Genomic DNA, 144,179 nt, shown 5'->3' on the forward strand with positions numbered 1-144,179 from the left:
GGTGGCGCAGTGGTTGGGAGTCCGCCTGCCGATGCAGGGGATGCGGGTTCGTGCCCCGGTCCGGGAGGATCCCACATGCCGCGGAGCGGCTGGGCCCATGAGCCATGGCTGCTGGGCCTGCGCGTCCGGAGCCTGTGCTCCGCAGGGGGAGAGGCCACAGCAATGAGAGGCCCGCGTACCGCAAAAAAACAAACAAAGAAAAAAAACAAACAAAAAAACCTTACTCCTAACAATGTGTGCTGTGGTGCCAGGAAGTTATCATGAAAATACAATAAAATGTGTGCTCTAGGAAATACCATAAGCTAGCTTCACATTTATGTATGAGGAGACAGCAGGCTCAGAACGTGGGAAGGGTTAAGACATACAGTTAAATGGTGGAATACACTGTTAAACCAAGAAAAAGTTTTAGTTCCCAAAATGGCTTAATTTGTTAACTAAAGGTAATCTAACAAATTATTTCAGGTAAAATTCCTATAATTTTCAATCAGTTTGTGTATGTATTTCTGCACATGTTTTCTTTGTTTACTTTCTTTTTAGGTAAATACAAACTTTATTTGTGATTTCTTACCCCACTTATTTATTTATTTATCTTTGCTTGTTTTGTTTGTTGAATTTTGGGGGCTATTTTATCCTCTTCTTTCATTTTTTTCCCCCCAAGAGATATTTTGCCAGAGGGCTGAGTTTCTTACCTATTTAAAGTTTGATAATAGGTTGAGATCATTCTGACATTCCTCTAGTCATTTCACTCTACTGGATAAAACTGCATGGATTAGTAGGCCGGAGCTCCAGCTATCTTGAGGGAAGCTTTAGAGGGAACCAGCAATTACATGAGATGGTTCGATTTGTTTTTTGCCCCAGTACCCAAATCAGATGACCAATTTGCACATCAGAACCACTGAGGACCTCCGCCACTTTCCTCTGGCTTCCCACTGCTTAGACCAGTTCTCAACAAGAGTGCCAAGAATATACAATGGGGAAAGGATAGGCTCTTCAACAAATAGTGTTGGGAAAACTGAATATCCACATGCAAAAAAAATGAAACTGCTCCCCAGCCTTACATCATACACAAAAATCAACTCAAAATGCATTAAGACCTTAAACTTAAGACATGAAACTGTAAAGCTCATAGGAAAAAACATAAGGAACACGCTTCCTGACACTGGTCTTGGCAATTTCTTGGTATGACACCAAAAGCACAGGCAAAAAACAAAATTAGACAAGTGCGCCTACACCAAACTAAAAAACTTTTGCATAGCAAAGGAAACAATCAAGAGTGAAAAGTCAACCCATAAAGAGGGAGAAAATATTCGCAAAAGAATTGAAATCAGGATCTTGAAGAGATAGCTGCACCCTTATTTTCATTGCAGCATTGTTCACAATAGTTAGGATATAGAAACAACCCAAATGTCCATTGACAGATGCTTTTGATGATATTAGGCGTGAGGTCTGGCAGTCTGATTCCATAGTCCATTTTTACTGCAACTAGACTGCTCTCACCAAGCCTGTTGGGTACAGTGCACAACTCCCCATTTCCCCCCTTCCCTAAATCCTGGCAACCACCATCATCCACTTTCTACTTTTAAGATTTTAACCACTTTAGATACCTCATTTAAGTGGCATCATGCAATATTTGTCCTTCTACAACTGGCTTATTTCATTTAGCATAATATCCTTCAGGTTCATCAGTCTTATTATAAATGGAAGTATTTCCTTTTTTAAGACTGAGTGATATTCCATTATATGTATATATCACATTTTCTTCATCCATTCTATTTTATTTTATTCATAATCTCAAGGAAGGTCATATTTTATAAGGAATTAGGGGAATAAACCCCAATCACCAGTTATAACATATTATAGAAATGAAGTAAAACTCCCTTGTTAAAAAATGATTTTTACAGTTTGCATTTTTGATAAAACCATAAATTTCTGGATAGACATATTTAATTACATAAATATAGAATTAATATATGTTGATATTAATTTAACAGTAAAATATCCTGTAAAATGTGATTTTTTTTTTTAAACCTCACAAGGAAGCTTACTTTTTTGGCCTTATTGTTGGCATACAGAGCTTATTATGCATTTGAAACTAGGCTAGATCAAATTTTTAAAGAGATATTACTGGTCTCAATTCTTTTTTTTTTAATTTATTTTTTATTGAAGTATAGTTGAACTACAATGTTGTGTTAATTACTGCTCTACAGCAAAGTGACTCAGTTATACATATAAATACATTCTTTTTCATATTCTTTTCCATTACAGTTTATCATAGGATATTGAATATAGTTCTCTGTGCTATACAGTAGAACCTTGTTTATCTGCTCTATGTATACCACTTTGCATCTGCTAATCCCAAACTCCCATTTTTAATGTAATTTTTATATTAAACTCTTAATAGCTGTAGAAGTACATAAGATACATCAGGCACTGGAGAATTTTTTCATGAGACTGTAGCACAATTTGTAACAAAGTAGCAAAATCACTAAAATGTGTATTTGCCCCAATTCGAAACAGCACCTTGAGGCATATTCATCTTGCCTATCACTTTGCCAATCAATAAAAAGAAAAATAAAAACTTTGACCAGTGGAAGACAGTTATGAAGTTCTCCTGAATTAATATTTTTGGTTTGTGATTTGGAAGAGAGAATAAAAACTGAAACAGTGCCTTTACAAAATACTCCAGTACCACTGATAATGCTTTTAAATGTGTTATATGATATGCCAAGTGATGCCATTTCCCTTCAGCATACAATTGGATAAACACCTTTCATCTCAGTGCAACAAGTTCTTACTTTTTTATACCATGTGTTTGCTGATGCCATAAAAGGATAGCTTTTACATGAACCTCTTTGGGACACTGCGTAAGGTTTGACCAGAGCCACCAGGACGAAGGTTACTTTATGGAGTCATCTAACACACAACTATGTTTGACATCCTCAGAATGTGAAATGTTTCCTTAATTATCAAAATTTCATTTAGTTGAATAACCCAGGAGATAGGTGGAATTAGTGAGAATCTGTGATAAGTGGCAACACATTTATGAATTTGATGTGTCTTAGGATATAACTCCTTGCTTTCCAAGTTTGCATGAATGTACCAAACACTTTTCCTACTATCCTGGAATTTTATACTGCAGTGAGTGAACCAGGGATTTTCATATACTGAATAAAGAAATAAAATGAGTAAATGAAAGCTCTTCTCTATAATATTCAAATGAGTTTAAAATTGACAAACTGGGACTTCCCTAGTGGCGCAGTGGTTAAGAATCCACCTGCTAACGCAGGGGACACGGGTTCGAGCCCTGGTCCAGGAAGATCCCACATGCCGCGGAGCAACTAAGCCTATGCACCACAACTACTGAGCCTGTGTGCCACAACTACTGAAGCCCACATGCCTAGAGCCCATGCACCGCAACAAACAGCAGCCCCAGCTCCCCACAACTAGAGAAAGCTGGCACACAGCAATGAAGACCCAATGCAGCCAAAAATAAATAAATTAATTAATTAAAAAAATAAAATAAAACTGACAAACTTTGATGGGGTTAACTGTAGTCTGAGAATAAGATAAAATTTTTTGAACAGAAATTGAAGAACAGAAACTAAAAAATATATATATACCAGAAGGAAATTCAGTTGTGACTTGCTTAATTTAGCAAAAAAGTGCTGGGCATTTTGAACACGGCATATCTTTCAATTCTAGGCCCTTTAGTCACCCTCCCATACACTTCTGAAACACATTGTTTTAGTCATATGGAAGGAAAGGATGAAAGAGAACCACTATGTGATATTTTCAGTGGAAGAGGAAATAGTTTAGAATCTTGGTGTCAAAAGCACAAACATTTACAGGTAACTTGATCCAAATGACATCTGTGGAATACACAATCCAATGAAAGCAAAGTAAACATTATTCTTAGGCCTGAATAGAATATTAACCAATATAGATAACATATTCAGTCAAAAAACACATATTAACACATTTAACATAATTGTAATAATACAAATTATGATCTCAAAACACTAGTAATCAATATAAGAAAGGTATCTGGGAAACCTCAAAATATTTGGAAATTAAACAACACACTTTTAATTAAAATGAAAACTTTGGGTGTCAATTGCAATATGTAAAGAGTTTAAAAGTCATCACTCCCATCCTTACAAGAAGAAAAATTTGGGCAAAATGAAAATCAGTGAGTTTTCTTGTACCTATCAGAGAAACTGGATGTGCAGGACAAACCATCATCCTCAAACTGGGTGAGACAAGTGAATCCAAAGTGTCACAGCTGACTCTTACCTGGACCAGTAGCCACTGGAACCATAAACTGGTAAGATTAGTTGAGACTGAGAAACTCCTGGTGACCCGCCACCAGGGATTGGGGTGGAGGGTGGCACGTTTTCATGGGATTCATATCCAGGAAATCCACTAGGTTCTCAAAATGAAGATCCAAAAAGTAGCCTTTGCAGTCTGGCAAAGGAAGGGGACAGTAATTCTTTTATAACACACTCAGAGCCTTCTCCATGGAAAGGTCTCCTCTGTAGGAGGAAAGACTTTACTATCCCAGAGCCATGGGGGAGAGGCATTCTTCTCATCCCAGTGCCACTGAGCCTTCTATCTCACTTAAAGTATGGAGATAGTATACAAGAAAAAACATTCATGAGAGGAATATGTCAAAAATACAAATGCAGTGAAATATGGAGATTTAATTGAAAGATTACACAATGTACACTCTCCCTCATACATTACCAGACAACCATCAGGGGCCTAGTATAATAACAGATGACTACAGGTGAAAATGCTACAAGACACAGGCTCTCTCAGAGGAGGAGTACACAGGGAAGTCCAAAGTCAAGGGTGGAGAAAAAAAGGACCCTAGAAGAATTTGAGTCTCTGAAACCTACAGCTAAAGTGAACATTAAACAAAGCCCAACTCCTAGACAGAGTAGCATAAATCTGAGCACTACTAGAGCACTATTTACCTCAGTTCATACTATGTAATATGTCTGGCTTTTGACAAAAAAAAATATAAGGCACACAGAAAGTCAAGAAAAATCATAGTCACACCTAACTCAGGTATGACAGATGTTGAAATTATCAGAGAGAAAATTTTAAATAACTATGATTAATATGTTAAGAGCTCTAGTGGAAAAAAAACCGAAAACAGACAACATGTAAGAACAGATGAGTAGTGTAAAGAAAGATGGAAATTCTAAGAAAGGATAAAAGTTAAATGCTAGAAATCCAAAACGCTGTAACAAAAATGAAAAAAATGCCTTTATGTGCTCATCAGTAGATTCACCATGGCTGAAGAAATAATCAGTGAACTTAAAGATTTGTTAATAAAAACATCCCAAAGTGAAATGCAAAGCGAAAAAAAGAATGAAAAAGATCTAAGATCCAGGAACTATAGGAAATTTTTTAAAGATATAATATCCACATTATTGGAACAAAAGAAAAAGATGAAAGAAAAATACACACACATACTTGATAATATGTGAATAATTATCAAAAAATTTCCAAACTTAATGACAGATACCAAATCCAAAAACACTACACCTAGGTATGTCATAATCAACCAGCAGAAAACCAAAGACAAAGACAAATGTTGAAAGGAGCCAGAAAACAAATTACCTATAGAGGAATAAGGACAACAATTACAGTGGACTTCTCATCAGAAACCATGTAACATTCTACAAAGCTCCTCAGCAGTATTCCTGGAAATGTGGGCTGCGTTCCCAATGGTCACCATAGTCACAGGGCAATTTAAAATGCCACAGTGCTTTCTTACTGTAAAGCAGCAGCTTGTTTCTTCAATAAGCTTTCCCTTGCTGGTTGCGAGTGTTTGACTAGATTCCAGAGTTCTGCAAAAGATGATTCTGACAATTTTGCCAGCTCATTAACAGCTTTCGTGGAGAAGCAGAGCCCTGGAATTCCTTACTCCTCCATTTTGGTTGGCATCCCTATCTAAGAAAATTTGCCCATGCACGAATGTCTTTGCAGAATGCATGAATGAATTCATAATTTCTCAAGGTGCAAGTATAAGTGAATTGCCACACTTACCAAGCGTTACACAAAGTGTACAGGGAATAATAAAACCCTCAAAACATGAAATAAAGAAGCCCCAGAGGCAAAAGTAGTTCATTTTTTATTTCAGTCACTAAAAAAAAAAGTCCTGGTTCAGTTCTGCGCTGACAAAACTGTTCTGTCTTCCATAACATAGTAATAAGAAAAGTCAAAAAATAAAAATCCAACTTCCAACAGGAAAGGAGACTGCCAGCAGAAACCTAACTTTGATTCACAGTTCATGAAGCACACGCAACAAGACCATCCCTTCAACTGGATCTTTATCATTAACACAGTCAATCCTCACTATCTACAGATTCCATATTTGTGAAGTCCCCTAATTGCTAAAATGGATTAGGAGCCCCCAAATCGATACTTGGGGGTGCTGTCATAGTCATTTGTGGGTCTGTGCAGTGTGGCAAAAACTCTGTTGTCCTACATAAACATTCCCAGCTGAGGCTGACAAGGTGACACTCTCTGCCTTCTTGTTTCAGTTCTTCTATTGGAAACAAGTGTCCTTTGGAGGGGGGTTATTTAAAGCCTTTTTTTTTTTTTGCATTTTGGGGGCTTTTTGTTGGTGATTCTGCTCTTACAATGGCCTCCAAGCATACTGCTGAAGCGCTGTCTAGTGTTCCTATGCGCTAAAGGCTGTGATGTGTCTTATGGAGAAAATGTGTTCAGGTGTGCGTTGTAATGTTGTCAGCTGTGAGTTCAATGCTACTGGATCAACAATAAGGTACATCCAGAAGAAGGAAGAGGAGATTCTCCAATCTGTATGTGAAGTTGCCCCACAAAGGACTATAGTAACATCTATAGTGTGTGACGAAATTGTGGAGAATATGGAAAAGTGGCTGAATTTGTGGATTCATGAGACAAAACTGAGGCTTTTTTTTATAAAAAAAAGCATATTTGGGGCTTCCCTGGTGGCGCAGTGGTTGAGAGTCTGCCTGCCGATGCAGGGGACACGGGTTCGTGCCCCGGTCCGGGAAGATCCCACATGCTGTGGAGCAGCTGGGCCTGTGAGCCATGGCCACTGAGCCTGAGCGTCCGGAGCCTGTGCTCTGCAACAGGAGAGGCCACAGCAGCGAGAGGCCCGCATACCACAAAAATAAATAAATAAATAAATAAATAAAAATTTAAAAAAGCATATTTGGACTGCATTGTAGAGGCTGAAAGCCAAAGGAACTTACGGTCACATTACTTAGGGTCAGGAAAATGTTAAACCCTTCCTTCCCTAACAGGGCTGACTGGCGCACATGTTTCAAAAGGCGATATTGTGGGGAAAACATGTTTGCATGTGAGGCAGGTGCTATACAAATCAAAAGGCTGCTCAAATAATACCTGCTAAGTGTTATACAGGAAGAGAGTTATGTGGAAGAGGAGACTAACTTGTTCAACGAGAATTTGGCAACCAAACCTATATAACACAAATGGTGTTTCAATTGAAAAAAATGTGGTGACCAGAAGTTTGTAGGAACTTTTAACCCTGTATTTCTCCTTGGAGCAATAGCTCAGTATTCACAGAGTCAGTGTGTATGGTGACTTGAGAGAACATAACTCCTACAAATTACTATACACATTGTGAGCAGTGGTTAAACCTTTGCAATATTCTGTAATAAAATGACTTCTGTCCTTTCATTAGAGGCTTAATTTTTTTCATGGTTAAATCTATTGGAGTATCCTAATTAAAGCATGTTTCACACCTGAAGGATTATACTTACTATTGGATTCTCTCTTGTCAAAAAAAGAAAAAAAAAATGGTTGCATGATTCTCCAGGGCTAAACCATCTGTATTGTAACAAGATATTTCTTGACAAATCTTATTAACAAGATTTCTTGTTATCTTGACAATAACAGAGCATTTGTCTGACTTTACATGGAGTGTAATATCACAGATATTTACTATTACTGAAATGTTTTCAATTAGATTGAGGTAGAACTGTGATGAGGTCTGCCAATAAAATTCGGAACAAAGCAAAGATGTAAGGCTTTGTTCTTGTGAATAGCAAGGCAAACTCTGCCATAGTTCAACTCTTCTGAAAGCTGACACTTCAGACATTTTAGATTCCTATAGAAATGGATGATTAACCATGATTTTTATATGCATGTTTTTCTTATTCAGATTTTTTAAAATAAATAGTTTTATGTCTTACAACCGAGGGCTGGCTGTTACTGATTCCCTCATTTGACTATTCATTTTGCATTACTTAGTCAGGACTTTCTAATTCTTACTATTTATGGACCCGTATCTAAATTAAAACTATCTTAAAAATGTGCTCTTTCAGAAAAATTAATCATGTCTCCAGAAAGAAATATCATATATACAAAGATCCCCTTTTATTCTTCCTCACACTTTCCCAGAGTCCAAGAATTGTCCAAACTGAGAGAATAATGAAGATGAATGTGTAGCGAGAAAAACAATTTTAATCTATTGCCCTCCTGCAATTCAGATTTTTCAGGAAACTCCTGAACATCAGAAGGAAACAGGCATATCTGAGAATATTTCCCTCCAGGGCAGCGTTTGCCTGAATAAAATACAAAGTCATGGGAGCAGAGTCTTCCTACTCCTCAAGAAGTGGTAAGGTTAGAAGTTAAGATGAATACATCTAGGTCAGTCTACAGATAGAACATCAAGGATTCCCAGGAATAGTTTCCCAAGCAAAAAGGGGAAAATAATAAAAGAACTGATGTCAGAAACTGCTTTTTCAGCCCACTATAAGTGTTTCTAACCCTTAGAGTACATCAGAAAAGACAGAAAACTCTCCCTACAAACATAGATGTTTGTAGGCACGTGAGAGAAAAATCTGGCAGGGAGGAAGCAACGGTAGAAGTTTTTTTTTTTTTTTTTATCCTTTCACCATTACTTTTAGAAATGTTATTTTTATACTCTTTATATAACAGTGGCCTTTCTATACCAAGTGCTCCTTCAGTGACTTAATACAACAGTGTAGTTATAATTTACTTTTGCTAAATGAACACATATACATTATGCCATCATGATAACTGATCAGTATATTCAACATGGTAAGTACTAATATTGATAAATGGGAGGATCAAGCATGGCTAACACATTTATAGGATTCACCCAGAGATGCAAAACTACTAAGAGTGATCCAATCGATCGGAGGGAAAGATTAGACCTTTCATGATTGTGGGAGCTCATTAAGCAGCTGGTGTCAGTCAGTCTGTTGTATCTGAGTCTGGTACAAGGCCATAGGTCAGCAGGGCTGGCAGTTGGGAAGGAAAGATAGATATGGTGTGAAAGAGACAAAATAGAATCCATGAGGATGACTGAACCCATGAGTATAAACTGAACCCCGCATCTGTCTTTCTCTGGAACACACACTGGTCTCTAGATGCCTCTGGGTCTTCAATTCGGATGATGCAAGTGACCAGTAGAAAAGCTGGTGTGCTACATCGTGGAACTGCATGGGCAGCTAGCTCAGGATTTTAAAAAACTGAAGGAAGAGAGCCTCAGGAGCTGTAGGAGCTGCAGGTCCAGCTGAGGATCGCCTAACCCTACACTGACCTGTGTGAGAGCACATGATTGCTGCATCAATTACACATTGTAAATCACGGGCAAATTTCCCAACCTTCATCCAGATTCAAGTTAAGGAAGGTAATTCTGGTAAATGCATTCGCAGTTGACCTAAACTGACATTTAAAAAGCTATACCACAATAGCTGTTTGGTCTCAAATTTTATAACAAGCCATGTTTAGCCTAATTTTCCCTGTCTTCATCCAATATTCTCAAGAGATTTTGAGTTTTTGTATTTCTGACTCAGTAAAATGTTTGCAGCTATTAATTATATAAAAAGGACCCTGGTTACTCTTGCTCAGCCATATAGAAGTAAATCTTTTCTAGACATAAAAATTTTCACCAAATACCACATATTTATATACAGTTGCAAAATTAGAAGTATTTGATATATAGTTTAGGGATCTCTTTTTCTCATTTTAACATTATGTTAAATATTTTTCCATGGAAATAGAATTATTTGAAAACATGGCTTAATACTCCCAATATTATTTCATAATTATGTAGCATTATTTTCTTTACTAACTCTGGAAATTCAGAGTATTTCCAAAGTTTAATATTATAATCAATGATGCCATACACATGTTTGTGCACACATTTTGATAATATTTTTTTATTATTTCCTTAAAGTGTATTTCTAAATGTTGAATTACTGGGTTATTCAGTCTTGAAAATATTGTTTTGGCCACTTGTTAAGTGTTTTAGAAGGTTTTAAGTATATTTCTCTTTATAAATATTACTGTTGCCAAATGTTGATCAAGTTTGAAGTGTTAGATTACCTTTGACTCACAAAAATGTATGTCATACCTTTTTAAAAAATTAGATTTAGGATCCTTAAACTTCCCCCACATAGCGTCCATATCTTTTTAATGTGAATTTGGTTTTTGATATGTCAAACTTGTCTGTTCTCTGGGTCTTCATATTATTTATAGGGGTCCCAATATTTTGACATCAGTTTATTTCTTCTTTCAATTTTATTGAGTATGTCCAAGAGTTTTCTAAGTTTTTCTTCTAATATTAATTTTCAATAGGTTGACCTTTCTCTTTAAGAATTCTCCATGATGTTCCCATTCACTTGTTCTGCAAGCTTATTTCATATATGTATGTATACACACACCTATACAAACATGACTTCATGACTGATTTTTGATATGAAGATGTGCTTTGTTTTGTTTACTTGATTATAGCATATTTAATTTTTGTGTTCTGGTTCTTTTTCTCATTTTCATCTATACCTAGAAAAACCTTGTCCAATGCAGAAATGACAAATAAAAAAGGAAAAAGGAAGGAGGAAAAAAAGAAAAGGAGGGGAAGTCCATATTTTTTGTAACTGCATTTTTTTTGGTATAGTTCTTAATTTTAACATTCTTGACACATATATAGGTTACAGCATATACACTTCATAATACATAGTTTAAGTTTCTACTAATTTCCGTCTTCTTTGAAAGTATAGAGATCCAAAGCAGAAACCTCTTCCACCTGCATTACAATATCAGTTCCTGAATCATGCCTGTCATCTTTTATCATACAATGTATCTTGTCCCACTTTATCATTATACATCAGTACATCCAAGATTTATTTTTCAATCCATGGATGTTTAACAGAATGATATTAAAGATTAACATGTCTGTAATTTAGAGATTAAAGTGCCTGTACTTTCCACTGGATGATCAGAGTTTTTTTTTAATTTAAGTACTGCTGATTTATAATGTGCTAAATTCAGGTGTACAGCCAAGTGATAATACATATATCCTTTTTCATATTCTTTTCCATTTTAAAATCTGAAATTATATTATTAAGATATTGAATATAGGTCCCTGGGCTATATAGTAGTTTCTTGTTGGTTTTCTATTTTATATATAGTAGTGTGTGTTTGTTAATCCCAAACTCCTAATTTATCCCTTCCTCCCTCCCTTCCCCCTTGGTAACCTAAGTTTGTTTTCTATGTCTGTGAGTCTATTCCTGTTTTGTAAATAAGTTCATTTGTAACACTTTTCTAGATTCCACATATAAGTGATATCATATATTTGTCTTTCTCTGTCTGACCTACTTCACTTAGTATGATAATCTCTACATCCATCAATGCTGCTACAAATGTCATTATTTCATTCTTTTTTATGGCTGAGTAATATTCATATGTGTGTGTGTGTGTGTGTGTGTGTGTGTGTGTGTGTGTGTGTGTGTATCCCATCTTTATCCAGTCATCTCTTGATGGACACTTAGGTCTTGGTCATTGTAAACAGTGCTTTACGAACATTCTGGTGGCTATATATATGTATATATATATATGTGTATATATATACATATATTTTTTTTTTTTTTTGCGGTATGTCGGGCTCTCACTGTTGTGGCCTCTCCCGTTGCGGAGCACAGGCTCCGGACGCACAGGCCCAGCGGCCATGGCTCACGGGCCTGGCCGCTCTGCGGCATATGGGACCTTCCTGGACTGGGGCACGAACCCGTGTCCCCTTCATCGGCAGGCAGACTCTCAACCACTGCACCACCAGGGAAGCCCGGATATATCTTTTTGAATTAGAATTTTCTCTGGATATATGCCCAGGAGTGGGATTGCTGGGTCATATGGTAGTTCTATTTTTAATTTTCTGAGGAACCTCCATACTGTTCTCCATAGTATTAGCTGCACCAATTTACATTCCCACCAACAGTGTAGGAGGGTTCCCTTTTCTCCACACCCTCTCCAGTATTTATTATTTATAGACTTTTTGATGATGGCCATTCTGACTGGTGTGAGGTAGTATCTCATTGTAGTTTTGATTTGCATTTCTCTAAGAATTAGTGATGTTGAGCATATTTTCATGTGCCTGTTGTCTGTATGTCTTTTTTGGAGAAATGTCTATTTAAGGTCTTCTGCCCATTTTTTGATTGGGTCGTTTGTTTTTTTGATATTGAGCTGTATGTGCTATTTGTATATTTTGGAAATTAATCCCTTGTCAGTCGAATTGTTTGCAGCTATTTTCTCCCATTCTGTAGATTGTCTTTTTTTTTTTTTTTTTAATTTTTATTTATTTTTGGCTGTGTTGGGTCTTCGTTTCTGTGCAACGGCTTTCTCTAGTTGCGGCGAGCGGGGGCCACTCTTCATTGCGGTGCGTGGGCCTCTCACTGTCGCAGCCTCTTTTGTTGCGGAGCACAAGTTCCAGATGCGCAGGCTCAGTAGCTGTGGCTCACAGGCCTAGTTGCTCCGCAGCATGTGGGATCTTCCCAGACCAGGGCTCGAACCCGTGTCCCCTGTATTGGCAGGCAGATTCTCAACCACTGCACCACCAGGGAAACCTTAGATTGTCTTCTTGTTTTGTTTATGGTTTCCTTTAATATCCAAAAGCTTTTACGTTTATTTATGTCCCATTTGTTTATTTTTGCTTTTGTTTCCTTTACTCTAGGAGACAGATCCAAAAAAAATATTGCTGTGATTTATGTCAAAGAGTGTTCTGCCTATGTTTTCCTCTAGGAGTTTTATAGTATCTGGTCTTACATTTAAGTCTTTAATCCATTTTGAGTTTATTTTTCTATATGATGTTAGACAATGTTCTAATTTCATTCTTCTACATGTAGCTGTCCAGTTTTCCCATCACCATTTATTGAAGAGATTGTCTTTTCTCCATTGAATATTCTTGCCTCCTTTGTTGTAGATTAATTGGCCATAGGTGTGTGTGTTTATTTCTGGACTTTCTATTCTGTTCCACTGACCTATGTGATTGTTTTTGTGCCAATACCATACTGTTTTGATTACTGTAGCTTTGTAGTATAGTCTGAAGTCAGGGAGCATGATTTCTCCAGCTCTGTTCTTCTTTCTCAAGACTGTTTTGGCTATTTGGGGTCTTTTTTTTTTTAATATAAATTTTTAAATTATTTGATCTAGTTCTGTAAAAAATGCCATTGGTAATTTGATAGGGATGGCACTGAATCTGTAGATTGCCTTGGGTAGTATAGTCATTTTAACAATATTGATTCTTCCAATCCAAGAACACTTTTTATAAAATTCAATTATCTGAGATCTGTGAATTCTAGTGTGCTGTAGAATAAGGAAACTTGCTATCTGATTCAGGGGCTAAGGTAGGTGAGCACAAATTTCCTTACCTTCATTATTTAAGTCCTCAGGTGTTCACCTGTGTCATGAGGAGAAAAATGGGCAGGGCAGCAACTATTTTACTTATTCCAAAATCATCAAGATTGAGTCAGTGAAACTTACTATCAATTTCTGAAAATATTTTAAGTCTTATCTCTTTTTCTCCTGTATTTTGCAGGTATTTTGCAGTTATTTTGCAGTTAAGAGAATCTCAGTCAGGAGCTACTAATCAAATGCCATATAACTACTTTTAGCTTTTTCCATTATGAGACCTCATAAATGTATCCACAGTTTTCTTACAGGAACATCTTGGAGGAAAATGAGTTACTTCTCTCCAAGTGCAATGTAAGTACACATCATCAATTTTGGAAAGTGCGCTATTTGCCTCAAAGATCTAAGGAACTCATATTTCTTGAAAGATTTACAGTGTTATTTACTTAAAATATTCATTTAGATTCTAGTCACTGTAGAGTCAGTGATATTTGGATGGAGAAATAAAAATAAATATTGCTTTTTTCTTCTTCTGAAAGATTAAATATGCTTTTTCATTAAATTAATTCCTCCAAAATTCATGCAAACTGAAATGTGGAAAAGGTGTCAAACTATAATATAAAAATACATAGCTTACATAACTAGGAATTATTCAGCCTCCCACTGATTTTTCACCCTGCTGCCCAGTCAACCTTATTTCCACTCAGTTCTAGCTTTTCCTCATCATGCCAAACTTCCATTTTAATTTAATCAGGAGGCAGCTTTTTTTAATAGGAAAAACAGGTAATATGAAATCATGTAGATGTTACTTTAATAGCACTTCTTTCTCATAAAAGTTTTGTGCACCTGAGAATGTTATTTATTCCGGGCTTGAGTTCCCTTACTATTTTTCTCATACTCAACTCTTAGACTGCACAGTGTAGTTACTAAGGTCACAGCCTCCAGGATCAGTCCGCCTCTAAAAGCTGTGTAAATTTAGAGAGTAAGTTAAACTCTCTGAGCCTCAGGGCAATATTCTAGAAATGTAGGATAAGGGTAGTCTTTATTTCATGTGATTTTCTGTGGCTTAAATGAAATTAATTCATTTAATGCTTTTAACTGAGCTCCTGGCACCCACTGAACAAGATATAAATATTACAAGATATAAACCTTCCAAAAAACAGAAGTCCTGGACATTATTCTCAATGGTGAAAAATTGAAAGCATTTCCTCTAAAATCAGACACAAGACAAGGGTGCTCACTCTTGCCACTATTATTCAACATAGTTTTGGAAGTCCTAACCACAGCAATCAGTGAAGAAAAAGAAATAAAAGGAATCCAAATTGGCAAAGAAGAAGTAAAACTGTCACTGTTTGCAGATGACATGATACTATACACAGAAAATCCTAAAGATGCCATCAGATAACTACTAGAGCTAATCAATGAATTTAGTAAAGTTACAGGATACAAAATTAATACAGAAATCTCTTGCATTCCTATAAACTAACAATGAAAAATTAGAGAAATAAGGGAAACAATCCCATTTACCATTCGACAAAAAGAATTAAATACCTAGGAATAAACCTACCTAAGGAGGCAGAAGACCTGTACGCACAAAACAATAAGTTACTAATGAAAGAAATCAAAGACAACACAGATGGAGAGTCATTCATTTGTGGTTCTGAAAAGTGAATTGTAGCTTGAAAAAATAACCTGAAAGCCTAGAGGATGAATTCCTATTTCTAAAAAAAAAAAAAAAAAGGCAAGAGCTCAAAGCTCAGTGACAAATTAAAGCAATCATTCTTTTTCCTGTGGTTTCTGTGGTTTCTTGTGCTTTAAAGTTGTATCTCTAGGGAAAATCTACCTTCAGCCATTATGGCTGTGGCTTATGCAGTAACGACCTTAAAACTGTGACAGAAACTAATTAGCCCCAATAATTATTATTCAGGGTTTAATATAATTAAATGTAAACAAAGGCTTTGTTAAACACAAAAATAATTTCAGTCTAAGCAGGTAGTTTGAAACATCTCAACTGTTATCTATTGGTTACCAGATCACACTCAAAAAAGTTGTGGTCTTACAGTTATGGGATAAGTTCTAAATCTATTTTAAATAAGAACCTCCAGGAGCTTCTGATACAGCTAGTACAAGGACCACTTTGGGGAGCTACTGGTTGAATCTAACCAGATTTTCTTTACAGTTCTTTCTACACTTTCGTATTTGTTCACAGTGCAGTGAATTGTCTGAGTCAAAACTTTAGATGCTCGTTGTTACGTTCACAGTAATAGGCTCCTTTTTCAGACTGAGAAATGTATAGCAAATGTAAGGAAAGACCCAGGACTGTGGCAGTGATTCTCAAAAATTCTTATGGAGGCAACCCTTGGAAAAAATAACTCTTGGACTGATTATCGTATCATGCTTTGAAATAGAATTAATATTGATTGCCAAAGGAAGGTGGCATAAAAATGCTAACATAGGGCCTTCCCTGGTGGCGCAGTGGTTGAGAGTCCACCTGCCGATGCAGGGGACACGGGTTCATGCCCCATTCCGGGAAGATCCCACATGCCCCGGAGCAGATAGGCCCGTGAGTCATGGCCGCTGAGCCTGCGCGTCCGGAGCCTGTGCTCCGCAACAGGAGAGGCCACAACAGTGAGAGGCCCGCGTACAGCAAAAAAAAAAAAAAAAAAAAAAAAAAGGTAACGTAAGAACAGGTATGATTTTTTTTTAAAAAAGCCCTGATGATAATAACTAAATTATTCTGCCACAGTGCAGAATAATTCAAAGTAATTGTAAAAGCCAGAGTCCTACTTTGGGTCACTTTGTATAGTGTGCAATGGTCAAATAAAAGAAAACCAGGGGATGAGGGGGGAGGGATATACTGGGAGATTGGGATTGACATATACAGACTACTATGTATAAATAGATAACTAATAAGAACCTGCTGTATCGCACAGGGAACTCTACTCAATACTCTGTAATGGCCTATATGCGAAAAGAATCTTAAAAAAAAAAGAATGGATATATGTATATGTATAACTGATTCACTTTGCTGTACACCTGAAAGTAACACAACATTGTAAATCACCTATACTCCAATAAAAATTATTAAAAAAAAGAAAACCATATTGCCTAATAATATAATTATTGTATACATTTAAGGTTTTAGAGAGATTTCAATGTTTTCTGGCATTTAGCAGTATTTCTTAATTTTAAAAAGTGGCTTGCTATTTTGTTTTAATTAATTTATTTTTGGCTGTGTTGGGTCTTCGTTGCTGTGCACGGGTTTTCTCTAGTTGTGGCTGGCACGGGCTACTCTTCATTGTGGTGCGTGGGCTTCTCATTGCGGTGGCTTCTCATTGTTGCGGAGCATGGGCTCTAGACACGCAGGCTTCAGTAGTTGTGGCACTCAGCCTCAGTAGTCGTGGCGCACAGGCTTAGCTCCTCCACGGCATGTGGGACCTTCCCAGACCAGGGCTCAAACCCATGTCCCCTGCACTGGCAGGTGGATTTTTAGCCACTGTGCCACCAGGGAAGTACCCTGGCTTTCTATTTTTAATTTAGTGAATTAGATTTTGACTTTTATCATTAAATAATAAATAAGAGGCCTAAGCAGGACAAGGGTAAGTTATTGTAGAAAGTATGAAACGTGTATTGCTGTGTCTTCATCTTCTACTCTCCTCCAGAGACACTGTCCCCTTCTTCCTTGCTCCCACTTCTCTGAACAAAGCAATGTTAGGAAGTAACTGAAAGTACTGAGCACTCCAAATGACAAAGGCATGACAGCCTTAAAATGTATTCACAAAAGGAGTGTTTACGCCTTTTTATTTGATATTTGTGTATTTAGAATTATAAATGAAAATACTGAAGGTTAAGATGTCAAGTAAAACTACAAGACATTTTTATGAAAACCATTTACTCTTTCTCACTATTTCTCTTCCTCACAGGCCACCCCTTTTAACTCCTTCAGCTGATAATTTGTTATTTAACTACATGTTTCTAAACAACAGGTTTATCCTGTTGTTTCTTGATTTTCAGTTTTTAAAAATATTCAGTGTGGATTTCACTGGTCTCTTGCATGGGAAGCTCCACAGCATCCTTCCCATTCCTCCATCTCCCAAGAGAGTAACATAATAATGTTTGTTAAAGTCAATGTGTGGTGTCAATGTCATCATTACAACACTGTAAATAAAATGCATTGCTGAAGTATACCATGATTTCATTCTCTTTTGTGTATAGAGTTTTATTTTCCTTGAAGTAATAGTTACTTTTATTTTGTTTGCTTTGTTCTTTGTATCTTAATGCATCAGTAACTGACCTCCAAACTACCTTTCATAATTATAAACTTCCCCTGAAAAACATTAAAAACCATCACAGATCCTATTTGATGTGTTTTCTTTTTGAAAATATTCCTTCTGGAGTCCTTTATCCTGCTCAGATTTGAGAGGCTGGTTCTCCAAACTCAATGCAAAGTTGTCTTCCTGGGCTCTCAAGTTTCCACTTTGGGTGGAGATGCTTTGCTAATTACAGTACTAATCCTCTGTTTCTTAAAATATATTTCACCCTTTTAATGCCTTATCTCATCTTCGTGGAGTGCATCTTTCAATAGAGTCCTTGGAAAAAGTGCAAGAGAGTTCAGTTTTAGGTATCTTGTATGTCTGAAAAATGTCTTCAACCTACTCTTAGAATTATTTGGTTTCTTGGTCACGTAGAGATTTCTAGGTTCAAAACTATTCCCCTTCTGTGTTTTAAAGTAATTCATCCACTTTCTTCAAGATTCCAGTATGGCTTTTGGAGACACTGGATACCATTTTTATTTCAAATATTTGTTCATTCTCTCTCTCTCTCTCCATCTCCCTCTCATTGGACCCATTTAATCCGGAGATGCATGTTATTCAGTTCTTTAAAAAAAAAAAAAAGGGGGGGACTTCCCTGGTGGCACAGTGGTTAAGAATCCGCCTATCAATGCAGGGGACACAGGTTCGAGCCCTGGTCCGGAAGATCCCACATGCCACGGAGCAACTAAGCCCATGCGCCACAACTACTGAGCCTGCTCTCTAGAGCCCGCAAGCCACAACTACTGAGCCCGCGTGCCACAACTACTGAAGCCCACATGCCTAGAGCCCGTGCTCCGCAACAAGAGAAGCCACTGCAACGAGAAGCCTGCGCACCATAACGAAGAGTAGTCCCCACTTGCCTCAACTAGAGAAAGCCTGTGCGTAGCAACAAAGACCCAATGCACACACACACACACTTTTTAAATTATTTGCTTCATAATTATCTCCCCTACATTTTCTTAGTCTTCTCTTTCTGAGACTTCTATCATTCAGATGCTAGACTGCCTATATTTATTCCCTAATATTATTTTTTGCTTCTACTTATCATCACATGGCCTTTTTTCCTACTCTTTGAGAAAATACCTCCATTTCATTTACAATTATTTTATTTTTAATTTCTGCTATAATATTTTAAATATCCAAAAAGAAGATGGATATGTTTATTCCTGTTTCTTGCACTATATATATATATATGTATGTACATATATTTCCATCATTTCCTTTATATCTCTTCATTTTGATGTTTGTCTTTCATATTCAACTCTTTACCTAAATTTCTTGTCATTCTTTGCTATGAATTCCTATTTAGTAGGAAGCACTGGGACGCATATGGGAAGTTCTTAATATACGTAAAGGGCTTGCAGACTGGTGGGTGATGCAGAGCTCTGGGCTAGGTATTTTGATGAGGGACCTCTTCCTGTCAGTATCTTTAAGAATATATTATCTTATATAGGCTTTTTCTAGAAATGAATCCTTCAGTCTACTAATTAGGGATTTTAAGCCTGACAGTTCCAGGTAACTGTAGAAATGGGTTGGTGAATCTCATAGTTCTGTATATTGAATTTTATTTAATACCCCTTTTATCATCTGTGACTGATATCCCAGAGTCCGGATTCCCTCGTTTGACTGTTGACAGAGTGAACCTCCTTCTGCTGGCACTGAGCAAGGGTAGCTGTCAGGTAAAAAAGGTGTGAAAGGCTTCCCTGGTGGCGCAGTGGTTGAGAGTCCGCCTGCCGATGCAAGGGACACAGGTTCATGCCCCGGTCCGGGATGATCCCACATGCCGCGGAGCGGCTGGGCCCGTGAGCCATGGCCGCTGAGCCTGTGCATCCGGAGCCTGTGCTCCGCAACGGGAGAGGCCACAACAGTGAGAGGCCCGCGTACCAAAAAAAAAAAAAAAAAAAAAAAAAGTGTGAAAAGGGGTCAGATAACAGCATCTTCTACAAAGTTTTAAAAAATCCTCTCCACCTGGACCTCCACTTGTGAAGATCCCTGCTGCCTCCTGTAACTGAGCCTTTCTGTGGTTGGTAGTGCGAATCTCCTCTCTTCTGCACTTTCCTGACCACTTGTTTGGATTTCAAATATTCTGATCATTTAAATAACTGAACACTTATCTACCTCTTTCCCCACTTCCGCAGATATGTTCCACAGATACACCCGCTCTCATTCTCTTGGTCTTGGCACATCTATTATTTTACTGTAGTAATATTTGTAAGTATTGGGAGAAAGCAAAGGTGAAAACATGAAGTCAATAATCGCTTGTGCTCAGTGGAATGCTCTGGTATTTAAGTATCTCTATTTTTGGATTTCAGAAATAATTTAGCTGATAAAGTAACTATTTTATATTTCTTTAAAGCACAGTAAACATACAGATGCCTGTTTTCTTGTGTTAATTATGAATAAAGCACTATATGCATTTGATTTTCATTTGAATGATATTTGTATTTCTAGTGTGGCTCTTTTATGAGTTCATATGAATTTTGCACTTGGCTATCTCTTGTTATTTTAATATATTCCTAATTCGTTGAAAATGTATTTCCAATTACATTGTCTAGTAAATGTTTTTAGTACTAGGGCTACAGAGACAAAATATTTCTTCATCACTATCTTTAATTACATCTTCTAGTAATCATATTAACAGACTTGGGAAAATTAGTAGATACCTTAGATGCAAAATATCATTACATAACTATGAATTAGTTAAGTTTACAAAAAATTATACAGAACAAAACAAACACTGCAATTATGGAAAGAACAAACAGTTGGTTCTGTAGCCTTTCCTTCATGTCTGGAAGAAATCTAACAATTTGACTTTTAGTCAATTTCTTGTATGCCAAGTATGGGTCATCTCTATCTATTGTCACTATCAATAAAAAATTCACACAGCTCATTCAGAAATGTCCATATTATAGCAGCTATTAAGATTGAGGGCCTTATTTCACTGCTTTGGTGTCTTTCCTCATTGTTTTTTTCTGAAAGAGCACTTTCAGAATGTAAGACATAATGGTCACGATAGTAAGGGTAAATTATAAAGCAGCTGCTTGAAAAGTGTAATGAAGAAAAGCAGGACCTATATCAGTGGGATTTTGTCTGGGATCCTCAGGCAACTGTGTACTGGATATGAGTCAGCAATGGTTTGCTGGAGGAATTAAAGTTATTGACTGAGAACTTTATTAATGATATTAAATAGAAGAACTAAATTAGAGAGCAGAAACTCTAAAGTGCCACCCTTCTTCAAGTCTCTTAATAGATTCTTCAAAGTAGGATAGCTTTCCCTGAGTCTATATGATGCCTTCCCTCTACTGTTAGAATTGCTAAACAACTGAGTTTAAAGCCAAAGTTAGGGCTAGGATTTTGGTTGTGGTAAAGTCAGTTGTAGTACCCCTATGAAAAGATGGGAAAAATTAAGTAAAAAATGTGATTTTTTCTCTTTGGTGCCTACCTTTTGCTCAGCTCAAATTGTTTCACCTTCAAATAACTAAGTAAGAAACCACAAAAGCTACAGAGGCCAAATAAAGACAGAGTTTCACATAAAAATTCCTGATGTGGGCAGTACAGGGTTGGTGTGAGCACCATCATGGAGATGGAGTTCTTCCTATCATTCTGTTGCCACACCCTCACTTGGTGTCTGTGCCCAAGTACAGTTCATGGTACAAGAGAACTTCTGGAGCTCTGTCCACCACATCCCAATTCAGGCAACAGGACAGAGGAAGAACGGAAGACTAAAGAGTGCTTCTCCCAACTAGGGAGACTCCATTAGCCAACATCTGTGGTTTCCTGATATCACGTTGGCTCAAATTTTGTCTCAATATTATATGCAGACACAAGAGAGAATAGGAAGTGTTGTCACTTAGCTGAGAATACTGAGTACTCAAGTAATACTCAGGATCCTCTACTAAAGAAGAGGGAGGAAATGAACCTTGTGCAGCAATTATTAATCTCTGCAGAAGTTTGCCTCTTTTGCCCTTGCTAACACATAAGCCTCCCTATCTTTGCACTCTCATTTTCTGCCTCCATGGCTTCCCTTTCCTGCTTGTTATCTCCATGTCTTTTTCATTTCCTTACCTAACCATAATATGAAACCAACATATCCTTTGTATTCATTTTATTCACTATAAGTAATTTTATGTTTACACTGGTTTTTAAAGTGGCAAGACTAATTATTTGTTTTCTTCTAAGGAAATTGACAAACTGAGTCATGATGCCTTTGGTTTATTTAATTGTATTACCATTCCCCTGCACCTTTCAGTTGGACTAGTTATGAAATAAAGAAAAACTCTTTTTCCAATGATATGGTAAGAAATACCTGGTATCATCTCCATCCTTTCAGCACAGAACTTTTAGCCCCTGTGTCCATGGCTGCGAGTCTTCTTTGTTCTTTAAAGTGTTAGTTCATGCTAATGAATTCTAACACTGAATCATATGTTACATAAAATTCATCTTTTCACACTTGACTTTTATATGTATGATTATACTAATGTACTAATTATGTGCTACCAAAAATATCTTGCAATAATTGTAAGGAATGTGGAGTGATAATGTATTATTTGCAATTTCAGAGGGAACAAAAACAAATGTTTTGTTATTTTCATCATATAGTTAAAGATTAGCAGCTGGGTAAAACATCTAGAAAAGTATGTCCAACCATCTCTCCTTAGAGCTGTGATCATCAAACTACAGTGTACATAAAACTTATCAGAATCCTGATAAAATTCCAGATTCACTGGCTTCATCCCTAGAGACTCTGATTCAGTATATAAAATGTGGAGTCCAGGAAACTCAGTTTTAAAAACAAGATTCACAGAAAGGATGCCAAGTGTGACCTAAGAAGAAGCAGGATGTGAGGTTATAGATGAAGGAGAACTTTTCTCAGACTATAAGGATTAAAACCAAATAAACAGTAGAAAATGAAATGGTTAATACATCCATGTCAAAGCTTTCTGTTGTTCAAGAGAACATACCTGAAAAGGAGAGTAATTACAATAGATAATAAAAGGATTCTCCAATTTTAAGATGTGATAAAAGAGAGAAGATGATTATGATACCGCATTCAGTGAGAAACTGAAACCACAATACTATGTAAAATGTCAGTGATTAATTTATATTCTCTATAAAATTTGGCAGGCAATGATTATATTCTGAAACCAATCGAAACCTATAAGCAAATTATAATAAATACTACTATCAAATAAGAACAATATAATGATTACATTGGTGACATTCTTTTCCTTATCAGAAGACTACGCACTAATTTTTGTACTATGTAAATGAAGGTGTAGTACTAAAGAGTTCTACCACTACAGACAGTTCCAAAACCTACTACGCTATATCATAATGAACAATTCCTCTAAATCCCAGTAATGTCAACCCCAAAATCAGGATGAAATTGTTACCTAACTCATGAGATTGGGATAACAATTAAATAATGTATGTAAAGTATGTAGTATAGTACCTACTGCATGAATGTCCAATATTGTTATACCTATAACACAGTCTCATACTGTCCGAAGCTGTGACTGAAGAAAATAAATAAGTCGACTCAAGCAATAAATATTCAGTTTACAGCTACTGGGAACAAAAATACAAACAACAACAAAACCCAGCTATAGAAAGGCTTTGCCTAATCATGGACTAACAATGTTTTATTCTTGAAGAATCCATGTGCCCTTCAAGATACCAGCTGTCTTAAAAAAAATTCTTCAGAGTGGAATGAATGTGGAAATGAATAATTACTGAAAACCCTCTGACTATGGATTACCAACATTCTCCTCCCCACAGCTACACCTTGGGAATTATCAACTATTACTCATTCATGTACGTCATCTCCCCTGGAAAAGGAAGAAGGATTAAACTCCTCTCACAGAGAAATCTTCCACTTACACATCTATTCATCTGATCTCCACCATTGCCATGGGCTTGTTTGGATCTGAGAAATTAGCTGAGCAATCTACCCCTCAGGTCATTCCTGCCTGACAACCTGGATTCATGAACAGGAAAGAGTGTTTATTATCTTAGCTCATAGCTGAGTTGTATTTATGAATTGCCTGAATCTAGTTTATTTGCCTTCTTAAGGCAGGTACAAATTATCCTATTCAACTTCACTCGGTGTTTTACAATTGAATGCATCAATTAGTTAATTGCTAGAAGGAGACAGCAAAACCTAGAATAGCAGAGCCTTCTGGGTTCATTCAGGATATAACTAAATGTCACATAAAAATTAAATGGCTGTAACTGTCATCTCTCTGCTGGTAGCAACCAAATCTGTTTTCCAACCCAAATATCTCTCCTGAGTTTCAGATCAATGGACTGAGTTGCTGCCTGTCCTATCAAACTCTAGTCTCACAAGTAACTCCTACTCAACTAATCATCTAACCTTCCCCAAAGCTGTTCCTTACACATTGCCTTTTAGTAAACGGCATCACTAGAATCACTTACTGAGCACTGTGCTTTTCCTCTCTGTTCACTTTATATTCACACTGTCAGTCTTTAATTGTGGTCTTCATCACCTCTTATCCAGATTGCTAAAACTGTCTCCCAAATTATTTCCTTTTAATCTTGCCGCTAAAACAATTTATCTTCCAAACTACCACCAAAATGAAGGTTTCAACAACTCTGTAATGTTCTTTCCTGTTTGTTGTACCTTCCAATGACCATCCATAGCAGAAAAGACAAAGGGCCATTTCCTTGGCATTATACATTCTAATATGCCTTTATGATCTTATTCTAGCCTAACAATACAGGACCATCTCATGTTGCTATGTCAAAGCCTGCCAACAAATGACCACCACATACCTGTAATCAAACAAATTTAGGTTTATCTTCTTGCAACGAGGGAGAACACACATCAGAGGAACACTGAAGTGTCTCTGTAAAAGAGATTAGGAGCAGCTTATTATAATATGTGGATTCATGCTGAGAGATTTTAAGCAGGATTTAGAGACCTGTGGATAATTGGGGGTAAGATGCTGTCAGCAGGGACAAGTCACTGGGTATTTTCATATTTTTTATCTAGGAGGCAGAGGGTCCAAAGTGGACCTAGAATTGTCACTAGTGAAGAACCAGTAGTCACTCTTGCTTTCCTGGAGAAGGGGATGTTTTGTTACTTCTATGGTTACGAAGTGTCCTTTTTTGTCTTACTGTATTGTGGTCACAGAGTGGCCTTGTTTGAGTATCCATTGTATCCTGAGAAAGTTGTTTATGTTTAGTTGGGAATGCTATGGCCAAGCTGTCAGTTTCCAGCAATGAGCTGCTGGCATCATTTTCCACTTCCTTACTACCCATGTCAAGCTCGACATCCTGATTTGCCAAACAGTGTGCAGCTCCTTGAAAGACATACACCCTTCCTAATTTATGAGTCTTGACAGAAGCGGTTCTCAGAACTTGAAAAACCTCAATTACACTTTTTCCAAGACCTCCTCCTATTCATTCTTTAGGATTCTTTCCCTCCTCTTATGTGCATGCACATGTGTATTAAAATAAAGAAGAAATAAATGAATGTATTAATACTGATTTTTCAAAGAAAAGAAACCATATAAAAAATAAGTAGAATAACGTATCCTTTCACTAATCCATTCACAAGCCATCTTATTCTTATTCCTAGTTTCAAAATGAGAATAAGATTGTTCTATTCAAGGCTAACACGTTGAAAAAATTATAATACACCAACAGCAGAGATTCTCACTTTACTAGGGATGGATATTCAACCAATGGATCTAAAAGTTATCTATTTGGATTTCAGAGAGTTTTACAATATATTTAACAATATTAAGTTATGTTTATACCTGTGTCTTTTCTGGAGACATATTTTAAAGGAAAATGATTTTCCCAATTTAACTATCTTATAGATAAGATTTTAAAAGAACTAATCTTGACTTTGAAATTGAATTCTCTAAAAACATGTCAAAACAAAACATTTTGTAACTATATATCGAAAGCATCCCCACAAATGTAATAGCTGGGATAAATGCATTAGGACATACAGTGTTACACATAAAAAAAAAAAAAATGACCAAAGTATTACTAGCAGTAGCTCAAAATTGAAAATGTTTTGTAATGTGTTAAACTCCTCTACAGAACCCGGTTCTATAATCAGTAAATCTTCATTACAACATGCTGATTTAACCAGTATAATGTCATTACAGCAAACACTAAGAAAGGTTTTGAAATAACAACAAGAATTATCATAACGATGTTACATGAGGGTATAGAGAATGAGCTACATTCTCTGAGTCCATTAACAGAAACTTTAGGAAATGACAGGCTAAAAGCAAATTAAAAAGCCAGCTGAATCAGGTCTTGAAGTGTGCACACAGCTTACCTTCCTCATATAAAATCCAAACATAATATGAATAATAAAAAATAAGAAATATTAATCTAAAAATCTAATACAGATGGCCAAGAGGCACATGAAAAGATGCTCAACATCACAAATTATTAGAGAAATGCAAATCAAAACTACAGTGAGGTATCACCTCACACCAGTCAGAATTGCCACCATCAAAAAATCTACAAACAATAAATGCTGGAGAGGGTGTGGAGAAAAACAAACCCTCTTGCACTGCTGGTGGGAATGTAAATTGATGCAGCCACTATTGAGAACAGTATGGACGTTCATTAAAAAACTAAAAATAGAACTACCATATGATGCAGCAATCGCACTACTGGGCATATACCCTGAGAAAACCATAATTCAAAAAGACACATGTACCCCACTGTTCACTGCAGCACTATTTACAACAGCCAGGACATGGAAGCAACCTAAATGTCCATCAACAGAGGAATGGATAAAGAAGATGTGGTACATATATACAATGGAATATTACTCAGCCATAAAAAGGAATGAAATTGGATCATTTGTAGAGATGTGGATGGATCTAGAGTCTGTCATAGAGAGTGAAGTAAGTCAGAAAGAGAAAAACAAATGTCATATATTAATGCATATATGTGGAATCTAGAAAAATGGTACAGATGAACCTATTTGCAGGGCAGGAACAGAGACGCAGATGTAGAGAACAGACATGTGGACACAGAGGGGAAGAGAAGGGTAGGATGAATTGGGAGATTAGGATTGACATATATACACTACCATGTGTAAAATAGATAGCTAGTGGTAACCTGCTGTATAGGACAGGGAGCTCAGCTCAGTGCTCTGTGATGACCTAGATGGGTGGGATGGCTGGGGAGGGAGTGGGAGAGAGTCCAAGAGGAAGGGGATAAATGTATACGTATAGCTGATTCACTTCGTTGTACAGCAGAAACTAACACAATATTGTAAAGCAACTATACTCCAATAAAAAAATCTAATAAAATAACATGGTAAGTACACTAGAAAGTCACTTGAGCAAACTAAAGTGCAGTTTAAACTTAAAAGCACCAAGCATGCAGTTGTGGAATTGAAACTAAACTTGAAACCACTCTGAACCAATCCTAGCTCAAACTAAAAAAATACAATTACTACTAGTAAAGCAAATACAATTATTACTAATAATTATACCAAATATCTAAAAGTATAGTATGGAAGAGAAAAATCTAAGTTAGATGTTAGGGAAAGTATGTCAGTAAGTAAAAAATAATAATAAATAAATAAACATTAAAAAGAGGAAAGAGTTCCAGCAAGTTCCCCACTTCTGCTCCTACCAGCCACCCAATAGGATATAGCAAGGGGAGCATCCCGGAAGTGACACAGGCAGGAGTGCCGACCTACTTCCTGTTCAGCCTGGCAAGATGGCTTGGTGGCTAAGGTAAGCTGCTCACTCATAACTCTCTGAGGTCACAGGTGAGAGGAGAGGTGGGGGCAGTGCCCATGGCTTCCTCCTGCATCTCTAGGCTACCGAGGTCTGCATCAACCCAGTGAAGTTCAATCTAAACTTCTTGGTGAGTGATACCCAAGGTGGAGTAAGCAGTGTTTCTGGAGGTGGCAGATACCTTGCATCTGGGCGAGGTACCCAAAGGGCTAATTAAAGGGTATGAGTGTGATGAGAAATTTCTGACGAAGATTCACCACATGCTGCTGGAGGTAGATGTGCTGGAGGGCACCCAGAGTATGGATGTCTATTCTCGTCGGCCACAGGATCCCCAACATGAGTGATAAGAAAACTGAGATGTAATCGTGCCAGGCAGCAGTTTTTCATTCTGTGACCGCATGTACCTTTGTTTATATATAACCTATTTGTTAGTTCTAGCTGAATCCCCAACCCTTGACCCAGTGACGTACAAACATGGTACTCTCAAGCTCAATATTATAATTTTTCTCATTAAAGGTTCAAAACCAAAAAAAGAAGGAAAGAGTAACTCTTAGGCATAATGAATTAACTAAAACATAATAAACAGAGAACTTTAACTAAAAACACAGAAAGAAAACATACAAGCTACTTGTAAACAATTAATATGGAAACATTTTTCTGTGACAAAATAATGAGACGAACTTACAGGTAGAGGTTAAAAAAAAAAAAAAAAAAAAAAACACTGAGCCAGGTGATTGCTGGTTATCCAAAGCAGAATTTAAGTTCAACTTTGAATTTACCTAAAGAAGAATAAACACTAATGTAATTTTAAACGTTAATCAGAAGATGTACAGATCATTTGAAACAGAATAAAACCATCCTGGGAGAGTAATTACTCATAAAATTATAACTGGCTTAAGAGCAGCACCAATTACAAATGCACACCAGCACAACCAAGCTAAATACCTACAAGCAAAACCACCTCCTAACATGGTATTGGATTAACTACATATGCAGGAAAAAAATTAATATAAGTACTAAGAAATAATTTTTTGCATAGTCCCTTGTCAAAATAAATAAGCTATTGTTAGACGATAGAAAAAATTTTTTGAACATATTTGTTCAATATACTGTTAACCTAAAACAAATATGCAGTAAAGAAAGATTAAAAGAAGTTAAAGTAACTTAATAAACATTCAAACTTCTCTCTACTTTCTAAAACCCATAAAACTTAAATTTATTAATTGAATATGAAAATTAGTTACCTAAGTAACTAATCATAAATTGAATTAATTATTTTGAGTGAGGTGACCTCAGAGTATAGAAAAGCCACCAAATGATCAAATGTAGACTAATTATTCTAAATATGTAACTATTATTAATTTACTCAAAATTTTTACCAATGAAACAGAGTTCTCAAATGGAAATAATAAAATCTTATTTTAGAGGTCAAATTGATGTTAAAGTTTATTGTTTTATTGTTGTATCCAGACATTCTAAAAATGTAACTTCTGTTTAAAAGGTTCCTTTGTTCCATCATTAAAAATTCTGTGTGACCTGAATTCAGATCAGAACACTTCCATTTGGTTCCTCTTTATACAAAGATGTCTCACATTATGAAAGGACTTAAGCAATAAGGTCCATTCCACAAAAGAGCCAGATACTAGATATTAAATAAGTCAAGAATTGGGCTCATCTAGGTGATACAATCCAGTAATAATGTAAAACTGTTTTCAGGAGTTTGACCTTTTAATTTTAATAAACAAGTTTCTAGTTAATTTATAATTACTAATTTTCCCTATTCTATTTACCTTGGCCTTCTTAATGCTTCAACAAAAAATTTAGGTCACATTGAATTTCAGAAAGAACCAAATATTGTAGGTCCCTTATGGACTTCAACCAATTGCAGATGTCATGAAATGATACATCAAAGAACAACTTTGACCTCTAACTTTATCAATACTAGTATAGATTATTAACTATTCTTGTCCTGACCTTGCATAAACAATCTGAATGCCCACACTAAGACCATATCTACTAACAGAGTTAAATCTCAAAATACCATTTGTCCATATCAAGCTTAGCCATGTAATCAGTTAAGCTGAGAATGTACCCTAATCGGAGCCCTATGTGTGTAATATAATTTCCACATGAGGTCACATTAGCAATTATTCTGTTATATGTAATAATAATTACAAATATATGCATATGTGTCATTTACATTGATAACTACCTTCCCTCAATACTGGTTTTTTTTTTTTTTTTTTTTTTTTTTTTTTTTTTTTTGCGATACGCGGGCCTCTCACTGTTATGGCCTCTCCCGCCGCGGAGCACAGGCTCCGGACGCGCAGGCTCAGCGGCCATGGCTCACAGGCCCAGCTGCTCCGCGGCATGTGGGATCTTCCCAGACAGGGGCACGAACCCGTTTCCCCTGCATTGGCAGGCGGACTCTCAACCACTGCGCCACCAGGGAAGCCCCCAATACTGGTTTTAATCTACTTCTAACTTTTGTAGAGAGAGGCAGGAGAAACCGAAACAAGGTTTTATTTAACTGCTTCTTGGAACTTGCAATTATATAAGTTAAACTTCCCAGTTTGGTAAAATGAAGAATTAGTCTCTGCCCTTATATCTGCCATATAAAGTTTATTATTAGCCATTTTACATAAATTATCTACTCTTGACTATTCTCAACAAATCACAAAGTGGTCACTTCTGTATACTGACTACTTGGTTTTTAAACTAGATAGAATAGTAGAGATGACTAATCGAGACAGCTAATTTAGGCTGATTTTAATCAATGAGGATTTTATTAGAAATTATTTAAATTTATAATTGGTTATTGTTCAGGTCTTAGTAATAATTTTCTTTATAGCAATGCCAACATGATTGGAGGACTCTGAAATTCATTAACACCACTAATAATAGGTGCATCAGATATAGCATTCTAATAAATAAATAAGCTCTGGATTATTACTCCCATGATTCCTTTTACTACTTGCATCAGCAACAGCAGAAGTCAAAGCAAGAACAGGGTGAACAATGCGCCCTTTTATTAGCTGGCAATCTAATACCTGTAGGCACAATAGATTTAACTATCTACTCCCCTCATCTAATAGGGGTCTCGACAATTTTAGGCACCATTAATTTATTACTGCAAGTAATTAACATAATGCCACCTTTTACATCACAATACCAGACACCACTTCTTTGATTTCTATTGATTATTGCAGTTTTATTAGTAGTAAGTCTTTCTATAATTGTAGCAGAGATTATCTTAACCAAATGGAATCTTTTGATCCCACAGGAGGTGGAGACCTTAATAACAACATTCATTCTAATTGATTACACATCCTGAAGTACATATGTTTGGAATAATTTCACATATTTGTAACATACTGTTCAGTAAAAAATTCTTTAGCTGCATAAATATAGTCTGAGCCACAATATCGACTAGAATTTTAGGGTTTATTATATATCACATTACTATTACACACTAAGTATTGAAGTAGATATGCAAGCATATCTCATTTCTGCTACTATAATTATCATAATTACTATTATCCAAATAAAGGTAAGTCTTTGACCAACGAGCTATAAGAATGAAGTAATAAATGATCACCAGCTATACTCTGAGCCATAGGCTTTATTTTCCTACTTATTGTGAACAGGTTAACAGGAATTATCTAATTCATTATTATATATTGTTCTACAAGATACATATTTTGTTGTTGCTCATTTCTATCACATCTATCTATAGAAGCAGTATTTATTACATAGGTGGTTTTGTTTACTTATTCCCATTATTTTCAAGATATATGCTACATCCTATATGAGGCAAAGCTGAACAATTATTTTAGATTTAACAATAATTTAATTTTCTTTTCCCAACATTTTCTTGGCCTTTCTGACATGCGGTGGTGATAATTAGCCTATGCAGATGCTAACACAATGTGAACACTCTCTCATCTATGGAATCAGTCCACTAACAGAAATGATTATAAAATATTAATAATCTGAGGGTTTTACTTTAAAACAAAAACAGCACTGGAGCTTACGGCAACAGACAATGAGTGACTTCACAGATGCTTTCCAACACATCATGCTTTCAAATAACCCACCAGACAAAATCATAAATATCAAGAAAGGAAGGAATGAAATCTCTCTAACTGGTTTCAAGCCAACATCATAACCTTTATGAGCTTTCTTAGCAAGTAAGATACTATAACCATTACCAATTACCAAAGGTAAATATTACCTAACTCTATCGAAGTTAATTTATAGATTAAAATTGTGTTTTTTGCAGGAAAAAAAATGTGTCTCTTAGCATATCCACTGCAGATTTTCAAGGTGTATATATTCCACTTTAGAATAATGTTATCATTACCATGTCTTATAATAGCATTTCAATTAGCTCTTTAGTATTATATATGTTAAAATAATTAAATAAGGAGATTACTAGGCTGATGTGGCTCTAATGCTATGACAGCCTACACAAGCAAACCAAAATATAAGCCTATAAATGTCTCAAGGTTACAAAATCAAAATGCTAAAGATAACCAATCACAAACAGCCAAGTAGACTTTAGGTTATAGCCAATCAACAGTTTTCTTACTTTGCTTCCCCCTTATCTCTATAAAAGCCTTTCTCTAAGATCCTGTCAGGAGAGTGTACCTAACCACTTTCAGTTTGGCACTGCCCAATTCAAATAGATTTTTGCTCAAATAAATTCTTAAAAGTTTTAATATGCCTCAGTTTATCTTTTAATGGTTCTGATGTCAGAAGAGGGAACTGAAGGAGACTGCTGACAGTCCCCAGAACAAAGATCAAGCAGGCGAAGGTACCTGCTGTGCCCCTTTGAGCTTGCTGCTGTCTTGTTGCCTCTGGAGGTGATGGTAAGTCCCTCTCAGATCCTACCTCTGCAGTTTTTTCATTATGAGCTTTCTGACTTACGGCTTTCCCCCCCCCCCACTGGCTCTGGAAACTGTCCAGAGCCAGAGTGGATCTGACTTAGAAACAGTACTGGGTACAAGGTTAGAATGTGTCTGACTTAAACTGGACTGGGTCCAGTTTGAGGCCTCAGGGGAATAAAATTTTGTTTTAAGGCTGAACAACCAGGTTAACCTTACCAAAGATAAACTTGAATTACAATGGTCACAGTAGAGGATAAGCTTATCCATTTATGAGGTACCGCCGAAGGACGGGGTCTCAGCCAAGCACTCACGATAAAGGGTAGGGGGGAAATTATTTTTCCTCCTCCACAGGTTCTAGTGACCATGGTGGGACCTGCTGGGACACTCCCTCCCTCCAGAGCCTGCAGACGGGATCTCCCACCCTTCTGATTTGGAATCACTAAGAACAAAGACTTCCCTTGAACTCCATGGAAGGGACCATACCAGGTTCTCCTCGCTATCCAAATGACAGCCAAACTTCAGAGACTTGACCCTCAGGTTCACCTCCTCCAATTTAAAAGGTCTCCTTCAGACTCTTGGAACCGAACACCAGCTGGAGATCTAAAATTAAAATTGACCTCCAGGGAAGTTTTTCTCCAGAAGCAGATGGCATCTTGAGGGGGACAGCTCTTCCAAAATCATAAATCAGTATCTTCATCTCTAATATGAAATCTTTATTCCTTTTGCTACTTGCTTTTTCTGTTAATGCATTGGAAGACATTGTTCCTTAACACACAACAAAAATCTCTAGACTTTCTTTGTAAGGTGCTTTTAGATAATAGAATTGCTTTAGAGTACTTACTGGCTGAAAAGGAGATGTCTGTGCCATAGCAAATACCTCCTCTGTACCTGGATCAACACCTCTGGTATTGTAACAAATATGAGAAATTAACAAACAAGCCACTTGGCTAAAACCTGGAGGTTGATATCCTCCCAGTAAATACATTATTTTATTTATTTGATACCAACTGGTTTGGTTCATGAGGGCCCTGGCTAAGCAATGTACTTCAGTATCTTGGTATTATCCTCCTCATAGTTATCACGGTAATCTCCCTCCTGAGATGTGTTCTCTCAAAAGTCTTAAATGCATGCTTGTAGCCATTAGCAGTACCTCTGATGGTCTCAATGAGTTTAGAGAAACAGAAACAAGGTGAACAACACAATGAACAGCAAAAACCATTCTTCTATGAATCTGACATCATAACCTATGAGTTTTACAATAAGACAACAGCAACTTTACTGTGATGATGAATAAAAGTGGTACTAATACCAATGTTTTTGGTCAATATCAATATTAGAGGATGACTCAAAGTGGGAATTTTTTTTTTTTAATGGAGATTTTTTCTTTATTGAGAAACAAGACTTGGGTACATCAAATAAAACCAATTTCTGGGGGGAAAAAATCAAAACTCACAATAGAAAAAGAAACAGTTAACACTGTCTGGGCCATATCAGAACCCAGAGAATATATTCTTTTAATTGAAAAATTCTAGGCGCTTCATAATTAACCTTTAGATACAAAATGACCTATTAAATTTGCAATCTGTGGTTCTTGGTGCTGAGGTCCATAGGACAAGCTAGGACGTCTTCAAACCTTGAGCTGAATTCCATGAGGGTTTATTTGGCCTTTCAATCGGTCTGTCCTTGTCTAAGAGGTAGCAGCAGCGACAGCGCCCACCTTCTGGGAAGCTTCTTTCTTGGTATGATGAGCCTGTAGGACCACCACAGCTTCATCCACCTTGGAGCGGAGAGACTCGGGGGACTCCAGCATGTGTAGCAGCTCCAAGATGTCAATCTCCAGCAGCATCCCCGTAATCTTCCCAGCCAGATTTGAGTGCATCGTCTGGATGGGCGGGAACAAATGTTTACCCAGCATCTGCTTCTGTTCCTGGGGAGTGCTGCGGCCAGCATGGCGGCGGTCAGCAGCTCCTGCCCCTGCACGTGAAGCACAGGCTGGGGTGCCTGCAGGGGCTGGATGGCAGGGTGAGGGCTGCGGACATTGGAGGCATATTTGTAAGGTGCAACAGCCTGAGGAGCAGCGGCAGCAACAGCAGCACGAGGCGCTAGGTTATGCCCAGCTGTGGGAACACCTCCAGACTGGCAGCTGTCAGTTGGCCCTTGCTGGGAGGCACCAGCCCCACCAAAGTCCATAGCCAAGCAGTCCGGCCACTCAGACCCGACTCTCTGAGCAGTAGCAGGGAGGCCGCGAGAGGCCGGAGCATTACCAGTTGGAGCCACATGGCAAAGAGCTGGACAAGGCCCAGACTGCAGTATAGCACTTGGCATTCCTTGGAAGCCTTGAGGTCTCCCACCTTGCTGCCAGCGTGGATTAGGCCTCATCTGTGCTAACTGGTTAGGTGTATAATATGGAGGTCTTCCCTGAGCCTGTGGAACTGCTGGCACAAAGTAGACCCCAGCTGCAGGCTGGAACTGATTTAAGATGGCATTTGTGGGGAACACTCTCATCCTGGCCACCCGCTGCATATATTGGTTGGTCAGGTGAGCCTTTCTCTCTTCCTTTCTCTGGGCCAGGGCAACATACAGTGGCTTGGAGCCCACGATGCGTCCGTTCATCTCCGTGATTGCTTTGGTTGCCTCTTCAGGGGATGAGAAGCAGACAAATCCAAACCCTTTGCTTCTCCCATCCTCCAGCATCACCTTGGCACTGGTGATTGATCCGAAAGGAGAAAACTCTTTCCTTAACTTCTTATCATCAATGGTGTCATCCAAGTTCTTAATGTAGAGATTCACCCCCTGATAGCGACTAATTCTCTCCTGTTTCAGCTGTTCAAATATTCGCTTTAACACGGCCTGCCGTTCCACTTTCTTCTGTGCACAGCTGACGAAAATGACTTTCGCACTGATTTCTTTTCCATTTCCATTTCCATTTCATTCCATTTCTTTTCCATTCATCTCTTCCACGGCCTTATTGGCATTCTCATGTTTTTTATAACTCACAAAGCCAAAGCCTTTGGATTTCCCACTGGGATCTCTCATCACCTTGACACTTAAGAGTCTTACCAAACTGGCTCTTTCAGACTCTCATCATCCACCTCTTCCCCAAAGAATTCACATTGGTGAATTCCTTGGCTTTGGCTCCAAGCTCAGCTTCCCACTCTTTTCGAGACTTGAATCTGCCCACAAACACTTTGCAGTCATTGAGGAGCATGCCGTTCACCTTCTCGATGGCCTTGTCGGCAGCCTCCTGGGTCTTGAAGTGGACAAAGGCATAAGCCTTAGAGCCGTTCTCATCACACACCACCTTGCAGGACAGAATGTTTCCAAAAGCAGAAAAAGTATCATAAAGTGCCTTGTTATCTATAGATTTGTCCAGGTTCTTGATGAAGACATTTCCCACGCCAGATTTTCTCGAAGAAGGATCCCTCTGAGACCACATGATACGGATTGGCTTTAACTTAATCATATCAAAGTTCACGGTATCCAAGGCCCACTCAGCGTCAGCTGGCTGCTGGAAGTTGACGTCGGCATAACCCTGGGAGCGGCAGGTGATCATATCGCGGCAGACCCGGATGGACAGCACAGGCCCCGCAGGACTGAACTTTCCGTACAGGATGGCCTCGGTGACGTCTGAGCGCTGGGCACCCAGTGCAGGAGGCCATGGGGTATAGCTGTTGGCCGCGGTGTTCATCTCCCCAGCCCCCAACACCCTGAGCCCCACCAGGAGGGCTTCTTAGAGGGACCACACAGGACAAAGGGGGCTCCGCTCCGAGCCGTGGCCCGTGCCGTGGCTCACAGGTGGCAGTGAAGCTCAGAGAGGCTGGAGTCAGCTCCGAGGGCGGGAGAGGAGTTCAGTGACGGCTCGGAGGAGACTGAGACTGCCAAACCGCAGACAAACGGCTCTCAAAAACAATATGGCCCTCCCTGGGAGTTTGTAATTTTCAGCTGTCCTGGCCTTGAAGCTCCCAATTTCAAAAAATGAAGAAAATTAAAACGAGGACTGTCCTCCAAATTACAAAAATTCTTCCAGAGGAAACCTAGTGGTGCCCACGGCGGCCCCTGGAACATGCGTTTCTCTATAAATATGGGCCTCCGGCTCCTGGCGGTTTAAGATTACAGCAGCCCAGGGAAGAGGGAAACCAACTATTTGTCGGTGCCGACTCAGCAAGCCCCGGGCGCCGGAGCGTGCAGCCGCCTCCCACACCGGGCCGGCGAAGGGCAGCGCGGACACGAGAAGTGCAGAGGCCGGCGCGCAGGGCGGAAGGTGGCGGGCCGGCGCGGGTGGAGGCACGTGGAAGCGGGCACGCGAGCGGCTCACCACCGGACCGATGGACGCGGACCGACAGACGCCCAGGGTCGTCGGCGGCGGCGTCCTCGTGCAAAAGTGACTTCCCCGCGGCTTCTCCGAGAAGGATTCGCTCTTTTTTCTTTTCTTTCTTTTTTTTTAAGATATTAAAGCGTTTTCGTTTTATCTTTTTCTCTTTTTTTTCTTCAGGCTGCTAGGCCCGAAAGCAACCGAGACTGTGGCGACCCGGGGCGGAGAGATCAAAGAGGGAATTATTAATTAAACAAGGAGATCATTAGATTGATGTGGCTCTAATGTGACAGCCTATGTAAACAAACAAAAATCAATTAATGCCTCAGGGTTATAAAATCAAAACCTAAGGACAACTAGTCAGAAACAGCCTGCTAGACTTCAGACTATAGCCAATCAATAATTTCCTTACTTTGCTTCCACCTTTTCTCTATAAAAGCCTCTCCCCAACCTCCTGTTGTGAAGCACTCCTAGCCACTTCTGATTTGGCACTGCCCAATTCAAATCAATTTTTGCTCAAATTCTTAATTTTTTTAATATGCCTCAGTTTATCTTTTAACATATACATCTAATATTAATTTTAATATTAACTCACAAAAGCACAACAGGTGCTTAAGAATTAGAAACAGTATAAGCCATCTTACCTTTGATTATCTTAATTCTTATTATTCTTCCATTATTATGTATTATTTAATTATTGGGAAAAAACAATAGCCTATTCCTAACCATAGAAACAAAAGGATGCCAATGAATGGAATTTATGATTATATAGACTATGAAGGTCTTAACTTTGATTCAGACTTATAATTCAGAGAATTTTATTTCCTAGAAATTGATAGTCATGTAATAATCCTCATAGAACTGCCAATCTAAACATTAGCCTCATCAGAAAGTATGGTCCATCCATGAGCTATTCCTTCTTTAGGTTTAAAAACAGTTGCTTTTCCAGGACAACTAAAGTGAGAAGCATTAACATCTACTAGAAGCAGTCTTTATTAAAAACAAAAAAAATTTATGGATCTGAAATTTTGTGGTTAAAACCATAACTTCATAGACATTGTGCTTGAGACAGTACGTTTAGAATACTTTGAAAGTTGATCCACATCAATAATGTAAATTCCTATCAGTAGCCTCAATCATGTTTATTATTAGAATACTTCTTACAATTTTAGAGTTTACAGTTGTCCTAATTTAATCACGTCTTCACCCCTCTAGGAAGCTTATAATTACAGAAAATACCTAATGACTTGCCACACATATGCTTACTGTGTAATAAAGTTAAGTTCCTGTCCACTAAAGGGGGCCTTATCTGTACTGTTAAAGATTCCATTTTAAATCATTAACTCTATTAATACTCAGACTATTAAACAATGCACTAACAGTATGTTATTAATGAAGGGATAGTGTCTAAGAAGATACTTTCCAAGATCCCCATACATCAGTTGTACAAAAAGAACTTTAATATGAAATAATTCTCTTCAATGTATTAGAAATATTTTATTGCAGGATATTTTTGAGCTTTCAGTCACTCAAGTGCAGCCCTTCTGCCAAAATTTGACAGAGGCTAATCATTAGCATGAATTAAACTACTAAACTGCTAAATTCATTAGAAGTATCATTTCTTAACATTTTTCCCTTTCCAGCTGCGGTAGTATCTATCACCGGAGCCCCCACGGTCTAAAGGAAATACACAGAAAACAAATATTACAAATACTATTTATCATCATAGATGTTTATATTTGACCTATTATGAAACATCATATACTAATTATGATGGCATCTATGACTCAGTATTACTTCTGAAAAATGGATTTCACGGAAATGGTAAAGCATTCCCCAATTATATGTTTTATATGGCAAATAAATTTTTACTTTACATCTGTTCACTTCAATTTTGAAACTGACCCTAAAGCTGACCCTTTTAATTATTATCTATTTCTTTATATAACAGTGTACTGATACTGATCCTATTTTTGTTGTACTAATTAGTACAACCAGCTCAGGACTATTTAACAATATTAGCATCTATATTAGTAATTTCACATTCTGGTTACCACAATTACTACCAATATACAGAAAAATCAAATCCATATGAATTTGTATTTGAAAATCTAGAACTGTTCCTCTTACAATTTACAACAAAATGTTTCCTAGTCTCAATCAAACTTTTACTGTCTGACCCCATATTTTATTTCTACTAACACTACCTTGGACTTTTTAGGATATCAACCTATAGATGAAATAAATAAATAAAATGGTAAATAAATAAATAGATAAATAAATGCTATTCTTATACTATGAGTCACAGACTCAACCTACAAATTAGTTCAAAAAAGATTTATAAGAGTAAAATTATGTAGTTTAACAATAAAACAAATAATTTTGACACAGATTATGGGTTATAACAATTACCTAATAACTCTATCAATATAAACTTCTCACTAGCATTTATAATAGTTCTTCTAAGTCTTTTAATTTATCCCATATAACTTCGCTACAATGTTTAATGGGCATAATATTGTTTGTTTATTATAATGCTTTTTGAAAAGTAAATGTTAACCTAACATCAAGCACTACATCTTATATATTTGCACCCCAGAAAGCTGCTATAGGCTTAACACTTCTTGTAAGAGTAGTTGGTATATGTACAGTTTTTTACATCAAAATTCTCAACCCATTTCAACTTTAAAAATTGCTTTCCTACCTTAAGTATGATGCCTCAAAACAAAATCTGAATTAACTATCTCCTAAAGCCTCATTATTTAATAAATTTATTACAAAAATAAATAAGTTTAATATCTTATTGAACTACTTTTCAACTCACTATCCACACCCTTACCAGTAGGTATAAGCTAGTTACCACCATTAATATTAATTGCTAGCCAATTTCACCTAATCAAAAGAACTGAAATCCCAAAATAATGCTATATTTCAGTATTTAGTTTAGTTCAAATAATTTTAATCATTTACTAACACAAATATTATCCTGTTCTACATATTATTGGAAGCAATAGTAATTCCAACACTTATTATTGTCATTTAATTGAGAAATAAGACCAAACACAGAATTCCACTTTTCAATCTCTATATAACAGGATTCTTTTCACTTTTAGTAGCACTGATTTACATCCAACACCATAGACTCAATAAATTTACTTGTAATATAATGCTGTACTCCCAAGTAATCCCCAAAGGTGATCTAATAAATTACTATGACTAGCATGCATAATGACATTTATATTAAAAAATACCCTCATAGAGATTATATTTTTGACTACCAAAAGTACATATCAAAGCATAAATTACCACAATTACAGAATGAGAGTATAGAGACAGGGCCTGTATAATTTTTTAATAACACTCTGCCTTACTATGCCTGAGAAAATGTCTTCCACTAAGAGAGATGTAATAAATTATTTAAATATTGATTAATTAAATTAAAATGTGTTAATTAGCTTATTTTATCCAATTGCTTTTGGAAAACATTTCTTTTGAACTCCTATCTTTCTAGGCTTTAATTAATCACTAAAATTAGAAGATATACATACCAGCCACCCCTCATCTCAACAATATTCCAATTGATTATGCTCCCTGTACCCACTTACAAAGAAAATTCTCAATGATGTTACTATAGAAGGATCAAATTTCCCATACCATTCTTCATTCTATGGATACGAAAATCTGAACAGGTGGTTATCACTAAAATCAGCAATTTAAATTATTAAATAAAACTATTCTCTTATAATTTTAGCCCCAGCTTCTGCTCAGTTTAAATGCAGTAGGATTCTGATCTCAGCTGTGGGAACACAGGTGTCAGTGAGTGTCATGGATTCACGTTTTAAATAAATAGCTTGATTTCTATAGCCTGAGTGTCCCTAGTATCCTCAGACATGCCTGCACATGTCTGAACAGCAAAAAGAAAAAGAATCCCTCTTATTCCGGCTCTTTCCTTTAATGATTTTCCAGGTGTACCTAATCAAGTAATCATCATGAGGGCAAAAATCTCTAGTGAATTCATTCACTCTAAATAGGAAAGAATGTTTTCCTAATAACAATGATCTTAATCCTGTTCTAAGCAAAATGCTCATAATTATGAATTAGGGATAAAAGTGAAGAAAAAGCGAGTATACTATAATGCAAATACTTAATTCGAATGTCACAGAGGATTTGCATTGCTAAAGATAATGTACATTCTACATGCAAAATGATAAGGTGTTTTTCATAAGAACTGTTATTATGGTTTCTCATTTAATAATATAATACTGGTACTTACTCATCTTTTAAATAACAACGAAACCTGAGGGCTGTAAAGTAAATAACTAGCTGACAGTCACTTATCATTCTTGCTAAGGCAAGTCTTTATCAGTCTACTATAAAACTCTTGTATTTTTATTTGATCAAGTGTTTTACTTTTATACTCACATTCCCTATACAGAATATTCTTATCTTTCTTTCTAATCTTTCTCAACTCTTTACTATTGGCATAGTCTAAGTTAGAATTAACATTAATTAGTAAATATATTCTAAACATTAAAGTGTATATACTATTTATTGACAACCAGAATTTCTTGGAAACCTCAAACTTAAATTTCCACACATCTTACCTATAACCAGAACCATTGGTGTGCAAAACTTTGGTAATGAGTTTGTTTTTCTGTCCTAACCCACAGATGCCCAGTAATTCCACCTAAAATGCTAGATCCTACTCATACTGTTAATCTCTTTCTCCATTGGTTTTCTACACCCATAGTACATATCCAGTGGTGTAGGCAGATGGCAAAACCTTTACAGACTAGTGGCTGCTGAAATGGCTGCTCTTCTCCTTAGAGGTAATGGAATCCTTCCTGAGTTCTCTATTATTTTCTTCTAACAGAGAAAAACAAACAATAAAAACAAAATAATGTAAACAAAGCCACAAGATCGTAAGTCTCTGAGTAAGACTGTATGTAAGCAATGTGAACAATCCCATACACTGAAGAAAGAAGGCTGTTTTGGAGAGTGGGTGTGGCAACTCACTCAGTTCTAATTCCCAGCGAGGGAGCAGGGAGGTCCTCCTGAGTAACCATCAGCCAGGGCTTGTTTTTAGCACATCTGTATTATTTGAGCATTATAATTGTGTTATCCATATATTTTGGATTCCCTTTTTTTTTTTCCTTTGAGTGTCATGAAATGAGAGCATGTTAAATTCTCCAATTAAATGATACTAATTTTCAAGATTTTTTTTCTGTAGAAACATTAATTCTATAAATTCTTGAGACTCTGTAATTGTTTGTTATATATTGTTGTGAAGAGATCAGGTAGGTGAGCAAGAAGGAACAACACAAGCTGAAGACAAGCAGCCATTGTTACAGGTAGAAAATGCGAGAGTATACTGTGTGCCTGGGAGCCTAATGGAGAAAATATTTTAAGCAGGAGGATGTGATTGGTTGTGTCAAATGTTAACTGATAAGTCATGTCAAAAGAGGACTTAGAACTGACCTTTAAACATAGCAATATGATGGTTATTACTGGCCTTTAACAAAAGTTGTTTCAGTGGAACCATGAGAATAAAAAGCTTAAAAGAAGTTGGTTCAAGACAGAATGGGAGAGGAGGAATTGGAGATTGCAAGTATACATAACTCTTTTGAGGAGCTTTCTTAAAAGGGAAGAGAAAACATGGGCAACATTTGGAGATGAATGTGAGGTCAAGTAAAAAAAAATAATAAAATGGGAAAATTAATGGCATGTTCTTAACCTGACAGGAATAACCCCCAAAAAGAAAAACTTGGAAATGGAGGAAAGAAAGAAACCAGTTGCTGGAGAAGTTTCCATGATTAAGAGATGATACATTCTAGTACATGAGGGGAAGGGCTGACAGTAGCTAAAAGCACAATTTTTTCCTAATGATAGAAGTGAGGGAGAGTACACAACACATGTGTAGGAAAGTTAATTTAAAAGTGGGTCTAAATGCTAACGAGTTAAGCGGCAAGGTCATCATCTGACAGTGAGAGGAGAGGAGGAGGCTTAGAGGTTTGAGGAGAATGAAGCCAGAAAATGATAGTTTAAGAGAGAAGAGAAAATGGACTAAGGAAATGTGGTACAATTATTACTCTGTTATTTTTTTCTCCTTTCTAATATTAAATGAGAACAGGTCAATTTTACCAAGCTTAATATTTGAAAAAGAAATAAAATTAAATTAAAAAAAGGAAGAAAGAGGGGCTTCACTGGTGGCGCAGTGGTTGAGAGTCTGCCTGCCAATGCAGGGGACGCGGGTTCGAGCCCTGGTCTGGGAGGATCCCACATGCCGCAGAGCGACTAGGCCCGTGAGCCACAATTACTGAGCCTGCGCATCTGGAGCCTGTGCTCTGCAACAAGAGAGGCCGGAACAGTGAGAGGCCCGTGCACCGCAATGAAGAGTGGCCCCCACTAGCCGCAACTAGAGAAAGCCCTCACACAGAAACGAAGACCCAACACACCCAAAATTAAATAAATAAATAATTTTTTTAAAAAAAAAAAGAAAGAAAGAAAAGAAAAAAGTACTTTCAGTGTATTCTATTTAGGTCTCCTTCATGTCTACTTGAATATCATTTCAATTCTCCCTAAGGTACCATAGGGCTAGATGTTGTAGATTTTGATTAGCAGTTCAGAGAGCAGAAAAATACTGTTAAGGGAGACTAATAAAGTGGACATTCACAACTGGGGAAATAAGTTTCTGCTTTCTCTCTTTCTAATTCTGTCTAGAGACAGTTTTAAGTATGAAAGTTGTAGAAGTCAGCCCACAAGATGGACTCCAATACTTACTGTTTCCTTGTATTCATATTTTTATCTAGTTTCTTTCCATATTGAATCTGGAGTGGCCAAGAAACATGGTAGAAGTGTGATTTCCAAGACTAGGCCATAAAAGGCATCGCAATTTCTGCTTTGGTTTTCTTGGATTGCTCAACTCTGAAGAAAACCCATCATGATGTCAGGATATTCAAGCAGCCCCATAGCGAGGCCCATGTGAAAAGTAAAGTCTCTTCATAATACCCAGTACCAATATGCCAGCTTTATAACAGAATCACCTAAGAGTGGATCCTTCAGCTCTAATGAAACTTTCAGGTGGCTGCAGCCCAGTCCATATCTGGCTGCATGCAACCTCAGGAGAGACACTGAGCCAAAAATTCCCAGCCAAATCCTTCAAATTCCTGATCCAGAGAAACTGTGAAAGATATCAAATTATTATAGTTGGATTAAGACATTCATACTTGGAAGATTTGTTACTAAGCACTGCATAACTAATAAAAGAAAATTTATCCTATTGGAGAGACATGTGACCTGGTGAGATTTCATGGTAAAGAAAAGTCCTATAGCTCAATAATTTTCTCTTTTCTTCAGACTGTATGCACTGCTGGTAAGAATATGTTGGAATTTGGCTCCAGATAGGTTGGACTCTCCTTCTCTTAAATTCTCACAATTTTTCCCCCACCTCACATTTATTTTTTGACTCTAGATAAACAAAGAGAGTTGTCTTAATCCCTTTAACATGAATTCTATGCTTCAAAGTACTTTAAAAATTCCATGCTGATATCAATGTCAATATACCACATAGACTATAGAGGTAAAGAATATTAAACATCTACCATATAAAAATGATCTATTATTACTTTGGAAAATCAGAAACAGGGAGAATATAAAATATGCATTTTAAGCTATATTAAAAAATAGCAAGGTATATTAGCAATATGCAAAGAGGGACATAAGATCACTCAGACTGACTGGAAGTCTAAGATTGTCAATAAAGTAAGCTAATAAAATCATACACCTCCCCAATTGCTGATACACTCTAGGGGGATCATCTTCTGAACAAAAATAAGCCATAAAAGGAAATCAAAGGTATTAAATAAACTGAAGAGAGTATTAAAGCAAAATACAAAATGATGATATAGCACTATTTTTAAGAAATCCAGGAAATCCTTTTTATTTCATAGAGAGCTGCATCTTGTCAATATTTTAAGATTAAATATTTTCACTTCTTCACTATCTCTTCCTACTTACCATGAGAACTTCTGAATACTATTCATTCAATCATTAAATATTAATTGAGTGCCTACTATATGCCAGGCATATTTCAAGTATAGGGTATAGAGCAGCGAATAAGAAAGACAAAGCTTCATCCTTTATGGAGCTTAAAACTAGTAGAGAAAAGCAGTAAACAAACATACTGTTACACCAGATAGTATTAAATGCCATGAAGAAAAAAAAGATAAAGTGATACAAATTTGAGATGGATGGTCTAGTTAAAAGCATATGGTCAAAATCTAACAGAGGCAGTACTGTTAAATGTAAAATAAGTATAAATTTGATTTTCAACGCTTAAGTGCATGAACTCTCTCTCCTCATGTTCCAAATGGAGTTCAACTTGGCTTTGGACTTCCTTATCTCTGTCATCTCCTTGAATGTTTAATGAGAAATTCAGTCAGTCATTTTGTAGGAGACCCTTTCCCTTCCGTAGAGTCACGCAGGATTCCATACTTAATAACTTTGGAAAGCTTGAAAAAAGACCACAGATCTCTATGTCATGGTCTCCACAAAGATGTTCATTGTCTGAGGCTGCATGGACCATTCAAAGTCATTACAGTGCTGATGCTCTGGGCAAATCCCAGTTTTTTCATTGTTGTGATTCCCAAGGTTCTACAACTTAAATTTCAGTCTCCAATAATCCAAAATATTCCTTTAAACGCTCCTACCACCTCTGGGTCAGAGTGGAAGTGGGGAGTGCAGGTTTGTTTCAAACCTCAAAGCACCCAATTTACAAGATTTAGGGAATAGATATGTTCTCAGAGTCACATCTCTCTTTTTTTCAAAACCTAGAATTCAACCAGTCTCAGACAGTCCAGCATTTATTTCCCTAAGCCTATTATCTATTCAATAAGGGAAAAAGAGCCCCTAGGGAAAAAGGCAAAGAATACCTGTCATTCTTTCTTGATAAACCCATGGAAAGGTACCAGAGCAAATTTCTCAACCAGGTTATCTGCCACAGATAAGATAAAGAGGGATTAAATCAGCTTCTTCCATTTTTATAGAATTACTCTCGTCAGAATTGAGGAATTGACTACTAGACATTGCAGTGTATTTGCAGCAAGACAGAGTAGTCTGGAGAAAAATGGGGACATGATGCTAGACTTACATATTTGGTGTCAAGGGAAGTCAATTCACGTTGGCATGGCTTGTTGTAAAAGGCATAGAAATCTCTGTTCTTTCTTAAGGTAAATATCTGAAAATGGGGAATGACATGAAGTATCAAAGAATCTCAATATTCTAAGTCAGTAGAGCAAAGCAGGAAAGGCCTGGATACCCAGACAGCAAAATAGAAAGTCTCTTTAGGTATGCTCAAGAAGAACCATGACTAGAAGCACTAGACTTGGGATCAGGGGTCAGACTACTAGTTTTAGGGAAAGAACTGACAAGAACAAGACTGGATTTCTCAACAGGTTCTTGGGAAAGAAGATTTTTACAAACAAGCAAACTAGTATGGATTGTTTTACATGGAATACAAGATAGAATACAACTTAGACATTTTGACAAGGTGGGTAAAGGCTAATAACATCAGGTCTCATGGCATTGGTTAAGACCACCCTTTGTAGGGAAAACATATAAACCCCCAGGTTATCAAATACAGACATATATTTCATCAAAGTTCTCTCATCATGACACAGAGAAACCAGGTGAGAACTAGATGAAGCTGGAGGTGATACCATGCAATGGTGCTCCAGGGAAGGTCCCTGTCCTCTGTTATGCACCTTCTTATAGTGCAAGTTTGTGAATAGCCTTGGAAGTGAGGTACAAAAGAACCTAGGCACTAGAGAATCTAAATATAAATACCAATGCAAGGAGTTGTCTGAGAAATCGTATTTAAGCTACTAAATCAATATTTCTAAACCATTTTTTTTCCATTATTGCCTCCTATAGGGAGCCTTTTATAGATACCTGTATATAATATATAGAAATACCACAGATATACTATAATTGTGTCTATGTTCTGTATGCATATCTCTGCTGTATACTTTAAAAGGATAAGTTTTTTTCACCACCCACCCTCTCAAGAACCAATTTACTCCCCCTTAGGGGTGATGTCACCACAATTGAGAACGCATATGCTAGAGAGAGGAAGGGAGTTGCACCCATCTGAAGGTAAGCTTGGGTGCAATTCCTCCCATTAAGAAAAGCATCCTTGCTTGTGGTCCATCTGTTACAAGGCAACCTGAGTTTCTAGGGTTACGCATATGACAATCCTGCTTTTCTTTCTCAATCAACACATTTTTGACCGGAGACGTATTATGGCCACAGGCGTTAGTTTCTGCAAAAATCCCCCAGTCAATAATGTGTTAAAGTTTATCAAATAAATAAATAAGTGAAACATTCAATTTCAAAAACTTAGAAATAAAAGTCAATTTGTTGATTTTGTGTCATTACAGGGGTTTGAACTTTTATTGCCTGTCCAGAGTGGCCATAAAATATATTAACAACTGCTCTTAAAATACTGATGTTGCAATTTCTAATTAAGTTAAAGAAACATCTGCTCTGTAACTCAGCAATTCCATTTTTAGGTATACTCCTGTGCAAGAATTTTCAAACTAATTTTATTCAGAATAGCCCCAAACTGAAAAGAGTCCAAAGATCTATCAATAGCAGAACTGACAGATGATACATTATAGTATATTCATGGAATAGAAGACCATTCATCCGTTAACAAAAATCATGTATTGATGAGTGTAAACATATGGATAAATGTCAAAAACATGACGTTGAGCAAAATAAGCTGGGCACAAAAGATTCATGATGCATATATGAGGTATTAGTAATGTATGATGTATGATTCTATTTATACAAAGTTCACACTCAGGCAACACTAATCAATGTGATAAAATTACAATAGTAATTGCCTAGGGAGGGGGATGGGTTGGTAGAAAAGGGCATGAGGGACCTATATTAGGGGATAAAAATATTCTATACCTTGATGTCAACATTTGTCAAACTGAACTTAAGATATGTGTATTTTACTGTATAGAAATTAACCTCATAGATAAAAAGATACTGCCGCCAAAGTGATGTTGTCAGCAAGCGTCATGGCAGTTTTCATGGTAGAATCCATTTTTAGTTAAAAAGTAACTCTTTCTGCCAAGAGGAAAATACTCTATAATTGTATTGCCACAGCAGAGCACAGGATACTGATGGAGCAGGCCAGGGTGCTCCAGATAGAGAGAAAGCTGCCAAGCCAAGCAGACTGACAAAAGACATTTCTGACTTACCCAGAAGAGAAGGCACCAGCTTTGTGTTACAGCGTAAGGAGATCAGCCAAATCACTCCAAAGGCTGAACACACAGTGAACCTTGAACATGTAGAGAACGTAATAAAAGGACTAACTGAAATCATAATTCAAGTCATGAAATGAGGAAACAATATCCCAATAGCAAATGACATGTGATCAGATTTCACAGGACTCAGGAAAGAAGGGTCAGTTCAGTGGATGCAGCCCAAGAAAAATGGAGGTCCAGCCTCATCCAGAGCAAGGATTATGACTCAACCTAATAGGTTAAGGAGAATCACTGTGTCTTGAATAACAATGAGCCATGAACTCATGGAAAAATTTATGTTCATGTGAATAAAACCATACAAAACAAATTTTACATAATAAAACAATCATTTTCTTTACATTCTTTTGAATGGGTTCATTGTATTCCAATTAATACTTTGGATAATACCTACAATGAAAGAACTTCTGTGGTCACTGCTGCAGATACCTATACTGGGTGTATCCTACTTATTGATTCTATCTGATTTTGCTAAAGATTACTCTTTAGATCACAAAACATAGTACTTCCTCCCTACAATCCATTCTGACCTGAGAACTAGAGCAAGACTGAATCTAACGGCAGGAAGGTAGACCAGTGAACAAGGAGAATGCAGTTTGAGGACTGATTTATAATTTACCAACAACCTTGGTCACCTGTACACCTAATTTTATATGATATGAATAACAATCAGATTTAAGCTAGAATGTGTTAGCATGTTACAGGTGTTACAGGTGAAATAAAACAAGATGGGGAAGAGAAACACAGTACATTTTTCTGTCAATTTAAATTAAAACAGGAAACCATTTGAGTCATAAATGCATACATGTAGTCACTTTATAATGAATACATTTAATGTGTGCACATTGCTTAACACTCTCACCTTGATTTTCTTTTCTTAGGTAACATAAATGAAAATCTATCATTTTCTTGAATAACAGGCTTTCTCAAACTCTGTCTTATGAGCAAAGCTATGATTTTCATGAAGAGAAACTCCAGCTGTCAAGACTCTTGGGATCAAAACCAATTTTAAAGTCTACCTCACAGGTCTATCTTTAGCTAGCCAGGTTTGTGTGAAAATAACTGTTATGATGAAAAAAGAGTAGAAAAATACTAGAGATATATGGTGACTATTCTTTCCATAGCAAGTACCTATGAAAGCTTTATCTAAGACACGGGTTGTCTCTTCTTTTCATTACTACCAAAGGAATCTTTAAATGAGAGGCCACCAGTGCTTAGGGTGATATTTAAAGGAATAATATATTAGTGAGCAAACATGAGTAGGTAAATGCACCATAAATTTTGGGACCACTTAGAGAAACTCTTGTATCTTGACCCTCATGCACTGTAGTTGTGGGACATTGGGTAAATTCACTCTTTTTCCTCCTCTGTACAATTAAGATAAATATAATCTTTCTCAAACTGAAACCAAGCAGGACCCTATGGGGCTCCTGGGCACAAAAGCCTTTCTGTCCCCTGTTTTCTTGTAGGAAACAGACTCTGGCTTCCATAAACTTCCCTGAGTTCCAAAGGGAAGATTCAAACAGTTGCTAATCCAGGAAGGGAAGGGATGCAAAGACAAGGGAGGAGCAGCCAAGAAACCATACTGCAGCCTTGGGGCAGGTCCTGGTTCCACCTCAAGGGATACATATAACAATGTCTTTAAACTCTTTAAGATGTCAACATTCTTCATACCAGAGAAAGACCACCTGAGGCTACATTAAAGGAACAAGAGAAGCTCATCAAGAAGACCACCTGAGACCAGATTAGAAGAACACAGGCCCTGCACACACCCTAATCTTGTCAGCAACCCCACCCTTGAACTATTGCTATAAAACTCCTCATCAAATCCTCCCTGCTTGGAACATACAGTTTTTCAGGGCAGGAACCTGCTGTGTCTCCCTTTCTCTGGCAAACCAATAAAGCTATTCTCTTCTACTTCACCCCAAACTTTGTCTCTGAGATTCAATTTGGCACCGCTGCACAGAGGCTGAGCTTTCGGCATCAGAACTATAGATAATCCTGAAGAATAAGTAAGTAGGATAACATAACAAAAACACCTACCACATATTTAGGCCTTGAACATAGTAGGTTGCTGTATTAGTTTCCTGTGGCTGCTTAACATTACCACAAACTTTGTGGCTTAAAACAAGAGAAGTTTATTTTCTCACATTTCTGGAGGCCAAAAGTTCAACATTTTCAATGGGCCAAAACCAAGAATATGTTCCTTGCCTCTTCCAGCTTCTGGTCGTTCCCAACCTTCTTTTGCTGGCATCCACATCACTCCAATCTCTGCCTTTATCTTCACAAAGCCTTCTCTTGTATGTGAGTTTTCTCCTTTCTCTCTCTTATGACACTTTTGATAGCATTTAAGGTCCACCCAGATAATCCAGGATGATCTCCTCATCTCAAGATTCATTTTTTAATAATTAATTTATTTATTTTTGGCTGCGCTGGGTCTTCGTTGCTGCGCGCAGGCTTTCTCTAGTTGCGGCGAGCAGGGGCTACTCTTCATTGCAGTGCACGGGCTTCTCACTGCAGTGGCTTCTCTTGTTGTGGAGCACGGGCTCTAGGAGCGTGGGCTTCAGTAATTGTGGCATGCGGCTTCAATAGTTGTGGCCCACAGGCTCTAGAGCACAGGCTCAGTAGTTGTGGCGCATGGGTTTAGTTGCTCCGCAGCATGTGGGATCTTCCCGGACCAGAACTCGAACCCATGTCCCCCGCATTGGCAGGTGGATTCTTAACCACTGCGCCACCAGGGAAGTCCCTCAAGATTCTTAATCATATCTGAAAAGACCCTTTTGCCAAATGAGGTAACACTTACAGGCTCCAGGGATTAGGACATGGTCACATCTTTGGTGGACTGGGGGCATTTTTCAGCCTACTACTGTGCTCAGTAAATGTTAGGAAGCTTTCTTTGTCACATATACAATCCATTTAATATGGATTAGTCCATTCATGTCTACCACGTGGACATGAAGAACTAGAACTTTATCTTCTTCACTGCCTGAAGCCATATCTGTGGGACTGGTCTACCAGCAATGGGTGCAGAAAAAATTATTTTTTCACTAAGTCTGAGAATAACCAAAAGTCAAGGAAAATCTTAAAGGCTTTTTCTTTTCCAGCCATCAGAAGTATTCTTTTAACCAAAAGAGAAATATTCAGATCACTTTATCAAAGTAAGCACTTAACTAAATACAGCTTAACAAGAAATATTTCTCAAGTAATAATAGTATGTATATTTTCTGTGATGCTTATATTTGTATAAAAATGTGGAACATTCACACATTCAGTTATTTGAATTTGGTGTCTGTTGAAAACAAAGCCAGAAAAATGTTGAAACTTTCAAAGTAGGCCACATATGTAAAACAAAACGTGGTTAAAGTACCTAGCTTGGCAGATGGCTGAGAGTAAAATTACAAAGTGGTGTGGTGAGACATTTGATTTAAAAAAAGCAATGATAACGTGTCAGTTAATGCATTATTAATTGCTCTAAAAACTTCTTCTCACCAAAATATAGTAAGAGGCAAAATCTTCTGCTAACAAATACAAGCTAAAGCACTTTCCTTATCACACCAAAGAAGACAATTTTTTTTCAAAGCAGTAGATATCTGACTTTTGGAAATCTTCTAAGTCACTGTATTAACATAACAAAAAATACCTTTATCGCTGTCATCAGTTAGGAAATTCCGAGTTTTAAGAGCTCTGTGCCCAAAATGGGGATAAAGACCAACTATATATTTCTTATTAGAATGTTAATTTGTTGACTGAAAAAAATTATTTATGAAGAAATGGAAGAAAATTCCCATTCTACTTTTCATCATCAACATTTTCCTTTGGGTAAAGGAGAATTTAGGTTAAGAATCCCTATTGCTTTATTTTTTATTCTAATTATGAAAGCATTACTTCAAACACCTTAGAGAGAATTGTTTTTGTGTGAAACTTTTACAAATTATTATGTAGATGGGTTATGAAAGTCTAATATTTATGATTTGTAATCTACTGGAAAATGGTTCCATAGAAGTCTCCACTTGAAAAAAGGTATGCATAAGAAAGCACTTCTCTCTACTCCATTTGATATACCCAGAGAAAGTTTCATTGCTTTTGATTATGAAACGTATCTTCTTTCTTACATACAATCACAGTTTTCCTTTTACTGGAATGTTTTTATACTTAAGTTTATAATATTCTGTTATAAATGTAAGTCATACTCACTACAGAAAAACTGAAAATTTAGAAATGGATGAAGTCAATTACCTTTGGTGCTCCTGCTCAGTGATGATAATGATACTATTCATAGTTTACAGTTATTTAATTCATGATCTCAGTTAATTCTCACAGCAAAAGTGTTAAGATAGGTTCTATTATATTGTCTACTTTTACTGAGGAAACAGGAGCTCAGAGAATAACTTGTTAAAGAGCATGAAGCTGATAAACAGCAGAGAAAGGGTCTAAATCAAGAACTCTGTTAACTCTAGTCCACTCACTGTGCTCCTTCTATGCTATTAACATGTTGATATATTTCATCTCAGGCTTCTTTTCAAGGATACTTTGCCTATTACTAGTCATAAAGAATCTACATTTTTCTAAAACAAAAGACTTCTTAAAAACATTTCTTTAAGGAGATATAATTTGTAAATTACACAGTAAAATGCCCCAGCCTCTGCCATGAAACTTTATTCTCTTGACCACCCTGACCCTCTCCTACTCAATATGGTTCATGTGCACATTATCTTTTCCACAGATAATTCATAATCTCCCAGAATACATCATATGATGCATATAATTTTCCATACATACACAGAGCTGAGCACAAACAATAGTCCTATTACTCTAACAGGCGCTACTTAGGTGCCTATATCGTGGGAGGCTCTCCACACACATTCTCTGTAACCATCACAACAACTCCGCAAGGTAAATATAGTAGTATTATGTACATGTTTAAGATGAAGAAACTGAGTCTCAGAGATGTTAACTAGCATCCTCAGGACACAAAATACCTTTGTGGGAATGAGAAAAAAGCTTCCTTACTTCCAGGTAGAAGCAGCTCTGAGCACCTCCTGGCAAGTAGATCATTGGCTGAATCTTACCGGCTGAGAGAACTTGGGCAGTATACAAGCTGCACAAACATACACAGCAGTTCTGCTCAATATGACACGAGTAAATAACAAATGAGTTTTAAAAGTCAAGTTGTCTGACACCAAAACACATATGCATCCACTATGCTGTTCAATCTCTGAATCTCTGGTTCCTCCCATTTCAGTATGAAAGCTGGCATATAAGTTTTGTTGTATCTTTTAAGCTACTTTATTAACTTTACTCCTACAAATATCTGACAGTTACCCAGCTCCTGCTCTAGACTTAATGACAACACTTACGGACACTTCTGCCCTTGAATCACATTATGCTCAATGTTTCAAGGATAAAAACATAGTATCAGGAGTCCTCGCATTAAATACTAATCAAACCCATCAGTCCCTGATGAAGGTGTGGGGCTAACTTGTTTCATGTGTTAGGAATCCCTAAAAAGTTGGGCAGTTTTAATTTTGACATATACCTTGGTATTTTAATTGTTCTTGGGTTTGTTTTTTAATTTAAGGGGCACTTATATTGGACACATATGCAAATGAAAGGGACCTGTGTAGCAGAAGAGTCACCATCTACAGGGTAGGCTATAGCCCGACCTGCCTGAGGAACCACCCAGTGGGTTGAATTGTGCACCAATAAATCAACTGACTGTCTGGCTATGGTTATGGTAGTGAGGAAAGCCCTTCAGCAAAGACATTCTTCCCTCCCCAGACTCTAGGTTAAAGTGTATAAAAATAAGATCTCCCAGGATCATGGGGTCACCTAACACGGTAAACAGATTCTATATGCTCAGTGAATTCTCAAACTTAACCATGGGGAACCAATCAAAAACTTAGAAGTCACTTCCACTTGTACTATCACTTAACTGTGATCTTGAATTTATACAGAAATTCTTTGTATAACTTGTTAGTGAATTATAAAATTAATTAATAGACTCAGAAAAGACCCAACTGTTATTTTCACCAGTACTCAAATCTGACTCAGTTTTTTGGTCTTGCCCATCATACAATATTTCACCTTATTTGTACATCAAGCTTATTCTATTTAAGCTTTCTTATTAAGTTTGCTAAAAATGATGCACAAATATATTTATGGAATAGATAATAAAATGGTAATATAAAATCATGCCTTTTAGAGTTAAAAGGAACTTTTTATAGGATATAGGACAATTTCTAAAATAGATGAGCAGTGCCACGGCTAGGGTGTGTGGGGCCTGAGCAAATATTTTGTAAGGTGCCCATCTATATAAACAATTCAATTAAACATTTATTAGAAGATTCAAGGAACCCTAAGGGTAGTAATTTATTGACAAAAATGTAGAAAATTGAATGGAGAAGAGTTCCTCACATTTTTATTACTGTCCGGTCAGTGGACATGATGATTCTACCTAGTGCCCAAGAACCACCTCTTTCTCTTCAATCCTATAAATTCTCTTTCATGTTCTATATTGTGACATATACTGTTCCTGGCTAATTTCACATCTCCCAACTTGAGAAAAATGTACCAAATTATTACTCACAATGCCATGGCTTTACAGACCAGTTTGTATTGAAATAGCATGGAACTTCTTATCCCTGAAGTTCCCTAATACCATGTATTTTATGCTAATTACCTCATTTCTTATAATTCTGGGTTATCCATTGTGTTACCCATGACTACTGACTTCCATCAAATCTCTCAAAGGTTATTACTCTGCATTATTGACCATGATCATGAATGCAAGAGTTATCCAGATTAACCAGAAAAATTTAAACAGTAGTTCACTGTATGGTCATGTTAAATTTACCATTCAGAAATTTATACAGTGTAAACATAGAAAAACACATCTCCCAATAATGTATCCTCTTGAACTCTTCAGGTCTTGACCACTGCTTCCTTAGAAGGTAATTTATTTCAATATTGCCCATACCCCTGCTTTTCACACTCAACCAACAGTGGAAGAATAGAGAAAGAGTCTATGGGCAGAGTAACAGGTGGTTTCATTCACACAAGGAAAGCCTGTTCTTTATCCAGAGTGGCTTGCGACTGACCTAGGGAAGCACAATGTCACTGCATTGATCGGATGCAGAGAAGACATCGCATGAAAGGTCTCATTGTCTTTGAGGAGCAAAAATCATGGAAGTCCTTGTAAGAAATAGGTTCTGCCACTATCAGAGAATACGTCACAGAGAATGTACAGGTGACCACCATGAGTCCCAGTGACAGGAAGTGCATAAGGTAAATGTTCCCTGCTGCTTGCCCTGCTGCTTTCAGTTGCTGTACACTAGAGGCTTCATCAAGCTTGGTACACAGATGTATGAGAACTTACACATGAAGTCACACACATGGCTTAAGTCCAACATTTGACAGTGGAGCACTGGTAATCCTGAACTCACTCTGTGTGTAACATGAGCAAAGATGACTCAAAATCAGCATGGTAGCACTGTTTGGAAAGCCCAATCTAATAAAATCTGTGGAAAGAAATGCCATGCTGGTCAGTGGGAGCAATCAACTTGCCAGGCTTGGACTCAAAGATGGGGCCCTTAGATACTATATATGTGTCAGTTCTGGAGCTTATTGGGGCATCTTGTCAACCTCTTGCATGGAGGTAGAGTTCAGAGATTATCCAGAAGTGGCTTAGAAGGTAGGACTCACATAGGTCCTAGCACTGGTTTGGGGCAGCCTGCTGGATACTGTCAGCCCTGGCTGGTCCCAAGTAATTGAGGAAAACTTAAAATTTTCAAGAAACATACTCCAAAGTACAGTCCCACCTGAGTGCTTGCATGTACATAAAAGAGTTACTAAACATAATGAAACTGTGCTTAAGTCATGTGGCCAATAACCCCCAAAGGTCTGTGAGAGAACTAGTTATACATCTCAGGTCTTCTGACATCTAGGGCCCTGATCCTGAGAATAATTATTCATTCCTCAAATGCACCAGACTTGAAAAAATTCTAAACTTTATGTGCCAATCTGAAAAATCAGTTTTTACCTGTAACATCTCCAGTAAGCAGTCTTCTATCTCACACTTAAATGTTTCCAATTATGGAAAACTCACCAGCAACTAACACAACACTTGCTCTCCAAAGAGTGGTTCAAAGAAGGTGTTATTAGCAATACATGTTCCCATGGCACTTCCAATATTTGATAGCAATAATAAGTCTTTTTGTAATCTCCTCTGTTCGAGTTTAAACATCCTGTTTCTTTAGTGCTATATACTTTTAAGCCCTCTCAGCATTCTGATGTTTCTACTTTGCCAGTACTCCTCTTAAAAAATGAGCAAAGTTGTTACCTAACACCTGAATCTTTCATTTTTGAAGATATTTATCAGGATTTTCTTATAATGCAGTTCTTATCATTTCATTAGCTAACATATTTGACCAAAAGTAAACCTTTGAATTTTGTTAGTGTTTAACTCCCCTAATAGATGATCATTATTTTCTAGATGGAATATTAGTAATTCAGAGCTATAGCTCCCTGGCAAACTGTATAAGGCAACTGATGACGAAACCAAGATATAAGTTTGCTCTAAGTCTAAGAGAAATACTTACTCAACATTATTTAAGAACTACAGAGACAACCAAATGAGCATAAAATGACGTTGACAGAAGAAAAGGAAAAAGTCATACTCACTTAATGTCCTGCTTATATCATGAAAAAGACTCTAGCACTGGTACCCATATAAGCTAGTTATATAAAAAAATATTTTAAGGTTAAAAAAACCTGAATTCTGTCAAGCAGTGCCTGAAACAATTATAAAATAAGCACATATGGCTTCGCTTAAGTCATTTTCTTTCTAACAGCTGTGAATTAAATCCCAAGAGAGTTCATGCCAGGCAAATATGTTTTCATACTGAAATCAGACTCGATATAGCCACATTTCTCTCTGGAGGTCATGGAAAAGTGGGTTGAAAGTTATAGGCTTCATGCAGCTAGTTCCCTGCTTCTCTTTTCACCAATGAGTCCTTACTTGACATGTCCTTAGTCATGGCAAAGGAAGGTAAAAAGGGAAGAACTGTTCACTGTAATAATCCCAACCAGCCTTCGGCAATCCAAGAGAGCTTAGATATTAACAAAAAGTTAAATACTCCATACCAAGTTGTTAAAATGAGTTACAAAGCTTCCCAGCTCATGTTGGACCCTACTGGAAGTCCTGATAGGCTGAAATGTCTTTGAGCTAATGAAGAATTTTTTTGTTTGAAGTGGTTGGCCATCATTATCTTACCTAGTTTCTGTAGTTGCACATGAACTGCTGCTAAGTGATTACGATTACAGGCCTTTGAGTCAGACTGTCTAGGTTTAGACTCTAGTTTTACATAATAGCTCTTATTAACTTGGGGCAAGTCGCATAAACGTGTTAAGATCTGGCTTATAACAGTAATTTGTAATGTACCTTACAGTTCAGGAGATGTGTTCATGCCTGTTATCTTATTTGTCCTTGTAATAACTGTCTCAGAATGATAGGGTAGTGTTTTTTGTTTTTTTTTCTATTCAACCTATATTTATTGAGAATCTACTTTGTGTCAGATATAATGTATTGAAAAAGGTGAACAAGGCCTGTGCTTTCACAGAGACATCATTCTATCAGGGATAAACAGACAACAGCATGTAAACAAAGTGATGCATAAGATAATTTCAGATAATAATGATTGTTAAGAAGCCAATAAGGTTGGGGGCTGAGTCAGATTTATAAAGGGTAGCCAATGAAGACTTCCCATGAAAAGGTGCTATTTAAGATGAGAACTTGAATGAAGAGAAGAAGTCAAGCTGAAGATCTGGGTGGGTAGGTTTAGGGGATTTTTCCAGGTAAATGCTCTAAAGAGTAAAGTACTAAATAGGTTTCAGCACAGACAAAAGTCACCCAAGTAAATATGTGTAGTTTTTCTTGTATTAATTATACCTTAATAAAGCTATATTTTTTAAGTCAGCTGAAGGGTAGTGAGGACATGGAGAATGGAGTGAGAAGGTGTCAGGGAGCTAGCCAGGACCAGAATCCTTCTGCAGTGTGCAGGTTCATGATCTGTAAAAGACCCTTCCAAGGTCACTCGAAAGCCAGGAAAAGAGTCTATATTTTCTCACTCCAACTGTATTGCTCTTTTCCTTTATAAGATGTCTTGCTTGATAGACCCCAGCTAAAATACCTTGTTCATTTTAAAATATCTTTCTTGAAAAACGTTTCTATCTTCCCCTAAAGTACCAGCCTTATTATCATCAATGCTTATTGAGCACTTCTAGTGTACCACATACTCAGCTAAACATTATACATTTCAAAGTTACTTGTTCTACCAATAACACTGCAAAGATGGTAATTAAGTTCCTTTTTAAAATGATGGGATTTAGACATAAACTATTTAGAATCTAAGCTAAAGTAACACATTTAATAAATAGTGAGATTAATATAGGAATGCAGTTTCTGTAATGGACATTTTGATGTAAGTTACCTTAAATGGGAAGATGCGAGAATGTAAGTACATATTCATTTCATTAGACATCACTTAAGCTCCTCGTTCAAACGTCCCTCTTAAGTATTTAAGAGCTTCTAGGGGTAGAATTTTATGGTATAAAGTTTGTTGTAGAAAAGCTCAGAGTGCAGCCAGTGTATGATTAACACAAAAGTTAACTAGGCAATGTTATTACTACCCGAAGGCTTATGTTTTTTTCTGTTGACAATAAAAATGGTTTGAGCAGGGACCTTATTTTTCAGTCATAAAGAGATATGTTAAAAATGTTTCCGAATGCTAAGGTTGTGTGGATCAGGTTGTTTGATGTGTGTGTATGGGGTTGGGGGTGTGTACAACGATGGTGAGGTTTATCTTGTGGTGAGTATCTAAAATTAATTTGGATCAACCATTAATAAGGATATTCGTCAATTGCCTTATTGTCTTTTTTAAAATTAGATGCAAACTCTAAGACAAACATAAAAATGCTTTCACATTTTTGCAACATAATGATTACAGTTATATATCCTGGAGTCAGACTGCCTGGGTTCAAATTCTAGTTCTCCTATGTAAGAGCAGCATAACTTTGGGCCAATTACCCAACCTCCATGTGCTTTAGTTTCCTCACCTTTAATGGAAAAGAACAACACACGTTGTTTATTGCAGTATTCATGAGGATAAATAATATATGGAAATATATTGAACAGTACCTGATACATAACCATGGGTTAACTCCAGAAATGTTATAATTATTATAATTATTAGCACTGTTATTGTATTTTATGTATTTTACCAACATCATATTGTATTTTCTAGTATCCATAATGTTAGCTCAAAATAATTACCTATCACTATAGTCAATATTATGGGAAATGTGTCAACTTTCAGATGAGTCCTGTGCTTTTTTTGTTCCACTTAAACATTATTTCTCTGAATCTTGTTTTCCTTCCTGTGTTATTTAAAAGTAGAACAAATAGAAGTTATTTAGAGCACTTTGACATTTGATTATCAACTATGATTCCTGAAGCTTTTCCATTTGTCCAGAAAATAAATAAAGCCTTTTTGAAACCCACTATACCTATTAAAGTAGAGGCATCAAGAGTTTTTGTCTGTTTTCAGTTTAACAAAATTTAATTGTGAACTGACTATATGTAAAACACTGTTTTGGCTTTGAATCACAGAAATAAATTGTGTAGAGTTCCCTTGCTTTACCAAACTCCAATTTTTTTTCCTCCTTTCCTGGTAATTACATTTTTCTGCTGCTCTTTTTTAGTCTATCTGAAAATGAACAAAGAAAAAAAAGGAATTTATAAATCAACCTTGTCAGGAATTAGTTCAGCAGCCACTAAAATAGAAAGGGGGGTAAAAACAGCTTAAAAGTTGCCTTGACTGAGAGGCAAGTTCTTGGTTTCTTTTTAGAACCAAGTTCTTGTTTCTCTTCTCTTTAGAATTATGTGGCAAGTATGGTATCCAATTATGATTTCCACTAATTTTATTAAAGGCAAAATATATGCCAAATGTTGTTTTGGCCCTCTGTATCACTTTAAACCCTTCCAAAAATTAAATAAGCTCTTCCCATTGTGCAAAATTGAGGACATCATAATCTAGAGATTCTAGTGGCTCACCTAAAGTCATTGGTTGCAGGGGAAGAGCCAGTCAGAAAGCCTGTCTTTCTTTCTTTTACAGAAATATCATTGATTTACAATGTTGTGTTCGTTTCTGGTGTACAGCAAAGTGATTCAGTTATAGATATGCACATATTCTTTTTCAATATGATTTATTACAGGATATTAAATATAGTTCCCTGTGCTATATAGGACCTTGTTGTTTATCTATTTTATATATAGTAGTTTGTATCTGCTAATCCCAAATGCCTAATGTATCCCTTCCCCCGCTCCCTTCCCCCTTTGGTAACTGTAAGTTTGTTTTCTATGACTGTGAGTCTGTTTCAGTTTTGTAAGTAACTTCATTTGATCATATTATAGATTCTACATATAAGTGATATCGTATGGTATTTGTCTTTCTCTGACTTGCTTCACTTAGTATGATAATCTCTAGGTCCATCCATGTTGCTGCAAATGACATTATTTCATTCTTTTTATGGCTTAGTAATATTCCATTGTATATATGTACCACATCTTCTTTATCCATTCATCTGATGATGGACATTTAGGGTGCTTCCATGTCTTGGCAATTGTAAACACTGCCACTATGAACTTTGGGGTACATGTATCTTTTCAAATTAGAGTTTTTCATATTTTCCAGTATATATGCCCAGGAGTGGGATTGCTGGATCATACAGCAACTCTATTTTTAGTTTTTTTAAGGAAACCACACTGTTCTCCACAGTGGCTGTACCAATTTACATTCCCACCAGCAGTACAGAAGTGTTTCTTTTTCTCCACACCCTCTCCAGCATTTGTTACTTGTAGACTTTACTTTTTAACGATGGCCATTCTGACCAGTGTGAGGTGATACCTCATTGCAGTTTTGATTTGCAAGAAATCCTGTCTTTTTTATTCCAATACCCATTACTTTTCCCACAAGTTTATGTCTCCTTCATGAGACATCAATTCGTACATTTCTCAGTATCTTCTCCCTTGGCGCAGAAGTTAATTCAAGAAGTTTATAGAGATTGAGATTAAATTCATGAAAATTTTAGATTACATAACACAATAAACTTCTAAAGGGTGTTGAACATGTCTTACCCATGTCATTTAGCACATTCCTGCTGAATGACATACAGTGAACCAATAAATAAGAAAGAAGATCTGAGTTTATGAGGAATCTACTCCTTGATTGTGAAGAACCTATAGTTTTAATATATTTGAAAGGACTTTATTGGATTTTATAAGGTCAAAAGAACACACAGCCTTTGTTCAGTGTATTTGTGGAATTTCACAGGAGCAAATTTTATCAAAAACTGACTTTTGATATCATAACACAGAAAGAGAAAACAAAATAGAATTATATGATTATCTCAAATACTTATGATAACTTGAACTTGGCTACAACTTTCTCATGGTTGATTAGCAAAATGTGCATCAAATAGTAAATAAGGAGTCATCAGTAAAACTAGCAAACACAGTCCGAATCTCAGCATTACAAAGTCTCCTCTCCTTAAGCCAAAATGCAGTAAGTACTGAATTTGTCCAAGACAAATAAATGCATAGAGATTAAATGTGCAAATACAGCGACAACTGTCTTTACATGAAAATTCATCTAATAATGACAAATAAATGTCTTTTTTCTTTTTATATCCTACTGGTTTTCAGCTAGTAATAAATCATAACCTAAGAAAACATCAGCATGACTTGACCCTTATAAAGGAGATGAACTGCTCTGTGATGCTTGGTTTCTAGGTTGGGCCAATGGCATTTCTGAGCTGTTTGAATTCAATAGGCAAGAGGCACAGATGACCGACAGCTCTCCATGGCCTTCCCAGTACTGCAGGGAGCCGTAGTATGTAAAAGCTACCCCGATAAATATAAATATAGCCTTCTATGAGAACACTGACAAATCACTCCCTCATTTAATGAAAAGATGCCAGGTGAGATGATATTTCTAGGAATGGTGCAAATGATCCACTGTGGGAATGAAAAAAACAAAGGTCCGGGACAGACATTTTCTATCTAAAAATGAAAGCTTCACATTGCAGGAGCTGGTGGACTGATGAGCTCCTCTCAGATGTATATGCACCCTGGTTTCTAGCGAGGCTCTGAAAGTATCAATCAAGTACACTACTTAAAAATCAGGTACTTAAAAAACACACAGTTCTCCCTTTGATAAAGTGGAAAAAGCTCTATTCATCTTCAGCTATTGTGAAGATCACATAGGTGTAACATGGCATCACTATTTTTCATTTAAATCCTTTGAGAACTTGGCTGGGGAAAAGAAATATGTATGATCATAATCACATGGGGAGGAAGGCAAGGAATTTTAGGAGCAGAATTTAATTGCACCCCTTCTTGTTGCAGACAATAAACAAAGGTCCAAAAGTCTAGATGCAATAGCCCCCATGTCATAAACAGGGTATCAGTGTTGTCTCAACTAAAACTAATTAAAATAATGATTTTTTTTGTTGTTTTTTAGTACTTCAATAAACTATTTTGCAATGTGGTTCATTTGACAGAGACTGAAAACTGGTTATGGGCTTAGACCCCAGGTTGGTCATAAGACTTGCTTTTGTCCTGAAAGATTCATACGTGAGGCTCCCCTCTCAGGCTGTCAGAAAGGGCAAGAGCTATCTTCTAGTGTTCCAGACTATTCCAATGCAGTTGACTGTAGCCTGAGACTCCAGCTGTTTTGCAAATAAGCATGGTTTGTAATAAGGACAGTGGCCGAGAGATACATAGATCCTCACAAACTTTTCACTGTTGCTAGAAAAACACTGTGAAATGATTCTATATGAAGAACAGAGTATTTTTATTTACACAATGTGAGGTTCTTTGAAATAAAAGCCTCCATGGAGCTTATCTAAAACCATTATGAGATTCATAGACTGATTTAGGAAATTCTGTTTTCCAGAGAATAAACACAACATGAACAAATACAGCAACAAAAATCACAACTCTATCCTACATCAAACAAATATATCATACCAGTTCTCTGACTTACTAAAAACAAGAGGATCTCACAGGAGTCTGGATTTAGAAAGATTTTCTTTGTAGTTTGACAAGAAGTGTTTTCCTATTGATAATCAGGTTTAAGGGAAAAGTGCTGCTGGGTAGCTGAGCTCAAGATTAAATGGATCAGGATCACATACAAATTTCAAAATTTCTTTCTGTTCCATTTGATCTTTCCTCTGAAAAGATCTGACTTAAGAACAAGAATATTGCAAATGTTCTATTTTTAAGAAGCAGACAGACAAGTGATAATCACAGGGTTGGTAACATCTGTTTACTTCCAAACACACACACACACACACACACACACACACACACACACACTCACTCACTCACTCACAGTGAAGTAATGCTCTGATTCCAATTTTTACTATTTTTTTCTTCATCAAATATATCATCAGGGTTATGATTTTTTCTCCTTTATAAAATTAGACTCCTGGAAATATTTTTTATATTTATATCTTGCTCATACATTTCTGAAAATTAGTACTATTCCTACCTTTTGAGGAAATAATTAAGCAAGAGTGTAGATTTTGGAGGACAAGTTTAAAATCTTGATTATGCTGTCATCATTAAATAAAAATTATAACACCTGAAAAGGTAATGGTAGCATTTATGCTTATACTTTAAAAACAAACAAAAACGATTTTAAACAATCTTGGAGGAAACAGAAACTTGAACACTTTTAAAGGTAGTTTATCCTACTTTTGTCTACAACATACAAGCATTTTGTAAGAGATGCATTTCTCCATTTAACAAAAGACAACACAATTCCCTGTGACATAGACTCCAGACACAAAAGACAATTGGCAAGGTTCCCGAGTGAATTTAAGACTATAGTTCACAAGTCAACTTAAGGCTTATGGGATCATATAAAAATCAGTCAATATATAAAGCATAGCAGACCAAAGAACTTGAGGAAGTGTTTAAAAAATACTCCTTGAAATTGGGGAGAAGATATTTTAAAAGTCATTTGACATTTATTACATTTTGTAGAACTTTAAAATATGTTTAAAATGAAAGGGTTTTTTTGTTCGTTTGTTTGTTTGTTGAGCTTCTCTCTGGAAATGGGTTTAACTTACCTTCTGTAAAATTGGGTTTGCATTATATAAATATCAGCATCCCATTATATGCTGTAGTATCACATAGCACTCCCTGTATAATCTGTCCTGATGAACTATCTTGGTCTAGGTAGCTGTGCATAATGCGAGGTGGAGAATGAAATAAAAAATCACTGTCGTGCTCTCTTTCTCTTTTTTTCCTTAGGCTGCTGGAACAATAATCAATCTAAGGCCAGCTCTCAGGTATGGAGGAAGCCAGGTCAGCTTTCTTGGCATGTCTTATCTCAAGGCTCACGGTGCAAACCATGGTATGGCATGACTGTGATGCTGTGTAGCTAAGAAAGGTGAAAGGGAAACCCTGTGTGTTTACATGCTCCAGTTCAGAAGAAACCTCTGCTTTGGTATTTGAGGAAAATGACAGGCATGTATCTATGTCTATATCTATAACATATCTACATATATTTTTAATCTGTTACTTGGATTTCTGTGGCATTATCTCCTATTCATGTCACTCCCACAGAGACTTCATGGAGACACTCAATGGGATCAAATAGGGACAAATAAAGGTGAAATCAAATACAGGCATCTCCTGCTTAGCATCAGTAAACTTCTTATAATAAACATTCTTACAGAAAACACAAACTTCCATTATATTGAAGAAAAAAATTATATTGCATTGTATTATTACCCCAAATCTCCATCTAATTTCCTAAAATATAACCAAACTGCCTATAAATTATCATTAAGAGGTAAAATGATTAAAACATCACTTCCTGATCACCAAACAACATAATTAAAAGAGTTTTGTTTTTGTTTTTTGTAGTAACAAGCAGAGTTTGCATGTCCCATATTTGCAGTTCAACATGGCAGAAAAATAGTTGGTAACAAATATATCTGATAGAAAAATATCAGAAAAGTTTGCAATAAAATACAAGGTAATCTACTACCTAATTCTTTTGCTTCATGAAAGTTGGAAATCTAATCAAGGAGGAGGGTTGAAGCAGGTTTTTTTGTTTTGCTTTGTTTTGTTTTGCAATTCATCCATGCTGTTGCATGTATAGGTTCCTTTTTATTTGTTCCTGTCAAATGCTGAATATAATGACATTCTATGATTATATCACTGTTTACTCAGTCTTTAGTTGATAGACATAAGGAAGTTCCCAGTTTTTAGCCATAATAGAGTATGACCAATATTTTGTACATGTCATTTTGTGCATCATATCTTTTAAGTAAATACCAGGAATGGAATTGTTAGATTATAAGATAGGGGTATGTTTAATTGTGTAAGAGACTACAAATGCTTTTTCACAGAGGTTGTACCTTTATACATTCCTCTCAGCAATACATGAGATATGGTTGTTCCCCATCATCCCCAATACTTGATTGGTTAGTCTTTTTAATATTAACCACTTTAGTGAGTGAGTAATGGCATCTTATTGTCATTTAATATGCATTTCCCTGATAAGTGATAATGTTAAAACTCTTTCATGTGTTTATTACATATTTGTACATTCTCTTTTATGAAGTACCTGAGAAAGCCTTTTGCCCATTTTTTACTGAGTTACTGTCCTTTTTGTTATTGATTTATGAGTTCTTTATATAATGTAAGTATTATTCATTCGGAGAATATATGTCCTGAGAATCTGATTACCCAGTCTGTGGTTTGCTTGTCACTTACTGTGTATTTTGATGAGTAAAAATTTTTAACTTTGTTGAAGTGCAGTTCACTGCTTTATGCATTCTAAGAAATGTGAATCCTCATTCACGTTGCAGTTGCTGTTTCCCTCTATGAACTTCTAAATTTAGCTTTTACAACAAGATCTGTAATCTACCTTTAGTTAATTTTTATATTGTAATTTTATGTATAATGTGAGGTGTAAGTCATAATTCAATTTAACCCATACAGATATTCAGTTGGTCCAGGGCCAGTTGTTGAAATGGTTTCTCTTTCCCCATTGAATTATATTGGTGCCTTGTCAAAAATCATTTGTATATGTGTAAGTCTGTATTCTGGGTGCCTTCACACCATCCTTTGTTCATCTGTTCTCAATCTCATTATTGTATCTGTACCTCTTTGCTTCTGACCCAACCCGCCACTTCTTCCCGTGGCTTACTTACGTCCTGTGGCATTATCCACAGCATTACTTATAATCCTTAAGTATAACTTGAAAGTTTTCCTTCACCTTGGTTTAATTTATTCCTCAAAGACATAGTTAGCTCTCTCATGATGGAGAGCACTTTATTGTTTTCTAGCTTGCATTGCTAGATAAAAATTCAATTGTTATTTTTATTGCTGTTTCCCTGCATAGAATATGTAACCACTAACCTCGGAGAGTGTTAGAAACTACCCTTCTACTTTTAGTATACTGTAGCTTGGCAGTAATGTACCTAGGTGTGGCTTTCTGAACATTTATTCTGTTTGTGATTTGTGGTTCTTAGATTTGTGGATTAAGGTTTTCATCAAATTGAGTACATTTTGGCCAGTATTTCTTCTAATGTATTTTTTGCCCTGTTCTCTCTTCTCATTCTGAGATTCAAACTACACATATGTTAGACTGCTTGATATTGCCCTGGAATCACTGATTCAATTCAGGTTTTTTAAAGTATTTTTGTTCTCTCTTTGCCTCATTTTTGGGCATTCATTTGACCTATCTTCACACTAATTATTTCTCCAGTAGTAGTCATTCTTCTGCCAAACCTTCCAAAATTTTAGATTTCAGTTATTCCATATTTTTCAGATCTAGAACTTCTATGGTTTCTGTTTTTTGGTTTATATTTCCATATTTGTTAACTCATTTTTCTATATTTTCCTGTAATATTTTGAACATATTAATAATAACTATTGTAAAGTTGTTTGCTACATCTAATATCCAGGTCATCTCTGATTTTGTTTCTGTTGAATAAATGTTGCTTAAATATAGGTTCCAGATTCTTGCTTCTCTGTATAATTTGTATTCTTTCAATGTATACTGGTAATGGTGTAGATAAGAATAGTGATGATTGGATAATAATATTATATGTTTTCCTTAGAGAATAGAGGGTCTTTCTTAATTAAGTCTCACAGCTAAGGTGAAAAATATTAGAAATAGTTGAATTGATCTGTGATTGCATCTTAGTTTAAGAAGTTTGGGCATGGGGCACAATTCTAGATAACCCAAACCTAAGATCTCTAGCTGCAGTTGTCAGTCACTACTGCTAGGTCTGCCCAGTTATTCCACTTAAAACCTGTTTGGGCATGGAGTCAGGATGGTATTAGGACAGGATATTATTGTATTCAGAGATTCTATGCATCACTATGCATCACTTCTTTTTATTTCATCTAAGAGATTATGTAGGCAAGGATGATTGATACGTTAAACAAATTATTGTTGCATTTGGACATTCCAGACATGAATCTGTCTGTACCACTTGTCCCTGGGTTAAACAATAATTCAGCTACCCTCTCTTCACCCAAGACCTCTCAGACCCAGTGTTTGCCCCCAGAGGCTGTCACAGCTCACTGTTCAGCTATGAAATGGTCCTTTCTTAGAAACTAGAGTTAAGAAAATGGGGAGAGTAAAGGATAACATATCTGTGAACATTGAGCAAAAAAGTAAGCAGAGAAATAGTTCAATTAATAGCAGGAAAACAGGTGGTCAACAGAGGAAATTTTTCAGTAGAGAATATATTATAATAAAGTTAGTTGTATCTTTCTGGTCATAATAAAGAAAGGAAATATGATAATTCAAAAGATAGAAGAAATTTGAAAGAATGAAGCCCAAGAGTATGAAAGAGGAGATGTGATTTATGGCACAGGTGAATGGATTGAACTTAGTAGGAGAGGGACCATGCTTTCCATTGGAAAGGAAGGGTGGGCGGTAACGTAATTACATATGTAGGTAAGTTTGTATCTCTGAATTCCATTTTTTTATCACTGAAGTATCACATCACCTAACAGTAATGGGAAAAAGAATGTGCTTTTGTTTGAGAAGTTTTGAAAGAATCACATTGGAAAATAAGAAAGCAAAAATATTAAGGAAGAATGAGGTCAGTAGAAATGATGAGTAATTGTCTCCAAAAATCATCTCCTACATAAAAGCAATGAGAACAATTGTCAAAATCATCTTTTTATGAACTCTGGAAATTAAACAGAACCTTGCAGCATTGGAAAATGATTATTCAAGAAAACCAGCTGCATCTGAATATTTCTAGATAAAAAAGACCTAAGTGAATTAACAATCAGTGAACTAACAATCAAATGCAAGGCATGAACCTTGTATAGCTACTAACCCTAAAATAAACATATATATAAAATGAGATTTTGGAGACTACTGGGAAATTTTAATATAGATTGAAGATAAATTATATATATATATATATTTTTAAACATCTTTACTGGAGTATAATTGTTTTACAATGTTATTTTCTGCTGTATAACAAAGTGAATCAGCTACACATATCCACATATCCCCATATCCCCTCCCTCTGCGTCTCCCTCCCATCCTCCTTATCCCACCCCTCTAGGTGGTCACAAAGCACCAAGCTGATCTCCCTGTGCTATATGGCTGCTTCCCACTAGTTATCTATTTTACATTTGGTAGTGTATATATGTCCATGCCACTCTCTCACTTCGTCCCAGCTTACCCTTCCCCCGCCTGTGCCCTCAAGTCCATTCTTTACGTCTGTGTCTTTATTTCTGTCCTGCCCCTAGGTTCTTCAGAACCTTTTTTTTTTTTTTTTTTTAGATTCCATATATATGTGTTAGCATATGGTATTTGTTCTTCTCTTTCTGACTTACTTCACTCTGTATGACAGACTCTAGGTCCATCCACCTCACTACAAATAACTCAATTTCATTTCTTTTTATGGCTGAGTAATATTCCATTGTATATATGTGCCACGGCTTCTTTATCGATTCATCTGTTGATGAACACTTAGGTTGCTTTCATGTCCTGGCTACTGTAAATAGTGCTGCAATGAACACTGTGGTGCATGACTCTTTGAATTATGGTTTTCAAATATTCAAATACTGCCTTCTTTTTTTCTTTGAAATTAGGTCACAGCAACTACCATTTTGTTATTCTTTTTCTTTTAAGGAATAAAGTAATGATACGCACGATAAATTTAGGTACTAGGATATTCATAGTTTTGCAAGTTATTTGACCTCCTGAGGTTGCCTCATAGTAATCCAACAAAACAAAATATATCCATAATTTAAATATGGGATTTTAAACATTTTATTGAATGCAAATATAGTAAAATAAAATCTGCTTAGATCTGTTCTCACTCCATGAGTAGGAACAATTTCTTGGAAAGAACTGGGTAAAACTTAGTGTAAAACCCCATTATGTTTTCACTGCAGAGGAGTTACTCATCCTTACAGGGCGTTACAAAATTCTGAAGCTTTACCTTTCAACGGAATTGGGTATGAAAACCTAAATGCATACTACCATCATTTAATTTCAGTATTTCAAATTCTAAATGGACAATTTTAATTTTGACCAAGTGATTAAATTTCAGTTCAGTTTCTCTTTAATGGAAATTCTATTAAGCTGTCATCATAGACTCCATATCCTATTCCATAAAATAACCCAATATCTTTTCTCAACTGCTTATTTAAAATTCCAGCTAGATAGAAATGCATTAGGATGCAACTGAGCACTGGCAAATCGGTGCTTTTATTCCAGTTTTTTTGACCTAAAATCAGATGTGTGAACCAAATGATTAATATTTAAACAGTGAGATAGAACTAAGGCTTTGGAGTTAAACTATACTTTAGGTATATAATTTGCATAATGTGCTTTGCCTAACTCATCATGAATCATTTTTTAATATATCTGAAAATTGGCTGAGTGCATAGCACAATTATGAGCACCTGGAACTGTCTCACTGCAAGAAAAAATACATTTTTTCATACTTTACTGACACACTAAACGCTATCCCCACAGACCTATGGAAATACTTTAAGATGCGTTAATCTGAAATGGGGGATGCTTTGGCAGGAGTACTGTGATGTACCACACAAACCTATGTCGCAGGCCCTAAGATATTTATTTTCTCATTCAACAATTGTTATTATTATCACTTCCTTCTACGTGCCCAGCATTGTGTTAGGCACTGGAGTGGAGGAGAGATCACAATTTGTACCAGGGTTGGTAAGGGAGACTGCTAGGAGATGAACGTAAGAAACAGAGAGTAAGGCCACTACTGGGAAATTAACTAAGAGAGTGGGCCAGTAGTAAAGAGAAAAATGTCTTGACTTCTACTCCCTCCTTGCTTTCACTCCCAGTGAGAGCAGCATCCAAAGTCATCAAACACATTAACAGAACACTGTATACAGTATTGTTTACATAAGAAGGGTGCATTTAAGAATATATATATATATATATATATATATATATATATATATATATATAAAACTGTTTGCATTTGCCTTCAAAACGCTGGAAGCATAATAAAATCCTAGAATTATAAAGAATGGTTATCTCTACTGGTAAATGCGGACAAGACAGGGGCTGAGGTTCTCTGTATAAGCATTTTTTTTAATGTGATTTTGACTCTTGGGCCATAAACTGGCTGTTTGTATGGACCCATCTATAATGGAAGCAAGTTTGGATCTTGATGAAATAGCAAGTGTGCTAGTATTTACTTAGAAATAAAATCTATTATTTACATTATAATATGATTTAATATATACCCCATCACTGTTCAACATCTGGGTGATTGTGTCTGGGATGCAATAATAGCTATCATTACTTTCAGGGCAGTCTCTACACCAAGCCACACAATAATGTTTTACTTAAGACATTCAGCAAATTTAAGATGTGATTTTAACTCCTTTTTTTTTTTCAGATGAGGAAACCAAGTAGAAGAGAATGTGTAAGCTTCCAAAAGCTTACTCTGGGTTGCCTGAGTTGCTGGAAACGTAGGCGGCCATTCTCCAAATAGAATGAACTGATCCAAGAAAAATACTCCAACAGAAAGTGACTTTCTCCCAGTGAAGAGCATCTCCCAGGACTACGAGTGCTTTTCTCAGACAATACCTGTAAACAGCTGGCTCCCAATTCCTGACTTCTAGGAGTCAAAATCATCTGAATATCCCCCCATGGACAAGGTTGATATTTTTATACTCTAATTCCTACCCCACCTCTCCAAGAAAAAAAAAAGAAAGAAAAAACGAAAATGAAATTCACGGGGATAAAGAATTCCTCTTCTAGAGCAAAGATCCAATTTTGGGATCAAGCAAAATGTCCTAGCCCCCACCATGACTTAAAGTCAGATAATAGGAGAGGTGGAACCTATGCCTTATTTTTTTCTTACTGACTCGGACTTGACACATTTTCTATTCTACCTAATCCTTCCTTAATCCATGCCATGTGATATTATGGACTTTGATTCTAATCCGAAAATGTAGCAGGTAGGGAACAAAATGGGACCTAACTTGCACGATACTCACAGCTAGGTTTGTATCAATCTCGTTACATACCCAGTCTGAGCACCATCTCTGTTGGGTTTACCAGCACTGTTAGGGGTGGGTCCATAACCTGAACCAGCCAGGAAGTCTCTGTGCCTGAACCAGCTAGGAAGTGTTGAATGGATTCTGCAGAGTAGAGAGTTACAGTCCATGTGCCCTTTTAGACCTCTCTACCTTTCAAAACAGCATAATATAAATACTGACCTTACTACAACTTCAGTTATTAGTATAAAACTGTCATAGCACAGTTCACTGAATGTCAGGATAGAAGAGGTGTGGGTACTTTAAATCCATGTATGTTATAAAGATGGACACAATTTAATGGACACTTTCCAAATGCCACATTGTATGCTAAATCCTTTACAAATGTTATTTATAATCTTCACTATTATTGCAAGATAATACTACTGCATTGACCCCTTTTACAGATGAGGAAAACAAATCTCTCCCAACTGACACTGCTTTTCCTAAGTGACCCATCCGTTACCACTTGATAAAACCGCTAATCAATTCATGGTGTTTCAGATTTCAAAGCCTATGTTTTTGTTTTTGTTTTCTTTCCCCATAATCTCAGGCTGTTATTAATTTAGAAGAGGAATAAATCAATAGAAGTGTTATTAAACAGTAAATTTGGTATCAGTCATAAGGCAGAGCAGCCAATCGCAACTACTCTGAGTATCACTTGCAAATAAGCTAAACAAAAACTGATTCCATAAAAACAGAGCTTTTATCTCATAAATTCTGAACCTCACTTGGGAGGCTAATAATCTCCAAAAGGCTCACAGAGGCTCCATGCTGAGAATGCCACATTAAATGAAGGTTCTGATCAGTTAATATGAGCCCCAGAGTAAGTCAAACTGCATGGTGCAGGTTCTAGAGAAACAGTAATAATGGTTTGAGTTATAAATACGACATTTCATTGGGGAAAGAGACAAGGAGACATGGAAAGTGTCTTCGGAATGTTAGAGTGGTGTTATGTGGAAAGGGAGGGGGGTGTTCTATGTTATTCCAGAGCAGACTTTGCTCGCCCTGGCTCAGTGCTAGAGTCATCTGAGGAGCTCTTTAAAAACTCTCGTACCTGGGCCCAATCCTAGAGAGACTGATTTAAATGGTTTGGGGTAGGGTTTGGGCTTTTGAAAGATATTGTAACTTGAGGCCAGAGGTGACAGCCAATGTACTAGAAGGAAAAGAGAGGACTAACAGGTAAGACTAATGGTGAGGCAGATATCACTGATCCCAAGACAGACATTAAATTCAACAATGATTTTGAGTATCTAAGAAAGGTACAAGGATAATTATATGAACATGGTATAGTCCTTCACAGTCCTTATCCATCAAGAACTTATACATTAGAAAGAAAATGTATTTACATAGAACTTTAATGCACTGCATACTATAATGAGTTGTGCTAATTTGTCCAATGGACATCATAAAATCCAATGAACAAAAAAGAAACCCTAAGTATATTTAAACAAATTTTAAAGATCACAAGAAAATTAAACTGGAGTAATGATTTTAGTATAAAGTTTTAGTATCAAGCTTAAAATATAGAACTTTGAAATAATTCAATCAATACAACAATGCAAAAAGGTACCTCAAGAATCAGGGTATTTCCATAAATGAAAATAGTCATTAAATGGAGGACTTTTGTCATATATGTAAAATACATTTCTGCATTGGGTAAGAAATGAGACTAGACACTAGTAACAGGGTTACTCAGGGTTTCCTCAGGGTTCTCCAGAGGAAATCAAATCAGTAAGAGAAGAATCTATTGACAGGTGATAGATGATAGATAGATAGACGGATGATAGGCAAGTAGACAGATAGATCCATACAGAGATTATTTAGATGGATGGATGGACGGATGGTTGGATGGATGAACAGACAGGCAGAGAGACAAAAACAGATTTATTTTAAGGAACTTGCTTATGCATCTGTGGGGGCTAGCAAGTCTGAAATCTATAGGACAGGCCAGCAGGTTGTAATGTCTCAGGCAAAGGCAGAAGCTGATGCTGCAGTCTTGAGACAGAATGTCTTCTTCTTGATGGGAACTCCAGTTTTGCTCTTAAGGCCTTTCAACTGAGTGGATGAGGCCCACCCACACTATCAAGGATAATCCCCTATACATAAAGTTGATTGAATGTGGATGTTAACCACATCTACAAAATACCTTTACAGTAACACCAAGACTAGTGTTTGATTGAATAGTGAGCATTACAGCCTAACAGGTTGACACGTAAAACTAACTCATCATAGCAACTGGTGACTGTTCTTCCAACTCTAGGGTTTTATGACTCCAGTCAGAAAAACAAACAGGAAAAAACAAAGCAGAACAAAACTTCTTCTTTTCCCTTGTAAGCCAGCTGTCCAGAGGTAGTATATGCAGCTGCCATACCCCCCCCACCCACTACTATTTTCTAAATGACTGTCATTCTTCCCCATTATTGTTACACATCTCATTTAGTCTCATTAGACTGAGATAGAAAATTGTTAGAAAGGTCTAGGTCTGTCCAAACACTGTCCTATCCATTACTCTGTATCTCCCCCCCACCCCCCCGCCCGCCAAGGTTGACAATGTTGATATGTGCAAGGAAAAGTAGTCACTCTTGAAAATAAAATACCAAGTTATTTTTAAGCAAATTATCATTATCCCAATATAGGGCTCTGGGAAAAATGGGTTTTAAAGACTTTAACCAGAAATCTAAGCAGAGCTTCCTACCTTTTTCTAAACCCTACACCCCAAACTGAATCTTGGTTTTTATGACCTTTTGGTTGTCTGTGCAGAATAAGAACTCAAGGCACACACCCACCATTGAGACTCAAGTGCATAGTGCTAACTAGTAGAGCCCGCAGCAGGTATGGGGAGAGTGAACCAGGTATTAGTTTATGATACTTTTTTTTCTCAAACTGATACAACCTGGGAGCATGGCCCAGGAAGGAACTGGATTTCTGCTCATTCAGATTAGTAATGTCTCCTTTATAGCACAGAGAACATACTAAAGAAGAGGTGAGAACATACTAAAGAAGAGGTGAGAAAAAGACTACTCTGGAAAAAGAAAAAATTAAATTAAAAAAAAAAAAGAGGTGCTGCGATGTCCTCACCTCTCACTGCAATAGAAAAAAATAATAAAAGCTATTACTAATGTTCTGAATAACAGGAAAAACCTGCCAAGTGTGTATTTGGGTTTGGCTTTGGGCATAGTTAGGAGGCAAACCTATATATAATTTTCTAATTCAGGACATTTTAAAGATGGCTGGGTTTGGACATGTTAAGTGTGTTAAATATCACACAAACATACTAGGTTTCAGTGAATAAGTGAAAAAGAGACTACATTTTCATTCATGAGAAGTCTATTCTACAGTGAGCCCTTTTTTCATATTTCTACTGTTACTTTTCAAACATTTGATTGGAATTATGAAAAATCCAAAAAGTAACACCATTTACATAAACACACATGGTTTTGAAAGGAAATGGTGCATGCAAATGTAAAACTCAGAGGAGAGAAGAAAAAGACACAATTTTTAATAGAATAAGCCCAGGTCTGGGACAAGTCTGCGAGCATCTGGAGCCTTTAATTTCTTCCTATATAAGTGGAAGAAATGAACAACATTTCTAAAACCCTCCTATTTCTAAAATATAACAAATCTTTGATATTTAAATAGGTGAGTAAACAGAGATGGAAAACACTCCATATCTTCTGAGCACCAACTCCCACCCCCTGTTAAACGTTGTTCAAAGAGTCCCCATTGTCTTTGCAACAAAGCCTTAATTAACATGAGATATCAGTATCCTCTCTGCTGTACAGCACTCCACTCTTTCTAGTTCATTCTCCAGGCATGTTGAACAGCTCACATATCCTCATATGTCCAGGTTCCTTTGTCTAGATTCACCCTCAACAAACTTTAAGAGGTCGAGACAAATTTTTATACTGAATGGGACAACTTACAGTGGTAAAAAGAACGAATCTGAATTTGCAGTCCTAATTTTGGGCGTAATTGTCTTGTTCTCATGTGCAAATCCTTGAGTTTGTCCTCTAGGGAAGAAAAGCAGTGCCCACTACAGACTTCCTGAATCTAGTCTACAGGATATGAATCATGAAGGGCCTTAGGAAAAGCAATTATCCTTAAGATAATTGCTTCTATGTGAAATGTCTTAAAACTGTCATCTGTGTACATGGACACACTGCTATATTTAAAACAGATAACCAACAAGGACTTACTATACAGCACAGGTACATTAAATAACAACCTAAATGGGAAAAGAATTTGAAAAATAATAGATACATATATATGTATAACTGAATCACTTTGCTGTACACCTAACAAAACACTGTTAATCAACAATACTCTAATATAAAATAAAAAGTTAAAAAAAAACAAAAAAAACTGTTGTCTGTAACATAACAGAGGTGAAACGTCCTGTTAAAGGAATTCCTTTCTCTGCATTCAGGGGTGGTGGGGGCTCCAAGAAGAGTGAATATGATCATCATCATAGCATCAGGTGGGGTACAGGGTTTACATGCTGCACTGAGAGTAACTACTGGGAGGGGGCAGGCTGAGGGTGCCCTGAAGGACTAGGAGAAACACAAGGCACTGAACACTGAAGGATGGTCTTCCTGATCCCGAAAAACCTAGAAGTCCCCTGAGGCCTGAGAGATTGGAGACATAGCCCCAGATAAAGAAAGTAACAGAGATTTAGGAGTGGGGAGAAAATCCCAAGTTCCACTATAGTAATCGGGAATAACGTGGACAAATATTTTCTGTAAACTTCTAAGAGTCTGAGACATGATGCAGTTCAGTTATCAAGGGGGGACTTCAGTTCCACCATTTCCTAATGATGTCCCTTACTTAAGTCTCTCAATTTTGCCTTTTCTAGGATGGAGCATGACCTAAATGAACAGCAATTCCTACAGAAAAAGGTTCCTAAAAAGCTTAAATTTATCAAATACTACTATTTATTAAACACTATACTAAACACTGTGTATATATACATATGGTATTATTCAACACTTAAACCTGTTAGGTAGCTATTATTATCCTCATTTTACAGATGAAGGGACTGAGACACAGAAAGGTTAATCAATTAAACACACAATTAACAAAAGGAAAGTCAGAGTATGGACTCAGATACATCTCACACAAAATCTGTGCTCTTAACTAAGTATGCTTACATTTCACCTGGAATAACTAATTATTATTCAGGGCAGACTTATTGCTCTAACACCCAAAATCTAAGTAGCTTAACACAGAAATATTATTGCTTATTCACATCACAGTCTAATGGCCAATGTGTGTGTGTGTGTGTGTGTGTGTCTACGAGTGTGCGCAAATGTTTTGGGAGGAGAGGTGAGAAGGCCATTGGCCCATTACAACTATGACCCACTCTCTATCACCTTTGACTTCCAGGGCATCTACAGAAGGAAAAAGAAAGGAAGAATTATGTGAAGATCATTTTAATGCAGAGGTGGTGATGTCACTTATACCCATTTTTCATTGGCCTAAGGTCAGCCCTATGGCCCCACCTAACATCAAGGGGCTTTGGAAGCATGTAGCTGTGAGCACAGGAAGAGCAAGAGATACACACTTCCGTCACCAAAAACAGGGGTTACATAGTGAAGAAGTTAAAACAAGTCTAGAGAAGTGACACCATCACACAACATTATTATTCACCAAGAATATCTCTTTCCTATGAAAAATCCATTTCATGCTTGTCTACTTTGGTAAATCGCAAAATTGAGTCTAAAATTGGTTAAAAATGAGAGTGATCACAAGAAAATGAAAAGGCATTTGATGCTGATAATCAGAGGCTGGCACGTACCCAGATGTTAACATAATCTAATTCTAGTTCATGATCATATCTGTGCCATTTATCTTCTTGGAGAATGGGTACTCATTTCTTGCACACTGTTCTTATCCTGATAAATGATGATTTTATTTTCCAAATATAGGAAAAGTTTCACAATAAATACTACTATAAACGATATCCTTTAATATTTAGTCCAAACTAGGCAGCATTTAGAATATGTGTCATAAAATATCAGAGCAAAAAAACAAAACAACAAAAAACAGGCCTTTCACACTTGCTATAACCACTGAATCCTAACACTTAGGCAACCATTCAACAAATGAAAGATTTACCCAGATAGTTGTTTTTATACCCACCACAGAGCAAATCAAATGATTTGAAAGGGAGATAAATGTAAAGTTTATTGAGCTTCATAATTGTTATATTAGAATAATTTTCTCATATATTAGAATAATTTTCTCATTCATAAGAATTTATATTCATCTTCAACAATATAAGAAAGTATCTTGTTGATGATTGGTACATTATAATAAATGAATCATCAAATATTTTTCTTTCTCATAAAATTCCATATTCATATTTAATGGCATCGCTTAAAAGATCACTGCAATGTACTAATGGTAAACAACTTTTTAAATTTAAACCTGGGGAAGTGCGATTTTGTAAAACTGTCAGTATAGAGACAAAAAGCCACAAAAAGAAGAATGGATTAAAAGACAAATACAAAACCTAGAAAAGGAACAAATACTGGGACCAATACGTGAAACTGTTGCTTTTTATTTTTTTATTCTAGTAAGCAGGGTCCAAAGACTCTGAAAACTATATAGAAGCCATTGTTTCTTTTTCTTTATTTTTCCCACCACGGCGGAGGGAGGGGAGATAGTGGTTTTGAGTTTTGTGTGTATTTTAATTTTTTATAAACATACAATAACAACAAACAACTCAATGAAAGGATAATGGCATGTTGGTTAAAAAATTAGATTCTCTGATCTCCCACTTTCTGGTTGTGTGATCTTTGAGAAGTCACTGAATCTTTCAGCTCAATTTACCTGTCTGCAAAAATAGGGATAAGAAGAATAGCTAACTTATGGGAGTATTGTGAACCTTAACGGTAGTGATACATACAAAGGACTTGTAATACAGCAGAGGACATGGATGACCTCAATGCATGCATGTTATTAGTATCATCATTAGCTACTGTTATCACCCAAAACATTAACTACATCTGTTTTTCCATCTACCTCTTTTTGTTCAACATTTGTTCACATGGCATTAAAGCAGAAACTTGTGTTATCCAAAACACTTAAGGAAAACAAAAGGTGATGGTGAGTAAAAGGTAATATACCTAGGAGACCTCTGGATAAACCCTACAGGTTGCATTCCCTTTGGTATTATGTCATAGCTCTAACATGATCTGTAGGATTGGTGTTTTCAACAATATTAAGTCTGGAACTGTTGAAAAATCTGTAATTGAGAGAAAAACAATTGAAATATATGCAAGTCTCAGAACTCTGAGCCCAAAATAACAAAATATAATTCTGTCGGGAAGGATGCAAATGAACATCTCCAGGGATGCATAAATAGTAATAGATACTCAATGAGCAGAAAAGATAGAAAACATTATTACTGAATGATTCCTGGGAGTGTTAATGGCAAACAAATTAAATGTGAATTTATACTGGAAACATGAGAGCTACAAAGAAGGTAGTGAAATGCTAAAGGCTTAATAGCAGCCAAGTACTTATTTTGGTTGAAACAACTGATGGGATCCATGATGATGCGATTATGAACAGGCAACTCTGTTTTCTGAGAGGAATATCCACCTAGAAAGAAATCTCTAAGTAGGATTCTTTTTGTGGAGGGTGGTGAAAAGAACTGGTAAAAGGCACAGTCTGATTTACCAAGAGATTCACTGGGAGAACATCAGGAACCACTCTTGGAAGAGAAGAGAGCATAGTAGAGAATCAAACAAGATGATGAAGGGAAAGTAAATTTAGAATGTGTTATGTAAAAGAAACATTCTTAACAAGACTCGCTATATCCAGTTTCCCAAGGAATGAAATATAAATTAATCCACTGAACTGATTGCAAGTTTGGGTGAAATATTACCTGGGAAATATAAGTACGGGAAAACACTGTTTTACTAGGGAAATAAAGTGTCTTTTTCTTGAGAGTGAAACATTACAGAATATACAAATGACCAAAATAAGAAGAAAATCCTGTGTATTATTATAATCTACTTCACAATGATAGTTTTCATTATAAAGATGGCATTATCAAACTTTTGGGTGAAGGTGGTGGTGAGTGAGAAACCCTGCCTTTGCCTTCCCCCAAAATCGCCATAAAGTATTTCGATTTCATTATTTCATATCTTGTTTCCATCCATCTGTGATACTGCCAGAGCCACCACCTGACCCAAGCAGCTTTCACTGTGTCTGCTGTACTCCACTCTGCTTTCATGTCTCTTGACTCCAAAGTAGGTTATAAGTAACAGCCTAATTTTTTTTTTTACTTTAATTACTTCTTTACCACTAATTTGCCCAAGTCTGTTAATGGCTTTAATTTACAGGTAAAGGTCATACACTTCACAGTCACAAAAAAGGTATTCCATCTCAGGTAATTCTGGTTTTAAATTCCATATTCCTATCACTACCATACTTGATATCTGCATTTATTTATTATCTTCATAGTTCTGGAATAATCAGTATTTTTAATAATAGGCATCAACACTTATGGAGCTCTTAGAACTTGATATGGAGTGCTTTGCATACACTTCCCCGCCATCCTTTTCAATCAAATCTTTATCTTAGCTTAAGGTCCACTTCAAATCCTAGGCCATACTTAGTATACATGAAAGTAATTAGGAAATTGGATTTATAATGTAATATAATAAATATAATATAATCTGTTTTGTATCTTCTCTGGATTAAGACAGGAAATAACATATTGGGTTCCATGAGACTTCCTCACATTGCTTAGCTACTTCTTAATGTAGAGAGGACTTCAGATAGTTAATCAATTATAATCAGGAGGAGGATACATAGAGCAAAGCTGGGCTTCCAGATAAGATGCTCATTAAACTTTCAGCACTTTATTAATTTTACTTGAACTTCCCATTTAAATATTCTTTAAAAAATAAGGGATTGAAAATTTTCATCAGTGTAGAAATATCTATAAAACCTCAGGAGTCTTTTCTACTAACTGAAGTATCACAACAATAGGGCCAGAGAGGCAGGAAGTGGGAAACATTCACATACTTGCTCAACTCAGTACCTCAAAACCAGGGACCTGTCAGTAAAAGGCAGAGGGAAACTATGCTCCTACATAATGGAAAGAATAGAGCATTTTGGCTGCCCTAAACTGCTGTTGGGGATGCCCTTTCTGAATTCATTTATTTATCCATTCGAGGGGTTATAATTTCCAATAACAAAGCACAGGAAGATGCAAAAGAGAATAGGTAGGAGAAAACCACATCATTGGATTGAACAACTTTATACAAAGAGAAACAAGAAAGGGAATATCTGTGGGTAGGTGTATTTAAAAAGCTATGTCTTTGTTTTTGTTTTTGCTTGGTTTTTGTTTATTTGTTTTCCCCAAGCATTTTTTCTCGCAAAGAGCTACACACCTCTTACAATTGTGGTAGAATGAATTCCTCTCTGTATTCCTCAGATTATCCAGAAGAAAGATGGGGATAAAAATCTCTTCTCTGTCATGAAGAATCACAGTATAAACATAAAGGTATTTGGTTAGCATTTATACACACATACGGATTTTCTGAATTTTGATCTGAGAGAAAAATGAAGAATTCTTACCAAAAATGGACAGAAAGTAAGAAAAATAAAAGGTGACAAATTCACCCTGTTTATTAGAAGAACTGGGATAGGAGGTGAGGAATGTTATATCACCTACGCAGATGGATCATGGCTTCCTAAAAATATAAATATATATATGTTTAAGATTGAGTTGTATTTTTTCAGTCATTTGTTTTGAGCATATCTACAGCTTTGTAACTTTATTTTGCCAATGGCAAATGATCCTCCCAAAACTGGCCTCAGGTTACTGTCTCTTTAAGAAGCATAAGGAATGGCCTGGGTACTGTAAAAAATTAATAAACAGAAATCTCAATTAAATAGAGACCAGATGGGGGTGGGGAGCTCTCACACCCTGTGACCAAAGCAGAGCCCAACAGGAAGCAGACAGACTCTTCTTTCCTGGCAAGGACTCAGCCAATAAACAGCCACGGACTTGGTTTACTTTAGCCCTCCCAACTTCCTTTTACCCTTTATTAAAGAGTTCTCCTTCCCGTGCTGTGTGGGGGACCTGCATGTAGCTTGATGTGGCCGCAGAATCCAAACTGCAATTCTCTGCTGATCCGGAATAAACTCATCTTTGCTGAAGAAATATCTGACAGTCTGTTCAGGTCAACAGTATCAAATGAGGTTTCTATCTCTACCTTTCCTAAATTTCTACAAGTAGTCTCATGGACCTCATTTCCCAAATTCCCTTATGCTTCATTCCACATGAAGGCACCATCCAGTACCTTTGCACTGGAAAATCATGATTCAGCACAAAAGTATTCAGCCTCCATCCCTTCCCTCTCCCTAATAGCTAAGATGTGGAAACAACCTAAGCGCCCATCAACAGAGGAATGAATATAGAAGATGTGGTACATATATAATGGAATATTATTCCACAATGAGAATGAACATCCTGCCATTTGCAACAACATGGATGAACCTTGAGCACATTATGCTAAGTGAGATAAGTCAGAGAAAGACAAGTGCTGCATGATATCACTTACATGTGTAGTCGAAAAAAAGCCAAATTTGTAAAACAGAGTAAAATGGTGGTTACGAGGGGATGGAGGTTGGGGACAGGACAGATGTCATTTGAGGGCACAAACTTTCAATGAGTAGTAAATGAGCCCTAGAGATAAAATGCACAGTACAGTGAACACAGACAACACTGTACTATAATCCTCAAACTTTCTAAGAAACTAGAATTTAATTATTCTAACCACTAAATAAGAAAGGATAATTATGTAACATGATAGAAGTATGGCTACAATGGCAATCATATATATATATATATATATATATACACACACACACACACACATACACATATATATCAAATTAACATGCTGTACAACTTAAATTTACACAATGTTATATGTCAAATATATTTCAATTTAAAAAAAAAGTATTCAGGTATCCTCAGTACATATATCCAATTCACTGCGTCTTTAGAATTCTTGTTCATTGAAAGTTCGGTAGCTGACTAATGTGGATGTCCAAGCTCTCACTCCCTGCCCATTTATAGGGAACACAACAGCCTAATGTAACCAACAAAAACGACTTTTTCCTGTTTGGAAATCTGGTCCCATTGAAGTAGTACCATAATACTGACATGCTGTTGCCTGATTTTCTGAGCCTGTGAACTTGTGCTCAATTATTTTAACTAGGATTTTAACTAGATCTCTGTTCCTGAGTTGCTCTCCTAATCAAATGTCTGAAGATTCAAGTCCTCAATTAGTACTTGAAATCTGTCTCATTCTTGACAGTCTCCCTTCCTGATATCTGTCTCCAAACCCTCTTTGACATCTTACATCTTGTGTCATGTGAGTAGCCCACACAGATCCTAATAGCCTTTTATTAAACTTTAGGGTAGGGATCATTTTTCTTAAACAGGATTAAAAAGCTCTATAAATAAATGGAACATATTAACAGCATACTCTATTGATTAAATGACATAAATAAGCTGAGGATTAAGTGAGAAGCCTTTAATGACATCCAGGAGAAAAAATAGGTGCCAATTCTCCATGTAATGACTGTCTCTCTTGACATTTACTTGTATCACTAAGGGAAGACACTCTCATATTTCCTCCCAATATTAGCAAATTTCTACTCTCCATAGAAGTCAGCTCTGAAAAGCCTTGACAAATATTTAAATAGCTATAGACATGGAAGTAGTTAGACACAATTTAAAAGTCTGCCTTACCAGGCACCCCACTATCCATACTATTAATCCAAAATATATCTCCATTGCTCTCTTTCATTGATAGTTTTCATCAGTATAGCATTTCAGAAGGTCTTTGTGGGGTTTGTTTGCTTTTGCTTTCTACTTATTTTTTCTAAATTGGCATTGATATATACTTTCAACAGCTCAAACCTACAAAAAAAATATCTGAAATACCAAAGAAGGAATCAGGGAACGAACTCAGAAGGAGGAATGACGTGCCTTTGATAATTTCTATGGAATTCTGGTCTTGGTGCCTTTTCAGATTTTCCTTCCTAGCTTTATCCCTTTGGTGACAAAGAGCAACCACTCTTTCCAACCACTCTGATTTAGAAAGTTAGGCTTTGATTTAATAACCAACAGACTTTTCATTACTTACAGGAGAGAAAAAGAAGTCTCGAAATTTCTGGTTGCTCATTCCAAATAGCTAGAAGAGATAAATTCACAACAAGGGGGTCATGAAACTGTGTGAACTTACTGGATTACTGAAGTGTAATGATCTGGGCTGAAACAATTGAGGTAATAATATGGGAAGACATAGTTAGAATGGATGTTAGATCATATTTAGTCTTAAATATTTGGTTAAATAAGCATTTATAGTTACATCTTCTACATGCTAGACATTTAACTATACGTGCACGTATGTTTACTAGGTTATGTGTAGGTTACTTTGCAATGAAAAAACATTCAGTTCAACCTCTAAAATGTCCTAGGACATATGTAAAGAGGATATTATCCACCTTAGTGATGCTTCAGGAACTCAAGATCACTGGATTCCAAGTTCATTATTCAACTCTCATCATTGTTAATCAATCCAAAATATGCACAAGTGATGTCCTCATCATCAATAGACCATGTGAATAGATTCGAAATTAATGCATTAAGAATAATAAATTCTCAAAGGGCAATGTATTGATTTTCACATGTTGATGTGTTGGGGATGCCTCCACCTCACCCCCATCCCCCCAAAATATTTAGTGTTACTATGTGGTTTTAAAATCTTGGGTTATTTTCTTCAATCAGTTCTTACATTTTTCTTGACTTCACACTATTTCTCAGAGATTTTATCTTTATTGCAATATTAGAGCATCATGTGCATATATCACAACTGTCATAGCCTGTATTTCATGAGCACAGAATACGAAATAAGGTCTTGTGTAGAGGCAGATTAATTCGAAAGTGGTCCCAGGGAGCAAGAATGAGGGATGTAAGGAAGATAAGGAAGCAAGATAGCCAATACAAAAAGGTACTATCTAGTGGGCTATGTCTGTGAGCAACTAGAGTGTTTGATCCACTCAGGACTGTTTAAAAAAAGAAATGACAGGCCCAAAATGGAGTCAGTTGTGCTAAAAGCAAGACTTAATACCTAACCTAATTACAACTTACCCAGGAATGTAACCCTAACTGGTCAATGTGGCATTTTCTGGTCAGCACCAATGAGGTTATCTGTCACATGGGCTCTCACCATCCCCCAAAAGAAGATAAGGGAGATGACCTCACTGGAAATATTTTTTTTCTGGTTTATGACTTCCTTATCTTGCCTTTAAAAACCTCTCCCTTTCTGTAGTCCTTTGCAGCTCTCTTCTAGTTGCTAGAGGGGATGCCGCCTGATCCATGAATTATTCAATAAAGCAAATTAGATCTTTAAAATGTACTTGGCTAAATTTTTGTTATTTAACAGGGCCTCTTAAGAGCCTAGAGAATGTGTTACAGATTTATGTGTCGCTTCTTCTCACCTGTTGTTTAAGAGCTGATCCATGAGGCAGTAGTTCCCCGAATTTTGGAGTCGCACATACGTGAGTGCATCAGCTCTTTGTCAGAGTCATATAAACTTCTGGAAGGGAAACATTAGGATCTCTACATATTTGAGGCAAGGTGCTTAGTGTAAAGATGTGGAACCCTATGGGGAACCTTAGAGATATGACTGGCCTCAGTGGCCAGGCTAAGAACATAAGCTGTGTCTAAGAAGTATCCAATACAAAAACAGAGCCATGGACAGGTGATGAATGTTTGATGTTTACACCATCACAGACCAAAGATAATTCATATTACAAAACAGAGGAAGAGAACGTGCAGCTTGCCTGTCCCCTCACTCTACTCCCATGTTTGCTGCTATCTCACTGTTGCATTGACACTGAACAAGACAAAAATGTTGGTGCATCTCTCTAAACCTTCCCTCAGAAATATGTCCTCTTTTTGTTTGAATTATTCAGTCCTTGATGAACACATTTCCTATAAATATGTCGTCCATGTGGAGAAAGGAGTTGGTAGAATTTTATAAAATCAGATAAAGAAAACATCAATTTGATGCATGAATTAACCCAATAATTACTAACCCTCTGCTTCCTCCTGCATTATGTGAATCTGGCTAGGAATTACCCTGGGGATTTATGCCTGTGGATGCCAACCACTGTAAGAAGCTCCATAATAAACTATAAATAAAATATGTAAATTAATTTTGTTGAATTGCATTTAATTCAAAACATTCCTAGTGTATATGTAAGTGGCATAGCGATATTCTATAAATGCCAGAGAAATTCCTGGCAATCCAAGTTGTTACTGTATTCTATGCCTAATGCTTGCAACGATTCTTATTCATCCAGGCAACATCTACATGCAGACTATAACAAGCAAGCAAAGCTTTGTCACTCCTCTGATTAAAGGAATTGATCTGACTTTAGGAAGAGTGACTTTAATTAGCTGTGCAAATGCCATTAATTCCAATTAATCTTCTCACACTGTCAAGACAAAAATCCTGGCAGAAGATAAATTACAGCAAATCAATATAGCCCTTGTTTTTACCAGGAACAGGTGCTCAAGGAAAGAGGAATGTCATTAATGAGTGTCTATATCAAGAAGTATTTAAACAAGATGGTAATTCAATGTGAAAAGCTTCTAGATGATTTCTTATATCCTATTTATATATCCCTTAATTGTTTTCAATTGGATAGGAAATATGTACCCTAGAGATTTTGAGAATTATTATAATTCTAGGGAAAACTAAATTACAAATTCAAATCATCTTTGCTACAGTAGAAAATATAAAGATTAAGACATATGTCCGAAAACATTATACTCTCCATGTGTTTTTAGTTCAAATACAAATACAATTGGTTAACACGGTAGCAATGATTAATAATTATTATATCAAATCAAAACATCAAGTAAAATATATATGAGGATAAAGACAAAATTAAAGTAAAAACTTTCCAGATGTCAAAGTCAGAGAGATTATCCATGTGAACACAGAATATTGAGAAAAAAAATATATTTTTAGGTGATACATCATATTCTCCAAGCTCTGATTTCAATTCTTACCAACTTGCCTCTCATTCATTTATTCTCCAGTCTGTCTGTTTTTTCTCTATTCAAGAGAATATACTAAACTTATTCCCACCATCAAGGCCTTTACATCTGCTTTTCTTCTATCTGGATCTTTTTATGACCCTTCCAGAAAGCATCTCTTTTTATGGAGACCACACCATCTATATACATTGACCCCCACTCCCCCAGCCAGCCTGTCTCTTGGTGAATTTGTACTTACTATTTAGCACTTGTCATACCTGAGATTGTTAGTTTGCTCTATAGTTCTTCCAAGCTCTGTGAGGCTACCCTCTATAGAGGCTCACCACTATATGTTCTGTGCCCAGTGCAGTGCCTGGACCACAATGGGTACCCCATGCATAAATAAATAGTAAATAAATGACTGACTAAACTATAAGGACAGACACATTCTAAAAAGTAGTGAAACCCTGACTGGGGTGTTATAACACTGGGGCCAGGATCCCCAAAGCCACCTTCAGATTTGATGATTTGCTAGAAGAACTCACAGGACTCAGGATAGCTATTGTACTCATGATCACATTTTTTTTATTATAGTGAAAGGACAGAGATTAAAATTAGCAAAGCAAAAAGGCCCATGGGGTGAAGTCTAGGAGAAGCCAGGAGCAAACTTCCAGGTGGCCTTTCACAGTGGAATAGTATGAGTAGTACTTTTCCCAGAAGGGATGTGGGAACAACATAGTTGAAGAGTTACCAAACAAGGGAAGCTCACGCAGACCTCCATGTCTAGGATTTTTATTGGGGGTGCAGGCAGCGCCCACATGACTGGCCTCAGATACTCAAACCTCAGTCCCTCAGAGCAAAAACCGGTGCACACCATAAATCACATTGTTTAGGATAAACTCATCTGGTCACATGAAAACACTCTTCTCAGGCAGCATATTCCAAGGGCTCAAAACTTATCTCTCAGGGGACAGCCAGGGGCCAGTCCTAGAGAAAAGCCTTTCTTTGCAAAGGGCAGGTTTTCAGCAATCCAGAACTACTGGTTAACCCTCTCCGGCACAACTTGCTTGCCATGTGTGCACCTAACTAGCTTGAAACCTTCCCTGATTATCTGAAATATCCTGTCGCAGAGCCCCTAACAACCTCATTTGCTGAAGGTCTGATCAGATTCATCAGACTCTAAGCCTTGGGGACATGGGGTCCCAGGGGAGTGGGCCTTCTGTTTTGTCCCTAAGAGAAGTTAACTTTGCAATTTACCCTCGACCTACTTGTTAAAATATTTATCTCAATCTTCCCCTGACATTCTATCATTTGCTTGTTACTCCTGACTGAAACTGAGCACTGCATCTAGGCTTCAGTACCTTCCCACCACCTTACCATCCTTCTCCATCATCACACCTACTTATTGGGTCTTCAGTTAGCCCTCTCTCCTGGTTTCTGCTTGTGATCATCTCATAAGTTTCCTAGCCAATATCACCTTCTAAACGAACCAAAAAATTTAAAAAAGGCAAAATAACAATGACAACCACAACAAAAATCCTCTTCCTTGAGTAATTATTTTGCCTCATGTCTTCCCTTTGCATGGAGTTTCCCCAGATGATGTACATTTCCTGGCCAGCTCCTCACCTCCCACTCATTCCTCCACCTTGAGCACTCTGGTCCCCTTCTCTGCCTCTGCACTAAAGTGGTTTTTACCAAGTTCACCAAAACTCTCTAACTCCCAAATCTAATTACCACTTCCCCATATCACCTAACATAATTTCTCTCCATGCTTGACTTTATCGACCAGTTCTTCTCTCAAGAAGCTCTTTAATCCTCCGATGTCCCAGAAAACAGTTTATTCTGGTTCTTCTCTCCTTCCCCACTAGCATCACTACCTACACACTCTGCCTTGGCTCTATCCATCCTTTCTCAAGACTCCTTGTGTGGTTTCCTCACTTCCAAAACAGGAATAATAATACCTATTTCACGGGCTTATTGTTAGGAATTAGTGGGGGAAAAAAACCTGAGAAATCACTTAACATATCATTATCACCAAATTGATGTAATTATCACTGGAATCCCATGAGTTCATAACTTACTGGAGCCAAACCATCTTAAAACACATAATTTATTTAATTATCAATATAATTTCTCTATTCCCTAGAAACTTAGATCTTATATAGTCTTTGTAATGTCAGTTAAGGCTATATCTTAAAATAGCAAGAACAAGGCACAACAAACATGAAATCACTTCTACATCACAGATCAGTAATGGAAAGAGAGAATGTTGGGGAATATTGACTTTACGTTGTTGATCAACCTCACTAACTGATCGTTTGAGTGAGTGATTGATTATAGCTGTAAGTTCTTCCAGGAAAAGTAATTTACGTAAACCACAGAACAGCTGGATAATGAATTGCAGTTCTGAGAACTTGTTGGGAACACATGGTGTGTTCTTCAGGACCACGCAGAGCTCTCCTGCTGAATTTTATAAAAAATGATGAAAGTTTTCAATTTATGAGGAGATGTTTTTCCTTAAAACTTATACTTAGCATTAATACATTTATACTAGTAATTCAAACAGGCAAATAGAGGAGCTGCTTTTGCTTTTTATAAGAATTTAGGACATTCATTCATTTAGTATGTATCAAGTACTTTCTAAATCCTTAACATCAGAAGTATGTAGTACGTGTAGCACTGGGAAACACACAAAGACAAACCAGAAATAATTATTTCTTTTTTTTTTTACATTACCTAATTCTTTATTTTTCAGTGAATCTATATAAAGCTTCAGCTTTTCCTTATTTGACTCTACTGACTCTATTGATTACAAATTATATATTTACATTTATTCATCTGTGTGAAAGACAAGAGGAATAGTGTTTCTTTTATAATGGCACCTAAGTCAATCATTATTTCCAGTTACTCCATTTATTTCTATTTACACAAATTAATGTTGGCATATTATATGAGGAAACCAGTGTGTCACTTAATTTATCTAGAAGGTCATATTTTTATTCCCTAAATTGGGATCATTCGTTTTAATTTTAAAAAGAGAGAGGTCAAGAAATCTGATTGTTTACACCAAATGTCATTCATTCATTTGTTTCTTCAATACTGTGGGAAGTCAATGTAACTAATGCAGTAGCCTTAATTTTAAAGCTAAAAAAGAACAGATCAAGAAATATATTGACTATAGTTAATAATCCCGTATTGTACACTTGAAATTTCCTAAGTTGATCTTCAGTGTTTGTACCCCCAACACACACACACAAACATAACTCTGTGACGTGATGGACATGTTACGTTAATTAGCTTGATTATGGTAACACTTTCACAACATATACCTGTATCAAAGCGTCATATTGTACACCTTAAATACATGCAATTTTTATTCGACAAGTATACCTCAATAAAGCTGGGGAAACACTATGCTATATGCTGTGACTCTAAAGGGACTTCTCAGGTTCCTGGTGTTCACTCCCTTGTGGAATCCCATGACCGCCCTTAAATCTGAGCCTTAGGACCCAGTTTCCTTTCCCACCAGAGGTTTTCCCGCCAGAACCCTGTGGGCACTTACTTGCCTTGAATTGGAAAACGGTTTGCATTTACACCTGTAAGCTTACTCATCCTTTTAATGCCTGCCAAGTTTTGGAACGCAATTTTCAACTCTTTAAGAAATGAAAACGGATTTTGTTTTCCTACCTTGGTGTGAGCACCTTCGGCCCAGGCGCTGCGGCTGTGTGAGCGGCCGGAAGTCCTGGCCAGGAGCGCGGGTCTCAGCCTGCGGCACGTTGGGAGTGGGAGGCAGGCAGGCGCTGAGCCCTGAGAGGAGCCGGGTGTCCTCGGCTCGCACCGTGTCCCTGTCTGCGGCTCAGTCTGTGGGCGGGGGACACTCCCCAGCAGTCCCGGTCCGTCATCTCAGGAGCATCTCCGCTCCACCTCGGAGCCGAACTAAAAAAGCCTTCCCCGGGGCCGGCCGAGGCTGTGACCAAAGCTGTGGTGGCCGAGGCTGTGGTGCTGTGGCGGCCGAGGCTGAAGGGCCACCAGCAGGCGACGCCCGAGAAGAGCAGCACCCACGGGCCCCCGCTCACCTACTGCTCCTCAAGGTTCAGGTCCAGGAAGTGGACGCAGCACTTCCGGGGAAGGCAGCTTCCGGGCGCGCGGGGTGTGGCGTCTCTTCCGACAGCCCAGCCTCTGCGCAGGCAGCGTTCTCTGTGAGGCGCCAGGCCAGCCGCACCCGAGGGAGCGCTTGGTGGCCGCTTGGCTTGCTTATTAACCGTGGGCTGTAGCAAAGTGATGGACGCTGCTCAGTGCTAATACTTCACCTCAGACTCCATCTTGCTAGCAGACTGCTCTAGAAAATCTTGGGGGGCTTAAAGAAGCGGTGGCCGTGTGGGGAAAGACCGTGTGGCCAGTAACTGTGGGCTGCCTTCAGGAAAGGCTGGTGGCCTCCAGGAGCTGACGGCTCACTAGGCGCCGAAGGTGCCTCCCGTCAATAGCCAGCACGAAGCTGGGGCCAGCCATCTCCGTGAGTCTGGGAGTGGACTCTTCGAACCGTGGAGCCACAGGCGGGAGGGCACCTCGATTGCACCTTCGTTGAGACCCCAATCAGAAGACACAGGTAACCCTTGCCTGGCCGCCGGACTCCTAATCAGTTTCCTTGTATCCACCTTGTCACCAGTAATTTTTTTTTTTCCTATCAGCATCTGCTAGTGTTGGAGGGTCTCCTGCGGGGGGGGGGGAGCAGCCGTGGCCCACCACAGGGACAAGGACACTGGCAGCAGAAGCTCAGGGAAGCACCCCCGCAGCATGAGCCCTCCTGGAGTCCGCCATTAGCCCCACCCAATGATTATTTCTTCAATTAAAATTTAGGACTTACCAACATACGTAAAGCTCAATTTGTATTTCCCAGACAAGCTCACATTGGTCTCTGTTCCATCAGAGAAACTGAGACTGAAAACATCTATTTCAAAGTTATCAGCATATAAATGGCATTTAAATTATGGAGGTAGATGAAGTCACTGAAGTTATTATGATAAGTGAAGGGATAATAAAAATGGGAGTGAACAGAATTCTTTGTTAGGCAGATGAAGATGAAATCTCAGATAAGATAAAATGGGCGGCCAGAGAACCCTACCAATGAGAATGCCCAGCTGTGTTTAATGCCACCAAAAGCGCAAGTAAATGAGGACAGAAATGGCTCATTGTTTTAACTGTGTGATGGCTATCTCTTCATTACAACTAAAATCAATTACTCAAGTGATCAGTCAGTGCAGTTTAGATGTTAATGCTCTCAGAGTTGTTTTGTTTCATGTTTTAACAAAAAAGAGCCCTAAAGAAAGAGCTGCAACTAAGGAGCCGCCTGCTGCAAATAAGACCCAGCACAAATAAATAAATAAATAAAAATTTTTTTTAAAAAAAAGCCTTTCTACAAAAAAAAAAAAGAAAGAAAGAAACCAAATCGCAGGGGATTGGGTGGTGAACAAGAAATGAGGAAGTGGGCACAGAGGCTTGTATGTGAAGAAAGGAAAGTTTGCAGGGATACATGGTTAGATGTGTGTTTTATCATTATCTTTATTATTAAACAATACATGAAAATGAGATTCCATCTGCATTTCCCTGGAAATTCATCAGTCGCTTTAATCCATGCCTCACAGAGATTGTCACGTAATAGGCAGACATTATAACAGCCCTATCATGTTAATCGTTTCACTGGTTCCCTTGTAGCAGAACCACACTGCAGTCGTTCCTGACTCCTATGTGTGTTTACTAGATATTACTTGAACTTGGAGTGACTGTTTGAAAAACTCTATATTGTTCATACTCTTGTGTCATAAATGTCATACTCAATCCTACCACTTGTTTGCTTAAAAAAAGTCCATGAAAGAGGGTGTGGAGAAAAGGGAACCCTCTTACACCGTTGGTGGGACTGTAAATTGGTGCAGCCACTATGAAGAACAGTATGGAGGTTCCTCAAACTAAAAAGAGTTGCCATAGTATCCAGCAATCCCACTCCTGGGCATATATCCAGACAAAACTATAATTCAAAAAGATACATGCACCCCTATGTTCATAGCAGCAATATTTCCAATAGCCAAGACATGGAAACATGTCAATGTCCATTGACAGATTATTGGATAAAGAAGATGTTTCAGATATACATATATTTACACACACACACACACACACACACACATATACAAAATGGCATATTACTCAGCCATAAAAAAGAATGAGATAATGCCATTTGCAGTAACATGGATGGACCTAGAGATTATCATACTAAGTGAAATAAGCTGGACAGAAAAAGACAAACACCATATGATATCACTTATATGTGGAATCTAAAATACGACACAGATGAACTTATCTACAAACAGAACGAGACTCACAGACCTAGAGAACAGACTTGTGGTTGCCAAGGGGGGGGGCAGGAAGGGAAGGAGTGGGAGTCTGAGATTAGCAGATGCAAACTAGTATATGTAGGATGGATAAACAACAAGGCCCTACTGTACAGCACAGGGAACTATATTCGATATCCTGTGATAAACCGTAATGGAAAAGAACATGAAAAAGAATATATACATATATGTAGAAATGAATCACTTTGCTGTATAGCAGAAATTAACACACACTGTAAATCAACTATACTTCAATCAAATGTTAAAGAAAAGTTCATGAAGAAGAAGCTTTTGGGGAAGGCTTGACTGCCCTTTTGTAAACATGATCCTGGTGTACCAACTGGAGAGTCCAGACAGGCATCACCGTCTGGGGAACCTATGGCTGAATATGTGCCACCTAATCACCATATTCCCAAATTGGAATAATAGTAATATGAAACAAGCATATAACGCCTCCTGAATGACAGGCACTCCTCCCTGGCACTCTGTTATTCATTTAATCATCACAACAACTTTGTTAAGCTGGTGCTATTATAACCCCTATTTTATAGATGAGGAAATTAAAATTAAGTAATTTGTATATGATCATATTAATAATAATGGCACAGCTCAGAATTGAATCTGGAGTCTGGATGCCACACTGTATTGTCTCTAGATAGGCTGTAATGTGGCTGTTTTTAAATCCTGTCTCAGCAAAATGACTTACCCTGTGTGGAACAGAGAACAAGAAAGATGACAAAATCAAAGAGTTCCAGTTGAATCCCATACTAGGGTCAAGGTTGCTGATGTAATATGAGAGGTTGGAGGGAAAACTGAATACCCTATGCATACTTTGAATGGATATCAACAAGGTTTGTTGTAACATAATTCCCCCAAATGAAATGCCATCAGACTGTATTAAGCTGTATGTACCAGGTGTGAATTCACTGAACCTGGAACCAAGCTCTCTGGTCTTACACAAATGATCTAATTTCTATGAGCCTCAGCCTTCTCATCTGCAAAATGGGAGAAATAACTATCCACTAACCCTCTGGAGGTGGGGATTATCACCAAATCATACTTGTCCATTATCTTAAGGATGATGCTTCAGGTTCATTAGTAATAAATTGCTTTAAAATAAATGTTATGATGTTTTTGAGAGAATTCATAAATTATTTTTGTGAGTGAGGTTTTTAAAAAACACACCTATAAAAAATAAACCTAGAAAGGTGGAAATATGCATACAGTACAGCCTAGCAAAGCCACATCTGCTATGGGAAAACTTTGTTATGGTACATAGCAAGCATAAAATTCAAATGGCACTGGTTTTTTTTTTGCAGTACGCGGGCCTCTCACTGTTGTGGCCTCTCCCGTTGCGGAGCAACAGGCTCCGGACGCGCAGGCTCAGTGTCCATGGCTCACGGGCCCAGCCGTTACGCGGCATGTGGGATCCTCCCGGACCGGGGCACAAACCCGTATCCCCTGCATCGGCAGGCGGACTCTCAACTACTGCGCCACCACGGAAGCCCTAATGGCACTGTTTTGATTAACAATAAAATAGGAATACAACATAACTTTGTACCTTACTCAGGAAATGTTATGAAACACTCAGCCATACTGTATACTGCCCAAACGAATAAATTCGATGTAAAAATATCAAAAGAATAAATCTAAAAAAATGTTGAGTGAAACAAGTTAGCAGCAAATGCATACATGCAGTGTGATAATACTCATGTGTGTCTATCTCTACATACAATATAGCAAAATTACACACAAAAAAGCTAAGGAATAATACATGATTTCTTCAGAGACTGATTCTTTCTGGAGGAGAAGTAATTACTGGGAGGATTGGTGAAAATGGAGTCTGACACTTTAGGTGAATTTGTAGCATTTTCTTTTTTGATACAGAAAACACAGCTCAACCAATTTTAATCAAATACTTTTGTCTATATAAACTAATAATGAGAGCATGGGTATCTGTTATATTATTCCCTGTTCTTTCTATATGTTTGAAATATTTTGCAAGTTAAATAACTATTACAAAAATTATCTAAAAGATACTAACAAAGGCATCTGCTATAACTGTCCTATTAGTGATTTATTTAACACCTCAAAGTTAACATTTTAACTTACCTAGATATTGTCTAAGATATTTGCAGGAGAAGAAATCTCAAGCCAGTGGGAGGTTGTCCATAGTCACTAAGGTTCCTTCAGTTTCAAAAATAGATGACTTTATGAAATAAATCTTAGAGAATCCTTTAAGCCAAGTTTAGTTTGCAAAAAAATGGGAAAAAAAAGTCTTTTTTAAACTCTAATGCATGTGAAACTCTAACAGCTTTGGCCTTTTTGGGCTCTGTTAGTTACAAGATTGTTTTGTTCTCATATTAGGAAACCAATACAGCCACCTACGAAATGATGAGCACAGTGGACCAGTCAGTATTCTGCCTCCATGATGCCCAGGGATACCGTTAACCCTTTCTGTGCACACCTGCCCTGAATTTTATGTGCCTTGGGATTTTTTGCTTCTAATGACCAGCATCTATGACTGCCCTCAAATGGCTGCCCTGGCCTGCTGGAGCCACTTTACCTACTCAGGCAGCTAAAAGTGCCTGGGAGTCCACTCTCTCATGCCCATGCTGGGGCAGCCTCGGCCAATGACTGGATGGAAAGTATGAAAGCCCAGCTCCTCTGAGAAGAAAGGCTGATGAAGCCTAATTTGCACTTTAGAGCTCCCCTAGGGATCAGACTGGAGCTGAGATTTTTACCTAAATTAGGCCTTTGTTTGGCCTCCCCCCACCCCACCCCCGTCTAGGTTCTGCTTTCTGCATTCTCTTATTGTTTTCTCTCATGAACACTTAATACATTATTTGCTCACAAATCCTTGTTTCAGGGTCTATGAGGCAACCTGGCCCAAAGCAACCATTAATGAATTTATTTATTCTTTTTTCATTACACTTCATACAAAAAAATCATCATTGTCAGATTTGTCATTCAAATCTGAGCATCTCCAAACTCCCAAGGACTCCTCTTTAGGTCTTAGGCAAAAACAGGGCTTTGAGTAAGAAATAAACACACTTCAGTAAATCTCAGTAAGAAACAGGATGGTCCTTTAAGACCCCTTTGTCAGAGTATAATATGAAGAGATGAAGTGGGGTTCATTGTCCCCCATGTTATCACAGACCACTTTACAGGTTTAAATTCTGAGCATTCTTTTCCAGCAGCTCTTGGAAAGAGATGGCAGAAGCCACAGGGCCAGGTGGTCCACTGTTGTGGTGGGCAGGTGATGTCAGCAAGGCTTGGCAGACACGGTGGTATTAAATGAAAGCATCAGAAGTGCCTGGCAATTGTGCTGACACATTGCCAAAGCAACAGTGCACACAAGTGGCTATGGTACTGGTGCCCATGAGAGGCAGAGATGCCTGGTGGGCAGACATTTCCCAGCATAGGTAACAAAAGCAATGTCTGACAGATGCCATGTGGTACCTGACTGGGCTGGTCTGAGAGCACCTGTGAGTGATTCTTTGGATGAGGATTTTGCACAGGGCGGCAGGATGGCCTGATGAGTGGCAGGCAAGGGCCAGTGGAGTGGGAAACTGTTACTCAAGCCCATGCTGAGGGCAGTATAGGGAAACAGTCTATGCTTAGAAGGCCTGTCATAAGAAAGGAAAGAAAAACAGGGTTTGAAGCCCATACTCACAACTTTTTTTAAAGCATAAGACAAAAGATGACATTGCTTTTGAGAAGTACTTATACTTCTGAGAATGAATAATGGAGAGATGACTTGAACTTAGTCATCAAAGTATAGAAAATATTTAATCTGGGAAAAGGAAAAAGGGATAATTAAAGGATAGATATAGAGATCACACACATCAAAGGCCAAGTTGGATCAAAAGTCATAAATGTGATCAAAAGTCATAAATGTGAGCGAAATAATATGATTTTCTTTGTTAATGTTTAATGTAAAAGATGAGTTCGAATTTCTTGAAGTTTAGGAATGAGTAGGCAGGAAATTCATAAGGATTCTGGATCACACAAAGCTTTTTCTTTGGGCCAAAGAAGACACAGCTGTATCTCAACACACTCTTCTACTTCCTCTTCTTCCTTCATAAATGGCATTTTTGGATCATTTCAAATGGAAAAACAGGGATTTCCCTGGCGGTCCAGTGTTTAGGACTCTGTGCTTCCGCTGCAGAGGGCCCAGGTTCGACCCCTGATCAGGGAAATAAGATTCCACATTCCACGATGCGGCCAATAAAATGAAATAAACAGCTTGTCAAATGACAGAACAAAGTGCATTAGGCATACTGCAGCCTGAATAGAGGAATGCGACTTTCTATTGCCCTAATGTAATGTCACCCCACTGTTTTGAATTAATGGCTGTATCATAAAAAATCATCCTTTGAAAAATAATAGTGGTTGTTTTTTTTTTTTTTTTTTTTTTTTTTTTGCGGTACGCGGGCCTCTCACTGTTGTGGCCTCTGCGGAGCACAGGCTCCGGACGCGCAGGCTCAGTGGCCATGGCTCACGGGCCCAGCCGCTCCGCGGCATGTGGGATCTTCCCGGACCGGGGCACGAACCCGCGTCCCCTGCATCTGCAGGCGGACCCTCAACCACTGTGCCACCAGGGAAGCCCTGTTGTTTCTTTTTAAAATCGGATTTCATTCCACTTGCTAATACTTCTATACAGAAAATAAATATAATTCACAAAAGCACCTGTTACTCTTAATATAAATTTCATTGAAATGGGTGTATAAATTGATGGTGAGTAAAACTATGCCTGGCCTAATTTCCATCCTATATCCCTCTTTTATCAATAATTACTAAAGACCCTCTATGTTTTAACATATAACTGTCTTATTCTCATTTTGGAATTGTTTCTATAACATACAGCAATTTCAGAAGTTGCATGTGGTCTTATGCAAAACTGTTTAAAATATAGTGTTTCCTTATGGTCTCTCTTAACAAGGGACTTTTGCTATCCAATTGGAATATGCCTTCTGGAGATGTGTTCTGTTTGGAAATTATGAAAATAGAAATTGTTCAGTTATCAACTAAAATTCTTACACCTAGGTTCGAAGTGTCCATACATTCTGAGAAATTATTTACTAGATTTTCAATAGTACCCTGACAATAAAACTTTCATAATACTCTTTTGTACTGAAATATTAAGTACTGTCCTTTCAGACATAATAATAGAGTGGAAATTCCATTACAGAATATGTATTGTAACATAATTATGATCAGATCTTCACAACGACAAATAGAGTAAATGTCTTCCAGAATTCTGTCAGATATCTATTCTGATATTAGTACCTTAAACACAGATTCCTTTGTGAGTTTTTGGCTTTAAAAATGAAAGCATGAATATGTTGACTATACAACATGGGCCCATTAAAAGAGTACGTTAACATACATATTAAAAATATGTACTTTTCAATAGAGTCAATGAAAACACTACAGCCAATCATCATTTTAAACAATAAAATGATGGCAATTTTTCCTTTCTTTCATCAACTTCCTCTCACCTAATATTTTCCATGATTCAATATGCCTTAAAAATTATCCATCTTTTCTACTTGTCATGGGTCAGAGGGTTCCTTCCTAGTCATTGTTTCAGGAACTTTTATACATTTCCTGAGCACCCGGTTTAGTTTCTGGCTCTCAGGCTCTCCCAACCTAAGTCAAAACCTTTTTTAGTAGGGAGGGCGGGAGAGATGCTAGAAAAACTTAAATTATTAGACTCCTGTGCCACTTGGGAGACAGAATTGTGTGGTATTTTTATACTATACATTTCCCATGTCACAGGCACCCAACTGAATCCAGACCCTGGCTTGTTCAGAGAGGTCTCACCAAGCTTTGTGAGTTTTCTAGTGGCTCTACTTCTCATATGTCCCCAGAATTCTGCCTCATTGAAGTAGAGGGGTCGGAAGAGATACTATGCAGTCTAGTAAGCTGCATCTTCCTTTGATATTTACAAAGTTGGGCAAGTTTCACTTTATTAAGTGCAGCAGTGAATTGCCTGAAGTGATGTGATATGAGAGACAAAGTATCCTGTGGTTAGAGAATGAACTTGGCTGTCACACGGATGAGGGGTGAATTCTTATTCTTCCATTTGGTAATTTTGAACTTAAAAATTGCGCATATCAATGACTCCCTCACCAGATACACCAACCTACAGCGACTGTTTCATTTTGCAGTCCCCCATATCACCAATTACCATATTATGCAATCATATACAATCTGAAGCGTCAGTTGTGATGATTAATGGAAAGCAGACATATTGTGATGGCTAGTTTTATGTGTCAACTTAGCTGGCCCCCAGTGCACAGATATGTGGTCAAACATTATTCTGGCTGTTTCAGTCTATTGCAGGAGTATAAAATAAACTTGTATTGAATTATACTCATGAAGCAATATTGCAATCACTTATTAATCTTTTTTAAAGTTCTATGAATTCAAGTCATTATGTTATGCTACAGAACGTCAGGATTGCCCAATCTAGTGTGCTGATTTGCTTATCACTTTTAAATTACTTATACTTGAATGTAGTATTTGATACATAAGATCCTATTTAAGTGAGAGTAGCAACAAAATGCAGAAATAAAAATAATGAGAGCAGCCTTAAGACACCACAAATTTAAAATTTTTAAATAAATACTTATGTTTTCAAATAAAAATTTTCATTTGACTGGGAGTATTAGCATTCAAGTTAATATCACAGTTTCTACCATAAAATAAATATTTTTTAATTAGTGTGTATCTTGGAATAATCAAAAGATTTTTATAATGGGCATTTAATATTAAAATAAGATTTGGAAGAAAAAATTTTATCTAGTTAAAAGGATCACATTAAATGTGACTTGTGAGAAAGTGAATGCAAAATAGATAAAAGAATCAAAAGTGTTTCACTATCTTAAATATTGACTTTTAATACTTTGAATTACTACAGCTTAATACAAAATGCATTTAATAAGGACATGTATACATCTCATTTAAAAAATTATTAATGGCAAAATATTAATGTATCTATGCATTTCAGTGCTTTATTTAAAGCTAGAATTTGAAAATTATGTAAAACTACTTAACATATTAAGGTATTGGGCACTGGAGAGTCTGCATGGATTGCCATAATAAATTACCATGGAGTGTCTTCGGCAACAGAAATTTATTTTCTCACAGCTCTGAAGACTGGAAGTCTGAGGTCAGGGTGCCAGCATGCTCAGGGTCTAGTGAGGGTTCTCTTCCTGACTTACAGATGCCCCTTTCTCACAATGTTCACATAACTTTCCTCAGTGTGTGCATGTGGATAGAGAGACAGAGAGCAAGCTCTCTGGTGTCTCTCCTTAGAAGGGCACCAATCCCATCATGAAGGTGCCACCCCCTTGACCTCAACTAAGCCTAATTATCTCCCAATGGCCCATCTCCAAATACTATAATGTTGGGTGTTAAGGCTTTAACACATGAATTTGGGCAAGGGGGTCACACCATTCAGTCCATAGCACATGTTTTATCATAATTAAGGTCAGGGTAAAAAGACGCAGGCGCTGGCCCCATGAACAGAGGGAATATTGGACCATGCCTTTTGTAATGACTCCAAAAGGACAGACATTTTTCCTAAATTAAATGAAGTTCCAGACTGGTAAGAAATTTGTAGTTTCTCACCATACCAAGGAGGATGTAGAAAAGAATGAGAGGATTAACTGGAGGAGAGGAACTGGATGACAAGTTCAGGAAATAAGAATGGTGATTGTTGAAGGACTAAAGAAATAGGGTCTGGCACCCTTAGAAATGACTTCCTAAAAAGACAAATCTTCAATTCATTTTCTTCAAAATGGAATACTAGAATATTCCAGTGAGAAACATAAGAAACAAGGAATTATTTCTGCAGAGCAGCACATAGTGCAGATTTATCAATCTCTTCACTGCACCTTTTAGAGAGGGAATGTGTGGCAACACGTTGATGAGATTTTTCTCCTTTTCCCTTCTGCATACATGGCTTCCATCTAGTAAATATATTTGCTTGAGTGTGCTGTTGTAATGGTTGGGGCTAGAGAAGGGATGGTAGGTGTGGGATTATCATAGAAAGAATGCAAAAAGAAAAAGAATACAAAACTTTTAACATTTATGATTTTGTGTAACAAGCTTATAGACTTGAATCCCTAGGCTGAATATTATTATGTTTCACAATAAGGCTAACTCTACCAACATGACAGTGCATAATTGTAACTAGCAACCTGATACCCTCAATGTTGTTGTGTTTTTCTATCTGGGAAAACCTATCTCAACTGCGCACCGTAAAGTTACAAAAGGAATATCCACAAACATGTGAGCAGGAAGAGTGACCAGCCAGATCAACCTGACAAATCACATCCACCAGAACTGGACAATGGCAATTAATGAGCATCATTTTCTTTTGCACAGCTTAATCTCTGTTGGAATTCTAATGTCCCTCTTTGTTTCATTTAGTCATTGTCTCCCATCATTAAATGAAAAAGATATTATTCCCAGTAAGAGTTTCTTCTTGGTAGCATTTTGAATTTGAAGTAGCCCTCTGGAACTGCACATGAATGATTAAAAAATGAGGCTATCAGAAAGACTTTATCTTATTCCCAGAACTACTTCACTCCAAACCCAGAGGCATGTGTGCATGAGATGCTCCTCTTTCAACCCCCAGGGTCTCCCCAGCAGACATAGACAAGGATAAAAAGAGAAGGGTTCATTTCATCATGATTATTCTTGGCCCTTGGTATCTAATTCATAGTTCTTCCTGTTCACAAAGATATTATAATATTTGCCAGTCTAGCATCCAATAAATCATGACTATAACTTTAAAAATTGGGTGTGTGGGTATAAATACCATAGAATAGATATATCTAGAAAACCCAGCCCTTTTTACTGATTCCTGTGAAATTATTAAAAATCTAAAAAATTTTTTGATCTAATTATTTGTCATTAAATAATAATAGTTTAAATCTCTGGAGAATTTGTTTTTAAAACATATCAAATTTATAACATTCATTAGTTCATACTTACAAATCATTATAAAGAAAGGGAGGCAAGGCAAATATCCCCTCTTTAATAGATACAGACACTGAGTTTCAGAATGATCAAACCACTCTCCCAAGATCATGCAGTTAGGAATTGTTGTGCAAAGTCTCAAAATGTAATCCATTTTTTAAAAATTCCACACTGACTTTATGTGGCATTACCAAAAGTCCAAAGAATAGAGAGGTTTTAGGGAACAGAGTACTAGACTGGGTCTTGGGTGAACTAAGCCTCTGTATCCTGAGTCTATACATTATTTCATTTAACACACATTTACTGAGTACTTACAACACAAGAGGCAGATGATAGCTGTCTGAGAGATATCAAGGTGAAAAGAAATATGAGTTCTGTCCTCATTAAATTTATAATCTAGTGGAGCAAGACAGACGTGCATGCATTTAATAATGTAGGACAGAATATTGTTGATTTTGCAATGAGTAAGCAGTGGTTCTAGGAAAAATCACAGGGTGATGAATTTCATGTTTAGAGAATTAAGAGTGGCTTTTTGAAAGAAGGTGTCTTGGAGCTAGGCTGTTTAAAATTGTTTGTTTTGATTGGCAGAGAAAATGATAATGTTTTAGCTATAGTTTTCCATCTGGAAAATGTAGATAGCAGTATTTGTCTTGTTTACCAAATGTGAACAAGCTAGTGGCACACAGGATTACTCAGAGTCTGCTTCTAATTAAGTTATTAAACCAATTTGGTAATCAAAAGGAAAAAAAAACGACTGATGAGAAATGAGATATAAACATTGTTCTGCTGTATTACACAAGAATAGTCTAATAATGACCTTATGTCGACCTACCAACTCAAACACGGTGTCTATTTTGCTAAAAAATAAATTACAGGGAGGTAAAAATAAGCTTAAAAAGGACAAAAGTTAGGTAATACATGGTTTAAAAGTTAAGTATAAGAAATACATAAAATTATAAAAATTATTTTTAGAAGTATAAGAAATATAGAAAATTGTTAATTAAATAGATTAAATTCACAAAAGGAAAAATTAAAATTAATTAAAAATAACAACCTAATGAAAATTGTACATACAGAAACAGCACTGGAAAGCTAAACATTTAAATGACGGATTTTTTTTTTTTCTATTTTGAAAAAAAGAAGAACACATAGGAGTGATCAAATCTTGCAGAAACTATAAAAAGCAAAGCTTAAGCTCATTACTGTATTTATTTTCACATATAAATTTTAATATTTTTTAAAATCAGCAAACATGATTTCTTTGCAAGCATCTCTGAACTGAAGGAGATCTCAATGAAAGAAGGAGGGGAACAGTTAAAACAAAACAAAACCTTCAAAAAAAACAAAAAAAAACCCCACAAAACCTTCCTTAAAAGAAGGTTGGAGCATATTTTTCTCTCCCTTGACCTGGCCAATTCCCAAAGTATATCAGAAAAACAAAAAGACTATTGCTTGCAAATATTTCTTATGGAAACAGGTAAAATAACAAAACAACCTTCTTTGACCTTCTATCTTTAGCATTAAATATGCGTTCACTTTTGTTTTGCTTTCTTCAAAAAAAAAAAAAAACACCCTGTTTTTTAACTCTGTAATCATACAGATGGGTTCAGTGAAAGATGGCTAGTGAAACTTTTGCTTTCTGATTTTCCGTTTCTATCTTTGTTTTGGAATAAAACCAGAATATCCAATTATTCTTTTAATGTTTTGTCCTATACTGTTGCTATTTAATCATTATTTGTTTAATTTAATTCTTTCTTAAATTACTTCTTAAAAAAACAAAAACCACAGTGAAAATCCCTCCTTGATCCCTCTCCTTGCCACACCTGATTCCACCTCAGGTCCAGAGATAACTTTATTTGCAATCATTTTCTCCTAGTAATAGACTAAATATTATAATCCCCAGACATTTTACTTTCATTTCAACAGGGACTCAGAACCCATTCTCAATTCCTTGTGACATTACCCAAATTGAGCAATTCCTTTATCACGAGAACCTCATTAATTTTTAAATAAGGTCATTGGAGCAATAAGTGTGTGATTTAAGAGACTCACAGAGAAGTGCACATTCTTTATATATAATCTACATAAACTAATAGGAATGTCTTTCCATCATTTAAAAGATACACTACAACATGTGGATTTTATGGTATGTGAATTACATCTCAATAAACCCATTATTTTAGGAAAAAAAAAATACACTACAGTCCTAGTTCACGTTAACATTTCCCTCCTACCAGCTTTCATTTTCCCACTGAATTCACTGTTGCCCCTTTGACCCTCTTTCAGATCTTGACCTCCACATCTCTATATTCAATCCTTTGCCACCCAAATCTCATTCTTTTATTCTCTCTCCCTCTCAATCTCTCTCTCTCTCCATACATACAAACACACACACACAAGTTCATTTCCCACTAAATTCTGACAACCACCCTCCAATTTTTGGAACATAACTCCTGATGACTTTATACCAATATTCTTTTACTTACTTTATTTTTTACTGCTATTTACTTGAAGCAAAAGCCATACCCTCACTTTTATGTGTCAGTAGATTAGTATCTACAACAGTAGGCAAGGAAATACATGCAATTTAATGTAGTTAGAAAGAATTTTGATTTGCATATTCAAATTTCATAGGATTGTTACTAGGAGGATTTCATAGGATTATTATTTATTTATTGTAATAAATAAAAATTATGCCTATAAAATACCACAATATATGGGACATACTAAACTCTTAACAGTGATTTCTAGTACTGCTACTACTGCCACTGCTGCTGCTGCTACTACTACTACCACATATTACAACACTAAGGGCTCTCCATCACTGAAAATAGAATTATAAAACACACACAAAATTGTTAGGTGTATGAAAATGATGACTAATTACATTTTTTTTCTCTAAAAATAAACACAGAAGTTTTGAGACAAAAATATAAGCTTAATCCCTGGTAAATCAGAACCGGAAAAAAACAGCTTGGGCTTGCATCAACTGCATCAATTATTTTTCTACTTGTTTTTGGTGCCTCAATTGTTTTATGCATTAGTCCCTGGCCACCCACAGGGTAATGCTAGCTTATTTTGCAGAGGCAGAGCTGGCCTGACTCATCTCATGCCACAGAAGTAACTGGAGCTGAGGAAAAGAACACACAGGAAGTGTGGCAGGCAGTGAATTTGAAATGATATGAAGGGAGGCAAGGTGGGGGGACACACTGACGTCTCCCCATTCAATAGTGGTTTTTCCATTCTTTCCCAGCCCTTTATCGCTGATCACATTTTCTTCTATAAAAAGAAATGAGCATGGCTTGAAAAAAAATCAGAAGCTCTCTCCCTCTCATTTCCTAGAGGCCTTAAGTTCCTATTTTACCTGCAGAGGAAGGAAAAGAGGGAAAAGAATGGCTCCCCTACAAAGCACTTTACAAAAACAACAGCAACAAAAATCTTTCAATCACTTATCTGCCTTATTCATTCTGAGCAAAATTTCCACAATAGTCTAAGGTGAGAGCTATGGGGAAGTCATTTGGCAAGCTCCTCCCCTTATTCCCACAGGTAAGATCTGTGTGATAGGTCTAACTCTATTCACTGATCTAACTGATGATTGAGAAAAGTAAGAGATAAAAGGAGAAGCAGAAGGTCTGTAGGGTAAAATGTACAATAGGAAAGTTCTCTAGTCTCTAAAGCAGGTACTATATATACAGTATACATTGTAGAAAATTATTAAAAGAAATTTCCACTGTGCATAATGCTTACACTCTGCCTCTACAAGTAACCAAGTGCTTACGTGACCTGGGTCGATGGGTCCCACGTACATCTTGAGTACAGACTGTGTGTAATAGCTCATTTATACCAGTAGGTTCCCATTTTGCTGCCATGTTATGGGAAGTCTTCTTGGGTTCACTATTTATTACATGCTAAGTAGAATCTGAAAAACCTGATTTTATACCAGAAGGTTCTTTTTATATAAAACATATTTTGAAAACTGCTTCTGACTAGAAGTTACTATCATACATCGTATTTCCCTCCACATTCCTACATTTCGAGGACAAATAAGAATTCTAAAGGGAGTTTTAGTGGATAGTTATTGGCTTTGGTTTCCCAGAATCTGTTACCTATTTTTGGAAACTCTACCCCGATTTCCCTCTGGGACACCATGCACTCTCTTACTTTCAGTTCCTGCACTTCATTTACTCCCCTCTGCCTAGGTCTTGAGGGATAGAGCATATGATCTACTCTATGGATCACATTCTCCATGCCAAGTTGATAAGTTCATGGATACTCACATCCCTGGACTTACTGCAGTCATCCTGCCACCAAAAGGAGCCTGAGAAGTGTTTCAAGAAAAAGAGTCAAGATAGATGAGTGGCCTTGTAGCTAAGAGGAAAAATGAGAAACAAATCCAAGGAATGCATATGTCTTATCTAATAGCTAAAGACCTCAGGGCTTTTCTACATGCTGTTCCCTCCACCTGGAGGGTTCCTTCCCAGAGAACCATATCACTCCTCACTTCCTTCAAGAGCTTCTGCAAATGTACCTTCAAGAGAGTTATCTTCTCTAACCACCTTATCCCATTTTCTCCTTCAAAAACTTTGTAAGGAACTGCTATATGGCATATTTATGTGTTTCACGTTTATTTTCCTGCTCTACAGAAGAGATTTTGCTTGCTTTGTCTGGTACCTAGCACAGATCCTGAAATATAGTAAAAGTTTAATAACTATTCATTGGATAAAAAAAAAAATAGCACCTGATTTGAGAAAGGTAAAAACAAAGCAGAATCATTTTAATTAATTAAAAAAGTAAACCCATAAAAAGCTGCAAAAATTTACTAATATTTTAAGCATGTCTCTTTCTTAGATTGACAAGCTGGTGACATCCTGCCACACCTGTTCCCCCCACACACTTCTTTATATGCATCTGCTTCCTTTTTTCCAAACCATCCAAGAGTATACATCTTCTTCTCCAAACACTTGAGATACCTACACAGTTACCTAATGAATAATTTCATATTAAAGAAAAATAAAAATAAAAGGAAAATATTCCTACAAAATATCAGGATCACATTGAGCAATCTCAAAAGATAAAAGAGAACATTACAGTTAAGCATTTTCCTTTTTATCTGTATGGATTTTATGAACAAACTGTAACAGATTAAATCTGAGTGAATACTAGGCTTAATGTTTTAGATAATTAAGTCAGATGATGAATGATTTTGCATACTGAATCATATTGCTGAGTTTTTAATGTTCATCTTCATTAATTTTATTGTACATGTGTATATAAGATGTTTTGGGTCAGAGAAAGATTTCTTCTTGAATGCCTCATAGTAAATGGTAAGTGTGTCAGCTGCCACCCTTGCCCTAGTCCTTAACCCTAAGGTGATGTGATGAGAGCCAGGGCAAGCATCCTACTCAAGTAGCTGACCCACAGGTGAGTCAGTAGAAAAAAATATCTTTCTCTGCTTATAAAGGGGAAGGAGGCAGTTGTTCCGCTCCCCTCCTAAAAGAGACATTTCCTTCTTCCAGCCCTTCAGCATGTAAATAAAAGCTTAGTGGGATTCAGACAGCCTTATGTGTCTCCATCTTTTATGACCCAGAATGTCTCCAAATTCTAGGCTACATCCCTTCTGACGTGTAAATACCTAGAAAGACAGCCACCCCCAGTCTTCCTGGCATCTTGGATGTAATATTGTGGTTTAAAATACGAAAGATAGATTTGATCGCCTCTTCTGGTACAGATCTCCTAAACCACAGGAATTTTCTAAGTAGTGAGAGCTACAAAGGAGTCTTTGGTTATGTTAATGAGGTGAGTTTTGGAAAGCACCTAGGTAACCCAAGGAAGAGGGCTGGTTGCAGGGGAGGCAACCATGTGATTGGAGGGTTGGAACTTTCATTCCCACCCCACCCCACCTCCTGGGAGAGAAGTAGGGCTAGATGTTGAATCAATTGCCAATGGCCAGTAAGTTAATCAAGTATGCCTATGTAGTGAAGCCTCCATTAAAACCTAAAAGAACAAGACTCAGCGAGCTTCCAGGTTGGTGAACCAGATTGCTACTATGTGTCACTGTTAACAGGCCCCTAACTCCAGGAGGACAGAAGCTTCTTTGTTTGGGACCTTGCCCTATACATTGCTTCATCTGGCTGTTGATTCACATTCTTTAAGATCCTCTATAACAAACTGGTAATCTAGTGAGTAAACTTGTTTCCTGAGTTCTGTGAGCCACTCCAGCAAGTAATTGAACCCAAGAAGAGGGTCATGGGAACCTCTGATTTACAGTCATTTGGTCAAAAGCACAGGTAACAACCTGAACTTGTGATTAGCATCTGAAGTAGATGGCAGTGTTGCAGGATGAAGCCTTAACCCATAGAATTGGATACTCTGGGTAAATATTGTCACAATTAATTTGAATTGCAGGACACCCAGCTAGTATCAGACAATTGCTTGGAAATGTGGGGAAACTCCCCCCCCACACACACACATACACACACACACAAACACACACACACAAACACCCGCGCACACACTGGAATTGGGGGCAAAACCTTTTATTGGGGTTTCACCTAGGGACCTTGCCTGCTCTGTAACCATTTGGCCCTTTCTAGCAGATAAGAGAGGTTGTATCATCCTTTCAGATCAGAGTAATTAACAAAGGCTACAGATCTGATTCTCATGAAGTGTCTCTTGAGGCTAGGGTCTACCGTGATCACTGAGAAATCCAAGGATATTTCATTTCCCCAAACATGTTTAAATAAAGGATTTTTTCTTTAAAAGAATTAATACCTTTAAACATGATTATGTATAATTTTATAATCAGTACACTATGGAAGCATATAAATGAAAGATTTGAACTACATAAAACAGATTCATAAGAGTAAAGTTTTAAACCTGTTCAAGGATAAGATAATACTGGATTATTAACTCTACAAATAAACCCTATAAAAATCCCAAGGGATAACAGAACTATATAATTTTAGTAGTTTTACTGAGTGCTGGTAATGTCATTATTAAAGAAAAATGGTTGGTATCATAAAAACAATCGTCTTTCAGTTCCAAACCTATCATTTAATATTCTACCTTGTGATTTTGGGACTCTGCAAATCACATTTCTCCTTTGCAGATTAGTCTCCTATTAGGTCCTCCCCACAAAGGGCACTAGAAAGAGACTGTAAGGCTAGAGGGGGAAGAATGGACTTGTACCCGTTTGCCTGTTGTTACTGTCAGCATCAAGCCAGCAGTGGTCCTTCGCCCCAGCAGCTGTAGTTAGCTCCTATAGTAGCAGATGACTCCAATTTCCAGTATTTTTTTAGACTCCTCCGAAGAACCTCATGATACCCTTTCAACTATGTGAATACTAGCCAGACAGCACCCAGCCTTACAGACAGATCTGAGAGCAAGGTTCTGACTTCTGAGGCAAGGTTCAGGCTCCCTCCTCAGGGGTCTGGACCCCAGCTTTGTTCCCTTAACCTAAGGAGTGGATTTTTCCTGCTGTTACCTCTGTAACCCATTTTCCCACTTGAGTATCCAGCATATGTTTAAACAGCTTCCTATATTAAATTCTTTCTTTAAAATAACTGGTATGGTTTCCCTTTCCTGACTTGACAATGATGGGTAGAGAGTTAAAAATCAGACAGCATAGTATAGAGGAAATAATGTGAGCTTCAAAGTCAGTAAGATGAAGGTTCAAGACCTGCAACCAAGATATCCATAATAGAATCAAGATTTTATTTATTAACTCTGAGATTCAGAATACATGGATTTTAGTGTCAAGTAAGACAGTATCTGATAATGATTAGGATCAAATGGCTTAAGTAATTTAGGACTCCTCATTTTTGATGTGAAATATCTGGACAAGAAGATTTATTCATCTTGAGCTACAAAATTCCATTACATTTGTCACAGATTTTTCAAGGATATAAGAAGTCACATGTGAAAACATTTCTAATCAAAAGAGGTTTAACCTCAGGGGCAGCAACATCGAATCTAGTATACAAACACACACACACACACACACACACACACACTCACGGACTCAGACTTTATGAGAATCCAAAGCAACCAGTAGTTAAAAGATCTGGAATCACTAGAGTTAGCCATATTTTTCACTCATTGTAAGACAAATCAAATGAAGCTCTTTTTTCTCTTCCCAACTGGAATTTCAAGTGAAAAAAGAAAGTACATCATAGATACTTCACACATATGTAATGCAGTTATAATAAAATCTTTGTTATTTGACATTTTCACTTGTTATAAAAGACTTTCTTGTACATTTTCTTTAATATGTATTAAAACTAAGATAAAAGAGGTTCCTTCGCAACCTTATTTAATCTGGGAATTTATGTTTTTATATGATACAGTGTGTCAGTTTGGTGAATTTTCTTGCTGACTTATTGTATATTCCCTAAATGCTGATTCAGGTCAATTTTATATACAATCTGTGTTTTATAAGAGGTAACAGCAGGTAAAATAAAATATACAGAAGTGCCAAAAACACCTTCAACAATAAGTTATATACAATGTTAAGGCACTGCATTCTGACAGATTATTTTTTCCCTTTGAACATCCCTTATTTCCAAGATGTCCCTTTTTAATGAACATTTCCAGACTAATAAATAGCCTGATAATCTAAGTAAACAACTGCTTAGGGCTTTCATGTTGGCTGTGTCTCAACAGGCCCTGCATCAGTTTCCTATAAAAAATGAAGAATCTAAATCATGCTCAAACCTTGCCTAACATAAAAGGAGTCTCTCCACTCTCCTTAAAGTTTCTGACCTTCACCTTTCCATTGGTGAATAGCCTAGTTTTTCTTTAAAGAAGCTTCCATACACTTCCCTGGGTTTTTTATATTTCTCATGATTTTTTGTTGAAAACGGGACACAAATAATGTGGCCACCCTGTAAACCAGACCCTCCAATCCTCAGTTTTTTGTGTTGTTGATACTTGTTGTTGTTATTAATACTGTTTGCTTGTTTAGTGATTTTCCTGAACTAATCTGTTAAGTCTGTATTCTTGGTAGTGGATGGCCAATGAAATCCTTGCTTGATTAGCTTAGTGGTCAGCTAATGACTGGACAGAGATTTCATTAAATGCCTTGTCTCTGTGGGACTCCCAGCCCTTGCTAAGGGGCTGTGTGCCTGTCTTGGGACACACCTTTAATGCTCTGGCAGGCAGTTCATTCCTCTGCCTTAGCCTTCATTTCCATGTCTACCAACGGAGAGTCCATTCATGCTTTCCAGAATCTTTTCTAATAATTGCCTTTAATTCCACCTTTTCTCATTTTACTTGGAACAAAATATTCATACAATTGAGATTATTTTAACAGATCTCACTATGAATAAACGTGTTCACTTTGGAAAGTTTTTAAGTAAAATTGATCTTTGGGGGGGAAAAAAAGGAGTAACTTACTAGGAAAAAAAATCCATGTAGCAGAAGTATGTATTTTTTAGAATTTTTTTGATACTGGCATGGGATTGGGTAAATGGCATTATTGATCTTTTCTATTTCTTACATTTGTAAGAGAACTCAGGGAACTAATAAACACTTGTTGACTGATGACTTGAAATTTCTTCTTCTATCTCAGGGGAGCCAAACAGTCATTGTACATCATCTTTATTCACAGAACTATGCAGTGTCTGTTTTGTGTTCTGTTTACAAATCAGTTTTTGAAGGCAAATATATTAGTACATACACACGTTTATTAGCTATAATTTCTTATATTTATATGTATGTGGATCAACTGTAATATGTGTGTTTCTGTTTGTGTATATGTAATATTGGGAGTTAGATGAAAAAGAGAGAAAGGGAATGTCATGATTTGTTCTTAATGATGTCATATGTGAATCTGTTTAAAAAAAGAAACTTTGCGTGTGTAGTTCTTATCAGTATTGAGTATCTGAGGAAGTAGGATACTCATTTACATGCAGTAGGAATTGTTCATTCATCCTAGATTATTAGTTCCTTTATTATAAAAGTATTTGGGGTAAATTGCCTATAGATAATCTGTGTATCTCCACATGACTTTTATTAACGACAAATCCAATACCAAGACAGCATCGCTGACAGTAAGCCAATATAAATATTGCTACTGCACAGCTAAATTTAAACCCACACCTACAAATCCACTGTTAGATATCTTTGCATTATTTGTCCTGTATTGTGTTTAATACCCATATATACCATATATGTGTATATAGAATTATATATGTGTGCATATATGAAAATTTATTTCAAATCAATTTATCAGAAAAACGAAAATATTGCCCCCAGATTTAGAGATGTTTCTCTGCATCTCAACTCAGACTTTCCTTCCTTCTGAAATGACAAGCAATTACCAAAAAATAAAATGTGGATTTTGGAATTCAGGCTTATAAATCTTTCTTCTTCTCTTTTAGATTTTCTGGGAAGAAATAATTTCTTTTGCTCTTACTTTTGAAAACTCAATTCACATTCCACTTCTTAAATATTTTCTGGAAAATTTTTGCTGAAAGAAAGTGAAAGTTTTTAAGCATTTTCCCTATCTTTTTTTTTGCTGTACACAGGCCTCTCACTGTTGTGGCCTCTCCCGTTGCAGAGCACAGGCTCCGTACGCGCAGGCTCAGCGGCCATGGCTCACGGGCCCAGCCGCTCCGCGGCATGTGGGATCTTCCCAGACTGGGGCACGAAACCGTGTCCCCTGCATCAGCAGGCGGACTCTCAACCACTGCGCCACCAGGGAAGCCCTAAGCATTTTCCCTATCTTTAAGGTCACATTTTATTCCCTCTTTAATTTTACCACCTTCTAGCTATGTGATTTAGCCAAGTTACTTAATCGTCATAAGCCTCAGTTTCTCTTCCAAAAATGGAAAAGATAAAAGATCGTTCAAATTATTGTTTAAAATATTTAAAAGATCCTGTTTCAATTGTGCTTAGCACCTATTAAGGATGCAATAAATGTCAGCTCTCACCAGTATTATCATCATTACCAAATGTAACTGATTTAAGTTTTCCACTATAATTAGATGACAGTATGATTTTCCCCAGCTTTATTGAGGTATGATTTTAAAAATAAATATTTAGGTTTTACAATTTGATTTTTTTAAGTTCTGCAACGTGATTTAATACATATACATTGTAAAATGATTACCACAATGAGCCAATTAACACATCTATTGCCTCACATAGTTACCTTTTAATGTGTGGTGAAAACACTTAAGATCTTAGCAAATTTCGAGTATACAATACAGTATTATTAACTGTATTCTATGTTATTCCATTATAACTCTGTTATCCCTATTCTGTGCATTAGATCCCTAGAACTTATTTACCTTTTAACTGAAAGTTCGTATCGTTTGATCAACATCACCCTATTTCCCCCGTTCCCCAGCCCCTGGCAACCACAGAGTTTTAGTTGAGGGAGAGGGGTCTCTTTAAACTTACTTTGGTTTAAAATTAATAGTGATATTTTTTTAAAGACACAAACTTTCTAAACTTTATTTTTCTTAAGATTTCAATCTACAAATTTTTTCTGCTTTTTAAATTTAGCTATTTCTGTACAAAAAGGACATTTAACTTATTCTTTAAACAATGTTGACTGTCTCAAGTTAAAGACTAAATTTCCTTAAATGTTTAACTCCATTCATAAAATTTGGCAAATTTCCTTAAACATTTTAAACTTCAATTTTAGATTTAAAATGTTTGCTTTTCTCTTTGAGTGCCTGAGAAAACAGAACCCAAAGAAGCAAAACATTGGTGATCCTTTAATAAAATTTTACAAAACTAATAAGTTAAACATATAGTAAATCAATTTCTTTTAAACATTCAAATAATTTATATATTTAATCAGACTTTTTCTTTCTAACTTGACATCACAAATTTAATATCAATGATGTACTACTGCAAACTGAAATTCCAAGGTTAAAATGCTGAATTATCTAAACAGCAGAAGACACAGATTATCCTGAATTTACATAAAATTAATATTTACTTTATTTAGCTTACCAGCCCTGTACTCAAATCTTTACCCCTTACACACGTAAGAAAACAGAATTACTCTCTCAGATGGTCTAAGATTATTTTAACCTCTAAGCAACTGTTTTCATTCCCACCCAGCCCTCAGGTAGATATACTGAGTCCTTTATATCTACTACACCTCAGGAGATCCCAAGTATCCAACTCCTCACAATCCAAGGTTAGATACATGAGGAATGGGGTCCAGGAGAATGACACCAATTCCATGGCCAGCTGCTGTGATAATTAACCAGAAGCACTGAGATGTTAGGACAACTAGAAGTCTTAGAATAAAGTTATAGAACTTTATTCTATAACTCCATCCACATTGAGTTCAACTCATTTCTTTTCTGATGGATTGAATTCTGTACTCCTACATTCTTCTTGGCTTCTCAGCCACAATATGTGACATTTCAATGCCTTTTTTTTTTTAATTAAGTTTTTGCCGATACCCCTGGCTCTCACTTTAACAGTTTACACTCATTTATAATGGCTTCAGGTATCTCTAATATTTCCAACTTCTCATTGCTATGAAAGCATGTTTGTATCTGTATATTGCCTCATCTTTTATTATTTCTTTTGGTTGGATGCTTAGTAATATTTAAGTATTCATAAAATTTTACTTTACATAAATATGTATTACAGAAAATTGTGTTACAGAAACACTTTCACACCATCACTGAAGAAGACACTGTATTTAAAGTTAACACTTGAGAGTAGGCCTGATTTATCCCCGAAGAATTGTGGAGTTTTGCAAATTTCATGTAACCCATAATTACACCAAGTGCTATTTATGAACTTAATGAATAATGTTTCCTAGATAATGTTCTGCCTTTTTTTTTAGCATATTTAGATATTGCAATTAAATACAATTTGTTTTAAACATTTCTAAATTCATAGCTTTTGTTATTATGTACTCTTCAATGGATACTAAAATGTAAGTGCATGCATCTGGGATTCCATAGAATATTTTGATATTGAAATATGGTCTTTATATTTCAAAGTTTTGAAACAAATGTGAATAATTCATAATCCTCAATTTCAAGGCATTTACATTTTAGTGAAGGAAAAATACACATATGAAATGGGCACCAGGGACCTCCCTGGTGGTCCGGTGGTAAAGAATCTGACTTACAATGCAGGGGATGTACGTTTGATCCCTGGTCAGGGAACTAAGATCCCACACACCGCGGGGCAACTAAGCCTGTGTGCCACAACTACCGAGCCTGAACGCCTCAGCTAGAGCCCACGTGCCGCAAACTACAGAGCCCACGTGCTCTGGAACCCATGCACCACAACTAGAGAGAGAAAACCCACAGGCCACAACTAGAGGAAGCCCGCACGCCATAACGAAAGATCCTGCATGCCTCAACGAAGATCCCACGTGCAGCAACTAAGACCCGACGCAGCCCAAAATAAATTAAATAAATAAATAAATCTTAAGAAAAAAGAAACGGACACCAATAAAAAACATACTGTGGAATAGGATGCATGATATGACTGGGAGAAATGAGAGGAGATTAATTCAGTCTGGAAAGTTTTAAAAAGGCTTCATAAAGTTTTACTAAGAGTTGAAATAAATGTAATATATAATTGCTTAACTTGAAATATGGTCAATTTCTCACTAAAACTTAGCATCTATCAGCATGTTTAAATCTATTCTTTTATACAAACCTGCTAAAATATTATAAATGTTTAATTGTACTTTATTAACCAGGGAGTGGCAAAATGCAGACCAAGAGCCAACTCTGGCCACCTCATTTATTATTTAACATTTATTATTGACGGCTATTTTGCAGTAGTGACATATTTGAATAATGTAACTGAAACCATATGGCTGGCAAATCTGAAAATATTTACTCTCTGGTCCTTTCCAGCAACACTTGCTGACTCCTGTTCCATTTGTATTAATATTAGGCATTCCTGGAATGTTTACCCAAGACTTCTAGTTGTCCTAACACCTCAGTGCTTCTGGTTAATTATCACAGCAGCTGGCCATGGAATTGGTGTCATTCTCCTGGACCCTATTCCTCTGAAACAGCTCATCAAGAAAGGGCAATTGTCTATATTATTCATTTTCTAAAATTGCAGAACTGCTCCCCATTTCCCCTTCAGACTTCAGCTGCCTGAACTAATTTACACCCAAAGGTTAATTAGTTCCCTAACTGGCTCTCCTACATGTTGTCTTTGCAACACTTGGAAAATGGCCACATTTAATTGCCTTTAAAAAACGGTTTGCTCAGAAAGGAATAAAACATTTCATACGGAAATATGTAGAATTCTTGAATGGAGCCAAAATAGTCCTGATCTCTGGGAACTTACTACCTGAATATATTGAAGAGTTTGGAAATAAACTATTCTTCTCTAATAAACCACAGACTCTTCATCATAAAAAAATACTTACCTACATGTACAGAGTGAAGAGTAATTTTCATACTCTCAGAGTCTATTCATAGAATAGTAAATGTGAGCTTGATTCAAGATTTCTGTCTTTATGTGTCTTTTTTTAAGTAAAAAGTTCAATTTATGAACATTTATTAAAGGTTTACTCTTTTTTTTAAAAAAAGATTTAATATTATTTATTTTTTGGCTGCATTGGGTGTTCGTTGCTGTGCACGGGCTTTCTCTAGTTGTGGCGAGCGGGGTCTACTCTCCGTTGTGTTGTGTGGGCTTCTCGCTGCGGTGGCTTCTCTCGTTGCGGAGCACGGGCTCTAGGCACACGGGTTTCAGTAGTTGTGGCACATAGGCTCAGTAGTTGTGGCTCATGGGCTCTAGACCTCAGGCTCAGTAGTTGTGATGCACGGGCTTAGCTGCTTCACAGCATGTGGGATCTTCCCGGACCAGGGATCAAACCCGCGCCCCCTGCAGTGGCAGGCGGATTCTTATCCACTGCACCATCAGGGAAGTCCTAAAGTCTTACTCTTTACCCTGCATTCAGAACAGTGAATCAAAGGGAGCAAAATATTGTCCGAAGCTCTAAAATGTTTATCCGTTTATAGAGAAGATGCATATTTACCAAGGTAATTGTGACAAAACAGGCTACCCTAAATTCTGCAAAACATATATTTTTCATGATGGGAGCATAAGGGATTCACTCAGACTGGAAGAGCGAAGTGGGTTTATTGAGAAAGTGCCATTAACCGGACCTTGAAACATGGGCAGATATCTTTTGAAGTGGAAAAGAAAAGGAGTTTTCCAGATCAAGGGAACAAGTAAGGCAAATATCCAAACTAAACATCAACATTTTCAGTGTTACTAAATTCTGGATATAATGTTGTTGCAAATGTTATTAATATTATCTTTGTCAGTAATAAAATTATTTGATCAGTCATGTATTCAAATTTTGGCATTACATTTAAATGCTAGAAGATAAAATTCTGATTTGAAGAGCTCACTAAAATTAAAAAAAGAAAGAAAGAAAATGAAAATTGGTCTTTCCACGGTATTGTTTCAGAGGAAGATTAACCAGCTTCAGCAGCATTTAAACATAACATCAACAGGCAGCACAATGCCTTTTCTCCTTTGACCTATTAGGCTCCTTCTTTCTTATATTCTCAATAGTATTTTATTGACAAAATACAAATGTAGCATTTGAGAATATGCACTGTGAGCGTCACAAACGCATTTTTTTAAATGTTTAAAACTAGAAAAGAAGCTGGTCCTATATTTTCTTAAACCATATTTCATAAACAAACAGCTATTATTTTTTCTAGGAAATACTGATCTTACATTAAACACACATGCAGCACACCAATTACACAAGGACAGAAAGTGCCTCTCACTCAGGAAGCCAGTTGAACTGAAGGAGCCACAATACCATCTAGTGTCAGTTAAGCACAGTCTCTACTAACATGGAGAAGAATCTAGACTAAATTAAAATGGAGAAAATAATGGAAAACAAAACCTGTGCCCTCTTTTTAAAATAATCCGATAAATAAACGTGTTGTCTAGCACAAGTGCTCTCTGCCTCTCCCTTATCTTTTATTAATTTTTGGACCAGACTTGTTGGAAAAAAATTACCAGTCTCCTCAATCTATAATAGTCTGCCATTTTGTTAAGACTGAGCCCACAAATAATAACCCATCAGGTTACTAAAGTGATATCTTAGCAGTGTGACTCTTGTACTGAGACCATGTTGGACCACAGTAATATCACTCAGCAAAATTATCACTGGTACAATTCAACAGTTATTCATCCCTGTTTGCATCATCTGTGCTAAGGCTTTTTTCACTGACTCTTGCTTTCTGTCCTTCACTGAGTCTAAAAGTTGACATTTCTCCAAATTGGCCTGAGCTGCTGTATGATGTCATGTATCTCTGGAAGTATTATATCTAAACTTAAATGAGGTCTGCATAGAATTTGTAAAAGGGAGTTATGTTTACACCTTAGGCTCCCTGAGTGCCACAGCTATTTCCTATTAATTTATTTCTCCTAAAAATGAAAGCACTAGTAATTGCTTTCATTGATTGGGCATCCAGTAATTTTTTTTTTAATTTTTAAATTTAATTTTATTTATTTTTTATACAGCATGTTCTTATTAGTTATCCATTTTATACATATTACTGTATATATGTCAATCCAAATCTCCCAATTTATCACACACACACACACACACCCCGCCTTCCTCCCTTGGTGTCCATACATTTGTCCTCTACATCTGTGTCTCTATTTCTGCCCTGCAAACCAGTTCATCTGTACCATCTTTCTAGGTTCCACATATATGCGTTAATATACGATATTTGTTTTTCTCTTTCTTACTTATTCACTCTGTATGACAGTCTCTAGATCCATCCATGTCTCTACAAATGACCCAATTTTGTTCCTTTTTATGGCTGAGTAATATTCCACTGTATATATGTACCACTCCTTCTTTATCCATTCATCTGTCGATGGGCATTTAGCTTGCTTCCATGTCCTGGCTATTGTAAATAGTGCTGCAATGAACATTGGGGTGCATGTGTCTTTGAATTATGGTTTTCGCTAGGTATATGCCCAGTAGTGGGATTGCTGGGTCATATGGTAGTTCTATTTTTAGTTTTTTTTTTTTTTTTTTTTTTTTTTTGCGGTACGCGGGCCTCTCACTGTTGTGGCCTCTCCCGTTGCGGAGCACAGGCTCTGGACGCTCAGGATCAGCGACCATGGCTCACAGGCCTAGCCACTCCGAGGCATGTGGGATCCTCCCAGACCGGGGCACGAACCCATGTCCCCCGCCTCGGCAGGCGGACTCTCAACCACTGCACCACCAGGGAAGCCCCTATTTTTAGTTTTTTAAGGAACCTCCATACTGTTCTCCATAGTGGCTGTATCAATTTACATTCCCACCAACAGTGCAAGAGGGTTCCTTTTTCTCCACACCCTTGCCACCAGTTGTTGTTTGTAGATTTTCTGATGATGCCCATTCTAACTGATGTGAGGTGATACTTCATTGTAGTTTTGATTTGCATTTCTGTAATAATTAGTGATGTTGAGCAGCTTTTCATGTACTTCTTGGCCATCTGTATGTCTTCTTTGGAGAAATGTCTATTTAAGTCTTCTGCCCATTTTTGGATTGGGTTGTTTGTTTTTGTAATATTGAGCTGCATGACTGTTTATATATTTTGAAGAGTAATCCTTTGTCCATTAATTCGTTTGCAAATATTTTCTCCCATTCTGAGGGTTGTCTTTTCGTTTTGTTTGTAGTTTTCTTTGCTGTGCAAAATTTTTAAGTTTCATAAGGTCCAATTTGTTTATTTTTATTTTCATTTCATTACTCTAGGAGGTGGATCAAAAAAGATCTTGCTGTGATTTATGTCAAACACTGTCCTTCCTATGTCTTCCTCTAAGAATTTTATAGTGTCAGGTCTTACATTTAGGTCTCTAATACATTTTGAGTTTATTTTTGTGTGTGGTGTTAGGGAATGTTCTAATTTCATTCCTTTAAATGTACCTGACCAGTTTTCCCAGCACCACTTATTGAAGAGACTGTCTTTCCTCCATTTTATATCCTTGCCTCCTTTGTCCTACATTAGTTGACCACAGGTGCATGGGTTTATCTCTGGGCTTTCTATCCTGTTCCATTGGTCTATATTTCTGTTTCTGTGCCAGTACCATATTGTCTTGATTACCGTAGCTCTGTAGTATAGTCTGAAGTCAGAGAGTCTGATTCCTCCAGGTCCGTTTTTTTCCCTCAAGACCGCTTTGGGTATTCGGGGTCTTTTGTGTCTCCGTACAAATTTTAAGACTCTTTGTTCTAGTTCCATAAAAAATACCATTGGTAATTTGATAGGGATGGCATTGAATCTGTAGATTGCTTTGGGTAGTATAGACATTTTCACAATGTTGATTCTTCCAATCCAAGAACATGATATATCTCTCCATCTGTTTGTATCATCTTTAATTTCTTTCATCATATAAGTGTCTTATAGTTTTCTGCATACAAGTCGTTTGTCTCCCTAGGTAGGTTTATTCCTAGGTATTTTATTCTTTTTGTTGCAGTGGTAAATGGGAGTGTTTCCATAATTTCTCTTTCAGATTATTCATCATTAGTGTATAGGAATGCAAGAGATTTCTTAGCATTAAATTTGTCTCCTGCAACTTTACCAAATTCATTGATCAGCTCTAGTAGTTTTCTGGTGGCATATTTAGGATTCTCTATGTATACTATCATGTCATCTGCAAACATTGACAGTTTTACTTTCTTTTCCAATTTCTATTCCTTTTATTTCTTTTTCTTCTCTCATTGCCATGGCTAGGACTTCCAAAACTATGTTGAAAAATAGTGGCGAGAGTGGACATCCTTGTCTTGTTCCTGATCTTAGAGGAAATGCTTTCAGTTTTTCACCATTGAGAATGATGTTTGCTGTGGGTTTGTCATATATGGCCTTTACTATGTTGAGGTAGGTTCCCTCTATGCCCACTTTCTGGAGAGTTTTTATCATAAATGGGTGTTGAATTTTGTCAAAAGCTTTTTCTGCATCTATTGACATGATCATATGGTTTTTATTCTTCAATTTGTTAATATGGTGTATCACATTGATCGATTAGTGTATATTGAAGAATCCTTGCATCCCTGGGATAAATCCCACTTGATCATGGTGTATGATCCTTTTAATGTGTTGTTGGATTCTGTTTGCTGGTATTTTGTTGAGGAGTTTTGCATGTATATTCATCAGTGATATTGTTCTGTAATTTTCCTTTTATGTAGTATCTCTCTCTGGTTTTGGTATCATGGTGATGGTGGCCACGTAGAATGAGTTTCGGAGTGTTCCTTCTCTGCGATTTTTTGGAGGAGTTTGAGAAGAATGGGAGTAGCTCTTCTCTAAATGTTTGATAGAATTCACCTGTGAAGCCATCTGGTCCTGGACTTTTGTTTTTTGGAAGATTTTTAATCACAGTTTCAATTTCATTACTTGTGATTGGTCTGTTCATATTTTCTATTTCTTCCTGGTTCAGTCTTGGAAGCTGATACCTTTCTAAGAATTTGTCCATTTCTTCCAGGTTGTCCATTTTATTGGCATACTGTTGCCTGTAGTAGTCTCTTAGGATACTTTGTATTTCTGCGGTGTCTGTTGTAACTACTCCTTTTTCATTTCTAATTTTATTGATTTGAGCCCTCTCCCTCTTTTTCTTGATAAGTCTGGCTAATGGTTTATCAATTTTGTTTATCTTCTCAAAGAACTAGCTTTTAGTTATATTGATCGTTGCAACTGTGTTCTGTTTCTATTTCATTTATTTCTGCTCTGATCTTTATGATTTCTTTCCTTCTACTAACTTTGGGTTCTGTTTGTTCTTCTTTCTCTAGTTCCTTTAGATGTAAGGTTAGATTGCTAATTTGATATGTTTGTAGTTTCTAAGGTAGGATTGTATTGCTATAAACTGCCCTCTTACAACTGCTTTTGCTGCATTCCACAGGTTTTGGATCATCGTGTTCTCATTGTCATTTGTCCCTACATATTTTGATTTCCTCAGTGATCTCTTGGTTATTTAGTAACATATTGTTTAGCCTCTATGTGTTTGTGTTTTTTACATTTTTTCCCCCTGTAATTGATTTCTAATCTCATAGCATTGTGGTCAGAAAAGATGCTGGATATGATTTCAATTTTTTTAAATTTACTGAGGCTTGATTTGTGACCCAAGATGTGATCTATCCCGGTGAATGTTCCCTGCGCACTTGAGAAGAAAGTGTAATCTGCTGTTTTCGGATGGAATGTCCTATATATATCAATTAAATCTATCTGCTCTATTGTATTATTTAAAGCTTGTGTTTCCTTATTAATTTTCTGTATGGATGATCTGTCCATTGGTGTAAGTGAGGTGTTTAAGTCCCCCACTATTATTGTGTTACTGTCGATTTCCTCTTTTAGAGCTGTTAGCAGTTGCCTTATGTATTGAGGGGCTCCTATGTTGGGTGCATATATATTTATAATTGTTATATCTTCTTCTTGGATTGATCCCTTGAACATTATGTAGTGTCCTCCCTTGTCTCTTATAACATTCTTTATTTTAAAGTCTATTTTATCTGACATGAGTACTGCCACTCCAGCTTTCTTTTGATTTCCACTTGCATGGAATATCTTTTTCCTTCCCCTCACTTTCAGTCTTTATGTGTCCCTAGGTCTGAAGTGGGTCTCTTGTAGACAGTAAATATATGGGTTTTGTTTTTGTATCCACTCAGGGAGCCTGTGTCTTTTGGTTGGAGCATTTAATCCATTCATGTTTAAGGTAATTATCAATATGTATATTCCTATTACCATTTTCTTAATTGTTCTGGGTTTGTTTTTGTAGGTCCTTTTCTTCTCTTGTGTTTCCCACTTAGAGAAGTTCCTTTAGCATTTGCTGTAGAACTGGTTTGGTGGTGTTGAATTCTCTTAGCTTTTACTTGTCTGTAAAGCTTTTGATTTCTCCCTTGAATCTGAATGACATCCTTGCTGGGTAGAGTAATCTTGGTTGTAGGTTTTTCTCCTTCATCACTTTAAATATGTCCTGCCACTCCCTTCTGGCTTGCAGAGTTCCTGCTGAAAGATCAGCTGTTAACCGTATGGGGATTCCCTTATGTGTTATTTGTTGTTTTTCCCTTGCTGCTTTTAATATTTGTTCTTTTTATTTAATTTTTTGATAGTTTGGTTAATATGTGTCTTGGTGTGTTTCTCCTTGGATTTATCCTATATGGGACTCTCTGTGCTTCTTGGACTTGATTAACTATTTCCTTCCCCATATTAGGGAAGTTTTCAACTATAATCTCTTCAAATATTTTCTCGGGTTCTCTCTCTCTCTCTACTCCTTCTGGGACCCCTATAATGTGAATGTTGTTGCGTTTAATCTTGTCCTAAAGGTCTCGTAGCTGTCTTCATTTCTTTTCATTCTTTTTCTTTATTCTGTTTTGCAGCAGTGAATTCCACCATTCTGTCTTCCAGGTTACTTATCCATTTTTCTGCCTCAGTTATTCTGCTATTGATTCCTTCTAGTGTAATTTTCATTTCAGTTATTGTATTGTCTATCTCTGTTTGTTTGTTGTTTAATTTTTCTAGATCTTTGTTAAACATTTCTTGCATCTTCTCGATCTTTGCCTCCATTCCTTTTCCGAGGTCCTGGATCATCTTCACTATCATTATTCTGAATTCTTTTTCTGGAAGATTGCCTATCTCCACTTCATTTAGTTGTTTTTCTGTGGTTTTATCTTGTTCCTTCATCTGGTACATAGACCTCTGCCTTTTCATCTTCTCTATCTTTCTGTGAATGTGGTTTTTTTCCACATGCTGCAGGATTGTAGTTCTTCTTGCTTCTGCTGTCTGCCCTCTGGTGGATGAGGTTATCTACGAGGCTTGTGCAAGTTTCCTGATGGGAGGGTCTGGTGGTGGGTAGAGCTGGGTGTTGCTCTGGTGGGCAGAGCTCAGTAAAACTTTAACCCACTTGTCTGCTGATGGGTTGGGCTGGGTTCCCTCCCTGTTGCTTGTTTGGCCTGAGGCTACCCAACACTGGAGCCTACCCAGGCTCTTTGGTGGGGCTAATGGCAGACTCTTGGAGGGCTCATGCCAAGGAGTACTTCCTAGAACTTCTGTTACCAGTGTCCTTGTCTTCATGGTGAGACACAGGCACCCCCCGCCTCTGCAGGAGACCCTCCAACACTAGCAGGTAGGTCTGGTTCAGTCTCCTTTGGGGTCACTGCTCCTTCTCCTGGGTCCTGATGTACACACTACTTTGTGTGTGTCCTCCAGGAGTGGAGTCTCTGTTCCCCCCCGTCCTGTCGAAGTCCTACAATCAAATCCTGCTAGCCTTCAAAGTCTGATTCTCTAGGAATTCCTCCTCCCATTGCCGGACCCCCAGGTTCAGAAGCCTGATGTGGGGCTCAGAACCTTTACTCCAGTGGGTGGACTTTTGTGGTGTAAGTGTTCTCCTGTTTGTGAGTCACCCACCCAGCAGTTATGGGATTTGATTTTATTTTGATTGCGCCCCTCCTACCGTCTCATTGTGGCTTCTCCTTTGTCTTTGGATGTGCGGTATCCTTTTTGGTGAGTTCCAGTGTCTTCCTGTCGATGACTGTTCAGCAGTTAGTTGTGATTCTGGTGCTATCGCAAGAGGAAGTGAGAGCACGTCCTTCTACTCTGCCATCTTGAACCAATCTTCCCTCCAGTAAATATTTTGAACTAATTTATGATAAAACTGCTCATTTCATCTTTTTATACATCATGCAATGTCTTCACAATTAGATTGTGAGGTCTCTGATTTTAGAAAGGGATTTGTATATCTTCAACTAGCAAAGGTTTGCCCACAAAAGTCACTCAGAAAAATAGCTGATATCTGGCATCTGGCTTGGAATATATCCTGCTACATTAAAATGGTACTCTTGCGTTGTAGCATATTTTACAGTGTTTAATCCACATCTCTTCTAACATATTTTGATAGATTTATTGAGATATAATTGACACATAATAAACTGCATATATTTAAAATGCACAATTTAATAATTTTTAACATATATATATACCCACACACACACACATACTACCATGAGTCTATCATCACAACCAAGACAAAGAACATATCTGTCATCTCCCTAATTCTCTCCTGTCCTTGTGAAGTCTCTCTCTCTACCCTCCACTGCAGATGTTACTGGCTGAATTGTGGTCCCTTTCTCAAATTCATACGTTGAAGCCCTAACCTGCAGTATCACAGAACGTAACTCTACTTGGAGATTGGGCCTTCAAAGAGATGATTAAGTTACAATGAGTCCGTTAAGGTGGGCCCAAATCCAACCTGACTGGTGACCTTACAACAAGTGGAAATTTGGACACAGAAGGAGACAGCAAGGCCACGTGTACACAGAGGAAAGACCATGTGAGGACAGAAGGAGAAGCAGCCTTTTGCAAGCCAAAGTGAGAGACTTCAGAATGAAATGAATACTTCAGACAACTTGACCTAGACTTCTACCCTCTAGAATGCTGAAAAAATAAATTTATGTTGTTTAAACCACCCAGTCTGTGGTACTTTCTTAGGGCAACCCTAGCAAACTAATGTACAAGGCAACAATTACCTAGCTTTCTGTCACTATAGATTAGGTAGAATTTTCTAGAATTCTATAGAAATGTACTCTTTTTGGTCTGGTTTTTTTCACTCTACATTACTTCTTTGAGATACATCCATGTTGTTGCTGTATCAATACATTCCTTTTCACTCCTGAGTAATAGTCCATTGAGTGGATATACCACAGTTTATTCATCCATTCACATATTGCTGGACATTTGTATTGTTTTCTGGTTGAGAATACTATAAATAAAGCTTCTGTGGATATTTATTTACAAGTCTTTTCATGGATATATAATATATATATATTTTAATCTTGTGTAAATATCTAGGACCAGAAAGGCTGTGTCATATGATAGGTGTATATTTAGCTTTTTAAGAAACTGCCAAACTGTTTTCCAAAACTATGTACCATTTTACATTCCCACCAGCAGTCGTTGAGAGTTCCTGTTGCTCCATATTCTTGCCAAAAATTGGTATTGTCAATCTTTAAAAATCTTAGACTTCCTATTAGATATATAATAGCATGTCACTGTGTTTTTTTTTAATCTGCATTATATTAAGACAGAGGCATTGAGCAACTTCTCATGTGCTTATTTGGCAAAAGAATATCTTCTTGGGTGAAGTGTCTATTCAATTTTCCTGCATTTTGTATTGGACTGTTTGCTTTCTTTTTACTGAGCTTTGAGATCTCTTTTTATATTCTGAAAACAAGTCTTTTATCAAATAGATGATTTGCAAATGTTTTTCTCCCAGTCTGCGGCTTACCTTTTCATTCTCAGTGTCTGTCATAGAGCAGAAAATTGTAATTTCAGTTATGTCAGTTTATCAACCTATTCTTTTATGGACCATGCTTTCGGTGTTGCATCTGTGAAATCTCTGCCTAACCTCAGGGCAAAAAAATGTTCTCTGATGTTCTTCCAGAACTTTTATAATTTTCAGATTTAAATTTAGATCTGAATTCATTTTGTGTTAATATTAGTCTATGATTTTTTTTTGCTTTTATAGCAAAAAAAGGTAATAATGCTGTCTTAAATGTTCTGCCACCACCATTACCTGTTTCCATACCCATTCTACCTCTTTCCTCTGTCTTCACATCCTTTTATCCAAGCTTTCGATCCTATCCGCTTCTAAGTCATCATGTTTCTTGCTGTAGCAACAATACTAACATGGTTGAAACCCTTTCCTGGTTCCTTTCCTTCACATATATGCAAGCTCAAGTCCCTCCTATTAAAAATAAAAGGTAAAATAATACTTTGTTGAACCTACATAGTTTTCTAACAACTTAACATTAACTTGCCTTAATTCTTTCCCTACCTGTATAACCCTCCTTAATCTTCTATATTGTCTCCTTTCTTTCTGTTACTTGAAACATGTTTTCCCCATATTTTCTCTTCTAATTGTACTGTTGATCATACACAAAATCAAGGATTCTCCTGCCATCTTTAAAACAATAATTCTCCTATGTATGGTCCAGACTATTATAACCAGACCTACATGGTTAACTTCCTACTGTATATTTCCAGTAGGAATGTCAATTGCAGTATATGTCAAATTTAACTCATTCTTCTTTAACCCAAACATGTGACTCATTCTGTATTTCCTGAGCTTGTAGATGGCTTAGCACTCACCCTCTCACCTAAATCAGAAACCTATGATTCATCTTTAACCTCTCCTCCACTCCATGAAAAAACAATAGAGATCTTTCAATATTCTCTTACTTGTGTCTCCAATTCACATTTCCTCTCTATATTCCCTGTTCTAAACTCATTACATCTCATCTGAAGTTTCAGAACAGACTTCAAATGGTCCCACAGACTCTGGTCCTTACTCTCTGCAAATCCAACTTTCATACTGATGCTCAGGTAAACTTTCTGAAAGACAAATCTGTTCGTAGGAACCATGTGTAAAAGCATGCATACCCACAACCTGTAAGCAAAATTGCACCCATTCTCATTCAGCAAAATATGGCTTTCATGATCTGAGTACCTTATATTTGCCAGTCATTCTCTTAAATTGTTTCAATTACAATAACTCCTCTACAGGAAATCTAAGATCCAACTATAACTAACTTCTTAGACTTTCCTGAATGTGGCATTTTAATATACTGCCAGACCTTAATCCATGGTATGTACATGTTCCTGAAAAGGGTAGCACATGCTTTCTTTTGCACAGAGCTTACTGTGACTCAGTAAAGCCTAGATGAGTATTCCTGTTTTCCCTAAGCATGTACTTCCATAGTAGCCCTTAACACATGGTATCATAACTATATTTTGACCTATTTTTCCCCACCTCTACACTTGAGGGTACAAGCCAGTTCATATTTTTGTTTACATGCTCAGTACCTAGGGCAATCTTTGGCACACAGAAGGCTCTCGCCATGTTTGTTAAATGAATGATCAGTTTTTCTTTTTTCCTGGAGAGTCTTGTTCAAGTAGAGATCACCTGCAATCAAAGGTATAAAAATTTCCCTTTTTCTTTAAGGAAATAGGCATTGGGTATGTTCTAAAACTTTTGATTGAAACTAGAAAATACCTCCTGAATCAGGTATGACAAAAGGTAGTTTGATTGTGAATACAGTAAACATTCAACCCCTTGAGGTTAGGTGTTCACTCATAAACTCAAAAGGCAGTAACAGTATCCAAACCCAGAAAATGTTCCTACTAATCTGAAAAGGTAAAATGTGTTCTGTTTGCAAAGAAAATAAATGCTGCTTTTGCTATTTTGCTTCCTGTCCTTTATAATTATAGAAGTAAAACCTGAGGATTTAAGATGTAATTTTTTTTTAGTTAATAAATGTTTTAACTTGATGGTTAATGTTTGGACATAACTTAAAATTTAGAATAATAGGTATAAACTTATGAAAATATTTTATATGACATAAATCATTAATATGATATTCTCAAAGTACTTTGTGAAAGCCTATTAAGAACTATGGCCCCTAATTTTTAGGTAAGAAAATATAGAGAAAATTTAAAGGAAATTAAAATAATCATAAATCCTAAGCTGCCTTATTTCTCATTTTTATCTTAATGCTCAATAGTAAAGATCCTTGTCATCATAAAATTTTCAGGACAAAATGAAACATTGAGTCCGTGACTGATAAAAAGTGAGAATTCATATACTAAAGCCATCTTCCATTTCAATTACTGTCCTGAAGCCAGCAAGCAGTACTCACCAGAATGACCTGTGAAAACATGAAAACCAGGGTACAAATCTGGATTTCACTGCTTGCTAGTTATGTGATTCCTGTCAGATCATTAACCTCTGAATCTCTATAAACTCACTTGTAAAGGGCAAAAATAGCAAGGCCTATTTAGCAAAAGAATTTAATGAAATATGTGTCAATCAATACAGGCCGGGCTATGCTGTGGCCAATTAACAACTCCAAAATCTTCGTGGCTTAAAACCACAAACTTGTTTCCCTGCTCATACTTCAGGTATGGTTGGGGAGCTGCCCATTCTGCTCCACATCACCCTCTCTCCAGGATCCAGGTTCATATATCCACCTGGAATTCTGCCAGTCTGCCAAGGAAGGAAACAGAAGCCTGGCAAGTTGCATATTGACTTTTAAAGCTCTGACTCAGAAGTAGCACAAGTCACTTCTGCTCATATTTCACTGATCATATTTCAAGAGAACAGGGAAGTATAATCCTCTCACGTGCTACAGGGGATACTTAGAAATTCGTATTTTACATCAATATTTTATATTCACACTTAATATTAAAACACATAACATTTTGATAAGTTCAGTGATCCTGGATAGTTCATAATAGTTAATAGCTTGCTGTACTGAGGGCTTACTCTGCTCAGGGAACTCTGGTAAGGGCTTTGTTCCTGTCATCTCACTGAATTCTCATATGGGTCTATAAGACAAGGACCCTGCTCTATCAGCCATTGCTACTTGCCTTACCAATATCCATTCCCTGGATTTTTTTATGATTCACAGGGCTGAGATTTCATTTGGGATAACAGTGTATAAAGCTTACATTATCCTTATAACCATTTGGAGCCAAGTGAAAATATTCAGGCTAAACTATGGTATGTGGAATTCCCTGAATATAGCATCCCTTGAAAAAACTATAAATAAATAAGGCAAAGCCATTCACTCTCCCCTCATCTTTCTACAGAAGGCAGAAATAATGTCAAGTGATACAGTGGTCATTTGGGGACAGTGAGGTAAACAGCATGGGGGTAGGAAGATAATCATGGAAATGTTGGCTATGACATCACTGTTGATGATGCTGATCTGATGCCAGCAGCCACTTACCTCAGCCTTCCTGCTATGTGAGCTAAATAAATAAGCTTCCTCTTCTTTGAGCTTCTAAAGTTTTCTATTTTCATCTGAATCATTTCTAATGGATGCAATTTATATCCCCATGGATTATTAACAGAACAAAACTAGTCAAAGAGAAGTTACATATACTGGCCAAAATAACAAGACCAATTAGTGCCACATCTATAACGGCCTGACTCTAAAACCAGGTGATCGACAATGGACTATCCAATCGATTATAACAACTGTGATTCAAACCCCACATATCTGACATTTCAACAGATATGTTATAACCAAGTTATTAATAAAATTTAAGTATCATTAAGGAACTGAGAAATGCTCAATATTAATAAAATAGAGTTCACATAAAATACATGCTTCAGTTAAGTATATCCAAGTTATCTTATTGATATAACTTTGACAGTATGATTTCATTGTATAAATACAGTTTTCAATGAAAGATTAAAAATATAAGTGAATATAGGGTAACCAGTACCTATATTAGGCCTCAGTTCCTTCACATACGAATTGCAGTAGTTGATTAGATAATATGTATTACTTTCTAGTCTGTGTAATCTATGATTTTATTGTGGTGATGAAAGCAGATAAGTTTTAGAAACCTAACCATTCTTTGTGTACAATCCCTATAAAACAAATAGTAATTATGTGTTTTAATATCTTTCTTCTACAGGGGTGCAAACCTCATGAAAGCATGGTCATGTTTGCCTTTGTCATCCTATGCTTCTAGCATTTAATAGAGGACCTGCTCAAAATATATTAATTGATGGGTAAAATGTTAAATATTGTTCTGCCTGAAAACAGGGTTGGATAGATAAGAAAATAATAGCTTTGAACTAATCACAGCAATTTGTATTGATTCTTTGATTTGGAACCAGTGTGAATGTTACAAATAAGCAGATCTAGGCTTAACTAAATAAAACTTTCCTCACCACTTACAGCTGTTTTTTGATTACTGATCTTGTGATCTCATGATCTTGTGAGTTCTCAGTCTCAGAATATAATAAAAATAATAAATACTAACCTTGAAAAAGAGACATTTTTCTGAACTAAGTGAGGGTAGTCTATTTGGTAATATTCCATTGATAATAAATAGATTCTAAAATTTGAGTGGTTTAACAAAATTAAAATTATTTGCTCATGTAACAATCGTGTGTATTCTCTTCAGTAGGGTGGCCTTTCTTGCTGAAATAATTCAGGGATCCAGCTTCCTTACATCTCTGGCTATACCATCTCCTTGGCCCCATCTCCAATTGGATCCAGTTGGCAGAGGAGAAAAACTATGAGGGAGAGTTCATCACACTGTTTTATGGTCCAGGCAGGAAGCAGATTCAGATAACCAGCACTCAGACTCACTGATGAGAACTTAGGTACACGGCTACACCTAACAGCAAAGGAGACTGGGAAATATACACTAACTGTCTCTCCAAATAAGGGAATAAAGAAAGCAAAGACAATTGATCTTTGCTAATCTTTCATTACAATTCTGTAATCTGCAATTCTCTTATACATAGATTCAATGGAAGGATATGCATTTACTCTGGTCTTTCAAATGCTGCCAATCCATCTCCAAAAATGAGCTATTTTCCCTGACATTAAGGTTTGAGGAAATAAAGTGAATCTACCCTCAGAGTTTCAGTGTTGCAACCGCCAACAATATTCTTAAAGCTACTTGGGTCACATGTTCTTTTTTACCTTAGAGAGCTCATCAGTGGAAGATTCTGTGATGCTAATTCAATCTCAGCCTCTGTACTAATTCACATTATTTTCATTAGGAGTTCTATTCAGCATAGAGACTAGATAAGCATAGAAAACACAGAATAGCAAAGACATTTAGATTGACTGTAATGAGCTAGTGGTTTTATAGTCTTAATATTATCTTCAAATACCAAATGGAACTTTCAGTAATGGGCACTGGCCACTGTCGGGTTTTATGATCATTTCACATTTGTTCAAAAGTCAACTGAAATAATTGCCTTGGTTAAAATAATTGAAGGCCATCTGTAAACTGATTTATGTCATGTGTATATGTCCTCTGTATAAACAAGCACCTGCAAAGAATTTTAGAATCTTTTCTTGCATTTAAGGGAAAATAAAAAGCAAACAAATAATAAAAATGAAGGGGAAGAACGGTGTGAAGTTATGTTACATTATTTTTGATTTGCTCCTAAAACTTAGACTGTTAAGTTCTAAAGCTTATTTTATAAACTTTCACATACAGGTCCTTACCCAGGCTTTTTGATTTTTTAACAATTTTTTACCCAATTAAACTTTACTTCTCAAAAATCAGGATCATGTCTCTCTGTTTCAAAATTATTTCCCCTATACCTATGCACTGAGTGCATTTTAGACACTCGATAACTTATTTTAAATGTTGAATATGTATAAAATTTGATTTCAAATATTAGATTCACCCTGACACAAACACACACATACACACACACACACACACACACACACACACACACACACATATAACCCCTACTTCTCACAAGTCTTTTTTTTGTGTAATTAAGAACAAGAATAGCTCAAATTTCAATTATTTATGTTATTTCTTCAAACCTGTATTTTTGCAGGGTTCTTTCACAATATCAATGTCATTATTGGATCTTAAATAAAAGTAACAAGTTTTGTAGACAACATAAAAACTATTTTTATCATAGAATATTATTAATATGTTTTAAAGGGAGGAAAAATATCCACAGGGCTAAGAATATACTCTAAAGGAAACTGCATTTAGCAACCATATGTTTTCCTTGACACAAGAGCCAGTATTATTTTATAACCTACAAAGTACATAAAATTATTTTATGTGAAAACTAACCTATAAAAATATTAAAAAACTCAACCACTAATTTATTTGAACTGCTATAAATAATTATACAACTCTAATGAAGAACTTCCGCATTATAATTATGTGGTTTATCCAAAATGTTTTCCATTTCTAATATTTTAATATTCCATTACACGCATATTCTAATACATACACACAAAAACAGCATAGATAGTCTCCTTCGCTTTTCACTCTCATTGCCTTACTTATCACCATCACCCCTGTCACCACCTCTACATACCCTCAAAAATAATTTTACAGAAAAGGTAAATCAGAATCTGACTTACCAAGGATATAATCCTGACCACTCATATGACAAGACATACTATATTTTGAACAGCTTGAAATCATTTTCAGCAGGTTTGGGACAATGACCCTTCTAAATTCTGACTCCCTGAGGAAGTTGTCACATGAAAATATTTAAGGTAAGGAATATCTGTGAGATTATGCCAAATATCTTCTCTAATGATTAAGAGTACATTTCTTTTATTATCCAAATATTCTTCAATCGAATTTAAATAATCCTCTTGGAAACCTTTTGGAACAATAAGACCCAATCTGAGTCAGACATCACTTTACAGCAAATTGCATTCCCATTACTCATTCATTATCTTTTACTTTTTTGAAAGCCAACTTATGGTTATTCACTACTCACTATTATTATTGAGGACTAGATAAAATAAAAGATGAGTTTGCTTTGACAATTCCATTATTGGTACAGTTGTTACAAGGTAACACAAGTGTGCCTCTAAGATACTTGCTAATGACTGAAAAATGGCAATGAAAAAATAATGTGAATCACTTCTCATTGTTACCTGCACTTTGGTAGACTATGGGTCAAACTACGGTCTGGAAACAAAACTTCAAAATGTCATAGAGAAGAGGCAGTGTGGTAGGCAGAAGTCTGATGTCCGCCCAGATTCTGATCCCCTGGCTATTCAATCAAATAGTAAACTGGGAAGGGATTTTGTAGATGAGATTAAGGTGACTAATCAGTTGACCTTTAAGTAAGATTATCCTAGATTTTCTGGTGTGTTAATATAATCACATGAACCCTCAGTTGCAGAAGAAGAAGGCTAAAGAGGCAGTTAGAGACAGAAGAAGAACAAGGTAGGAGGTAAAGATAGATATTTGATTCCCTGCATTTATTGGCTTTGAGGAGGACCATGAGCCATGCCAGCAGTCCCCGGAAGCTGAGATCAGCAAGGAAACTGAGACTTCAGTCCTATAACCACATGCATCTGAATTCTGTCAACAACCTGAATGAGCTTGGAAAGAAGATTCTCCTATAGAGCCTCCCGATAGGAATGTACTCCTGCTGAAATCTTGAATTTGACCTTGAAGAAATCTAAGAAAAGAACCAACTGAGCCATTTTGTGTCCTGGCCCAAAGAAACTGTGAGATAATGGATTTATTTTAAACCACTAATTTTGTGGTAATTTGTTAGTGCAGCAATAAAAACCTAATACAGGCGGCTCCTCAGTAGAGAGTGAGTGAGTGAGTGAGTGAGTGAGTGAGTGTGTGTGTGTGTGTGTGTGTGTGTGTGCTGTTTACGTAGTCTCCCTAAAGCTTAGAGCAGAGACTGACATAGAGATTGCAGTGCATAAATATTTTACAAATGAAGTTTGTTAATTGTAGCAATTACATTAGAGCCTAAAAGTTAGGCAAAGTTATTCTAAGGATAGCCAGATTGTTAATATATATATATTTTGTGTGTAATCAAACCATCTTTATGACATTTCTAAGTGAACATATTGGTACTTTTATGTTAGAATCAAGTAATACATAGCTCAGAAAAAGAAAAAAGTTAGCAAGATCATATCAGGGATGAATATTTCCAGAAGACCCAAGCTACCTTATTCTTCAGGTCTTTGAAGGAGCAGGTGACATTATTTAGGCATGATAATGAAAAACAGAGTTTGTGAAAGATATTCAATTTCTCTGAAAAAAAGGTAAATGCATTAATAGGGCAAATTCTTTTAAAAAATTATAGTCATTCACAACATTAGAAATCTGATGAAAGAACTCACTATGTCTGTTTTCATAATTAATGTAAACTAAAGCCAGAGTCATAATCATTATTCCCACGAATTAAACATTTCAAGTGTAATGGAATCTTCTAGGCCTCTAAGAACTAAGATACTTAACACAAAGTGAGATGTGTTAGGTAAAGGATGTATGAAATGGACACACATATAGAGTTGAACCTTGAACAACATGGGTCTGAACTGCATGCATCCACTTTTATGTGAATTTTTTTCAACAGTAAATGCTACGGTACTATACTATACCCAGTTGGTTGAATCCACAGATGGGCAACTGGGAATACTGAGGAACTGCGGATACAAAGGACCAACTATTAAACTGAATGCAGATTTTTGACTTGTGGATGGTCAATACCCCTCACCCCCTATGTTGTTCAAGGTTCAATTGTACACGTAGGCACATGCATTCCCTGCCTTCAGAGCCAACTTATTTCATCAAGCTCCTAGGTGAAGAGCTAAAACTAATAGTTCTAATAGGGGCTAGGAGCTAACCCTCCCAGAGCCAGTGAATGATAACTTATCTACCTATGAACCTCTGGTTAGTTGAAACTGCTATATATATGCAAGGCTATCTAGTGCCCAAATAGTCTTTGGAAAGAAAATACTAGTTTGAAGAAAAGACAATACCCTCCTCTCTTAACATATGCTATTTGAGATCTAGAATGTGACCTGCTCCATCTAGCCTACGAACATTCATCCTATGAACTTAATGTCATTTGAAAAAGTCACATCTGAGAAAGGAAAGCTGAGCTGGTTCCCAAGCCCACCAGGGTGAGGAGATGGCAAACACTATTGTGGCTCTGAGGGGCACCAGCTATGTGAGCACCTCTGGAGGGTGCTTGGAAATGTAGCTCAGTCTCAGCCCGTCTCCATTAGCTGATCTCCCAGGACACTTGTAGCTGCACAAGGCTAACCACAGCACAAAGAGGGTGCCCAGAGATATCAAGCTGTAGAGAGTGACACCTATTTTAGGTCCAGTCTGGGCCTGGAGACAAATGAAATGAACTCCCCTACAAGTATTCACTGAGAGATTTTTTTTGTCTGAGTCTTTCTCTAGGATAATCTCTGTTTAGGTATACTGGGCCAGTACTTTGGGATAGGACAGCATCTAGGGAAATTAGGAGAAAAGAGGAGATATTAAGAATTTAAACGTGCTGAAAATATTGAGAGGAAAGCAAAATGATTTTAACCAGTCAGATTATGCTTTGCTCCTGTTGACATTTTACCTGTTAATTTCCATGAAAATTCTAGACTTATGGTGCAAGTGATTACTCTGATATAAAATAATGGATTGAGAATTTATGCTTTTTTATGGTACTATTCCACAAACAAAATTACCTGTTGTCTGACTTTTTTTTTTCTTTCTTCTTCCATCCTACAATTGGACTCAAACTCCTTTTTTTTTTTTTAACAGTGGTTTAATGGATGAGAGATCTTACCCATCTGAAGTAAGGTCCTGGAGTGACACCCTAGCGAGTGTGGTGTATGGCAGGCAGGACATGGCAGCAATCTTCCCTCTAAACACGAAGTCTTAAAACCTAGTGATCAGGGACTTCGCTGGTGGCGCAGTGGTTAAGAATCTGCTTGCCAATGTAGGGGACACAGGTTCGAGCCCTGGTCTGGGTGAACCACAACTACTGAGCCCACATGCCACAACTACTGAAGCCTGCGTGCCTACAGCTCGTGCTTCACAACAAGAAAAGTCACCGCAATGAGAAGCCTGCGCACCACAACGAAGAATAGCTCCCACTCACCGCAACTAGAGAAAGCCCACACACAGCAATGAAGACCCAATGCAGCCAAAAATAAATAAATAAATAAATAAATTTATTAAAAAGAAAGAAACGAAACCTCATGATCATACTTATTTCACATAGCAGCTCACTCAATGTTTGACAAAGAAAAGAAGGTTAAATGCTGAATTGCATTCTATATATATGCTCATGGAATTAGAAAACCTGACAATAGGAGAAGGGAACCCTTATCTCCTATCTCTCAGATTCTATTATGTACTAGCCTAGGGAAAGCCAATATGGAGTATTCATGATGACTCTATCCAACTCAGTATTCATTGCAGACTTCACTAATCCATCACAATAGTTTCCTATTGAAATGGCAAGGGCATCCGTCTCAATACACAGATACCAACAGCAGTTCTTAACTGACTGCATATCTCATGTGAAATAAAAAAACATACTCATCATGGAATGTTTTATTTCTTCTTTGAGAGGTAAGGAAACCGAGGTATAAAGAGTAAATACTTTAGACCCAAATATAAAACAAGTAAGTGACTGGAATGGAATTTGAATCCAATTCTGTGTAGATCCTTAGCCTTTTACTCTGTCTACCCTACCATATTGTTTCTAGGCAAAAAGAAATTTTTAAACCTGTTAGACTATTTCATAATGTGTTCCAACAGAGAACAATCTCTGGTTTCAGAAATAATTGGTTCATCCATTATCTTTGCAACCTATTATTTCTGTGAGCTGAACATGGTTACTTAGGCTCTCTGCATTCAGTTTCTTCATATGTAGAATAGGATAGTCACAATACCTACTTAACTGTGCTTTTATTAGGAGTAAATTAGGTAATATATGTAAAGTGCTTAGTCCAGTACCTGACACCTATGAAATGCCCTTAGAAGTTAGCATATACCATTATTATTATCACCTGCTATACTGGGTGGACGAAACCAGGAGTATAATGCAATACCAAGATGGAAATTACAATTGTCCACTAGAATAATCAAATGGCATCATCTCAAAGAATAGAGCCAGTTAAGACTCATGAACATTTTTTTTCTCTGCGTTGGTTCCTAACATAATCTCCTACCATAGATAAGTACTCAAGGTCCATTGAAAAAGTTTGCAAAGGCGCTATACTCCTAAAAGAACTTAGAGAAATGTACAACTGAATAATGTAAAACAATGGACGATGCACATCCATTTTTGTTTGAAAAGCTGGAGAGGTTTGTTGTGATTGTTGGTTAACAGGAATCACCACCAGCTGATAAAGAATAAAGATGGAAGTGAATTCCTTCCTCTTTTGCTTTGGGCAGTCAGGATGACTGGCAGTGCTGTGTAAATTCAAGAAAGCCTGTTGACAACGCATTGGTGAGCACCGCAGGGGAGTGGCAGCTCCGAAGAGAAAAGCAGAGGTGGTGCTGATAAATTAGAATGGGAAAATAAGCATCATGAACCCCCAAGAGTTAGGCTGCAGTCATGCAATACAAAAGCAAGAGATCAGACATTCACAGCACAGAACTCTGTACTACCATGCTGTGTTCTGCTCTTTTGAAGGAGCCTATTTTAATGACAAGGACAACACTAAAAAATACTAAAATCTCTCGAAATGCCCATCGTCTAGTGTTGAAATATAACCTTGTGGACATTAGCTACTACCATCTAAAGAAACTACAGGGGCAGATTACAAGTCATGAGGCTATCTAAGTGCCCTGGGAATTCTCTCCATTGTGAGGCTTTTTAAAAGGGGAGAATTAAGCTATATATTTTTTCACCTTTGTGCCTTTATCCTATCTTAAACTTTGAGGAAATTGCTACTGCTGTCAGTGCATAGCAATACAGACAAGTATAGGCAAAATGCAAAAGAAAGGAAAACTGGCAAGCAGCACAAAAAGGTGGTTCTTGCTTCCTAAAAAGTAACATATCAGGTCAGAACACTACAACAACAGGGGTCATGAGTCTTGTTTTCCAGGCAAGAAAAGTAAAGCCCAGAGAGGTAACGTGACTTGCCCAGTCAGTTAGTAGCAGGGCTGACACTGACTGTCCAGTGTACCCCGTTTTAAAACGTCACACCAGTGCCACATGGCAATATGCATCATATCCTTTGACTCAAGTGGGGTTGGCCAATTCTAAGATGGACCCCAAGATTCTCACCCCTGATACAATACACCCTCTCCACTCACCCTATGTACTTACAGTTATTCCATTTAACACTAGTCTAGCTGCTGCTCTGAGGGGTTTTCCAGAAGTAATTAAGGTCCCAAATCAGTTAACTTTGAGAGATTCTCAGTGGGTCTTACCTAACCATATGACCTAACCTTAAAAGATGCTAGACTTTCCCTAGTGAGAGAGTGTCAAAGCATGAGAGGAATTTGACACGAGGAAGTATCACAGACTGAATTGTGTCTCCCCAAAATTCATATGCTGAGACCCTAACTCCCAATATGACTGTATTTGGAGACAGTCATAAGAACGTAATGAAGGTTAAATGAGGTTATAGTGTGGGGACTTAATGTGATATAACTAGTATCTTTTTAAGAGCAAGAGGCACCAGAGACCATTCCCCCTCTCTGCACACACACAGAGGCCACAGCAAGGAGGCAGACATCTACAAGTCAGGAAGAGAGGCTCTCACCGGAATCCAACCCAGAAAGCACCTTGATCTTGGACTTGCAGCCTCCAGAGCTGTGAGAACATAAATTTCTATTGTTTAAGCCACCCAGTCTGCGGTGTTCTGTTGTGACAGCCCCAGCAGACTACTACAGAAAGATTCTACATCACATGTTTTGAAGACTGAGGGGGTCATGTGACAAGGAATATGGAACGTGGCCTCCAGCTGACAGCCATCAAGGAAACAGGAACCTCATGTCTGTAACTGCAAGGAACTGAATTCTGACTCAATCATGTGAGCCTAGGAGAGAGCCTCAGAATCCAGATGAGGACACCTAGATTTCAGCCATAAAACACATGAGCAGGAAACCCAGCCACACCATGTGTGCCCTGTAGAACTGTGAGTTAGTAAAGGAGTTTTAAGTTGCTATATTCATGGTAATGTTTTCAAAGAAAATGAATACCCCCTTCAAGATGAATTCTATTTCTTAAACAGCTTTATCAAGGTATAACTGACATTTAAAAACTGCACATATTTAATGTGTACAGTTAGATAAGTTTGAACGTATGCATACACCCGTGAAATAGGTGTATCACCACAATCAAGGTAATAGACATATTTTATATATCTATAACTCTCCAGGAGGGAGATTCAGAGATATTTTTAGTGGGCTGCCCCAAATTTTTCCAGAGAGAAGCTACTTTTCATATTTCTCAAAGTTGTATACCTCAATGTGAGACAGGAGGTGTGGGCTGCAGGTACTTTTGCTACCTGGAGTATAAAATGGATGCTGACATATTTTGCAGCCGGACATATTTTCCTCACCAGGGTCTAAGCTTCAGGGACATAAGTTATTTATTTCACAGGGATTAGACAGATCAATGTTGACAGGTACCTTTTTGCAGCTCCTAGAGTATTTTTAAATACATTTTTGATAGCTTATGGGCTTGAGAAATTAACTCAGATGGGATATTCTGATTACATTAATAAATTAGACATATAACTGCAAGTGGTGATAAAATGGGTGGGGTGTAGTGAGAGTAGGAGAGCATTGAGTTCTCTAATGTATTCAATGCCCTCAGTACCCGAGTACCAATTGATAGATAGCACAGAAAAAGTTCAATGATGATTTAATTTAAAAGTTCCCTGTGCTTTATCATTCGTGTTTAATTATAGTTAGTCCATTAATTACTTTCTTGAGAAGTGAGACTGGAAAGAAAATTAAATGGTACTTTTAAAAGATAATTTTGCAAACAAATAAATGAAGCCAAATATAATCAATAATTTCTGTAACAACTGGCCCTGAGTTATTCCTCTTTAGAAAAATTGGTGTTTGTACTTTAATAATATGAAAGACTAGAAACTCTCTTCATAAATTTAAATAAGCATGAAAAAGTCAAAATAAAGACAATTAAGCTTTTCATAAAATTTGACTCAAGCTAAAGGTGGCAATTTTAGCAGCACAGATTTTAACACTGTTTCTGAAAAACATACAATTAATGATGACCAGGTCTGAAAGTTGGGAAAAAATGGAAATAGATTTCCATTATCACAAAAACAGGGACTTGAAAAAGGCAGTGAATCTTGTGTTACTCTTGTATCTCTTTGAGAGAAGCTACCTCTCTTGACCCTTTCTTTCCTAGGCTCATATGTATCTTTTAGAATGTTGAAACAGGAACTACACAGCAAAATAAGTATATAATTTTAAAATACCATTATCAATGGTGACAAGCTGAAGGCTTTTCCTCTAAAATCAGGAACAAGACAAGGATTTCCACTCTCATCATTTATATTTAACATAGTATCGGATGTCCTAGCCACAGCAGTCAGAAAAGAAAAAGAAATAAAAGGCATCCAAATTAGAAGGGAAGAAGTAAAATTGTCACTATGTGCAGATGACATGATACTATATATAGAAGACCCTAAAGTCTTCACCAAAAAACTATTAGAACTAGTAGATGAATTCAATAAATTTGCAGGATACAAGATTAACATACAGAAGTTTTTTGCTTTCTATACACTAATAATGAACTAGTAGAAAGAGAAAGCAAGAAAATAGTCCCATTTACAATCACATCAAAAATAATAAAATACCTAGGAATAAACTTAATCAAGGAGGTGAAAGACCTATGCTTGAAAACTCTAATATAATGCATTGATAAGGGAAATTGAAGACAATACAAATAAATGGAAAGATATCTCATGTTCATGAATTAGAAGAATTAGTATTGTTAAAATGTCCATACTACCCAAAGCAATCTACAGATTCAATGCAATTCCTATCAAAATACCCATGACATTTTTCACAGAACTAGAACAAACAGTCCTAAAATTTGTATGGAACCACAAAAGAGCCCAATTAGCTAAAGCAATCCTGAGAAAAAGAACAAAGCTGGAGATATCATTCTTCCTGACTTCAGACTATACTACAAAGCTACAGTAATCAAAACAGTACGCTACTGTCACAAAAACAGATACATAGATCAATGAAACAGAATAGAGAGCCCAGAAATAAACCCACACATGTATGGTCAATTAATCTATGAAAAAAGAGGCCAAAATATACAATGGGGAAAAGACAGTCTCTTCAATAAGTGGTTGGGAAAACTAGACAGCTATATGTGAAAGAATGAGATTAAAACATTTTCTCACACCATATACAAAAGTAAACTCAAAATGGATTACAGACCTAAATGTAAGACCAGAAACCACAACAATCCTAGAAGAAAACATAGGTGGTACCCTCTTTGACGTCAGTCTTATCAATGCTTTTTTGGATCTGTCTCCTCAGGCAAGGGAAACAAAAATAAATAAACAAATGAGACATAATAAAACGTAAGCTTTCACACAGTAAAGGAAACCATCGACAAAATAAAAAGATAACCAACTGAATTAGAGAAGATATTTGCAAATGATATGTCTGACAAGGGGTTAATATTCAAAATATATAAAGAGTTCATAAACTTAATATCAAACAAGAACAACCCAATTAAAAAATGTGTGGAAGACCTGAATAGACATTTTTCCAAAGACATACAGATGGCCGACAAGCAGATGAAAATATGATCAACATCACTAATTATCAGGGAAATGAAAATCAAAACCACAATGAAATGTCACTTCACACATGTCAGAATGACTATCACTAAAAAAGACAAAATAATAACTGTTGGCAAAAATGTGGACAAAAGGGAACCCTAGTACACTGTTGGTGGGAATGTAAATCGGTACAGACACTGTGGAAACAGTATGGAAGTTCCTCAAACAATTAAAAATAGAACTATCATATGACCCAGCAATTTCACTCATGGGCATGTATCTGAAGAAACAAAAAACACTAATTCAAAAAGATATATGTACCCCAATATCCACTGTAGCATTATTTATAATAGCTAAGATATGGAAACCACCTAAGTGTTCATCAACAAGTAAATGGATAAAGGAGATGTGACATACATATATATATATATATATATATATATATAAAATATTTTTTTTTCAAATGCCAAACTAAATTTATTGTGCTAAAGAGAAGCTGTTTAACTATAAGAAAATAAGTGCAGTCTAGATTTTGCGCATATGTGGGGAAAAATGCTGAGATTACCAATTGTGTGTCACAATCCTCTTTTGTAGATTTATGTGTATATACATGTATGTATATATGTGTGTATATATATATATATATGTATATACACACATACAATAAAATATTACTTAGCCATAAAAAAGAATGAAATCTTGCCATTTGCAACAACACGGATGGACTTGGAGGGTATTATACTTAGTAAATTAAACTGGACAGAGAAAAACAAATACTGCATGTTTTCATTTATATGTGGGATCTGAAAAATTAAAACGAATGAATGTAGCAAAACAGAAACAGACTGACAGATGCAGAGAAGAAACCAGTGGTTACCAGTGGGGACAAGGGTGGGGGGAGGTGCAATACAAGGGAAGGAGATTAGGAGGAACAAACTACTAGGTATAAAATAAGCGAGATACAAGGATGTAACAGACGGCACAGGAAATATAGCCAATATTTTATAACAACTTTAAATGGAGTATAATGTATAAACATAATGAATCACTATGTTATACACCTGAAACTAACATTGTAAATCAACAATTCTTCAATAAAAAATTAAATAAATAAATTAAAAATAAAATATCATTATCAAACACTGACTTTGTGACAGGCACTATGCTAAATATTAGTGATACATCTAACCTTTCACTCAAACAGCTTAGAGTTCAGCAGAGGATAAAATGCTGACCCAGCAAAGCACAGGAAGGGTGAAGTATAACCCAGAAAGAAAGGGCATGTATTCTGTCTGCGTCAGCTAGAGAAGGCTCAACAAACGGGTGGTGTGGAAGGTATATATCCCACCTTACTGAAGAGATTGGGGGTACTGAGACCCTGACAGGGGAAAATATTCCAGACAGAAGGAATGGCATGGGGAAAGACTGACAGCTGGCTGTAGAGTATCTGGGAAAGCTTTCTGGCCAAGCAGCTTGCAAACTTTTCCTAGAGGTGATTCAGAGGTTTTGAAAAGCATTCTGACATCAACTTCCAACAATTTATTAATTTCATTTAACAATCAATTACAGATATACCTCAGTGCTATTGCGGGTTTGGTTTCAGACCACTGCAATAAAGAAAATATCGCAATAGAGTCCCATGAATTTTTTTGGTTTCTTAGTGCAAATAAAACTTACGCTGTAGTCAGTCAATAGCATTATGTCTAAGAAAAGTACATACCTTAATTTTAAAAAACTTTATTGCTAAAAAATGCTAACCATCAT

At 36.8% G+C, this 144,179-nt stretch overlaps 1 pseudogene; it reads right to left on the reverse strand.

Annotated features, from left to right (window-relative positions):
- Nucleotides 1–34,306: 34,306 nt before the first annotated feature.
- Nucleotides 34,307–90,608, reverse strand: LOC132427686 (polyadenylate-binding protein 4 pseudogene; annotated as a pseudogene).
- Between the last annotated feature and the right edge of the window lie 53,571 nt (nt 90,609–144,179).

Source organism: Delphinus delphis, chromosome 6 (assembly GCF_949987515.2).
Source record: "Delphinus delphis chromosome 6, mDelDel1.2, whole genome shotgun sequence".
Lineage (NCBI taxonomy): Eukaryota > Metazoa > Chordata > Mammalia > Artiodactyla > Delphinidae > Delphinus > Delphinus delphis.